The 124,271-nt window shown below is 41.7% G+C and overlaps 2 protein-coding genes across 2 annotated transcripts; one reads left to right on the top strand and one right to left on the bottom strand.

Moving 5' to 3' along the window:
* Nucleotides 1-14,284: 14,284 nt before the first annotated feature.
* On the top strand, nt 14,285-33,066 carry CEP83 (centrosomal protein 83). Its single transcript, XM_075720061.1, has 15 exons — nt 14,285-14,483; nt 14,839-14,989; nt 16,195-16,287; nt 16,577-16,708; nt 19,788-20,039; nt 21,353-21,488; nt 24,366-24,476; nt 25,968-26,112; nt 26,247-26,396; nt 27,063-27,138; nt 28,258-28,415; nt 30,537-30,666; nt 31,538-31,641; nt 32,386-32,566; nt 32,881-33,066. Exons 1-15 carry the CDS (start codon nt 14,335-14,337, stop codon nt 33,064-33,066), a joined length of 2,154 nt encoding a protein of 717 aa, XP_075576176.1. The 5' UTR covers nt 14,285-14,334.
* Nucleotides 33,067-37,951: 4,885 nt separating this feature from the next.
* On the bottom strand, nt 37,952-106,281 carry PLXNC1 (plexin C1). Its single transcript, XM_075708708.1, has 31 exons — nt 105,334-106,281; nt 94,301-94,423; nt 92,770-92,904; nt 90,640-90,740; nt 86,615-86,729; nt 85,463-85,607; nt 82,007-82,076; nt 80,557-80,632; nt 80,382-80,435; nt 75,264-75,403; nt 73,985-74,164; nt 72,585-72,672; nt 71,473-71,679; nt 71,169-71,360; nt 67,594-67,693; nt 66,459-66,560; nt 65,965-66,068; nt 62,021-62,062; nt 61,402-61,526; nt 60,619-60,817; nt 59,077-59,223; nt 51,411-51,588; nt 50,120-50,223; nt 45,883-45,937; nt 44,748-44,779; nt 44,552-44,659; nt 42,437-42,600; nt 41,845-41,992; nt 39,976-40,116; nt 39,817-39,891; nt 37,952-38,288 (listed from the first exon to the last, which is right to left on the bottom strand). Exons 1-31 carry the CDS (start codon nt 106,279-106,281, stop codon nt 38,187-38,189), a joined length of 4,500 nt encoding a protein of 1,499 aa, XP_075564823.1. The 3' UTR covers nt 37,952-38,186.
* Nucleotides 106,282-124,271: the final 17,990 nt, after the last annotated feature.

Raw genomic sequence — 124,271 nt, 5'->3', positions numbered from 1 at the left:
TCCCAGTTTTAGTGTATATAGTTAAAAATGTAATGTCAGGTGGTCTCAAGGTCAGGCAGGAAAAAGGTTAGTCATTTTTCTTATAACAAAGGAAGTTGGTATGGTACAACCTGGGGACGCAAAAGCTTCTGCTCCAAGGGCATCCTATTACAACCCTGGAAGATGACCTCCGTGCAAAATGAGGGTAGAACATAAAATCAATGGGCCTACGAAAGATTGCTCGCTGTCTTGATAAAATCTGACTGGGTCCAAATGGAAACAGAAGGGTCTCGCGTTTCCATATTGGCTTTATATCTGGCAGAAGACACAGAAAAAGCTGTGAAGGCTGCATAGTGTTACTTGTGCAAATTAAAACAACCCTAATTGGTAAATGGGCACAGCACTTCTCTAGGCTATTTTCCCTGCTGGGTTTAAATCACTGGAGAACGTGGCATGCATCAAGAAATTAAAAAAGGATGTAAAGGGCAAAAGCCTGCTTTTGGGTGAAACTGCTATAGTTTGGCACAGAGTAAGGCTGCAGTGCCGGGAGGTCTGCCAAGCGGAAGGCCACCCAAAGGGGAGACAGGTCTCCCCTCTCCCCTCCTGCCTTCACCCTCCCATTTCTTACCTCGTGCCGACACGGGTGTGTGTTGCAGTCTTCCATACGCCACGTTAGCTCACTGGGCTGGAAGAAAAACCTAGTGAAAGAGGTGGATGGTTCTCCACACCTAGAGACTTAAAGGGCTGATGGAAAGGTTTTGTCAGCACAAAGCGGGGCAAAAAAGGGAGATGAGCCTTTTTCTTTCTTGCCGCAGTGAATCATTAGCTGCCCCTAAAACTGCACTCTAGGCAGTCTCACCGCAGAACGATGGGGCAGCTTCAGCATAGAAAGGTTCTTCCTAGCTTTTGCCTACAGGGAACAGATACAAAGAGCACCAGGATGTGGTAGTATGGGCTGGCCAGCTGTGGCTGCACCCAGGATCAAGAGCAGGCTGGTGGCCGGGCTAGCCAGGGCTGATGCCTGCACCGCTAACTTCGGTATCGGCATCACCTCCACCCCTTCGGCTGGGATTATGTGAGCGTACGTATCTGGCCTGCAGTCAGAGCTCTGCTTGCTGCGAAAGTGTGCCTAGGCCAGCCCAAACAACTGCAAGACCTCTCTTAATAAGAACTTTGTTCAGCTTCTCAATCAATTAACCATGTTCTGTCAGGATACCGTTTGCTTTTATGTTCTCATACGACACATTAGACATTCTTGGTATACTCCTTACGCTTACTCATCGTGAGCCTCTAAAACACTCCCACTCAACAAGAAGTTGCCAGACAGTGTCTTTTCTGCTCGGTGCTGCCTGGCAGTCAATCCCTGCACTTCACTTTGACAGTAGTTCTCCAACTGAAAAGCCCTTCAGTTAGTTGTTAATACCCGTTCTATAGGCTCTTGGCAGCTTTTTTGCTCAGAGGTTTCTGGAGATTTCGTTTCTCGTGAAGGTTAGCACAGTTTTCCTGATCTCTCCCATTTCAGCATTCAGGTCTAAATTAGGTTTCCTCTCAAACTTGTATAATGGATCCCTCCACTAGCTTCAACTATAACTCTGTTACTGTCAAACATCCAATTATTCGTTGCCAGCACTGAATGAGACCCAGTTTAAATTCTTTCTCCTCTCTCCTTTACGTTATATGTGTACATGCAACTTCTCGTTTTACTGCACTCCTGTGATATCTGCTTGTTCTGAATTCTTAGAGAAGCACTATCACATCTGACTGCTTTTTAGTTTATTATCAAAATGCTTGTATTATGCAGTGCCTCTGCTGCAGGACCACCACATACAGATCTGATGTCTGCACTACATGAAGGATATTTAAAAGCCAATGGTTTTCTCTGACCAAATCATGACTGCTTATCTGGGGAATAGAAACTTGGTAGGTGAAGGCAATTTGCTGTAGGAAAGATAGATGACCCACTGACTAGAAGTTGAAGCTAGACAAATCCAGTGCAAGCTTCAGTTTTGTAATCATATGGGTTACAAGCTAATTATTAGCTACTGAATAACAAACAAGGACTCCAACATTTGAAGTTAAAGTTGAATGCGGCTGTTAAAAGAGGAAGCAGTTCAGAGTTATTTTCAATACAAAGTCAATTGTGTAATCACAAGTACTGCTTTCTGGAGTTAAAATCAATAAACAAGAAATTTGGAAAAAAACCCCAACCTACAGAAGCTCGTGGTTCATTTAGGTGGTATGGAAACCAATTTTGGAAACCAAGCCCCTTTCCACTGTGGTATAGACATTTTACTTCTGGATTCAATGGTACAACAGAAGGTAAACACAGATTAGTGTAATTAAACACTTTAATTTAGATAACAGAATTTAATCACTTCTGAACGTCCATCTAGGAATAGCAATCAGGCAAGTTTATTCTCTTTTTTTTAATCAAGCAAATATTTATTTGCTTTTTTCATTTACCATCATGCCAGAATGTGGCCTTTAATTAATTATATTGCTCCCCTTTAAACTGCAAGAGATTATAAAAAGCTTGTTTTCAGATAAAGCTGGAATGGTCTCTCTGATGCTGAGTAGAATCCAGCAGAAAGAATTGGACAATTTTACATTGCAGCAGTGAAAGGCTAAGAAAAGTTTAATTTTAGTTAATCGAATGGCTTATTTTCCCTGAAAAAGCAAACTGAGATGATGCTGTATATAAAGACTGCATGAGGACTAGTAAAACTAACTTGTACGGTTGATTTGCTGTATGTTTAGCGTATTAAGTTGTACTGTTGTTGGTAAGTTTTGCACAAAGCCACCTTTCCTTTTTACCCAGGGAACCTGGGTCTGGTAGTATCAAGGTGTACCAAAAACTGTCTGTTCTTATTGCCTAAGGTTAATTGTCTCAGTGTGTGATCTACAATGTTTCTCACGCCATTTTCATTTTGTGCAGCACTGTGGAAAGATGCAACTATGAAAATGTAATTTTTGTATATTTTGTTGTGTAGTCATGACTGCCTCTAAGGTGCCATTAACATTTTTTAAAATAAAAATATTTACATTTATTTGATGAACATTGTTTCCTAAACTTACTGTCTGATCACTCAAACCCCTATCAGTTTTTTCTTTGTCAGTAACAAAGTTATTCCCCAGCTTTCAAATACTGATGAAACTGAGCATTCTGCTCCGACCCAGTTTTGACCAAAACTAGTAATTTGAATTTTATTTACAGCTATGACATGGCAAAACTGCAAATATCAAATGAGGTATCATCATTGCTCTTCTCCAGAGCTTGTGTGAACATGCTATGAAAACGGGATGCTATTGTGCCAAGCAGTTGAACTTGCTTTGGATTTTTTTTGTTTGTTTGTTTGTTTGGAAAACTGAATTAGAAACCTAAGCTGAATTTTTACATTATTGTCAGAAATCTTGGTCACATGTGCCAAAAATGTAACAGTGATGTACCTGATCATTAACATAGCTGAAATAAAGCAAAACATTTGCATTTATGTTGTCAGCTGGCACCGGCAGCCATTGGCAATGATACTATTTTTATACCAAGAACAGAGTAGAAAGAGTGTGGTACCAGCGTGTTGCTTTGCGCTCATGCCATACTTCCTATTTCCTCCTATTCGATGAAATGGCATCCAGCGGCTCCTGCGTCACCTGCAGACTTTCCAAGGTCTTGTCATGCTGAGTTTCACATGGGTGCCTGGGACTCGGTCCATAAGGCTAACTCCATTCACAAACAGCAGGTTCCCCACAGCCGCTGATAACTTTTGCCCACTTCTGGCATGGACTGAACAACCCCTGCTAACGCACTGGCAAACCCGATGTAAAAAAAGGCATCTCACTCATCATCAGTTCTCTCAGTTGTTCCTAACTCTGGCTTTGAAGAGTGCATAACACACCCTGGTAACTGTTTTAGCACCCAAAAATAGAAAGGCAGAGACGAAAATACAACGGTGCTGTTTAACTTGGCACAGAAAGAGAAGTGTTGCTCGTAGCCAAGTAGTGGTCACTATACAGCGTTAGCAATCACTGGATGAGACAAAACCCTTACCAGGAGGGAATGCCAAAAACAGTCGTGTTGGTGCCCCCAATACGTCCGAGAACCAAAGTTGTACAAACATGCCAGAAACAATCTGAAGGCACCCAAGACTTCATCTGCTACTACACTGCAACTTGTTTTGCAACACCAAAATCTGCTTTGAACCAGCTAGTTCAGACACTGCTAGCAGTGCAGTTTAAACTTAGTGATAAATGCTTCCTGAATGCATGTGTGCCATTGCTCTGCTTGTGCCACTGTGGAAGAGTACAGCAATCAGCCGGCAGGTTCTGCTCCCAACGAGCACAGGGTTGATGTAATTGAAAGGAGACCTTTCCACGCTGTATGCCCCTCAATTCATGTTTGCGCAGCAGACTTGGGTGACAGCTCATTAGTTCTGTGAAGTTACCTAGCGGATCGATGCTGTGTTACCTCTTACACGCAGCCTACCGGATTCAGACAGAAGTAAGGCAGAGACTGAACTCCCCTGCCTTAGGACAAGCTTGAAGCCCACCAGTGCTAAGCTGCTGAAAGAAGCATCGACACACTTTTGACAGAAACTTTAGGAACTGAGCTTGCATTTGATGTAGTCATGCTCCCTTCAGTTGGTGAGTGTGTGGTTCTACCCATGCATGTGTGTAAACTTGGAAAAACTCATTTTAGTTAGTGTGGCTACAATGGAGTCAATCTAATGGAAATGAAAGCACAGTCTGGACTGAAGCCTGTAAGATACGAGAACAATATATATAAATATGAAATCCCCTTGTAGCCCAAAAAAATACAGAAAATCTCTCTATTTTTCTGTCGAATACCATTTTAGTAAGTTGGTACTGGTCTGGGAAACATCCTTTTTCCCCATAGCCAGAGACACATGGTTAAAGGGGAAGGACGCAGAAGGTCAGTGTTTATAAGCACAAGACGCTCGATGTACATGCTGAACAGAAAAGTAGCGAACGCAACACCCGTGTGATCAGCAGTCCCATACAACACATCTGCCTGAGCAATAGCTTCACAAACTACCTCATGCTTTATCTCTACCGATGTCCTATGTGCTAAAAATTACATTCCGGCCCCGCTGAGCTCAACAGCAAAACCCCTCTGAGTTTAACTGGGAAAGACTCTTATCAGAGCACTGTGGCATTTAAAAGCATCTTCTGATTTTGCAATGCCTAAAATATTATTTTTCTCAGCCAATCTACACGCAACGACGTACGGTTTGAACTCTCCACCACGAAGAGCACGCTACTTGGTCACAGCCGCCTCTGCTGCAACTGCATGAGATGATGATACTCTCTTGACGCTTTCAGGCTCTGCTGACTCAGGCTGAACAGAGCTCGTACTCCCAACACCGATTCCCCACTTGGCCTCTATCCCGCTAGGTTCGATTCAGGTCAAGGTGACATAAACTAAGCATGGATTAAACTACAGGTATGACCAGCAGCATGTGTGCATAACAGCAAAACCCTTCTCTAAAGACATGCCACTGGGCTACAGGAGCTTGAGGATTTATCTAATCCAGCAACTATTTTCAGCTTGCCTCAACTGAGGCAGCAAGGAAGTCTAAACGAGCTTTCAAACTCATCAAGACATTTTCTGACCATACTTACACAGTACCTTCCTCCAAAGAGCATAGCTACAAAACGCACTGAAATATTTTCCTGGACTTCTCTACATGTTTTACAGCTCTCTGTACGTTGCTTTCTGTGTGTGAGGATGAACCTTGCTGCTCTGTGAAATGCCGAGCTACCCAGAACTAAGATGACATTTAAGGAGACCTAAATAATCTCTAATACTGTCAGCCAAAAACCTTGAGGGCTCTAAATGAAATCTCTTTACTTTTGCTTGAGCCCCACAGTGAATTTAAATAGTGTACCTTAAAGAGACTTTACATTTTTGTAAAATAAACTACTGAGATCTGTAGCTACATAAATTTCTGTTTCTACAAAAAAACCCCGTGTTGTGGGAGATGTTTCAAAAAGGGGAATTTGCCACTGTTGGAATAATCCAACATATTCTAAAGGTATTATACCTGCTTCCTTTAGGTACTGACTTAATTAGAAGAGTAAGACTGACATAAACAAAGAGAAAACAAACAAACAAACAAACCCCAATACGTTTCCCCCCTCCATCCTCCCTCTTCAAAAGAAGGATGGCTTCTTTTCATATTTACTTCTCTCTCTTTTTTTTTTCTCTCCATTTGTCTTGTAGTATTTATGGCCTTCATTTTTGACCTGTTTCTCCCTCTTACTCTCTAGGCTCATCTCTTGATTGACCCTCTTTTCTCTCTGCTGTGTCCATAAGCCCCACGCACCTTTCTATTCCTCCTTCCTTCAGCCATCTCCTCCCTGTGCCCTTGAACTCCATCTTGCCTCTTGCTTTTTCTCTCTCTCTTTCCTTGTACTCCACAAGATTCCCAGGTCAAGCCCATCTGAATCACTACAGCGGCTCTATTTTTAAAGCAAGCAGAGGTAGGAGCAAGTTTCCAGCACTGCTTCTTGCATTGCTGTGAGACACGGAGAGAGACGGCGACTGTGACAAAGAGGAGCATCATTACCACCCATGCTTCAGAAATTCTAGCTGTCAGGTGATTAACTAGAATTACCTGACACAGTGGGCTTTGGAGGGAAACAAGTACCCTTTTTTGATCAATGTGAAAAACATGGAGGCCAAAATAAAGTAACACGATTTACACCATCTTGAGTCATCCTCTTAGAACAAGACTCCATGTTGGAAATGATTACACAAAAATTGCACCATTATTCAACGCATTAGCTGGCAAGAGACACCCAACCCTGTCTGTTGATTTTAGTTACCTAAATAATTTTAGATTTCGTAATTTTTTTTTTGCTATGTCGCCCACAGAGCTCACAGAGTGACCTAGATTCTTGACTTCATGTTTCTCATGTAAATGAATTGTTTTCCAGTAGGTTATAGCTGTGTAATCCTGATGTGAACAGACACTACAACCAAGAAAGAATCTGGGCCACACGACCATTCCTGTTAATGAAGCTGCACAAGGGAGGAAGACTTCTGTTTGACCTTAGTTAGCATTAATATTTGTACAGCTGATAGTGAAAAAAATAATTTAAAAATGAGCAAATTTGATACAGAAAACAAGAGAGTCAGGCATGCAACTTTGGAATACTTTTAAAAAAGATTTTTTGCATTGCAAAGCTGTGTAGAACTACGGCTTTTTTTCTTAATCAAAATCTGGTTTGCACCAAAATTAAATTTTAGTGCATTTTGGAAGGTGAACTTCTAAGTTGTTGTAATGTTACTTATTTCAGTATAGATATACATTGGTATAGATTGAATACTGTTGATATTTCACTTCTGATATTGCGAAGGTATTGACCACAAGCACAACATACACGTAAAACTGTACAGCAACATCAGTCTGCAGTCAGACTTCCAGTGCAGTACTAAACTCCTGTCATTGTAGCTGTGGAAGTGACTGTAATTGAGACACCTTCTTATTAACTAAGCTTACAACCACCTCTAGGGGAGCTAACTGTAATCTCCAGATCATAAAGCTACTGGCAAATTTAACATTCAGCTTTTTTTCTCTTTTTCTTTGGGGATGTGTATGTGTCATCAATAATACCCACCTTCTAAGATAGTAATTGAAGCCAATTTTAATCCTTATTAAAGGACTGTTAATCGCATTAGGGGAGTGTCAGTACGGCTCCGGATGATCAGTCTCCCGCTTTAGTCGAAGAGATTTTAGAGAGAAATGGAGGAAGTTTACTTGGAGATCATTTTTACAGTATTTCAACTGCTCTCACAAGCCGATTTCTGTCAGAAACCAGGGATCATTGCCAGGAACGCCTGGAATGTCTTTTTCTTTGTACGTGGCTACCCCTAAGCCCGAGTGTTGGGCCTGGTCTGAGCAACTGGACAATAGCTGCGTAGCAGCGCCCAATACAAAACGTGACGCACATTTCCCCCCCCCCCCCCCCCCCTCCGCTGGGAAGCGTTGGACCCGGATACCCATCACCAGAAACGGCGACTGCGAGCTGCACGACGGCGCTGCCAGGCCTCTTGTCCCGCCTCCCTCCTCCGCCAGAGAACCCGCAACGGCTGGCACACCCAGCGCCGCGAATTCGGTGCGGACGCTGCACGCCGCCACACAGCGACACGGAACGCGGCGTTTCCAGGGGTGTCATTTCGACGCCCCAGCCTCCAGAGATCCCCGCCATGCCCCCCGCCCTCACCGAAGCGCCGGACCCACCGTTGGCGCCCGGCACCGCCCCGCGCACGCGCGGGGGGGCGCGGGCGGGGCCAGCGGGGCCGGGGGCGGGGCCAAGCCGCCGAGGTCGCGCGAGCCCGTTTCCCCGGCAACGCTGCCCCGCCCGCCTCGGCCTCCCCCGGCGCGGCGCTCGTGCGCTCCCAGGATGCTCCGCGCCCCGCGGGACCCCGGCGGGCGGAGGCGTCGGCGGGAGGTGAGGCGCCATTTTTAAATTCCTCGAGCCGGTAGCGGCTGCCGCCGGCTGAGCGCGCCGGGGTGTTGAAGGGCAGGGCGCCGCTGAGGGGAAGCCGGCCGGGCGGACTGGGGCCTTCTCGCCTGGGGCTTCACCTCCGCGGCGTACCAGCTGGCAGGCTCTTCGGCCTTTCCTCCGGCTGCGCTCGCTCCTCCCCTGGGCCGTTAGTTACCGAGCAGAGAGCTGCAAAGCCGGGAAGAGAGGTCGGCGGCCCGGCCCAGAGTACGATCGTCTTTGTCTCGTGTCCCGTCTGGTGGGAACAGCCTGCTGCGGCCTCCGCTGGCTGGTCGTGGGCTGGTGGGTTTGGGAATCGCCCAGCACAAGCCCGGAGCGGCGAAGTTCTGGGGTAGGAAGAGCCCGCTCCCTGCCAGGCTTTCAAATGTTTACGTTTGCGTGCTTTCTTTTCCAGCAGTGAACTTCAGCCACGTGCGGTTTGAGGATAATGATTATTTTTCTGCACTTCTGGATGTGTGACACCCGTATTAGTGTTGTTCCTCTGACCAAGCTCCTACGTCCATAAGTCGTAGGAAAATTAACAGTGAAAATCGCTTTGCCTCTCATATGCTTTGTCCACAGTACTGTAAGGTGCATATGGTCGTATTTCTGCTTAGATGAGGTGTAGGATACATATGCTAACAGGACACCTATGCCCTGCTTGAACATCTCTATTTTTAAGTCAACATGAAACAGAAGTGATTTTTCAGAAGAGTTTTGGTTGCGGACTGTAGAACTATTTGTGACAAGCAGTCATCTGTGTGCCCGAGGAAAACTTTGAATGAGATTCTAATGAGCAAAAGTTTCTCATGTGTGTTTGAAGGTCTCTTGTAATGAAAAAACAGTGGAAAATATATGTGGCATATGTAGCCTAGCTGTTCTTGAGTACAGCTACATTTACCAATGGTAGCTCCCATACAAAACTTCAGTTTGATCAGTAATTGCTGTCAGTTTGACTTACTGGTGTATATGCCTAAAGCAGAAAATTTAATCCTGAGTTAAGATATAACCTTGTTTGTTGCTTTTCACCTAATAATTAACCGTATCTCTAGTCTAAGACAGAAATGGAAGGGGTGGAACTGTGTGCCATGTGTAGGGATGGACACTGAAATAATGCATGCTTAGTTGTTGTTGGAATTTGTACTTTGAATAGTGTTGTGGAGGAAGTGATAGTAGTTTGAATGAGGTTGATGTCTTCTGTAATGTAGAAGTCATACAGATGTTCTCCAAAACTTCTGCACTTAGGCGCATAAAGGTATTAAGTGTTTATTTTCATTGGATTCTCTACAGTGATATCTGAGCAGTATCCAGATCATGGAACTTCCTGTAATAAAGGTTTTCATGTTTTTCTTTAATATTCCCCCCCCCCTTTTTTTTTTTTTTAAGGTGATTACTTTGGCTGTTGCAAGTTGCTGATGGTGGATTAGTAGAATATGGACTGTTACAGTAATGAGAGGTATGCTATCATATTTCTCAAATTCTAAATAGTTTTGTTTTGGTTTTTATTCACTTGATGTTCATGGAAAGTCTGATCTCTCATGAGTGTGTTGCATAGTCATTTAAGGTAGGATTTGTTGCGCTTAACTGTGACTGTCTAAAAGCTAGGTATGTAGTCTAAGGCTGTGATTTTGTGAACATCTGAGCTTATGATGTGACAACCCTCTGCTCCCGAAAGGAAAAAGCCTTGCTCATCCTCCTGCCTATTTACTTGGCTCTTTGTTCCTTTATCTTAGCCAGTACCAGCTGCCTACTTTCACTGATGCTGTAGCTTGTTGGATTTTTCCATGAGCTAGCGTGACTCACTGACCTCACAGAAAAACTATTGAGTGTTTTCTGCTTGTTTAAGTGTGTTGGCTTCTTAGTTAAATCAGTTCATGGAAGGGTCTGATGAATGACAAATCTAGGAATGGGGATGAAGAAAGGAGGAGTGGAACCTTCTATTCCTTGAGACAGTGAGCTCTTATATTGGATTACACTTTTTCATTAGTTCATTATCTAGTCTTACTGTAGACTCTTAAGCAGGGATGAGAAGGGGTAGTGTTTGAAGAGTCACTTTCATGAGGCTGTTCTTCCTTTGAGTGTCTCACTCTTTCAGGCAAATAGTTTATTGTTTCACAAGACCTTGGCTGATTCAATTAGAAAAAAAGAAAAGATTAAACCATACACTGTGTGAAACAGATTTTACTGAGAATTTTACTCCTTGAACAAAACATGGCACAAGGCTAAATACTGTTAATTTTTTCATCAATAGTTGCAAAATTACATTCATTGTATCATCTAACTGTTTAAAACAGTGTTCAAATATGATATGTTTGTGTGTGGTATGGAAAGGAGAGCCATGAGTGAGTTATATATGTCACCCAGGTGAATTACCAATACATGCTGAAATCACGTAATTTGGTTATGCCAGGTAAGCTAGAAGGAAGCTTTATTGTTGTAAACAACATACAATAAAAATAAAAATTGTAGTATAAATAAATAAAATTATATTGATAACTTCATGTTTTTCTCTAAATGCAAGTGTTCTCACCATTTTAAGTGCTTGTAGCAAACAAAAAGTTAAAATAATACAGCTGAAAAATCTTGTAAAAGAAGAAAAGCCCTTTCATGGTGTGTGGGTATAAAGGAGAGATGTGAAGTAGGTCTTCAAGCAATGTTTCTCTCTGTATGAAAATAAACAATTGGAGAAGAAAGGCAAACCAAAGGTGATTCTTGGAAATGTAGTTGAGTTACTTCACTTAGCTAGATACTCTACAACAAATATTGCTATTTTAACTATGGAGTGTGCATTTCCTAGGTTTCAGGACTCTGTACCAATACCTTTCTATGTATAGCTGCACAAAGTGATGTTAAGAATTCATAGTATGAATTTGGGACAACTGATAGAAGTTTGCAGTTCTGTAACATGATAAAATTTGGCAAATATGTAGGTGGATGATTAATTTTAGATATGATGTGGTTTTAGTTTCTTTAAAGTATGTTTTATGGTTCTCTACTTCTTGAACAGATCTCCAAGAGAGGAAGAAATTTTAACTAGTGTTCCTTTAAAGTATTTCTCAAAAATTATGGGTGTAGTCTTGTGTAATTTTGAAGATTATTTAAGGTCTGCTCATGGACTATGAGCAAGCACTGTAAGCCATTAGCACAGAAGAAATTCTTGTTAATAATATACTTACAATATTTATAGCCCTAAACAATGTTGACTATTGACAATTCACTGCCAGGAATTATTTTATGATTGGGGGGGGGGGAAAGTTTTTTATTTGTAAGAATGTATGTAGGTAAATATTACAAGTTGCTATTAATGATTTCAAGGAAAGAGCTGTTGTGAAGTAATGAAATTTCTATGTTACTGTAGTTTGTTTCACAGTCGTCACCAGGAATGCAAGTCACAAAATATGCCACTAGATGTCCCTGCAAGCCAAAATAGTTTTGTTTCCTTAAATACATAGTGCTTAGGTTTCTGCAGTCTGAAACAATTGTTTCATAAGCTACAATTTTTTCCCTCTGTTCTTTCCTTTTTTCTTTTTCATGACATCTTCATGCAGATGAATACATGGCAAGGTGAGTGTCTTGCTTTATAATTTGTGCACTTTTTGATAGTAGCCAAAGCTGTGAAGAGAGGATATACTTCCCACCTGCAGCAGCTTGGAACTGAGAATACAAAACCTATTTCCATTTATCTTTTTTTTTTTTTTTTTTTTTTTTTTGGTTTATATGCTCTCAGAAAACACAGTGGTGTTTTGGTGTCTTTGACTTTATATCTGTTATACCACTTCAGAAATACTTCTTACTCAAGTAAGCTGCAGGATTCAGACCCGACTTTAAATCCTGTGTTCCTAATTCTGAGCTTTGGCTTACAGTTTGATAGTTACCTTTGGTATCTGTAGCTTATGAAAGCAAAGACCTGAGAGAAAAGTCCTATTGCCTGGTGGTTTGGGTTTTTTTGGTTGGTTGTTTTTGGTTTGTTGGGTTTTGGTTTTTTTTTTTTTCCTCCCCAGTGATCATGATAACTCTGTTGGTATACTTAGAAATTCTTAGGGATGTGCTGCCTTGGGTTTTCTCTGTGTACCAGAACTTTCTGTCCTCTCACATGATTTATTGTCCTTAGGATCACTGACCAGTTCTCCTCATACAGCTGTTGGTTTTAACAGCTGTCTTTATACTGAGTTTGGAAATCGTTGTTGTCCTTTGTTTCTCACAACCAACAAAATTCAGCAATGAAAAATAGATACTGTATTGATTAGAAGGTTCTTCAGAACTTCTGCTATTAATGTTTGAAATTAGTTGTGCATATAGGACAGTCACTGAGGAGAACGTTCTTTATTCTGATTTCTTCCCCTTTATTCTCTCAGCAAATTTGGGTAAAGCAGAATACAAAGTTGCTGTTGCCGCTTTGCTTATGCTAGTGCTGTAACTCTGGTAGATTCTCCTCTGACCTTTTCCCATCTTCGTGATGGAGGAAGGAAAAATGGGAAAGAAAACTTAAATGTAAGGCTTTCTTGACATTGTTATGTCTTTTAGTGGAATGGGCCCTGACATGCAATGTTTATTTTCCTATATGGAAGACAGATTTTCATCTTGCTTATAGTTCAGGAGCTTATAAAATCAAGTGGTAAGTGTTTAAGATAGATCCGTGAAAGATTTAAAGAGTGAAAAAGTAGAAAACATTATATATTCAACTGTATATGTAAAGAAGATGAGGTATTTGCAGTGATGGTGGAGATTTAACATTTTTCCTGTTTACATTTTACTTTGTACAAAGTTACACTTTGTAACTTTGAATTACACCTTGTACACTGCAACAGTGGAGCTTTTAGGCATCAGTCCAGTTATGCCAAAAGCTAAAATGGCAAAGTAGTTCGTTTCAAAGCTTTGTAACTTCCCTAAAATTCAGTTACAGTCCTCCCTCCCCCAGATACTTTAGAAGTGTCAGTAATGATCAGATTAATACACCTTGCTTCTAATATTGAAAAGAACTGATGAGGCATATTAGAATACTTCCCATTTCTCAGCGTCTGTCGATTTGCAGCTTTCTTGCACTGATCTGATATTGTCACATTTCGCAAAACTCTTTCTGGAAAGGTCACAAGAACCCACGTAATAAACTTTGAAAATGAGGAAGTGACATGCATCAATGATATATCTTAGGGCTGAACTTTGGGCGGGTATCTTCCAGACTGTCCATGAAACCTTAACTCTTCTCCAGAGCGGGCTTGATAGGAGTTCAACAGTGAGAATTATCTGCTCTTCTTACAGCTGAAATGATGGTGTATTCAATAGTACAACTTGTTAGGATGGTGTGACAGACTGTGACTGTGATAAGTAGTAGTTTACTACTGTAAACTGTATGTGTCTGATGTTTGTGGCCTCTGCTTGAACTCTGGTTAACAAGGCATAATTAGGGCATTACTAGCATCATAGTTTGATTCTCAGTGTACAGTATGAGTAAAAATAACATTTCATGTAATCCGTCAAATAGAAGTGCTTGTGCTTATTTTGTATTGACTCAAATAACTTCTGTGTTTAAGTTTACTCTTTGGCACTGGAAGGGCTATTACTTTTCAGGGCAGGCAGAATGAGCAGAGAAGAGTTGCCCTTTCAGTAGAGGTTTCTAACCTGAGTTACAGCAGAGCCAGGATTCTTCTATACTGCTGTACTGAAAGCAAAAGCAGCGTGTGAAATCTTTGAACTGTGAATTTACTTGATTGCTAATTACATGCCCTTGTATTTGTTCAGGTGACTTGATCTTCTGGGATGTCAGCAAAAAAAGTGGATGGCATTGTAGATTAGCTATAAGTTAATTTTTGGTTTGTCATCTTCATATTCATCGTGAATAATCATCACAAAATGGATGCTTTGGGCAGTCTCCTTCCTCCCGTGGCTGGAAATGGTGATACGGCTAATTCACAAGAATTACAAAAACTTCTGATTGATGAAAAAATGCGATGTGAACACCATAAAGCAAATTATCAAACTATAAAGGCAGAACATCTAAGGTACACTAATTTAAACAGGTTTCTTCATTTGAGCTGTTAAAAGGTGAAGCTAAATGTTGGGTGGAAGGGATTTGTGTGTGTGTTAGCTATTTCTGTATTTAAGGACAGATTTGAGCATTGTTCATATTAGAAAATAAACAGTTCAAAATACCTTAAGACATTGCAGATTATGTTTCTGCAATACTTTTTATGCTTGTAAACATGGGATAACTTTTCAGTATATTACAGGAAAAGGATATTAATAGCTTATTTCCTACTTGGTATTTGTATGTTTGCTGCTGCATGTCAGTTTTTTGAGCTTTAGGATCTAATTTTAGAGGGTAAATATAAAATAAATACGTATTTTGTCTTGCAGATTACAGGAGGAATACACAAAATCACAAGATGAACTGAAGCGTTTGTTAGTTGAAAAGCAGACTGTACATGAAAAATTTCAGTTTCTTCTTGCTGAATATCGAGAGGAGTTGCTGGGTAAAACACAAGAGCTGGAAAAACTGAAGATGCAGGTGAGATAGTTTACTGGCAGGACTCTGTGAATTTTAATCCTGTAATAGGGCCATGCATATATTTGTGTTTATGTAACTTCTATATACCTAGCTTGAATATATTTCAGATATCTTGAAATTCACCCAACCCAAGTAATGTTTCTTCTCTAGAGTGACTATGGGTTGAAATTACTGTTTTCTTGTTTAACTGAATTTTCCAAATCCTGTTGTTACGTGCTATGTCAATAGTAAGACCTTCACTCTCTGTCTGCGTGCTCTGGCGGATAACTTAGATGCCTAAACCTGTTAGGATAAGTGATTGGAAAAATAGATACTTGTTTTTCTTCATAATGACAGCTTTCTTCATTTAAAAAAAACCCAAACCACAAAAACAACACCCCCCCACCCTATCCCCTCCTTTAAGATAATTTGGATGACACTTTCTATAACTGCTTGTTTCCTTAAACTAATGCAGGATGAGTTCTTAGGAAACAAATATAGCATCTAACAAAGGATCCCAGACTCCGAATGGAGGAGATGTGCCTCGGTACCATAACTAGAATTAGTTTTCAGGGACTTCAGGGTACAGATAAGTGGAAGAAAAGTAGAATAAATTAGAATATGTCACAGGTTGTGGATGAATTTTTTTTTTAACATTTTTCTTGGTAGATAGTTTGCTGTATTAACCATACCCAAGAAAACTTCACAAAATACCATGCAGCATGGAGCTTAAGGCAGAGAATCTTTTCTGATCTTAGTTTCATTTCAAACCAGTACCCATGTATCTGTTGGAGAGCATGTACCTAATGTGTTTTACAAAGAATTGGTTTGGTATTGCTCATTTTGATTCTTTGGGGTTGGTTCACTTACTGTTTAAGTTTTTCCAAATGCTAATTCTTTATCTTTTATGTGAGACCACTTTTCCTTCCCCCACTCCCCCACAAAGGAGATAAATCTCTTGGCAATTCAGCTTGACATTTGTATTGCTTCTACCAGTAGATACTGGCATTTAAAATGCTTCTGTTACCTTCCTAGAATATTTTTAGTTCACTAATATCATGGGTTTTTGCTTCTGTAACTACTATTGAAAATTCTTTAGAAAAACATAGAAAATTAAGCAGGATTCCTAAAATCATGTTTTAAATACTTTATTCCTGGCTATTTGTCCTATCACAGTGTAAATAAATGAATATGACTAGTTATTTATGATACCTTTCTGTCTTAAGGTGCTGACTCCTCAAAAATTAGAACTATTAAAAGCACAAATACAGCAGGAATTGGAATCTCCTATGACAGAGCGTTATCGGAAGCTAGAAAATGTAAGTAGTAAGTATGCAAACTCTATTGCATTTAGAGTAGTGATCACCAGTTTGTAGTTGTTCCTAAAACCTTAGGAAATTAAAACTGAAAGGTGAGCAAAGTATGACATTCTTTGTCTGGTACTGTTGCCCCAGGCAGTGAAGGTTGAAACCCTAGAAGAGGGAGAAGGAGAGATTCAGTTTATCGGATGTAACTTGTGAAATGATAGGAACATTGCATGGACATTTGAAGGAAATAAATCTGAAAACTTCTCTGATTGATGTTTTTGGTTTTTTTTGTCTAACTTAGGAAGTGGAAAAATACAGAACAGAATATAACAAACTTCGTTATGAACATACTTTTCTGAAATCAGAATTTGAACATCAAAAGGAAGAACATGCACGTATTTTAGAAGAGAAGAAAATAAAATATGAGGCTGAGGTACATAGTGTTACAGTAGCTTAAAATGTATCTGATGACAAAGCTGCCTGAACATTGTGAAAATGTTGGTACTTGATGGGTTGTCAGTTTGACACCATTTCATAATGTAGTGTTTGTTTCCATTCTCTTAATTCTCAAAACACTTTTATGACTTAGCCTAAAGCTGTCTCTGTAGGTTTGTTCAGTGGTGTGTCGCAATATCATTTGTGTTATTATAAGTAAGAAAAGATTTGCCTTCTGATAAATGACAGCCAGAAGCTTTGCTTAATGCTTTTTTTAATCGCATTTGTGATGGAATTTGAGACATTATGCTAATCTGAAATTAGTAAGTTATCTGAGCAACAGATGTAAGTTTAGATTTTAAATTACTTATGTGGCAACTAATCCAAGAAGAAGGCAGCAGAAGATACCAGACAAGGGTACATTTTGCAAATTGGATCATGACAGTGGTAGTCAAAAGGATACCGAAAACTTTGGTAACTTTTTCAGTTGTATTAACTCTTGAATAAACCATTCATTAATTTTCTATTTCAGAACTGGACTTTCAAAAGTGTAGCTAAATAAATTGCCAGCTTATTTATGTTTTAAGTATATGCAGCAGTGTAAATGAGTGTTGCATGTGTCATTTGCATATTCATTTAGCTACTTGTCTGGGATCATGTATCCTAAGATGCCAGATTTGAACGTATTAGTCCAAACATGAGAGACAAATCAAGGCAATCCTCACTTTCGAAATAATCCAAATTTGGAAATGCAATGCATTTAAAAACAGAACAGTTGTCCTTCCTGGAGCTAAACCCACATGCTGCTTTACACCCTGCCTCTCTTGTGGGCTTGTTGAGTTTGTGCTAGTCCCACAGCTGATTAGCACGCTTACAGAGAATGAAACTACCTTGAGCCCAGGGTGCAATGTGATCTAGTTTCTCCCTCTTAGAGCCTTTTTAACTTCCCATGCTATTTAGCACAAGAAGGCTACAAAAACTTCCTAATTCTTAAATGATTGCATGGGCATGTCATGCAATAAGTGTTTGAATCTCCTCATAAAAGAGATTTGGAGGGCTTTTGATGCAGAAATTGGCTTTCCTCCATAGAGGAAGCACTGCTGCAGGTCAGAGTCGGGACTAGTGTTTAAATGTCAAGAGAACTCTTACCTACCTTACTTTCTCACCCTTTTGCCCCCAATATTACATTCAGTCCACATAACTAACTTTGAAACACTAGAAATCTATAGAATATGTTTACAATATATGTTTATTATAGAATCATAGAATCATAAAATCATAGAATGCTTTGGGTTGGAAGGGACCTTGAGAGATCATCGAGCCCAACCCCCCCCTGCAGTAAGCAGGGATTGAACCTGTGACCTTGGTGTTATTAGCACCACGCTCTAACCAACTGAGCTAACCCCGCTGGTCAACATATTATAATATGTTAATACATGTTAATGTTTGTTATAATATGTTAATGTAATATAATATGTTAGTGTAATGAGATCGGGTTGCTCAGGGCTATATCCAGTTGAGTCATGAACATCTGCGAGGATGGAGATTCCACAACCTTTCCAGGCAAAATATTCCAGTATTTAACCATCTTCATGGTAAACTTTTTTTCTTAATATCTAATTGGAATTTCACATGTTCCAACTTCTGTCCATTGCCTCTCTTCCCATAACTATGCATCTCCTTCTCTTCTTCAAGCTGCAGAGGCATAGTTCTCAGTCTGTCCTTATATGTCATGTTCCCCAACGCACTGACCATCTTGGTGGCTATCCACTGGACTTGCTGCAGTTTGTCATTATTCTTCATGTACTAGATACAAACTCCAGATGCAGTCTTACAAGTACTGGAAAGGGACAAAGGATCACTTCCCTGGATCTGCTAGCTATCCTTCTGCCAATCTGCCAGGATGCAGTTGGTCATCTCTGCTGCAAGGGCAGTCTGCTCACTAATGTTCAACTTGTTGTCCACTAGGACCCCCAGATCCTTTGCCATGGAGCTGCTTCCTGGACAGTTGCCCCCAGCCTGTACTGTTGCATTGGGTTACTCCATCCCAGATGCACGACTTGCTCTTATTGAAGAGGTTCCAGTCAGCCCATTCCTTCAGCATGTCCAGATCCCTCTGAATAGCAGTTCTGCTTTCCAGGACATTGACCATTTTCCCCCAATTTGGTGTCACCTGGAAGCTTGCTGAAAGTGTACTCCATCCCATCATCTAGGTCACTAATGAGGACATCAATCAGTATTGGACCCTGTACTGATCTCGGAAAGATGCCACTAGTTACAGGTGGTCAGCTGGGCTTTGCACCACTGATCATCACTCTTTGAGCCTAGCAGCCCAGCCAGTTTTCCATCTACTTTATCATCCACTTTTCCAGTCTGTATCTCACCAGTCTGGTGAGAGAGAAGATTATGGGAGACTGTATGAAAGGCCTTGTTAAAATCAAGGAGTACAAGATCCACTGCCCTCTCCTTGTCTGCAGTGCCAGTCACCTCTTTCTAGAAAGCAGAGAAGTAGGTCAGGCATGATTTGCCCTTGGTAAACTCTGCTTTCCATCACCTTGTCTTTCATGCGTTTAGAAATAGCTTTCAAGAGGTTTTGCTTCATAACCTTCACAGAGACTGATGTGAAGCTGACTGCCTCTTTCCAGTCATCAGGAGCCTTCTCTGATCACTGTGACTTTTCAAAGATGATAGAGAATAGCCTTACAATGATACCAGTGAGCTCCTTCAAAATGCTTGAATGCATTCCAAGGACTTGTGTGTGTCCAGTGGACTAAATGATCCCTAACATTTTCTTCCTCTGGGTACGGCTTTACTCCCACAGACTGCTAGGGGGCTCAGGGACATCTGAGGCCCAAGGACAAGCCTTATAAGTGAAAACTGAAACAAAAAAGGCCTTGAAGAATGGGTCTGTTGATTTTCCTACTCTAAGAAAGAAAATAAACGTGAATGTGATTTCTTAATATTTTAAATGCACACTGCTGCTCTTTTGTCAACTTGAATTGTCAACTGCTGTATTTGTTGCTGCCTGACACCTAACCAGTGTAAAAGCTTTTATTTTTCTGATTAACAACTATCAGATTGCAAGGCTGGATAAAGATAAAGAAGAACTCCGTAATCATCTGCTTAGTGTTGATCCCACGAGGGACAGTAAACGCGTGGAGGCACTCTCTCGAGAAAAGGCACAACTGTATCAGAAATTAAAAGGCTTAGAAGCAGAAGTAGCAGAACTAAGAGCAGAAAGAGACAATTGTGGTGTGCAGGCAGAAAATGTTCAAAGAGTACAAGTGCGACAGTTAGCTGAGATGCAGGCCACGGCAAGGTCTCTAGAGGTAAGACTTTTTTTTTTTTTTTTTTTTTTTTAGATTTTGCCTCCTTGTAGAGTGTAGTGAGAATAATGCCTGGCCTGATAGAACTGTCACTGAAGTCACTGATAATTTTGCCATTGACTCCACAATTTGAAATTGTACATTTCAGATTTAAAACCAAATTGTAGGTACACTGGGAGTCATGTACTGCCAATTCAACTTTGGAAAGGTGGACAGCTCAACTGAGAGATTCTGTTGAATGGTCTCCTTTCTAAACATGTGAGTGGTCTCTATGTTTGCAGTCAGATGCCATGTCAACACTTGTCACTTGGCTAGAGTTAGAAACTGATGACAGTATGTTAATAATCTGCTACAGTAAATTTTTTATTCTTTTAAAAAATGTCATATGATGCTCCCCTATTTCTTTAATCCTTTCCTCCTGTGTCGTCTTCTTTCTTGCCTACCTCTGTCTGTCCTCTCTCCAAGACATTACTGCAATTGTTTAGTTCTTGGCTGTTGCTCTCCCTTAAAGAACTGTTGGTATTTCTGGCCTGTTGTATGTTTCCCAGGGTTCCACTGTATTCCTCGTCTGTGGTCTTCGGTCCTCCTGTCAGTTCTTGCTATCTCTCTAGGTCGTGAGTCTTTCCATGTAGATTTCTTGCACAGTTGCAGCATACAGATAGGTGGTTCATTTTCCTTTTTACTGTTATCAGTGCTATATACCTTTGTTACAAAATGCTCTGATCACAACGTAAAAAAAAAAGTGCTGTAATATTCTTAATTTAGAAAACTTTAAAAAAAGTTCTACTGGAAATAGGTCATTTTGGAAAAAGGAAGGTGAAATCGTAGGTTAGATTATCTTTGATACTTAGTAAAGTTCAGAGTCTTGCATCTCTCATACTCACAGTAACTGCATTTTATTTCCTCTCCTTGATGTAAATTCCTCAGGTAGTATAACTGCGTAGGCCAACATATGACATCTTTTTGAGCACCACTTATAGTCATACTGGTGTTTACAGCCCAATAATTTACTGGTAGGAATACCTGCTGCCTCCTAACCAAGTCAGATTACCTCTGCCTCCTGTGAAGTAGGATTGAAAATGTGTGTGATTCTGTGCAGGCAGTGTTAGTAAAACCAATTGTGACTTTTGAGTAAAATTCAAGACCCTTCTTGTATTGGAACATATTGTTGAGCAAAGATAAATATTTACCTATTATATTATTATATAATATGAAGGGTCAGTAATATCTGAAAGCCCAGATCAGTTGAATCTTTCAAGTGAATAGCAAGAGACAGCCCTGCTCCAAAAATCTGACAAATACCTCCTTTATTCAAGGCAGAAAAGAAGTCTGCTGAACTACAGATTGATCGAATTGAGAAAGAACTGCGGATGAGTCATGAGCAAAACATTCTCTTAACTAGCAAACTTCACAAATCTGAACGAGAAGTCAATTCCTTAGCTGCTAAAGTAAGTGCTTTTATGGTATCCGAAGTACAGTTTTCGTATCCTGTTACGTTGAAGGTTTTCCATTTATATTTTACATTAAGAATAAAGTAACAATGTCTTTTGCTGTGACTTAAAATAGGTTTGGAATTTTTTTCCCAATTTCAGTTGGAAGATACCGAATACATGACTTTACAGGAAAAACATCATCCCTAAAAGTATCTCTAAAGATTGAGGTTATGCTCTTTTTATTTAATTTTCTAGACCTTTTTTCTAAACAGAACGTGGCTCGAAGAGGTGTCTTTATATTCATGTTTTTAGTACTCATGAAAATAGCCAGCCTTATTTCATGGAAACAAGCATTGCTTTTTCATAAAGTGTGTAAAGTGCAGTAGAGTTTTAAATTAACTTTTTTTTTTTAACATCGTAGAAATTTCTAGAAAAATATATTTTTTAAAAAAAAGATCAGAAGGCTTCAAGTTTAGGGAAAAATCTGAAAGTGCTTAAGAAACTTGACATCACTGTTTAGTATTTCAGCATAATTAGGTTAGTATGGATGCCAGATTCAGAGTTCTATTTGGTTGCAGTGACTCCTCAGCTACACAAAAAAGACAGATCCTTTATGCAATTTCATATGTGATTATGTGAATAAACAAGAAAAATCGAAACACTAGTAAACCATTTTACCTTCAAGTGTTGCAGAATACTTAACATTGCTTTATGTAAATTTGAGTCAGGATCTACTCCTAATGAAATAGTTATTTTGGTAAATACTACCTTTCTGCTGTCTCTTATTCCCTTCTTTCTGGAGAGAATACTGGTTAATAAATTTTTATCACATCTGTCAGTTCGTGGTAGCAAATTTAATCCCTTGTGTTTTCTTGCCTTTCTGGAGAGGCATTAGTTCTGAACCAACTGTAAAGCCAGTAACTTTGGTCTTGTATATCTAGCTGAATGCAGAATTATTTTAAGCTCTCTGTTGACTTAAAGCTATCCTGCATTTCTGAATATACTTTCCAAAATAACACTGATATGCGCTTTGTATGGGTACAGCAGTTAATATTGTCATAATATGCCTCAAGAAAGATTCAATACAGGAAGAAAACTTTAACTGTCTCAGATTTAATTCAAAACAGGCTTTACAGTGCACATTTATGAGTGTGAAGTATTTCATTTTGGTCTCAAATCCAAAAAAGTTCTAATTTACCATAAGAATAAGATATACCTATACCAGTATTTAAAGCCTCTTTATACAATGTGTCATATGTGTCTCATGAGTAATAGATAGGAGGGGAAAACTTCCGTTAAACATTTTTAATCAATTGTGTATCAGAATTTACAGAAGATTCTTACAAGTCTTTACTTTTTGTATCAACTGGTGTTCTCTGCTCATTTGCAGAAGTAGGAGGAAATTAAAATGTTCAGTGGTGTTCCTTGAAGGGAGGAAAGTAGAAACCGATTCCTATACTAACCACCCCTTCTGCACCTGCTCAAACTTGTTCCCGAGCACAGGTGCACGCATTTGTCTTCCGGATTTTGTGCCTTAAAAAAGCCACCTTAAATCTTTGCAAGTTGCCCTGAAATGTTCTCAACTTAGTATTTAAGCAACCAAATCCACCATGTAGTTACTTAATAAGCTACTGTGTCATTCTTAACCTTTTGCCACTTGTATATGCTAGCAGGTTGTAATTACATTTGTCATTGTGAATGGATTTTCATTATAAATGCTTTCCTCTAGATATTTAATTCTCATTGACCGTGTAATTACTGCATACAAATGCCTAAACTATAGAAAGTTTCCATGCAAGCAATAATTGTCTTTGATTTGATGTTCTTAAAGCCCCTGCTTTTATGAGGCCATTTGATGTGTGTGTCACAGTTGTAGAGAAGTATTTGACTTAAAATGCACTTTAAAACTATGAAGACCTGGATTTTGAGAAAGTAGTGTAGCACTCCTAGGAGGTCAGGGGGACTATAAGTAGTTATAACTATTTGAAATATAATCTGAGCCTCTCTGACTTAAAGTTATCCTGCATTTCTGAATATACTTTCCAAAATAACACTGACATGCACTTTCACAATATTTGAAATTACTTGGGGGAGCAATTGGTAATCTGTTTTTGCATATCACTGTTTGTTTTACTTAGGGAGATTAAAGTTAGCTTTATTTTAGCTTGACTCTGAGGGATCTTTAGTCGGAAGTGAAGTACGTGTAAACTGACATGCTAATGCTTGAGTTAGCAAGGCATCAGAGTCTTATGCAATTTGGATCAGTGTCATAGCAAGTTATTTCCAATGAGTAGTCTTTTCAGAAATACCCCAATATTCGGAGGCTAGCTTGTAGAATGCATAGAATTTGCTCAGAAACCAAGTTTTCACAGGCAATCCTGTGCATCCGTGCATGTATCACCAAGGCTTCTTAAAAGAGTAACTTTTCTACGCTGTAGCTTGTAATAACTGGCTGGTTAAAGATGAAATACATGTCACTAGTCAGACAGCCTGGTTCCTGGAATATATGTTGTGTTTGAGCACTTTAATTTTTTTAATCGGGGAATATATAAAACTTGCATTTCAAGATGACTGACAACTCATTCAGTAATCAAAAACCTGTAATAGCACTGATTGTGATTTGGGGAATCAGATCATGTTAATAGCTTTAGTGTTACAGTATCTATAGAATCACCATTAAAAATTATCTACAGGAGTGGATATTTTCGATTGGCTTCAGGAAAGCAGTGGATGAAAAAAATATTTAAGGTATGTTTAAAATAAGCATAGTCCATGACTATTTGACAGACTTTCTTGGTAGCAGAGTATCACATGAAAAACTTACAGTAAAGCTGCTAATATATATACATATATTTATTTTAGTTGATTTGGGTTTTTTTTCCTAATTCATAGGTAGAAGAACTTAAACACTCACATAAATTGGAAGTAACAAATGTCAAACTGGAGGCAGCAAGAACAAAGAGTGAGGCAGAAAGAGAGAGAAACAAGATTCAGAGTGAAATGGATGGTAAAATGTGTAATTAAATTCTAATGATTTCTTTTGTAATGTCTAGTTAGAATACTACAATTATTTTTCCTCCAAACATTCCCAGCAGCCTTCACCTTCTACTTCTGGTCTAGGTCATAGATCTGATAATTCATTTTGTATCTAAAATAACTGTGTTGTTTCACTTGGTCCTACTAGGTTAAGAAGAACAGTTACAGAACAATTTTGCATTTATGTAAATTAGTGAATTTGTGACACAATTTGAGCATAATCTGTTTCAAATCATGTACTTCATATGGTTATTTTTTCTATTATTACCAAATTCCAGAGTCTTTCACACTCTGTTTGAAACCTTAACATACTATAGGGCTTCAGTGGTTGCTTTGTTTTCTGATTTTGTGTCTGTGGAATTGATAACAATTGGTAAGGCTGCCATGTGGAACAAAATACAATTTCTAGCTTGTTCTTTGAAGAAAATAGGCAATGTTCTAAGCTACCTAATACAGCTGAGTACGTAGGCAACTTGAAATACCTTTCTAGAGTGAAAAGACCAAAGCTTTCTAATACTAGTTATGTACTGATGATTTAAATCACTACACAGCTTTTAAGTGGACTGTCCTCACCGGTTTGCTGTAACCCCAAAACAGTACCTTCATCTTTCTCGAATAGTTGTTTCTGTTCACTTGCTTTCATATTAAGTTCTCTAAGAGCAACTAAAAAGTGGTGTTTTCTGTATTGACAATGCATTTACAGTATATTGCGAACTAAAAATGTTGGACCCTATGAAATATGAAACTAAATACAGACAGGATTTAAGCTAACCAGAACTTGCTGTGGAATCCAGTTTGCATCACTCAATTAGCTAAATAACCAGGAGTCATTGTTACAGTATGTTGGCTTATTTGCCAGTGAACACAGGTGTCTTGGTCACAAGTTTCTAATTTGCATCTTTTGTCCCTGCCTATAGAGTCATAATTTTAGAATTTCCTCATTTGGTAATATGAGTGGATTAAAATGTGAGATTTGTTGTAGCCAGGTTACTACAGTTTCACTGGTAACCAGTTACTGTTTGGTACTGTATGGTAACCAGTACCATAAACTTTTCTGCAAAAAGAAAATAACAAATTTTCTTGCTTGACCTTTTTATAGCTATTGTGGAAAACTATTTTTTTTTTAATCCAGACATAACAGCTTAGCAGAAATTGCTTTAGAGTTCAAATCTCTAATAATATCAACTGTTTAATTGTTTTGGTATGTTAAAATAATAGACCCTCGTAGACATAGATTCCAGTGTAATGGTTACTCTTCAAAAGTTTTTGAAATGTTGCTGTTATACTAAGAAAGGCCATGTCTCTTCTGTTTTCCTTGGGGTTTTTTTCCCATTGATTCATTCTGTCATGTGAATTGTGATTTTTAGCTCCCTTTTATCCATTTATAAAGTTATGTTAATACTGGATTTCATCAGGTTCATAACAATAATGACATTTTAACTTTTTTTAATGTATAATGCAGGATTGCTGTCAGACAAGGAAATTCTTAAGGCAGCTGTGGAACGTCATAAGGTGCTTTTAGTAGAAAAGGATCGGGAGCTAATTCGTAAAGTGCAAGCTGCCAAAGAGGAGGTTTTTGAAAAAATTGCAGCCTTACAGGATGAAAAGTATGTTTGTTGATTTACTGTTCAACTTCTAAAAGAGCAGTGTTTTGAGTAACTTGAAAAAAAATTCATTCTTAGAACTAAACACTTCTGGCATTTTTTCATGATTCTTGTGTGCATGTTGAATATTGTCTCAGGTTAGAACTCGAGAACAGATTAGCTGATCTAGAGAAGATGAAACTGGAACAAGATACTTGGAGACAATCTGAAAAGGATCAGTATGAAGAGAAACTACGTGTTTTACAGATGGCAGAAGAATCTAGCAAAAAGGAACTTCAGCGTTTGCGGTAGTGTGGCTTTTCTAACCTTAACACAAATTTCTCATTTTTCCCCCCTAATTTCTTTACAGTAGTCAGTACAAATGTTCACTATTCATAGATACACAAATGTAATTATCTTTTGCATTGTGTAAAAAGAGGGCAGAATTAAAAATGTGCTGTTTAAAAGAAACCAAACCACCAAACATTTTTCATCCAAACCTTTAAAAATTATGAGATTTTAATGAACATTTTTTAAGACGTAATTTTGCAATACTCATGTTTGTTAAAATTGGGCCCTTGTTGGCTGCTGGCATAGCCCCAGCATTAGACTAAGCCGTTTCTCTTTCCACAATGGCACCGTATCAGCAACGGGCAAACTGGAACCCTAACACGGTATCTCTTTGTGTTGGTTATTATAGATCTTAGTGAAGATGTTTTACTATAGTATTTGTATAAAGGTCAGTATGATAAAATGAGCAAAAATCATACTCCAAAAGCAAAAAAATCAACATATTTCCTACTCCTGTATGCATTCTAATAATCAATAAAAATAGTTTTTTTAATCATTGTTTAGTTAAATACATATCAGCCTTTCAAATTATGCAATATATTCTATTGTCAGACTGATTTGTCCTGACTTCTAATATCTGGATTTTAATTAGATAAAAACAAGGATGTCTTATACAATTTTAGATTAAAAATTCAACAGCAAGCTATTCAGACAGAGGAGTTGGAAGAAAAGAAATGTGAAAGTGCTGATCTGAAACAGGTAAGGTTTTATTGCATTGTAATGTTTTATAGAGAAATACAATATTTCCTGCAGTTACCATGTCCAGTGTTTGGAGATTAGATTGAATTTTTAAGGCTTTTTTTTTTCCTGAGGGACAAAATGTATACAACAGATATTTAAAAGCAAGAAGTGTTCAGGAATCAGTCATGCTTTCCTGGACCTTTATAGATGGATTACAGCTTTTTGCTTCATGTGTATTCTGGGTACCAAGGATTTCAAAGCTGAATGTTTATAGACTGGTATATTGAATACGGTTCTGCACTATTTAACAGGAGATTCAGTTTCCATGGAGACTATAAATTGTTTCTAGGTAGTGCTTTGCATTTACACTGCATGTCTCATCTGACGTTCTTCAAGTGCTTAACAGATGTTTCATAAATGAATAAACTAGTGTAAAGAGGTATATTTTTATTGCAGAGTGAATTGATGGCAGTGTTGAAAATAAAACCTAATTCTTTTAACTCCTGCTGGCCCATGATGTAATATTTAGTAGGTAAGAACATAGCTGTGCATCGAAGTAGTCTGCAAGCTGTGTGCACTTGAAGTTCAAAGCAATATTTGTTTTTCCTCCAGAAATCAGAAACTGGGGTATCTGAGTGTGCATGTGGGGAGAGGAAAAGGAAAGGGAAATCATCCTTTCCATGTGATGCTGGCTGCAGAGGTTGGACTTTTCAGACTCAGTTGTTTTTGTGAACTGGTTGGTATAGCCAGTGCGGGCTGTAACGCGTTGCGCGGTATGAGAGGGGGGCGTCTAGGTAGCTCCACAGCTCAGCTCCTAAATGTTGTGTGGTGCTCTAGTTCTGTTCAACCTGGGGCTTAATGTCAGATTTCTTAAGTTCTGGGGGACACATCAATGACTGAAGACTCCTGCCTCCCTTTCTCTTTCTCATTTTAACTACAACAGAAAACCTTCCTTGCTAGTAGTGATTTACTATAAAGCCTCTGGAGAAGCTGTTGAGTAAGGAGAAAAAGAACAAATAAGAAAGGCTTATGAAAAGCTAATGCAGCCAGTTGGTGTCTGCATTTGCTCTATCTCAGTATCTCAAAATTAAGTTATTTGCATACCTTCTCAAATGGAAAAATTTCATTTCTTTGTAGCAAATGCACAACATGCAACTCCAACTTGCCTCACTTTCTCAGTCAGAAAATGATTTACTGGAATCTAATCAGAAGCTGAAGGAAATAATAGAAAGATTGAAACAAGAATGTCAACATGCAAGGACTCAGGCAGAAAAAGCTCAACTGGAAACAGAGAAGTAATTTTTTTTCTTTTTGGCTGTACTTTTCCTTTTCATACTGGTTGTACTCACTTCACATGAATTACTTACTGTGGATTGTAGATTCTGAATAAAGTCTGAAATTAAAAATGAACAGGAAATATTGGACGATTGTAAAAAAATGGCTATACCTTCTGTTATGCTTGTGGTAACCTCAAATATAGGAGTTGGCTTCCATTCATGTCTGTTACAATTCTTGACTAGTGAAATACACTATTTTTATAAAATGCAATCCTGTTTATATTGAAGTGGATCCAGAGTTTCACACACAGTTCTTTTAAGAGTGTTTAAGCTTTGATAAGGTTTCAGGGACCCAGTCTGTGTATGTGTGTATATACTTTTTTCCCCCCTCCAACTAGATCTTATATGAGGCATATAAAAGCTTATTGGGTATCTTCTAGTTGCTGTCATCAAAATGAAAAATAATCACTTTCTTTTTTCACACAAGCTTGACCACATACAATCAAAATATGCTAATAAATGCTGAAGGAAACTAAATCTTGCTGATACTGCAGAAATTAAGCAGCTTGGCAGCCTGTATTGCAAGTCCTCCGGGTCTGTATATATAGATGTGCTACTGTTACCCTGGGAGACTGGGGACGTTTCCATTCTTTTCCTGACTCTCTGGGTGATAGGACTTCCTTCCTCAGTTCAGTAATTCTTACAAGCTTGAACTCCAAGAGTTAAGTTGCACCAAAGCAACTTGGCTTAAAGAGGAAGTGAAATAAGAACCAAAAGGTAAGAAAGCCTAAGATAAAAAGTTTCAGATAAATAAAATAATGCCAGTTGAGCCATAAGTAGCCAAAGCAGCTGCCTGCCTGGCTGTGTCAATCTTAGGCATGGGACTGAAAATGTGAAATGGGAAAAAGGGCTGAGGGCAAACTGAGACTGATACAGATCAGAGAGGAGCTCAGACAGGCAATTGTTAAGCATTTCAGGAACAGTGTTAGTAGCATTTAAAAAAAAAAAAAAAAATCTCATGGCATTTTTAACCGCTGTCTCAATTGCAATTCTTCTACTGTTAAGCAGTGCTTTTTGAGAAAGCTCTTTGGTTCCTGGGTAGTAGTAGTTGTTTACAGTCAACAGCAAGGTACAAGCCACACTAGGTCTACTAAAAGAACTGTGACAGGTACCAAGTGGGCCAGGATCCTGGTTCTGCTATGAGAGTGGATGACTCCTCATAATTCTACTGTGGGGAAGGGAAAGGCTGGTGAGAAATTTATGGAGATCCATTTGCAGTCCCTGTAGGGAAACTGCATCAGCCCAGGACTGGAGTGGTATGGGTGCACTGATACCAGGCCCTGGACTGCATTTCTTAAAAAATGCTGCAAAGAATCTCACCATTGGTTTTTTTTATAGTAATGAAGTTAAATACGCAGTTTGTTCTCATCTACTTTGACCCACAATGCAGGTAGCCCAAACAAACAAGGCAGCAGAGAGAAACTGGCTCCTTTCCTATCCACTGCTAGAGAACACAGCCTAATTTTAGTATGTCTTAACCATACAAAGGCCTAAACAGATAACATATGTTGTTGGTGGTGTGCGTTCAGCTGGAATGTTGTCTAGGAACCGTATCAGTGGGAGCTTCCACTGTTGTGTTGGCGTTTGTTCTGGTTGGGAGCATGCACTAGTCAAGTCTGTACTTCTCTGTTACAAAGGCGTAGTAGACCACGCAGGGCAGCAACCTATTCTCTTACATCTTGCCTCCCAAACAGAGCAGGCAGTTGTCTGCTCTTCTGAAAACTGGTGTTTAGCATAGGTGTCTACTGTTGTGTTCCAATGTGATTATTTCATCCAAATTTAGAAATTTTACCATGGATGGTTTGCCAATGTGCCAACAACAAACAGCCTACAATTAACTAGCTTATTGGAATCAGTGTTCAAATCGTGCCTCATAGTTGAACAAAACCTGGGATGATGTTAATGTACAGGTTCAATTTTGGTCAACCTTGAGCACAATGAAATTTAAATCAGATCCTTTAAGTATATAAAGGTTGGAGTTATGGAAAGCTGCATCTATTTCAAGAGCCTTGAGGTGTTAATCGAATGCACTGCTTTTTCTATATAACCTCTTAATCTTTTTACCTGATTTTTTCAAAGGACTTTAGAATACAAACGTATAGAATGGCTGGAGGAGAAGCATGTGCTTACTCAGCGCATCACAGAGAAAGAAGAGAAATACAACCAAGTGAAGAACAAGTTGTGTCGAGCTGCTGTTGCTCAGAAAAAGGCACGGTGACTCTTCCTTTGTGAATGATCCAGCTTATGAAAAGTTCAGCTTTACTTTGGCCAGCTAGAACTGTTTTATTATTAAGAGTTTATTTGCAATCTACTGAATGTAGTAACGACATATATCGGTTCTTCAAGATTAGCGCAGAAATAGGTTGAAGTGATATGCAAAAGAATATTACAGCCAACAACTTTGTTATAATGCCATCAAAGATTTTGTGAGGCTTTGTGTGTGTGTGTGTATATGGTTATTTAAGAGGAGGACTCCTTGATTAGTAAGGATGATGTTTTGGACACCAGACAAATGATGTTCTGCTTTTCCTTGATAGAATATTAAAATTTTATATTTTCTCCTAAGCTTGCTTCTTATGAAATAACTTGAAAGGAAAAGCTGATTAATTGTTTATAAAAGCTCAAGATTAATTGGCAGTTTCATACATTAGGCATATACAGGTTATGAAACCTACCAGTAGCTTTTAAGGTTGTTAAAAGTTGAGGTCAACATGAGCAAAAAAGAAAACCAAAAGTGTACTTTTTTTGTTCATGTTTATACTTAGTTATACATGGTCATTTAAAGAATGAATTTTGTAATTCTTAAATACAGTTAAGTGTTTGTTAGTACAGTTAGTCACTGACCAACGAGTGACTGACAGCTGTGCATCTTTCAGTCACAGCTACAGATCATTTCCCATCTCTTCTGTTTCCCATCATGGGGATTCAGAACCTTCAGACGACACGGCACTTCTTCTTAAGGAAGGAAAATCCTAAAAACTGTCACAGCTTTGAAACCATATGCAATGTAGATTTAATTTTTACAGGATCTAATCTATTAAGGCATTCACTTAGCTCTGTTTGAAATGTCTGTTTGACAGAGAAAGACTCTCAATGATAATAAACAAAGGAGGATGCAAGAGAAACTAGAACTTTTGGAAGCCAAGATAGAAGAGCTAGAAAAAGAAAATCAGGTGCTAAATAGGTAATAAACTTTGCTTTTTCTTAGCTTGAAAAATGATATATGAAGTAATATTTGAAGTAGTGAATATGAAGTAATTTTTTCTCATGATACTTAGTTTAGTAACTGGAGTCCAATCTAATGGTGTTTTCAGCATTAGAAATCTTTGAATGGAGTCCCTTTAGCATGGACAGCTAAGAGTTCATGAGATACCTGTAGGGCTGTCTCTTCAGGAAGAAATGGAGGAAAAATATCTGATACACACTTGCAGGAATCCCTTCAAAAGAAGGGAGTATATAAAAAAAGGAGGTGTGGCAGTGAAACAGTATCAGAGCTGGAAGTACAGTATGTGAAAATAAATGGAAGGTGGGAAAGAAAAAGACTCCAGAATTGCAAGAGAAACAGACTTAGCATCCTCTTTGAAAGACAAACTCCTATTTTTTTTGTCTTCTTTGAGTACCTATGGAGGGCTTGATTGAAATAATTCATTTAATGTGGCTCCTGTGGCTCACTACTGTGAATGCTATTAAAAGCTTAATTTATTCCATGTAAATTCTTATCTGTAATAGAGCAGCTAGCTTAATGCATAGAGGGACTTTTAGATAGATGTTTAGGCACAAGACTATACACAGATCTTCCACCTTCCCATTTTTCCGGTATGTAGTTTTCCTTTGTAGGCATAATAAACCGCAGAGTGCTCGTGGAGAGGTATGCTTCTGTGTTGGGATAAAAAAGATTTTGAGCAATAAGAAATCTCTTATTTCCTAGACAGAATGTTTCCCATGAAGAATACGCACGCCTCCAGAAGAGACTAAAGGACTTGCAACGTAGGCACAATGAATTCCGGAGTTTAATTCTGAATCCTAACATACCGTCACTCAATCCAGTCAGTGTAATGTCATCATCTGCCTTGCCTCCTGGGCCTGAAGTGTCCTTCCCCCTTCTTCAGGTGGTGATGTATTACAAGTTGTGAAAATAATACAGCAAAAGAGGGTACTACAACAGTCCTTCATTACAGACCTTAGTCTTAAGGAAGGAGTATTCCATCTTTGACAGAGGAAGGAAACTTTGAGGAATGCTTCTAGTGATGTTGCCTTCCTCGCAATAGGAAGGAGTTCTTGAAAGACAAACGATACGTTTGTTACAGAACAAGTTTTTATTTTAAAATCATTAAGGAAAGTGAAATTATTGCTCATTTTGGTCCTTTGTAGGTGTGCAAAATGTAATAGAGCCACTTTTTTTTTGCTGTTTTTAAATTTCAAGGAGGAACAGCATCAGAGAGAGCTGTCCTTGCTTCGTAAGCGGTTGGAAGAACTGGAAACCACACAGCGAAAACAGCTGCAAGATCTTGGACCATCTAGAGAGCGAGTGACGGTGGGTGCATACGGGGACTTGGCTAGAAACAAGATGGCTGGAGAAGGCGATGCACAGAGTGAGGACTCCAAATAAAATCTGCGAACTCCACATGCTGTTAGTTTCTAGTAGCTTATCCTTTGGATGTGCTTCTACTATTTTGCCCAAAACATACTTGTATGTGCCTGGCTAGCATAAAATATATTCTGCGTAGTTTTGTATTTATTTTTGATAGACTGACATAAATCAAATATAATGGTTCAAAACAAAAGCACTGAAAGATTAACTACGTTTTGAAATGTTTTTATATAAAGGATGTAAAATTATTTGGAAGTCAAAACATGAAATCACATGAAACTTTAAAAAATATTTATCAAGGTTTGGGTTGTGCTGACATTTAAAATAAAAATTATTTTTTTTTTAATAAATCCATTAAAACTTATTTAATAATATCCTCTTGCTCCTTGAATGTAGAAGTTACTGTATCAGTGTGGAGTTTTGCTGGGTTGCTGTTTTGATTGTTAACAATGCTCTAAGCCACATTTGGATTGTTATTTTGAAGTTCCCATGCAGATAGAGAGGATGAAATGAAAACAAGTGTTGAAAACTTTTATTTGCTACCCTTGACAATGTGCCTCTTCTATTTTTATAATGGGAATAAGCAATAATCGTGTTTTTTAATATAACATAGTGGAGATTAAGTATAACAAATTGTAAATGTAAATTTGTATTTGTTGCTATGTTAATTTGTTTACTTAACTACAGTAAAATTATTTATTCAGGGTTGAGTGTGTTCATTTAAAATCTTTTTTTTTCCCCCCTTCATTATCAGTTTAGTAACAGAAACTTGTAAAGGATCAATTCATTTTTTTGACCTGATAGTGAAACTTTCTTAGAAGTGTAGGAATGATTTTATCTGGTTTTTGTTTGGGCTTTTTTTTTTCCCCCACAAAATACTGCAGTGAAAGTATGAGGCAGTGAGATATGCAGTGCGATTTCTTTTAATAGCTTATTCGGTATTGTTATTAGACTGTAGTAATAGACAACTGAGTAACTACCTTGCACATGGGGATGTTGTTACTGATTCAACTTTTCTCTCCAGAAGCTGCATTTTTTATTTTTCCGTACAGTACGTAAGTATAAGGATTGCACTGCACTTTCTTGGGGAATTTGGTGGACTTCTCTGAGGAAAACAGGGTAACTATTAGAAGTAACTGAAGCTATTTCTACCATCTCCTGCAGGGTTAATTTGGAAAAAGTCACTATCCGTGCCTGAGCCAGCTTTACCAAATGTAGCGTTGACCAAGGTTCTCCAGTAGAGAATGGCTGCAGGGAGCCAGCTCTCCCCAGCCTCGCGTTCCTGTTCTGCGGTCCGCAGCGAGGCGCGAGGCAGGGCGGGCGGCTTGTACAAACTAGGGCAGCCTTGGAGGGCGGAGAAAGGGTGACAGCAGGAGGAGGAATGCTGGACACCTACTGGGTTGTGGGCTCCCTTTCCCAGTCTGTCTCAGGCGTGAGAGTGAACTTCATGTCCCCGCAGCAACTTCTCCTGAAAGAACGGTTATCAGGTTACCCTTATTTTTAGCTTTTGAAAGGTATCATCAGCCTTGGAGCCTCAAAGCAATGAAGTTGTGTGAAGCAGCTCAGCAGCTGCTGGGTTTTGGGCCAGTACCTCTCCGCCCCCAGCACGCCTGATGCTGCATTGTACCTTCCCTTTTTTTGTACTTCCCAGCTTGAGAGGGAGGGAGGTGGTTTGTAACACCCCATATCTGCCCACCTGCCTCTGCCTGGGAGCCTCGTGGGGCTGGAGCTGCAGTAGCACTGCTCAACTGCCGCCAGCCAGCGCCTTGTGCCCTGTTCCTTGCATGACCTTGGCATTGCTACAAGCTGCGCTTGCTTTCTTTTCACCGGTTTAAAGTACACGAGTTAATCAAAATAACCTCCCAATGCATTTTATTCTAGATAAGCCCATACAAACACCAACACGTACTTGTCATTTGCACTTCTTTTTTTTTTCACCATTCATTTTAAACAACAGGTTAACTTCTGTACAACAGGAATTACACATTAGTAACATTTGACTTTTTAAACCAGATGACTGCAAAATAATGCTCTGTAAGCTAGTGTTAGAAAAAAAATGCTGTTTGCCGTAGCAGTTTGCCTGTAAACATGTGAAAATAAGTTAAAGAGAAGTTTGCTTGCATTTCAGAGAATGCTGTTAGAATTGTGGGGTTGCCATAATACAGCTTTATCCAGAGGTGGTTCTTTTTTTTGTCCGCGTAACAGTAACAGCGAATCGCAGATACGGAAGGTGTGCCAATGTTTTGTGTGCTGACCCAAACCTACCAAAAGAGCCACAATCACTTAATTATACTTCACATCACTTTGTGAGATCCACTTGATGGGTTACAAAGTCCCAGCATGACTTTAAATGATTTACTAACAGAGTGACACTGCTTAGGAAGCTTGAATAAAAGGCAATAATCTTATTCCAGGCTGTAGGCTAATGCTACAGGGCCTGCTGCAACACATACTTAATCTCTAGAACTCATTAAAGCTATTGTAGCAAACAAGCAGTAGTACAAATATGACCGATTTTCATTTCCTCATCATATAAACACATATAGTGAAGTTCACAGGATCAGACCCACGCAAACAGATTATATTTTACAGCTTTTCAAGCAGAAATGTTGGGTGGGTGTTTTGTTGGGTTGGTTTTTTGGTGGGGTTTTTTTTTTTTTTTCTGCCTGTACAGAAGGTTACTGTTGAACAAAACTATCACAGTTCATTCAACTGCACTGCCAGCAAACACCTGAAGTGGAATGGAACTGCCAAGATAGCTGTCTAACTGGAAAGAGTAACCTGCTCATGCCCCGCCTTTAATATTAATAACTGTGCTTTTTTTTCTTTTTTAATTTCTTTGATGCTGCTTCAAAAGGTTAGGTTAAGAATGATTAAAAAAATCAAGCCCTTAAGTACAGGTATTCTAAGCTTAAGTGCTACTCAAGCCACAGTCCACTCCTTTAGGACAGAGGGCAAGATGGGTTAGGGCTGGGTTTTTTTCCAATTAAAATTAAACTTACCACAATATATTGTGCCAGGCAGAGAAGAGAACTGCTGAAAGTACTGCAACATTGTAGTGCAGTTTCCTGAAGAAAGCCATACATTCCATCAAGTATAAAGTGTAAACTTAATAATAGCACGTGTAAGACACGAATTAAAACAAAACAAAAAAGCCATCACAGTATGGGTTGGTGGCTGCCCTCACTGATATGCAAGAGGTACAGTTTGTGCAGTCACAGGGTAGGGAGGGGGCAGACCAGTAGGTAACGCATTTTTGTGTTTGCTTTTTCCCCACGTTAACGGAAGGCCTTGCTTTGGGTAAAGCGCGGATAGCCTTCTCCGGCGCTGGCCGGCCACGTGCCGTGGGATTGTGCCTGGTACCAGCTTCTGGTGGCCGCTGCAGCCAAGCCGGCCAGCTTTAGTATCGCTGTAGCGCAGCCTCTGGGCTCCTCCAAAGCAGCGGTGCACGCTAATCGATGTTGTGAACACTCCGCTGCCTGGGAGCCGTGCATAGGCGCCTCTGGCTGGTCACAGCCCCAGCATAGGCTTTCTATACTAAACTTGGGTCACCTACGCCTTTCGCAGCACCCTTGCTGCTGCCGAGGCAAGGGACAGCTCTTCCCCCTCCGGTGGGCCACTGCGCTATGCCGCTCACCTCCGGCGGCGGGACCCTCCGGAAACGCGTGGAAATGTATCTCCGCCTCATCAACGCCTTACCTCACATCTAAGGGCAGGCTGCAGCCTAGGTGCCTCCACGTGCCTGATGCAGAGCCCGCGGCAACAAAAGATGTCAGCTCTGTAGTGGAAGGCAGGACTGTGCTGGTGTGGTAGCAGAGCCAGAGCCATGGCTGCTCCTCCGTGGCTTTGCATGGTAGCCACTGCACCAGCCTCATCTCAGCAGCACGGCCGCACACCCGCTTTCCAGCTGGGCTAGCTTTAGCCACCAATGCAAATGTAATGGACCCCCTCCTCTGAAAGCGGCCAAGCCTCAAAAAACACCCCAGCAGGACCAAGGCAGTTGCCTTCCCCCCACAACCCTAAAGATCATGTTTGTATCAAGCAGTTTCTCATACAGACTCAGAGATTACACCAGCCCTCCTGTCCTTACAAATTATTAAACTAACCCTCTCGACAAAGCCTTTGCGTGGCCAACCTGAAAAAAAAAAAAAAAAAAAAATCTGCTGGCTTTAGATTTGTGAGGCCCTCGTACACGGATGGCAAGACTGGCCTGGACTGTCAGCACTGATGCATGGGGCCGATCATGCACCTGAGTACAGGTTTGCGCACCAAAGCGCAGCCATCGTCAGCTGCTTCATCAGCTGACAGCGGCGTTCCGACGCGGTGCAGCTGCACGGAGGTTTCACGTGTGAGGCTGCTCACAAGCGTTTCACAGCTTACTTAAGGATGGAAAGGTAGAAATGTAAACACAGACTGATGCCGGCCTCCAAAGCCTCTCCGAAAGCCTCCCTGCCTGCCCAGTGGTTGGCCTCCCTTTGCACATGGAATTTCTAACCTGAGGAAGAGAAGTCCTGCCATGCGGCACTTGGACTTCAAACCTCAGACCCACCTTGTCTTGCTAAACACACTTGTCCTAAGTGTCACTTTGGTGCTTTTTTTTTTTTTTTTTCTTCCCCCACCCCCAAACAGGGACCAGTGTACATTTATCTGGAAGGAAGGAAACTGCAGCTGACCTCTAGTCCGGAGCCGGAGCTCATCCTCACAGTTTGCCAAGGCTGCTGAAAGGATGTGGCGAAACATCAGCTTTCTCTCTTAAAAAAAAGAGCTAAGCAACTTACAAGTTCACATGGGCAACTCTGAACTTGCAGTGTGTTTTGTGCACCTCCTGCAAGCTTGTTTTTAAATAAGCGGAAAGCTTACTTAAGCAGTATTTTTGAACCAAAAGGTACATGTGTTCAAGTACCTAAAAATGCTGGCCGTGCCAACGCTAGGCTCACTTTCGCTTTCACATGCCCACGTCTGAATATCTACCCCTGCAGATACCTCATTCCCAAACGTAGATATTACTTGGAATGGTCAGAGTGGAGAAGAGTGTCCAAATGTTTCAAACCCTGTACATATAGTCAGTCAAAACAGTTCTGGGAGCAGTAGCGCTTATTTAAAATCCCCCACAGTGACGCCGTGAGTCAGTGCTCTGCTCAAAGCCATTTGCATTTTTTCTTTTCATCGAATAAGGCTTTTACTTGCTGGAGTTTCTGGACTTCTTCAAACCCCCGTTCTCGCTCGAGTTTGCTGACAATCTGTTAACAATTAGCAAAAAAGAGAATCATTTTTTTAGCGCTTACTTTACTTGCTGTTTTTTAAAGCCTGCTTTTCTGCATTCCAACAACTACTGGCAGAAAATGCCTATATGTAAACATTCTTTCCTGACTTTAACACTTTATTTTCGTCGTTTTCCTCTCCAGTCATTACGATTACAGGATTTGCAACACTTCCACAAAAGAATGACAGAGCTAAGCAAAAAAACCCAAACAAATCCAACACATGTTCATCTCTTGAAGTGTGAGGCAAGGCCAGGGCTCCAGTTTTACCCTAGAGGAGATTTGCAAATGGTATTTTATTTCTCTTCCTCTGCCCTGTGAACTGAGGGCCACAAACTGCCTCTCTTCCTCTAACTGGCCCACTTGGCACCGGCCCAGGCGATAGGAAGGAGCACTACTGCTGTCTGAAAACTCTTTGCTGGCAACTCTACAAAGCAACTGAGGTCTCAGCAAACAATGAATGAGGTTTAGCTGCTCCCGGTCAAAAGCCAGAGGGGGAAGAGCAGAGGGAGGATTTCCTTCTAAGGAATGGGGTAAGCTGAGCCAGTACCAGCCTCAAAAAAGCAAAAATGGGCATTAAGATTAGAAACTATTCTGGCGTCTCTTGTGTCAGCAATTTTCGTGAGCTTAACAAAGTGTAGTGCCATTCTGAGTACCTTCCCAAGCTTCTTTTAAGAGGCGAAGATTTGATGCCGAACCCAGATAATTTGAGATGTTAGCGATCAGAAGTGGCAAGCTAGCTAACAGGTGACCAAGAGCTGGATGATTACAGCAAGTGCTGATGCTGTGCGCTGGGGATGAAAGAGGGAAAGGTCTGGTTGCTGGGAGACCCAGACAACCTGCTGGAAGTGGTAACGAGGCCTTCAGGCAACACACCCCAGCCAGCTCTCATCTGCCTCCCTGCGCACGCACACGCAGCCTCTGTTAAGGATGCCGAGCAAAATGGAGTGGAGAACCCGATCGTACGAAGCGGAGGGCAGGGATTTTTCTTTCAAGGCAGCTTAGAGGTAGCCTGCGACCAAGTGCTTTCAGCTGAGGAAAGATTTCTTTTGTTAGCAATAGCAGGGACTGGAAGCTATAGCTTCTTTAAGAGAAAGCCTATTAGAGCAGAGGGCTGCGATGAGAAAGGAGCAGACACCTCTTGCTGTAAGGCTGAGCGTGCTCCGCCAAAGTGTTTGTGCTGACGGCTAAATCGAGATCCCTGGTGCTACAGTCTAACCTGATTTCTGAATCTCCAGGGAAATGGAGCGCATGCACAGGAGTTGTGACGGGCATTAGCAAATACTCTGCCCGCACAGTAAAACGAGAAGTCTAAACTATATAGGAACTTTCTCAAAACTGCAGGGAGAAGCAGCCTCGGCTGCATCACTGCAGGGCTGTCTCTGGAGTGGCAGCCAGTAAGTCACACACCAGGCCAGCCCTTGGTTACTCTGTCAAGCCCAACTTTCAAAGCCTGAGGTAGCAAGTTAACATTAAGGGGTAAAGCAGAAATAGCAGACGTCCTTACCTCATCATAATATTTCACTATGTATCTGTAGATTTCAAACAAGGCCACTTTCTCATTAAATTCATTTTCATGTTTCTAAAACAGAAAACAGTTCTGGTCAGATAGTTCTCCTTTTTAAAAAACTTAGCATGAAAGGAAGTTGCCGCTCCTCAACCGTACCTTAGATTCCTGAGTTAGAAATTCTTCAACCTCTGAAGTGGTCAGTGGAGGCAGATCCCTGATGGCTTTATAGTACGCTTTCACCTCCTTCTTGTAGAGCGGAATGTCCTTAGCGTAGAGAAGTTTATTTGTTGGTGCTTCCTTAAAAGAAAATATTTGAAGTCTTGTCAATTTTCACAGCACAGATTTCCTAAGGTTCCACCTCCACACAGTTAATTGCATCTAATTGTGTCTGTTCTCTGCGTGACTCATTTCTCTTTGCGGTGGTTATATGCAAAGAATCAAGGTTATGAAATAAAGATGAAGAACAGACGCAGGACCTCAGTAGTAGTGCATTGTGTTGCATGACAGTTGCCGTATAATTATTTCTATTGGCATCAGGAGTGATGAACATTTGTCCCTTAGACATATTTTTCTTTCTTACTTCCTCACTGCTGAAAGATTGTGAAAGCCGAACCAAAGGGCTTGAGGCTGATACCCTATTTACATACAGGATACAGCAGTGCTGTGGAAAGTTCCCCTAGGGTAACATGCCAGAGGACCTTGCTAGATCCTGTCCTGGCAGAGGTTCCCCTAAAACTCTTTGGTCCCTACCACTCCTTTCGCTCAGGGGTTCGAGAGCATGGAGAGCTGACTGCCAGGCATGCACAGCCAAAGGGATTTTTTTTTTCTTTCCCCCAGGGCTTCAACAACCCAGGTCAGCACTGACCTACCAGGCAGCTTTAGGCTCATCCGAGGAAATAAATGCTGATGTTTGTGGTAGGAGCTGAAGCCCCACCTGGAAACCATGTTTTCAGAATGTAAAAGTGGGGGCTGGTAGTTTCCTGTCACTGCTCTAGTTTAAATTCTGGGGAATAAATGACACAACCACGTGACATCTTGTCACTACTGTTTCCACTGTGTGATGAAATGATTTAAATGTTTGTTTTCTAAGTGGCTAAAGAATGTTTTATGGTAAAAGGCTAAAAATCATGAAAGTAAATACATTTGAGTACTAAAAGGCCACAAGATGTTTACTGCATTGCAAACCTTTATCAGGTTTCAGCATCCCTTTTCAAATGGTTAGGAGCTGTTGTATCACCAGTACTTCACAACGGGTGTTAAGCACAGAAACCTAACAGACCGTGCTCATTTGCAGTTTTTCCATCAAGTAAGTGATGTGATTAGTTTCAATTCACAACACTTCACTCCTAAAATAAGATAAATAAGCACATTGTTTTTATTTACCTTTAACAGATGAACAGTTGCTGCAGATCACATAGGAAATTAGTCCATTATTACATAATTTTTTTTAGTCTAAAAAATCTCTAGCCTGTTTTTCTCGGTAGTATGAGCCTGAACAAATGCTTCCTGCTTTGGTCCAATGGAAAGGAAAATATCCTCAGGAAAAATGAAGTATTTCTGATTACCAGAGTTCTGGACATTGTACTAAAGAGCCTTTGAATGTAAGATTTCTGGACTTGTTACTCCAGCAAATAATTTTGCTTATAAAAAAGAAGCAGCTAATTCATGTGAAAGGAACCGTTTCAAACTTCAGAGCTCTTTCAAGTATTCTTACCGCTCCCAGTAGCTTACTACGTGTGTTTTCTGCACATTGGTGTGTGGCAGATAAAATCTGGACTACTTATCAAATAATGTTAATACTTTTAAGACATTTGTTTAAAAAGTCTTTAAAACATCATTAAAATCTGCAATTTCTACCCTCTTCCACATATTGTATAAACACACTGTGCAGAAACTAACTTAATTAGGCCACTGACAGTTTTGCCCCTGATGTCAGCAGATCCAGGACTTCATTCCCTAAATCCTTATATGGTTGAAAAAGACATTGTTTGAGAAGTTAGCAAAAGACTGGAAGTGCAGCATTACCTTCCCCAGTGTCTGTTCTGTTAGAGAAAAGGCATCCATGAAAGCTTGTGCGATTACAGACAAACAGCCATCTATATGTGAAGTCTTCTTAATATCAAAGACAAATTGGGGATTCTTCAGTATGTTCACCCAGAAGCGAAGAGGAAGACTAGACAGAGAAAGAACAAGCATCTTTAAAATTAACCACTCAGGTAGCACAACTGCTTTAAAACGGTAGCTTAATTGCACTGCATTCATGGAAAGAAGCACATTTCTGGGCTGCTTGGTCATGTTAAAAAAGGGATGAGGGAACAAAGGCTACGGAGCAAGCACATCAGTCAGTCACCCTTCCATCTGCAAATAATGCTCCCAACCTGCACATACGTCTTTCTGAGCGTGAAGTCAGTATGCAGACTTAGAAGTCCTGGAAGCTATGGTGGTTTGTATCAGTATCCAATCAATACACTAAAATTACTGGGATCCACAAAGCCAAACCACATCTTCACCCAGACATGCCAAAATCTTATTCTTCTGATCACAGGTGACCTGCTCCATCTTTGCAACTACATTTTCAGGGACTGCATGCACTCCTGCACATATCATACTGGCATACCTGTTGGTTTTCCATATATGGACCACATCAGGGTCAGTAATTTTTTTGCTCTCAGCCTGGGCATCCAGAAAGTCAAAAAAGTACTTGATGGCAACAGGTGCTTTATTGTTGGGTAAACTCCAAATGCTCCTGAAGAGCTTTTCAACAACTGAATGAATTGCAACCTGAAAAGTAAGAAAATGGGCTGTGCTATTATTACATAAGAAAAGACCAGGATTTCTTGTCTCAGAAAGCTGTGCTTGCCCCAAGGCAACCACACACAGAAACTATAATACACGTGTGGCAAACATCTAGGCCACAGGTTATTGGCAAACAAGACAGTCAATAACAAAAATGAAACTACAAATACACCATAATGAGCTGCTTTTGTATGTCACATGTGCTATCACTTTACCGACAGGAGAATTGAGGTGAACTTTGTGATAAATCGTAGGTGGAAGGAATCGCTCGTTCCAACAAAGACAACATCAACTCTTCAGATACTGTTGGCACTGTTGCTAAAGGCATTTAGACCTTGTGACTGGAAGTAAGAGGGAGGTGAGCAAAAAAGAGTTTAACCAGTTTTCTAGGGCACTGGTCTTCATCGGGCCATCTGCAACACATGTTGAACACGTGCTCATCACCACTTCACAGCCAAGTGACTGTGGTGCTTGATCTAGTTCTAGGATAACCACTTTGGGTGGCATATGAAGATGCTAATATTAGAGAGTAGAACTGAAACCTGGGTATTTCTGATCTGGAAGTGAAGCTATTTGGCTCACAAAAGCAAGGGCTTGGTTGCTGACAGACTCACTGACATCATCACAGAGTATTCATAAGTAGAGGCAAACAAAGCAAAACACTGTTTTGTGCTTTTTTTCTTCACATCTGTTCTGAAGCTCATTTCAGCCCAATCTTCTCTCAACAGGCAGGATTTAAGTGTATCCCAGGGCCTTGATGCGCTACTGGCCAGTTCACATAGCAAATTCTGCAGTTGTGTCTGTGTGTGTGTATGGGTGAGGGAGAGAGGAAGAGAGACATGGTTCAGTGAAATTTCCTTTAGTGCACGGTGTATCATGGGTGGAATTTCACAGTGAAGCATATCACAGCATTGTTGTTCAGAGCCCTATCCTACTTTGGAGAAAGAGATGATTAATTTAAAGCCCTTTAAAAGGACTGTTTCTTAAGAGGCCGATCTTTTCTTTCGTACTTCAGTCTTCCACCCTAAGATATTACTGGCTTACTCCAGCAGTTCCTAAGGGCTTATGTTAGTTTCCACAGCTAATGAGAAATGACCAGTCTTCACTCTCACTTTGGCTAGTAACCCAAATTACTTCAGATGCTATCAACAATCTAATTAAATAATGATTGATAGATTTTTAAATGCAAGAAGGCCATAATCATAATCCCTTCAGGCCTCTTGTATGGCACAGCTCTCAGTGTTGTGCACTGCTTAATAAATATGCTGTTGCAAAGAGTTTTATAACCCTTTTGAGTAAGTCAGAAACAAGATGACATTACTGGAGGGAGTGAGCAGAGCTTACTCCTACAGAATGAGCACTGTATAAATTAGGTAATCGTATTATAAATCCTAAGGACCTTGTTTTTAAAATTAATCTAGTTATTTTGGATGCTTAATTTGAGACCCTAAAAGATTATTTCATTTCATGGGCAGTATTTTGTGAAACTCAGGCCTTGGAAGTCGTCTCCAAGCTGGGCAAACTCTAGTAAAGCGTGAGGAGATTGTTGACTGAAAGCTGTCTCTCCAGAAGGAATTGTTCTCGCTCTATGGGACTCAGTGGCAAAACACACTTTCTATAAGCTCAATAACTACCTTTTTTCTTTAACCTGAGAAAAAAGGTTGTGCTTATTGGGGAGATAGGAGGTGTGAGTAATAGACAATTTTAGAACTCTAGCCTTAGAAAACCAGAAACATGTCCGTCCTTGCAAGTGGTCATAATCCACAGTTAGCATAGTGATTTTTATAGGCTACCTTTTTATTTAACGTTTGATATAAGCGCAGGAAGGCTGCGTAATTTCTGCTTTAATTTCTATTTCTGTTGTGCCAAACTAGCCGTGCCAAACTAGCCAAGCCTAACATCAGCCCTCCCCCAAATTAAGGCCTTTACAGTTTACCTTGGTTGACAGAAGCTTTGTCAGATACATTTCTTTCACTTTGAATTTTTGCTTTCCTTTGTGACCTGCTCCTTTCACATCTTTGTTTGCTTCAGAGTCTGGTAAAATCTGTCGTGAAAAGATTAGAGAGATTACACAGATACAAATACAGCTCAGTATTAAATCTACCTCTTAACAGTGTAATGACTGAACTCACCAAATGACAGTGTTCATCTGAGTAGTCCACATCTAAAAAACAGAAAGCAGAGAGCAAACGGGCATTAAATGAAACACACAGCTACAACCTTGTGAATTCTGCTGGGCTCTGGGCTGTGCAGCAGGCTGCATGCCAGGATGCTGAGGAAGCAGGCTGGGTGTCATGCTTTCCTGCCTGCAGTGTGGGGGAAGCCTCTGAGAAACGCACAGGTCCTGGCTCACCTCACCAGTGCCAACCTGTAGCTCGGACCACTAAGCTAGGGCATCATCACCTGCTGCTGGGGTAAGCTGGCAGCAAATCGCAGCTCCTCTGAAAGGAGGACAACAGACAGCAGATGAGATTATTGCACCGGTTTAGTCTCTAGGAGTGCTCAGTGCAGGTGGGCTGAGGTCAGGCTTAACAGCAATGGCTGAGAACAGACGACCCTGTTCTTGCTGAGGGAGAGAGCGATGCCATCCCAGTGACTTGCACCCCAGGGACGCATCTCTCCTAACTTTAGATGTCCACTTTGATGGTGAGGTGAATCACACGCTAGGAGTGGCTGTTTCTCTCCAGGGGCTACAGAAAATCCACCTCCCCCAGGACACCAGCTGGGCTGTAGCAACCTGCATCACAGGGGCAGGTGAGATGAACTGACCCCTTGTAAGCACCCTTCAACTCCTGACCTGCTGTTGAGACAGCTGAGCCAAAGCTTTCAGAAATGCAGTCAAGAGAATAAGGAAAACTCCAAAACTGAGTTTTTTTGTTATGCCTGTCTCTGGACAGTGCACCACTATGTCTGTGGTGCACCACGCCGGGCACTGGAGCAGGGCACGTTCCCTGTGTTAGTCTCACCAGTCAGCACTTTGTGTCACCTGGCCTTCCCTGCCCTGCTTTCCTGCCTGTGAGTCTGTATCTTTAAGCAGTCATTTGCCGAGGACTCTAAGTCCTTCTGTCCTTCCTTCCTTTGCCCACTTCCTAGGCCTGCCAGAGGCCCAGAGCCAGGGTAACACGGCTCTTCATTTGGCTCAGCTATATCAAAGTGCCAATTTTTCTGACCTCCTATTGACCAAGATACAACCTGTCATAGCTCAGGTCTCTGCATTCCCAGCCCATTTGCCACAAAAGATTAAATAGGTTGCAGTTCCTTCATTACCTGATCGGGTATTTGCCTTCTTTTTAAAGACTTTTATGGTTGCTCCATTTGAAATCTGAAAGCAAAACCAAACATATTATGCTGAAATAAAAGTGTCTGGAATTCACAAAACCCTCGCTTTCATTTCCTCTGTCCTGAAGTCCATGGCAGCGCAGGAGCGTGCCAGCCCGCTTGGTTCTCACCGCGCTGTGCCGGTGTGCACGGCTCTCAGCAGGCAGCCGGGGCTGGGCTTTCAGGCATGGGCAGCAGCTGCAGTTTGTTAGTCCTGCCTGGCAAGGTGGGAAGGCAGCTCTTCCGACAAACCAGCCTTTAAGACCCTTCCCTTTCTTTGATTCCTCTGGTTGCATCCCTATTGGGACATTCTCATTTTCAGGTACTGCTTTGTGCTGATTCTTGCACCCATCTTTCTACAGATTGCGCAGGTTGAATTCTCGGGCTCCAATGCAATAGGATCTTACGGGAAAGTGAGGCAGGGAGGGAAACACAAGGATGATTTATCTTCTGGCCCCCTTTCTTCCGGCTCAGTCCATTCCCACCATGCCCTACGGAGGGGCCATGTTGAGGGTCTGGCCTGGTGCTCCCAAGAACTATTTTCAAACTTAGCAAAATATTTACGCCCTGTGGACCATAAGGTTAAGATCCACATCTAGCTACCTTGGGATTTCTAGAAAAAATCTTCCCCCCTCATTCCCTGAATTTATAGTGCTGCTGGGATGGTAACTATTATCTTTAAAAGAAACTGGCAAGTCATGCTTTTATTGTCAAAGAGTAACTCAAAAACAGCTCCCACTGAGAACTACCCCCCTGCTCTGCAGTCAAATGTTGGGTCTTGCCAAGTGCTAGTGTACTTCCCTCTATAATTACAAAAACAACTGGCCAGTTCTAGGAAGGGATCTCTGCCAAAATAATTTAAGTGTTTTTTAAACCTTGGCAGCCAGCCTGGTGTGAGAAACCAGTTTAAACATTAAGATACTCTATCAAAAGCTCTGTCTCACGCCAAAGAAATCTGCACTTACACTTGCTCCTGGAAAGTAAATGCAATCTATTTTAGAAGTATGATTTTTTTGCAGGGTTTCCATTTATCATACAGTGTTTCAGAGCTCTTTCAGACACCACAGAGCACTTCAAAACCACACAACAAGTGGGAATATACTCTGAGGCTAGCTTGTGAGGTGACACAAACGCCCAGAGAGTCCTCCTACTTGGCCCTGAAGATAGGTAAACAGGAACAGGGCTACCCAGCAGCTTACCCCCACCCAGAGCAGCGTGGGCAATACGCTGCCTCCACTCCCTCTCCAAGAAGCAAGAGAGCAGCTCAATGCTGAAATGTGTTGGCTCTGGTCCTGAGGGAGACAGGCAGAGCTCGGAGGGAGAACTGTGCTTCCCTCCAGGAACCAGAGGCGTTGGTGCAGCGCAGCCATAATCCAAGCCCCCACTTCAGGTTTTATTTCTGGGACAAATGATGCTTTTAGCATTGAATGGAATATGCCTTCCCTTCTTTATCATTAGTGCACCAGCCATACTTGCTGTTTCTTTCAGAGTGATCCAATTAAAAAACAAACAAAAAAGCACCCTTCTTTGTGTGTCCTGCTGCCTAAATCACTTTGCATGGTGGGCTGCTCGCATGGGCACCTCAAAACACCTTTACTTTGTCAGTTACTGAGGGGAACAAACAGGGGAAGGGGAGAGCTGTTCGGATCCACACAACATAGACTACAGCTACTTTGCAACACAGAAGATGTAGTAGTGTGGCTCTACGCCTCTTCCTTGTTCTCCAGGCCTCCTGTCCTCCCTATAATCCATCTCTCGTCAGTCAGCTCCCAGGATCACACATTCAGATTTGTTCTCTGGAACTGTGCCTGCTCCTGGAATGTGCGATGCTGCTACAGGTTGAGAAATTGGAGATCGGTGACTGGACGGCAGATCTGAAAGCAGTTCTCTAGCTCTCTTCTTGCATGGGAAATAGGACATCATGATAATCAGCAACCTTCTTGTCAAGGCTTGTGGTTATTCTCATGCAAACAATAGCGCAGACCTCATAAATAAACACATCAATAACCCTACCAGGAGCAAAAAACTAGAGCAAAAGGAGCACACAAGTCAGAGACACATGGAAGTCTAATAAGAGTGCAGTGGATTTTTTTCCCCTTCAGAAACACTACACAAAAATGCAAACGTCCCCCACTTGCGCATTTGAAAAATCAGTGTAGAAACCAAGTCTGCTTTTTCAAGAGTGACTGGTGATTCTGGGACCTTTACAACACAACCCTCATGCTCCAGCATCTTAAAAAGATTTGACGCTACTTCCCAGTTTCAAAAATCTGGTTACTTTCTAGCATTTAAGGCTGGCAAACAAAAAAATTTCAGGCTTGCCACAAAACTGTGGGCACTGTTGAAATGTAAGTTGGAATTCCTCAGGCAATGTTATGACCCTCACATTGTGTATGCAGTGTTCCTTTTTCTTGCTAACTAGACACCTTTACATTCCTTTTTTGCATTAATATGCATACAAGAAAATAAACTAGATGTGCTTGCCATTAAGCCGCTGCCTAAAATGCCACTAAGCTTCTGCCTAAAGTGTACATTATTTTGTCAGTGTCAGAAAAAGTGAACTAAAATATCTAACAGAAATACCCAGCACAATTTCCATAAGGCAGCTGCTAAGCTATTAGTGTAGTTACAGCTTTGCAAAAACAACTGAATGTCCAACCTAACTTGCATTTGCCTGCAGAAACCTCAGACGAAAACAAGGGCTGGGACAAAGATACCCAGGGATGACAGTGACCAACTGGAGCAGACTCATTTGCCATGAGGTATAGCATGCCATGAGCTCAGGAAGTGAAAAAAGCTGCCAGGTAAAATCAGGAAGCACTTGCAATAGCTGCCTGTAGTAAAGAGAATGGGTACTATCATATTAGACAGAAGTTCGAATATCTAATCAGATTCAAATCTACGTTGACCTTTGCTGCATAGACTCTGACAGTAACACTACAATGTCCTAATTTGTACAAAATCTTTACAGGAGGAGTGGAGGAAGTCCCACCTATAGACAACATTCAAGAGAGGCACAGGAAAAGCTGTATTTAAGACACTGGATGGTGACTCAGGACATCTAGGTTCACTGCTGTCTGCCCAGGAGGTAAGGAGAGCAACAAACGCCTCCAGAAATACGTAAAGTGACTCCAAATGACCTTGCTGCAGCCTTGTGCTGTGCCCAAGCTACCAATAGTCCTGTTGGAGTCCTTGTTCCTCTCTGTGGATGGCACTGTATTTGCTCATGCAGACAGCAACGTGTTCAGGGCTGGCTCAGGTTTCTCAGCACCATTCTGCATTGCATGGCACAGACCTACATTCACAAGCAAAACTTCTAAATAAATAAAAATTCATTATCATGTTAAGAGCCAGACTTTCAGATTTAACAATGAGACATGAAGAAAGCTCTCTACAAGCACTCAGCATACTAACCTCATTTCCAAAATCAATCTGTAAGCATCAAAATGTGAGCTACTGTATCACCTGAGGTCAATCACCTGTTGCACATTTTACCCCAGCCTCTCACCCTCTATTTTGGCTAGGGTCAGTGGAAACTCCTTAGACAGGCAATACTGCTTGCTATGCTTTTCCTATGTGCTACACCCAGAAAGGGTCTGCCACCACTTGCAGCCTTGTGTGTTGTTGCAATGATGGACAGATTATTGCAGCATTGAAAACAACTGGTTTACAGGTGCAATTGGAAGTGGAGGGTAAAACTTATGGCACAAGTGGCGACAGTAGATGGAAGCAGAAACAGAGAGAAAAAGGGGAGGAGGTTGACACAGGAGGTCTCAAGAGAAGAGCGAGCAAACTCATCAGTCCTTTTTATTCTGACTCTCAACGAGCTTTCACGAGCATCACTACCGCCTGTTCAGATAATCAACATATGAGGTGGGAAGAGGTAAACAATTGCTCATGGTGCAACAAAAACTCAGCAGCAGAGACTAGAAAAGACTCAAGGCAATGTTCATAGCAACAGAAGCAGCAGTTTACCCGGTATGCTTAAACCAAGCAACCCTCTGAAAAGTAACAGAAAACATGACTCATTGGCAAGAAAGTTGTCTGTCACATTTCTTTCCTTCTGTTGACGATGCCCAGTTATCTCTTCAAGATTTTGATCAATCAAGGTAATTCTGGTGCAGGCAGCATTTGGGAGTTGGGGAGAAACTGCTTCTCCATTCATTGGTATGGCTTCCTTGCTTACCTCGTAATGACCGATGGTATTTAGCTTCCTTATCCCATCCTCCATCACCTCTGAGGAACCATCAATGTCTAACAACTCTCTTTGCTGCTCTTCAGACACAAGTTCTGCAGTACGATAGCAACAGAAAACAATTACATCCCAATGGCATTCTCACTGTACAGATGTTTGTAAAGAAAAAGAACACCTAATTATTTTTGGACCACTGGCTCCCAACTGAGCTGTTTCTCTCTGTCCTTGTGCTAGGTCACATGAGAGTGGTTTTGCACTCCCACACTACAGATTCCTTTTCTGGAGTGACAGCCTGGGTGGTTTCCATTACTGCAGGCTATTGGTGCTTCACTTTGTGTTGGTCAATGCAGAATTTTTGGAGGTGCTTTCACCTAATCTAGCTATTCTGTTGCACAAGCGTGCCCTGGTGTTATGGCCACATTGGGACTACAAGACTGGTTTCACAAGACACTTCTAAGAGACCACTAAAATGAGCTGTACAAGACTGACATAGTATTTGTGAAGGGTAGTCATGCACTGGTGGTGGATATAAACATCAGATATGAAAGTAAATTATCATCGCTTGCTGACATAGTGTCTGAGAAGGTGAGGAAATATCAACATCTTCGGGAGCAAGTCTGGGAGGTGACAAATGCCAACAACGCAGAGTTTGTTAGATTTCCTATTGGAAGTGGTATGGTGGCAACTACAGGTTTTTATGTGACCTTGAGCTCTTGAAAACCCGACAAGAAAAGATGGCTCGACTCATCTGCTGGAATGGCTTTATTTACATCTGTAGATACTGTATGTATCTTTGTGAGTCACATGCGAACTATTATATAAGCCTCATCTGTAAATAAACTGTATTTGTGGGATCAGGGAAAATGTAGGCGTGTTGGAAGGAAGGGTGGTAGGAGGGATAGTAGGTAGGGACTAAAGTACTTGGTAATCATGATATGTCATCTTACCCACTGACAAAACTTATCAACTAGCTGTACTTAGGTGGACGTGCCACCTTAGTTAACCCAGAAAAGGAACACATGAATTATGTGTGTTCAAAAAATAACGTGTTTGTTAACTGCATGCTGAAGTCCTTGCAGAAGCGAAGCAGATGTAGTTCCAATGTTCTAACTGGTAGCATAAATGATCTAGTATTTCCCCAGAAATTCCTTACAAAAGCTATGTTCTGCATAAACGCTACAAAAAAAAAAAATCAAAGCCAAAGGTAGGAATTCCTAAAAAGAAAACTCCACAGACAGACCAGCGAACTTCATGAAAATACAACACAGTGATACTCTCTTACCAAGACCAATTTCATCCAGCTGAAGACCATAGAGAAAGCCATTCTTATTAAGGAAAGCCTGAAGGCTCTTCTCCTTGGCTTGGCCTATGGTGTCGCAGTCCAGAACATTAACTTGGATAGTTTGACAGGCATCTTCACTCTCATTTTCTGGGATTTTTTCAAAGATAATGTTCACTGTCTGGGGAAAGAAACGCATGTTATTCTGACTTACAGGGAACACCTGGCATGGGAAACCTACAAACTCCTGACAGCAAACCTGAGAGATTTTCAGCATATTTATTATTAAGGCTATTTCGAATAAAGATTATTTGAAGGAATTACACAATGAAGCATTTAGAATTCCTCACGTCTGAAGAATCGAAGATATATTGCTATATATTTTGAAAACTGTATTTTGTATTCTGCTTTTGTGCAAATCTATTTCAGTGAATTACCAAAAAAAGACAAGAGACCAGGAAAAATTACAATACATGTTCTAAAAGCAGCAGCTCTTTTATTTAAAGTGAATGCCTTCAAAGCAAAACTGTAAGCTACTAGAGATCTGATAAGGTTGCTAAGTAAGTCGTCATGGTAAGCATGATTGATTTCGAGTGGAGAGGAAGCAGTGTTAAAATGCATACTTACACCAGCAGATCATGCTGAGTACCTTGTATCATACAAAAAAATACACCTCCCCTGGAGACGCCAAGGTCTATCTGCATACAGCCGTGTCTCTAGAGGCAGCAGAGACAGGGCTACTGCCAAAGCAGCGGGAAGGGAAAGCATGGTGCAGCAGACAGAACACAAAGCGGTCCAGATCTGCACAGAAAAGTGTGATGGATTCTGTTAGTTATCACTCCAGGCCAAACACCCACACAACCTGTCCAGTTATGACACCCCTGCCCTTTAGCTCGCAGCTACTCTTAGCTGGGACACAGCTCATCTGCTGGGCTGCACACAAGGTGAGTACGGGCCAGAGGGAGGTGCCAACGAGACTGGGTGACCATCTCCAGGGAGTGTTTCTAGTCAGGTTGTATTTCTGGTCAGGTCAGGCAGATCAACTGCGTCCAAAAGGCAGGGAAAAGGGATGAGCACAGGATTGCTAAAGCCCAGTGATGCTAGCACTCATTTCCAGTGCCGCAACCTGCTCCTTGCAGAGACATCACTGTTCAGCTACATGGATACAGACATTCTCCTGCAGGTGTCTCAGGACAGAATTAAAACAAGGTTTTTGGTGCCAGCACTGGACTGCAAGTGGCATAGGGAAATCTACGTACTCAAACCATTCTGGCTGTTGGACATTCTGGTATAATACATATCTTTTGACTGAAACGTGAGCACTGCAGGCGTGGCTCAGTAAAGGAGTGATCGTTAAAAGAGGAAGCAACTGCTGTCATGTGAAGGAAAGAACTCCTGGCCAGGTTGCTGCAGGGATAACTCTTCTCTCTTCTCAGAAAAATGGGTAGTTATTAATATTTGTAGAATGCTATTTTCTGCTTTATTACCTAGGAATAGTGGAAATTACGACACACTGGTGGTAAAAAAAAAGTAGTCCAATGAGACAGAAAGTAACTTTACTGTTTCTAGAGAAGCAAAAGGAATCTTAAAAACAGGGTCGCAAAACTATGAAGATCAGGATTTAACAAAGACTAGGATGTAACTGAAGTAACTGAGAATAGCTTAATAGGGACACCAAGATGTTTAATTGTGAGGAAAATGAGTCCATGGAGAGGGCAGACAGAACAGAAGAGAAGGAGACGCAGGAACAGTGCCTGCAGAAGGAGAAGCAGACTGGATGCCATGCCTCAGGTTGGGATTTCATGCAGAAAATTGGTAAAAAATATATTGGCACAGGAATGAAGGGGTCATGCTTGGTTATGCTCACGGACCAACTGAACAGACAGCAGTCCTGTCCTTGACTTTGACTGCCCTCAGGTCATGGTCTTGTAGGGTAAAAATGTGGCCAGGGACTAACTGTATTTTGTCTGTGAAAAACTAAGTTTAATCAAAGTTTAATCAAAGTCTTTGTCTCTTCTAGTCTCCAGCTGATCTTTCTGGAGTAACTACTCACACTTTAACTGATGTTGATTTGTCTTTACATCCTTGGAAGCATTCCTTCCTTTAGTTGATCCTTTCCTCCTAATGTTATTCCTATACTGCAATATTCATGTTCCTTCTCCTTCATTTCCTTTCCCTTTCAGACTGTCACTTTTTCTCTGCTGTATTTTCTTTTCAGCTCATGCTCTCACTCAAATTGCACAAAAATGTGCAGCATCTTCAGTTATTAGCATGCAAGAGTCCTGCTATCCCCGTTCAACTCATTGCAGGATGACAGGACTGTAAAAAGAGAGTAGTCGTCCTTTATGTAGGTGGAATACAAGCATTTACGGACTCTTTAATCACAAGTATCCACAATGCGAGGATAATAACAACACTTTATGACTCAAAGAAGTGGTCAGATGGGAAGAAATATTTAAACGCATGAAAATCTCTGAACCAAGAGAGCCAGACAGCTTTGCTGATATGATTTCCTTCAGAAGTTAATCTTAAGTGATGAAGCAATTGATGGGGAGCTAGGAAAGCCAACTATTATTAAGTCTTCCCTCTGTAGCTGAAGTTTTCATAAATCAGATTCAACCTGTCTGACAGCACAATCCCTGGCTTTAGAAACCATTAATCAGAAGCTGACAGTCACAATCACCGCATTTAGACACAAAGTGTAGAACTGGAAAAAGAATCAGAAGTGACTGTAAAATTATGAAAGCCTTTTTATGATCAGCTCTGAAGGTCAGAAAACATTTAAGAGAAATCACAGGAGGACACATGGTAGTCGCGAGGAAACATCATCAGGCCCTTTTCTAAGCCCTCTCACTTTGCAAAGGAAACAAAAATACAAGTTAACTTAGGAAAAGATTCAGGAGGAAATTACAGGACATGTGGTTCAACATAGTAATATCTAGAGTTGAGACTTCATGCACCAGAAATTAGTGATTAGCAACACAAAGCCACAGTGCTTTTCAGCAAAGGCTTAACACAGGTTGCAAGAATTGTTAAAGGCTACTTAAGGAGAACAAGGCAAGCATCTGCAACTACTTATATAGGAACTAGTTTGGAACCTAGCTAAAAGACAGGAACAAATTTTGAAAACTTCTTTTTTCACTCATGCAGTGAAAGAAATAATGACATTTGAAGACAATGTTTACAGATGGTTTTTCAGATCTGTAGTTTTCTTGAAAATTAATTTCACACAATGAATTATTTAGTAAAGCTATTAATAACTGTAGCAGATAATAAATGAGCTGTGGTTTAAAAAGAAATGTGATAATACCATATTTTCTTAGAAATAAAGAAAAATCATCTGGGATGTTCAAGGGCTCTTATTCATTACCCTGTTCTCTATTCAGCTATGCATCTCAACAAAGCACTTTTCCATTTATCAGACAGACTGAAAAAAACAAGAAAAACTTTTGACTGGTAGAAGTCAGAGAATTTATGTAAAGGACACAACACCATGACGTACAGCACAATCAAATTGCCTTAAACCTACTCCCCTGTTTCCCAGACTATGAAATACAATAAACAGGAAAAATCAGATTGATTGTATGATCCTTCTGTAGCAGCCAGAACAGTTACCCATGAAGAGGTTATAGAACAGCTAACAAATTAGCATAGAAAATGTTACAGGAGTTAAATTTAGGCTAGATGGGCACTATGCAAAGCAAGGACTGTACTCTCAATGCTACAGTACGGTACTCAATCTGTATCTAATTCAGAAGACTCTCCTGTAGCCAACATCTGCACTGCTCGCTTCCTAGCGAGGGCTGTTGTGTCCTTTTCTGCTGACAAAAATCCCCATATGTCACATGCTTTTAATAGCTTCCTTATGTCTCACAAAGTATGCCTAATAATACTACAAACATGGCGTCTTATTAGGAAACTGGGTTCCCTGTCTCTGCTTTACTCGCTTACAGCCCTCCCACTTCTTTTAACACCCTTCTTTTAACTCGTAAAGCCGTTGAACACTTTAAACAACCTTCCACCATGTGGCTTTGCTTCACTTTCAATGAAAGGCTGTTGGCTGAACAGGTGAATTAGATCATTTCTTCCCATCTGAAAATACAAACTCATTTCAGCAGAGAATTCAACAGCCCAAATCCCTCTTTTTAAAATAAGCAGCAACTATTCAAAAGAATGCCGGAGCACCAAGTCTACCACATGAAGAAGTCTCCCCTGGTTTTCCACAGGAGAGATTCCACTGAGAACTTCTCCCATGCCAGGCTGGCATTGTGTAGCTTTTCTATTTAAAACGAAACACTCCAGTGAAATGCTAACACTCAGCTGTGCAGCATGCTTCTTCATCAGTCATTGAGCAAATTATCCACCGAGGGGTGCAGCTGCTTGCCTGCCTGTGAGAAAGCAGGTTTGCTTCCTCAGCCTGCGAAAAGGCTCCATGACACATCCAAGTCTCTTTCAGGGCAGTTTTATTTCTCAGTACTCAAATATAAGCACAGTGTGAAACCACACAGATCCTCAGCTCATACTAGACCAGTGCTTTTAGAAGCATCTTTCTTTCAACTCTTCTGCTTGAGTATTTACTTCAGCAGCCCATCTCTGTTCAATATCTGACCCTTTCCAGCAGAGAGGGTTAACAGTAAGGGGTTGGCTGGTCCCAAGGTCCATGGCCTTTTAAAGGCATGGGGCCCAGCCAAGGGACAGCTCCTACACAATTCAAAACCAACATGTTTCTTAGTTCTCTTTTTTTCCTCTTACAAATGGCCTGAGTTTTAGAAAATCTCTCCCGTCCTTCCTTCTTTCTCTATGCCCAGCGCTTCTTCCTTCTTCTGCCCCAAGAGTTTATATGCATAGTGGTATTATGTTTAGGAGAAGACCTGTGGAGCTCCCCCTGATTTTTAGGAGCCTGTCTGCATCCTGCTTTTATTGGTTTGGAACTGAAGTCCCAATCCTGCAAGGAGAGATTTGCATGCCGAGTGCCTACACCCTTGTTTGTGCCCTGCCACTGATTTGAGAGTTGAACTCCCTACCAGATGCATCCCTGCATCTTCAAGTGCCTACATAGCTTAAAAATCTGGACACTGAGTGTCTGCAGATGTGCTTCAGGATCTTTCTATCACCCTCTTTTTGGCTGTGTTTTTATATGTTGCTCTGGACTGGTAGGTTTTAATGTACTGCTGTTGTGGGGCTGTGGAAAGGGGCAAAATAAAATACCAACAAAATACTGCAAGACTCAGAATGTAACTGCAGTGAGCAAATGTGCAAATGCATTTGAAAACTCAGCTCAGAATTTATTCCATTTAGAAAACAAAACCTGCAATCCTTTAGGCAGAAATTTTCTTCCAAAGAAAGGAGAAAATACTTGGTTCCCTGTTTGTACGCTCACAAGTCCTGCATGTCATTGCAGTGCACGTGAAGCAGTGTTAGTGGGAGAAGAAAAGCTGACTCCTTCCACTTTAGCATCTTGTTAAATTATATTCTTGAAGAGAAAACATGCACAGCTGGCCTGCTTCCCCAGCCCAGAAAGCCTCACTGTTCCACCTAAATCTCTTTCACAGCACAGTTTTAGTTTCCAGCATAAATCTTAGACAAAACAACAAACAAAACTCTTTCCCTGTCCAGCCAGAACTAGAGTCCTTGGGCTCCGTCTCTGCGGGAATTTTATTGCAGGAACCTCTCTCCTTTTCTGATGGTTTTAAAGGGAACATTCAGCCACTTCTCAACTAAGTCCAATAAACTGCTGGACCTTCGTGGGGAAAGCTGACTTAATTAACCCTACAACAGTATCATTAGCTCCTATTTAAAAGCAGGAATACAAAGGCAGCAAACAACATTTGAGAAAGGCTATTTGCTGTCTCACTTCCTCATCCATCTGCAGTCAGCCTTCCCCACTGATACCGAGTCCTTCAGACCACTTCCCCTCTTTCCTCTTCACTGCAGGCTGCCCACAAGACCCTATCAGCAACTGCATGCATAGAAGTAACACTAGGAAAATTATTTAAGGCAGTGTTCAGCAGTTTCGGAGTCAGCAATCTCCCCAAGGTGCTCTCAATTTGAATTTGTGCTATAAATAAGAAAAGTCAATCAATTCCACAGGACCAGATGTTCCTGCACAGTCTACTAGTAACAGGCGTATTAAGCTTGCTTGAAAATTGTTGCTCTGTGTAACTACTGGGTTTTGTATCCTATGGCTACATGTAGCAATATATTTAAACTTACACAACTTACCCTGGATCCCAAATGCATGCCAGAATGCAGCACACAAACAAAGAAACCAAAGATACAGTATTATGCGTTTAATTTTTAGTCACAAACTTCCTTTCTAAATGCACGCTGTGGTAACTTAGCTTGAAGTACCCTCAAATGAAGCTTCCAACAACAGCTTTGTAAATAGCTATAACAAGATTTGACGATAAATTTGTCAGTCCAAGAGCTTTCAGCAGAAAATGACAATTCAGAAATATTTTACGGAAAGGTTGTCATTTCAGTGAGCTTCCTACATGACCCAGTGAGCTAAGTCCAACCGATTGCTGACCAGCCAAAATTTCCAGGGTCATGTAGTCTACTCCAGTGTGTGGCATCTTAGGACCTCCAGGTTCTTCCTGCAAAAACAGAAGATGGGCAGACCTGGAAGCTCCAGCCCTACCTGAGGCTCAGGATATGGGCTCTGAAAAGGACTGAATTGTCCTCCAAAGCCACCAGCGCTTGCAGTGTCCCCGCCATGGCAGTTGCTGCCCTGGAAGTTTCTGCTCCCAAGCTCTGAAGGCACACTCCTCATACTCCTACGTATGTCTGGTAACTCCAACAGGAAGCCAGGAGTTAAGGAGCAAGGAAGCTACGGAAATGACTGGAAATGCAGGTTTTTAAATTCTCAGACACAAAATCACTTGGAAATTCTGGGGGAAAAAAGTGCTCTGGTTATTCTGAAAACCTTTTTCAGACCTCCTACTCAAAAAGTCACAATTTTTACATTCTCCAAAGTGCAATAATCCTTGATGTCCCTTCTCCCCTCAGTGTCAGAATGACAATCAGTAAGGGAATTCCAGCTTTCAAAGAATTCTGGGTGTAACTAAAATAGGAAGCACTTTGCAGTTGCTTTGAGAAAGGCAAGAAATCTATGGTAAAGTTCAGAAACTTAGCTAGGCTTCCCAGATACCTTGTTTTTAACCAAGCAACTCATTAAAATCCACCACACTGTAACCTTGCTAATTTGGAGCTAATTTGGAGCTAATAACATGGAAACCCACAGCAAATTATTGCTGCCTGAAGATTAGCCACAAGTAAACACAATAGAAAAATAAAACCTCTGCATTCCATTCTTCCATTCATTGAAAAAGTGTAATTTAGTTTAAATTCTAAGCATATGTTTATATTTTTGTAGTACACTTCAAAATAAGAAGGAGTTTTAATACCCTGAGACTTCGTTAAACCTAACCTTTGGCAATTAAGGCATGCTGTGAAGCGAGGAGTGAGTGCTATTTGTGAAATGTATATTGGTGAAACACCAGCTAGTTAAAATCTATTGCATTTTGAAACTTTGTCAGCAATAACAATTTTATTATCTGGGCACTTAACCATCACCTTAGTGTCTAAGAGCCGTAATTTAGCTTCCTAGAAAAAAGAGAAAACATTGTAGTTGTTGGTGCTTGGAGGAAACACAAATTGGCAAACGTACCACTGTTTTGAATTCAGACACTTGCCACAGCAGCCAGTCTTCGTTAAGTGTGTACAGGGCTTTGCACGTTATCGCGTCAACAGGTCCTTTGTTTATCCTCTGATTGAGAGTTGTCACTAGCAAATAGAAAGGTTCACCAATTGTCTCCTAGGACGTGAAGCAAACACAAGGAACGTGTTTATTTTTGTAATCATTAAATGGGCATGAATAACTAGGAAAAAAATCAAGTGTAACAAGTTACTTCCTTTTAACTAGCTTGTTATCTCGCAATTAGAAAAGAAAATCCCTCTCAGCGGATTTATCTAGTTATTTGTTTAACCTCCATCCTTTGCTTTTTGGTGTGAAAGTCGCATGCAAATAGCTAGGGACAGCTGGAGTGTGCGGCAAGATCGCTCACAGCCCCTTGCTGTGCACAAGCACACTGCAGACAAGCTGCTCCTACTCCACTTGGCAGATGCTTCCTAGTTCCACCGAAGAGTGGGTGGGGGGTGAGACGTGCATGTGTTCACATTCATACTTCAGCTATTTCTTTCTTTTTCAGTCTTGTGAGAAAACAAGCTAACAACTAGTTTCCTTTTGAATTGGCGTCTCCCCTTGTTGTCCCTAAGAAAAAAGCCTTGGGAGCAAGTTGGCGGGACATACACTGGTGTATCAGCGAAAGAGGGAATGAAACTGGGGCTTCCCTCTCTGCCTGAACCCCAGGCTTCAGGCAAGCACCTGAGAAAGGAAGGATGGATTTTTGTTTCCACTTGACACCATTCCTGCAGCCTGGCTAAGGCATCTCACTAGCACAGCTCTGTGAAGATGACTGGTGTATCGAGAACAGATCTCTGACAGTTCCTTGGCTCTCTCCTGGGGTTTCAGGAAACCGGTGTGAGCTGCTGAGCCTCAAACTCTGCTGCTGTATTAATGCAAGGACTGATATGGGTGATACCAACCGTGTGATACCATCACACTGGTAAGAGAAACAGGAAGCATAACCAAGCGCTGAAACCAAGAATGAAGTGCTACCAAATGGGCTAAAATAAACAAACAGTAAAATGAAAGAAAATGCTTATTTTGTTTCCACTTGAAGTCATTTAGTTCTTGAAATCTGCAGTGCTGTTTGGAGGTTAAAAAGTTTGGAAAGAAGTTTAGTTTTCCAAAAGACGGTATTCCTTAAATCTCCATTACGTGGCGGCTTTCCAACAACTTGCATAGAAAGGTACAGCTGCATTTTACCAAGTGTGTCAGTCTTTTAGTATGATCACAATACATCTCATGGAGACGAAACAATGTCTGACATGAGAAAAGGATATGCTAGAATTGCAAAATTACCCAAATCTCAGCCAAATAAATTCCATGATCATTGTTTACAGACACACTCTTTTCCTTCATCCCATTGATGGTAGCTAGTTAAGTCACCTAAACTAGAAGAACACACTTTAATAACGTTAAATGTTAGATTGAATGCTTTAAATTGATTCCTCTAACAATTCCTATGGAAGAAATCAGTTAAAAAATTCTTTGCCTATCTTACATAGTGAAAAGATGTACACATACCCGGAGAAATCCAGAAAGGCAGACAGACATCCAGTTTGTCAGCAATTTTTCTACCACAGATTCAGTTCGTCTGAGCAGGAGCTTAGGCTGTACATTGCTTGATTGCTCCATCAAGTCCTTTGTCAACACTTCCAAAATATGTGTTAGATAAACTAGCTTAGTCTGTAGTGCAATAGTCAAGAAGGATGCAAACAAGCACCTGTTAAAAAAAAAAAAAAAAGAAAAGAAAAAAGAAAAGAAAAGAAAAAAAAAGAATGCTATAATATTTCGAATTTCTCTTCCCAGTCATCTTTAATAAATGAAACACACCTCAGTGCAGTTCATATCCTAAGTTTTCCCTCCTCAGGCACAGAAACTGTCCACTGATCTCTACAAAAATATAAAAAATGCAAGTCCATCTGCTCTTGTGATTATGTTTTAAACACAGAATTTGTGTCTCTCAATTTAATTCTGCAGAACAACACCTGCTTCAGTGACAGAACATTTCTAAACTGTAGAACTGTTGATCTAACTGCAGGAAGTGTTTACAGTTTTTAAGTGAGTTTTCCTGCTCCTTTGCCTCTTTGTTTACACGTACAAACATTCTGATTTCTCTTTAATGGCTTGTTTTAATGGCAATGTTTTTTCTTCCTCAGTGTGTGCAGATGGAGAAGATGGAAAAATGCTCTGGAGTAATGCAAGCTTGTTTTGCAAGAAGTAGAAATTACATTTGTGTGCTACAATCCATGAGATTTTTCCTGCTAATTCTTTGTCTTGAAGATGATAAACATAATCATACTATACCTGTCTTTCACAGAGAAATTTTTCTGCTTTTCAAGGGTGTGAATGAGAGTAACAAGAAAGTTCTTGTTACAAATTAAAGCATGCAACATGTTGAAGCTTTCATCCTGGCTCGTTTGGTCTCTGCTCTGGAATAGTTAAACAAAAATAAGCAAACTGTAGTTTGGCTATGATGGATTCTTAATGCTCAGAAAAATGGTAAGCAACATATGGGATAAGATCCTGGCCTCATTCAAATCAGTGGAAATTTTGCATTTATTTCATGGGTCTCAGGATTTTACCAAAGATGCATTTATGTTTGTGTACAATACAGACTGCACACATGCAGAGCATACATTTTCTGTCATATACACAAAGTAATGCCAATAGTTAAGTTTGCCTGTCATTTCCCATGACTAGATTCTGTTTATTTTATTTAAATAGGTCAGAATATACATTAGGCAACAGCATCTTACATAGCAAATTCTTTTTATATATAAATCCATGTAATCCTCCACATGGGGGAAAGGGAACATATTGAAAATGCAATCTGATGTGTTCTAGGACAACACTGAGATAAGGGATACAATCACTCTTGAAAAAATACTTATTAATTAAGGCATATCACACTACATCAACTTACCTGCGGCATGTCTTCACTGAAGATGGATGCAAAGCCTCCTGACTAAAATATAAGACAGGTGATATTTATCATTCTTATGTATACCAAAAGTTTCTAACGTGTACGTTAAACACGCCAAGCATGTTCCTGATGGCATACAACTTCAAATAAAACAATGGAAATGCTGGCTTCTAATGAGGCTACAATATAAAAACGCTCCATGGTAACTTCTGCAAAGGTGCTGCCAAGGTTCACCGAAGAGTGAACTCTTAAAGATGACCTGGTATTGAGTTCAGCGTTACTGTGTGTGTTACTCAGTGCTACTCAGCCGCGCTAGCACAGCAGTCAACTACCACTCTGCAGGAAGGGCTGTTTATCACCCTCATCTGCAAATGTGCTGGTGTGCAAGGGGTGCTGCAAGCTGCATCCTTCTTGGACGGCAATGATAGCCTTTGGTACACGGGGTTTCTGTAAGAGTGACACTTGAGTTCATCTGCCTCCATTCATTTCAAGGCACTTCATGAATGTTCACTAATGAACTCTCCAGGAGGTCCATGCTGTCAGTCTCCAGAGAGGCACAGGTGCCACCACACATCCAGTCCTAGCAAAAGCTCTCACAACAAAGGGAAGTCCCCAGTTCTCAAATACCTTGTCAATGCCTCTCGTCTGACTCTTACAGCCTGTAAGGTCCCAACACAGCTGCTTGTTCCCAAAGCAGCGTCCTTGAGCAACAAATTCACACTAGTAACATTTACTGTCATCTGCTTTATCTATGATACTGGCAGCCCCTAGTTTCCTTAGACAATCATAGAATCACAGAATGGTTTGGATTGGAAGGGACCTTCAGAGATCATCTAGTGCAACCCCCTGCCATGGGCAGGGACATCTTCCCTCAAAGCCCTGTCCAGCCTGACCTTGAACACTTCCAGGGATGGGGCATCCACAACTTCTCTGGGCAACCTGTTCCAGTGGCTCACCACCCTCACCGTAAAGAATTTCTTCCTTATATCCAACCTAAATCTACCCTCTTGCAGTTTAAAGCCATTGCCCGTTGTACTGTCACTACAGCCCCTGGTAAAAAGTCTCCCTCCGTCTTTCTTATAAGCCTCTTTTATGTTGAAAGGCTGCAATAAGGCCTCTCCTGAGCCTTCACTTTTCCAGGCTGAACAACCCCAACTCGCTTAGGCTGTCTTCATAGGAGACGTGTCCCAGCTCTCTGCTCGTTTTTGTGGGCCTCCGCTGGACCCACTCTAACAGGTCCACGTCTTTCTTGTGCTGGGGACCCCAGAGCTGAAAGCAGAGCTCCAGGTGGGGTCTCATGAGAGCAGAGTAGAGGGGGAGAATCATCTCCCTCGACCTGCTGGCCAGACTTCTCTGTGTGCAGCCCAGGGTACAACCGGCTTTCTGGGCTGCAAGCACACATTGCCAGCTCACATCTAATTTTTCATTTACATATCTGATTTTTCATCCCTCCCTTTCCTCATGCCTCCTGTTCTCATCTCCCCTACCATACTCTTCTTCCTCTTCCTCCAGCGGCTATTCCCATTTTTGCAGAACTTCTTCAACACCCCTAACACCACCTACCAATAAAACACACACACACAGAGTGAAACAACCAGAACCATGTTAAAGGTTAAAAATGCTTGTGAACAGGAAACAAGTGTGGTAGCATTAAACTAAAAAATGTGGGAAATTGAGGGAAAACAGAAATAATAATCCAAATTTAACAAGTAGAGCAAAAATCAGGCTGAACATAAGGAATATTTTAAGAATAGATGTAATATCCATTTAACACCTACAAGCATTAAGCACAAAACAAAAGCTATCAAGCCAGATTAAATATAGAAAAATGAAGCAGCAAGAAGTGAGAAGCTCAAAATGAAGATGGGTCCATCACTCTTAATTTTAGGTATCTGACTCCCTCTTCAAGCAACTCATCCCATCCTGAGACAGATGTCTCGGGCAAGTGGGATGAATCACTTTCTTGAGCTGCCAGTCTCTGCACTGACTACAGAAGATGCTCAGTGAACAGCTTTGCTGTCCATGTTTAAACAGCTTAGACAGATGAGACAAAACCCATCAAACACACTGGAAGGCAGAAAGCGTACAATATGGACATCATTCAAACACATGATGTTAGTGAGGGAAGTGGTGGTTTGTCACTTTGACCCTTCTGTCAACCCTTCTGACACTCAGTTTCAACCTACCACAGCCTTTTCTGTTAATCTATAATATTTGTTTAGTAGAGCACTGCTCTCCTACCACATTCATACAGCACAAGGCATGTTTGGACACTCCTGCAATGTAAACCATAAGCACTTAGCAGGAAAACTTGGTACACAATACGTTAAATAACTTGCCTGACACTGCATGTCTGGAGAGAGCTAATAGTGGCAAGTTTACCTTTGTGGTATCAGTATTTCAAACTGAGACAAAATCTAATTGGAATCATTTCCAGGATGTGCAGTGGCATGAGACTCACTAAGGAAAAAGAGGAGCCCTTCCCTTTCTGACCTCACATAATGCAAAAGAGTGGCAGACTTCATGCCTTTTTTTCTTTCCATTTCATTTGCATAAAGCAAAGCATTTCCACCCAGATAGCTTCTACAGATTGTTACTGTTTTGACAGGGGACTATCACAAGGAAAAGATACACTCCTAAAAATAAAACCACTATTTTAATGCTAATATGCCTGGCAACAAAATAAACTGAAAGGAAAGAGATGCAGAAAGAAAGGTTTCCTTCATCCACTTTCTTCAAACCTCCTAGTGACCCCATACAAATTAGACTGGGGGCATCACAGCAGTACCAGAAGAGATATTCCCAGTTTCCTTTGGTGTGAGAACCGGACTCAAAGCGTACAAAGATTATGCATATGTAATTGTTAAATATTAGTCTGCCTTAGTATCTGGTATTTGGTGTTGTACACAAAAAGGCCCTGATTCTGCACTATCACATGTGTTTAACTTAATCACAATGAGCATTTAGTGGGATCGCATATGGCAATAAAGTGAAGCAGTGTGCAGATAAGACTGCAGGACTGGGCTGCACCAGTGATGAGTAACACATGAAGACTAGTAGGTCATTTGCATACATACCAGCTATACCTTACACCACCACAGCAATAACCTAAGATTTCTACTCATTGGTGTCAGTTACCACAGCAAAATATCACCAGCTGAGATCACAGCTTGAGATCACAGCTTCTGCCAATTAGTAAATGCCGGTAAGCACTAGTTAACATCATGCCATAATTTTGAAAGCTGTGGCAAATGCACTTATCAGCTTCGTAATGTGCCACATAGGCAAAAAAATAGCAAGAGAAGTAAAACATTCAAGAGAAAACCTCTTCGGTCCTCTGATGCAGTGGCACAAACTGCTCCAAAGAACAATGAAAATATCCACCTCCAAACTGGACAGCACTTAAGTACTTATGACATTTTTAAGCATTTGACCTGCACTCCTTTAAATCAAGGTCTTACCATTTCTGTCAGCAGCTTGGAGTAGAAAGTCAGCATGACCTTAGAGCCATTTCTTCATCCCACAAGTCTAATTAGGAAGTGTCATGTTGTTAGCTAGCATGTTAGCTAGCCTGACTGCTACTTTAATTAGCTATAGCATGGAAAGTGAAAGCATGAGAACAAACAAAGAAATGGATAAATTATAGCTTTGTTAGGATGGCCTGAAAGGCAAGCAGCTTAGTGAGGCTGGGCAAAAATAGAAATGGATGCACACACAACCCTTGAAAATTCAACAACGGTGCTTTATCTACAGCATTTAGGTGTGGTTAAATATAGAGATGTACAGCCTTAAGTGTTCTTTGGTAATTCTTGATTTAAGAAAAGTTTCTTGTGAAAACAATGCACAATTAGTGTGTAGTATTTACTTTAGCTATTTGATCCTAACCTTCCTAGCTTTTTCATTATTAGGCAGGGCTGACAACTGAAAGACTTGTAAATATTTACCTCTGGAAAGAAAGTTCTAAGAGCAAAGTGTTTGTAGTCAAGGAAGGGAACGGTTCCAAAACTATCCACCACGTCTAATTCATCCATCTGCAGTTCAGCAAATCCTGAAAAAGCACCCCCCCCCCCCACACCCAGAGAGTTAGTTTAGTTGACACAAAATCATTTTCACAATTGTAACTTTGCCCCAATAGGTGTTCCTTAAAAAACAGTTCTCAGTGAAGAGGGGTTGTTTTTCAAGCCAAAGCTCTTATGAGCGGGAAAGTACCAATCCATTTTTTTTCCCCACTTTTGTTAAAGGAAATACTACATGCAATCCTATTAGCTCAGTGCTATCTGCTACTGCAGTGCACGCCAACATTAAAGAGGAACTCTGATGCAACACAAAAATATTCTAACAGCTATAAAATTGAAATGTTTACATAACGTGAGCTTCTTGACAGTTTCAGTTCAGAAATTATGCTGTACTTAAGCTCTATAAAGCTCTTTAGACCTACCCTCACGTATTTCCTTCCGAATCTCATATTCCAGCAGTTCAAGTTGCTGACTCTGTTTACGAGTTAACTCTTTGGATTTGTATCTAGTAACTATGAATGCCACTAAAAAGGAAGAAAAAAAGATTCTGAGTACAGAAATTGCAGAACAGACAACCCCTACACAAGACATTTTAATATTATTTTAAGGAACAGAGGGATTAATATACACTTGCACTCTCCAGGAGGATTACTGTTTCTACTGTTGTCAGTGTGCTAGTACCATAAGCCCCAGTTATCTGGATCTAAACCCCAATGTTTAATAAAACCCGTTCCTTTTAACAAGGTCTTAGAACTGTTAATCCAACTGTATTTGAAAGTACAGCACACCCTGCTACGTGCAACCGGCACAGTGACACACAGAATCTAACAAGCACATCTACTAGTAGCCACCTACTTAAAGTAGCCCTGATTAAACAGGAAAAACAGTTGCTTTGAACAGCAAATCCACTTCCAAACTGTTAACTTCTCTAAAGCTTATTTTGAGAGAGTAAGGCACACAATATAGTTCCTGTAAAGGTAATGCACTTTTTAAAAAGAAACCCAACCAAACAAAAGAACAAACCCCTAAACTTATTACAATAAATGGACATTTATCAAATATATAACCAGGTCAAAACACTCAGAAAAAAGGAGTGACAAAAAGAGGAGGGGATAACTGTTTACCCCCCTCACTTCAGTAACGACCTATAAGTTCATGAATGATCCAAATGAGACTGGGCAGAAACGCCACAAACACTGCCTGAGGATAAGCAGTTTGTTAGGGAACGTCTGCCCCAGGGACGGGAGGGGAGCCCAGCTCTGGCAGCTGGAAAGGCCCAAGTTGTGACAGAAGGATGCCAGTCCTGTGGCTTGCCTCACTAAATAGTGGTGAGTAAACCCAGCAGAACAGCCACAACTACTGTCTTGTAACATGCCGTAGTCTGGCAAGATGGACTGCACCACCAGACCAGAGTTAACTTTGTCCACTCTTACTGGGAACAGGGGAAAACCACCAGACTGTTTGTGACGTTCCCAAACATGTATGCGTGTATGTGTTTATGCGTCATCATTATACCCTTCAGCAAAACAAAAACCGAAAACGCATTATTCTACTTACCTATAATGACGCCCACTACAATAGGTAGCAAAATAAGAACATATAAATATATGTGTGATGATGTTGGTTTGACTTCTTGCTCAAAATTTCCTAATTTGACCTGAAGAGAAATAATGGCTGCGTCAATAGAAGACAGGTATTACATCAGTACGTAAAATGACACTTAATGTATAAAAAAACCCAATATGTATTTGAGGCATATGAAGGACCCTGGTTCTGCAGATTACTGGGAAGACAGCAGCAATTCAGGAAAACATATGTGAACCAACACAAACTTAACTGTTGCTGTATTTGATGTTTAAGCAGGATAACAGAACAAGAGAAAAATTTGGAGGTACTCATGCAGCACCAAATTTTGCCATTGCTTTTGCTGCAAACTAGAGCCCTCAAATGAATGGCAAGATCTGGCCTCCAGCTGGCCAAGTGGCTCACGCACTTCAGAATCACTGCTAAACGTTCTGGCATTTTGAAGTGAGGAAGGCACGTGTTGACAGTTAAAAATATTCCTTTGCATTTACAGTATTACTCTGCTGAGCAGAAAAGATAAGACTCAGGCTAATAATGAGGGAAGTAAAATTTTTGATAGACGCCTGGCCCACAGCCGCCTTCCTATTTCTCTGCAGAAGTTTCAACCTCTTTATGTAGGATGTAGGGCGCTCCTGAAGGTCCACTTAAGAACAAATACAACATACGATACATGTACAACATTCCCCAACAGCTACTGGGCTTGTCAAAGGCAGGACAGGCATTAATTCTTAGGAATACATGGAGGTGCTGAGGTCTGCCAGATGCCAAACTGAGGCATTCACCACTGATAATTATGGGAGAAGAAATTTCACAAAGGAGGATCTCAAAGAGGACTGTGAAAGCACGTAAATAAAGGGTAGCTAAGACTATAAACAGACTAGAAGTAAAAATACACTTTGACACAGAAAAAGAATACCACCAACTGCCAGGGATAGAAATGAGCCTGAGATAATTGAAAAGGAGGGTTGGGTTGAAATTATTTTGGGTTACAGCAAGGAAGGCAGAGATCTGGTGATTTCAATCACTGGCTTGTCACAGGAGGGGAGCAGCCAGGGCAGCTGGACACTGCGAGCTGGGTAAGTCACATCGCAGCTACATGGGCATAAGCAAGCAAAGAAACCCCACAGGGCTAGAAGGACACAGCCTTCATATTTCTGGGGCTACAAAGAACAGCAGACAAAGCAGACCAATTTCCTCCATCACATATATTTTTTTCCCTCAGTTGTTCATGTGTTTTCACAGTTGCTATACAAAGTACTTTCAGTCTAAGCCTTCCTAGGATCCCATTTGCCTTTTCTAAGGCTGAAACGCATTGGTGGCTAAATACATTAATCATCCCGTGACTAATACACCTGACTTTCTCCACTTGTCATGTCCAACCAAAGCATTCCTAAAGCAGAAATTCCTGTTACTCATCCCTGCTTATTGAAAACTGAGGCAAAGCATTCGTTTAATTTTCCATTCATACTTAGATTATCTTTAATCTTCACCATAACCTTCCTACTCAGTGGCCCCATTTCTTTCCTTATCTTTTATTTATCTTGCTTATGAATCACGGACTGAATAAGGGACACCTGAATTCATTTGATTCCTATTCCTAAATTCATTTCATTCTTCCTACATGATATTATAAAGCCTCCTCTAGACTGGTAATGCCTATGAGCTTTATATCATCAGCAAATGTTATTAGTGCTTGCCTTATTTTTGTGCTCAAGTCACTAGTGATATTAAATAACATCTGTATAAAAATCAACATTGCCCGGAGTCAGCTCCCTGTACATAGCATCCAGTTTTTCTAATCCCTAGCGTCTTCATAATCACCATGTTGTTTACTGAATGACTTCCAGGTATATGTGATCTACTGCTTTTTTGCTGTTGAGGAAATCACTCATCTTACCAAATAAAGTTATCTAGCATAATCTGCTTTTATTAAAAAGAAGTTGACAATTATCCCATTTTCCATTTACCTCCAGGTCTTTCATGAGTCCCTCATTCAAAATACATTATAAAGCTTTACACAGAGCTAGGATTAAATCAGCAAGCCTCTATTTTACCTAGGGTTTTTTTTTTTTCCTTTTAAATAGTGGGTTTACATTTGCTCCTCTCCAGTCATACAGTACCTCTCCTGACTCTACAGTTTTATTTAAAATCTTTCCTACTCAGCCTACAATATCATGTGCCAGTTCTTAGTGCTGTGATGGGAATGATCCTGTTCAGCTGTCTTGAGCCCCTTGATTTATCTGAATCTTGCTTCTGTCACAAGAATGGCATTTTCTTCTTTGACATTTCCATTCAGACTGATCCTCCTGTCTTTGACCCCACACTTGATATCCTCTTTCCTCCTGAAAACTAAAGCAAGACATACGTTTATTCTCGGGCCATACCTATCTTTTATACCCAGCTTATCCTTTCTCCAGAGTGGCCCTACTTCTTCTATGATGACTTACTTATAAGATTGAAAAAACACGTGATGATTTCCTATTTTTTCATTTTTATTGATGTTGGAAAAAATAATTTTTAAGGTACCAGAAGTGAAATGTTACATTATAACTATTGCACTTGATTTGCCTTAGCGAAGTGGTGACCTTTCTATGACAGTCACTCCTCTGAAGCTTGCAGGATGAGCACATGATATTGCAAGGCAATGTTAATATTTAAATGCAACACCAATCTCAGAAAGGCTTTTCCATGCCATAACTGGCTCAGACGGCAGGATCCACAGATGGGGGATCGGTTAACAGTGATATGAAATTGAGAATAGCTTTCTTAATCTTTACTATGAGCCATATGCCTTGAAGTCAATAGAGTTATTTCAGTTTTATACCACCATACACTGCAATAGAGTCTGGCATCATTTTTCTCCCTCATAAATGGTGATGGTTGCTTTTTAAAAAATTCATACCTTCATCTTATTCATGGAGCAAATATCTTAAGCTGCCATTTAGCTTTGACATCCATGCTAATGCTCTTATATTTGGGGCTGGCTTTGTGCCATACGTTCATAGCATTTTGGCCTCCCCAGTGCACGCTGAATTTTACCCCCTTTTTCATCCGGAAATGCCTTCTCTTCTGTCTTAGTGGTGATTACTATGCACTGTTCAAGATCCTTATCTACTTTAGTGGGAAAAAGTGAATGGGAGGACACAATCCTTTTCCTCATGGCCACACTGCTTACAGATCTAAGATGAGGGGCTCTCCTGGAGCCAGTGATGCTTTATCGGTGATGTCCGTGCTGCAGCCCGAGGTCTGACAAACTACTGCTCTCCTGGAGCTCAGCAGCAGTGAGCTCATCTTGGACTGCAAAGCCTGCCTCTGACACTACAGCAGTAACCGGACAGTAAATGAACTCAGAACTGTTAGTGGTACCTAAGCTAGGCAGGCATGCTTAGATGTGAGGAAGATAACCAGACTACCAAGTACCAGGAGAACAAAACATGCATCCAGTTCCTCCCTCTATAAAAAGCATTCATGAACAGAGTATTAATGCTACATTTTACTACATTTGCATAAACATCCAAACATTGTTAAATTGCATCAAAACTACTTACAAAAACTTTCACTGTGGAAAAGTCAATCTTGTCTGTTCCTTCCCTTTTGAATTTGCACAGTATGGTGCTACGGTCTGGTTTTTTGGTAATATTTTGGACGCTGAACCATATCTTTTCCGTCTGTGAACCATTCATATATGACAGATAAACCTCTACCTCAGTTTTAGAAATATTCAACTTGTCATTTTCTTTCTAGAGGGAAAAAATTGAAGATCATAAACAGTCACTAAATACAGTAAGAAGTAAAATGATCCCCAAATACTATTTTAAATAAGGAATTAGAGTTTATTACTTTCAAACTTACATATATTTTTAATTCCAGATCAGGATCCAGCTCAGTGTGCAGCTGGTAGTTAATGAACACTGGGTCAGGGTGATAGTGTAATTTGACACATGGTATAAAGGTAGTTTCCACTTTTAATATCATATCAACAACTCTACCCTCTGTTGCATGGCTCAGGCTTGGCGTTAAGTAATGATATTCAGATTCATTTCCAGGACGCCTAGAGACCTAGAAATGCAATAGCAAAGCTATAACAGTCAGTCATTAAGCACTCAACAGTGGGTACAATTACAAACAGAAGCACTCAAAATCATTTTAATGTCTTCCTGACACACAGAGATATCTGCCAAACCTCGTCTCTGCGATCAGGGCTGCATGCAGAGCACCTGGGAAAGTTTTAGGTGTTGAGCTTGTGCCTACCTTTAAGCATATTTATCACACACTCTGCATGCTGCTTTAAGGCAGATTGCAGACTGCTAATGTAGCTATTTCCTGCAGTGAGACAGGAATAGTGACAGTGATTTCTCCTTCCTTCCTCTCAAAGCAGGTGACAAGAGAAGAACAGGACAAGCTCTCCAGCACCCCTGGGCATTGGCTCTCCCCAGCTTAGAGGGGAGTTGCTGCAGTCACCCATTGATTATGCCACGGGGTGCTGCTGCTGTTTTCTGGTTTCTGTGCTGCAAGCCCAGGAGGCAACAGGGTGCCCACCTACTCACAGCCTCGGGGGAAGGGTTTCGTCCCAAAATCAGCTCCAGTCTCCTGCCCCTTGCTGAGGCAGTGGCACCATGTGGGTTCTCAACACCAAGCCAGAGAGAAGTACACCACCCCCTCCTCCAACTGACCCATATATGGAGGCTGCGGAGGCTCAAAAAGGATGAATTTGGAGCAAGTCTCTAGACTATAGAAAAAAGGCTCACGGAATTATGCAGGAGAGTAGCTTATGTGTATCCATAATCCTGTACTGAGAATGTGTGCAACTGTAATCCTACAAGTGGTTGTATTTCTTTCAGTAGGGTGACTGATGTGTGCTTGCAAGTGTTTGAAAAATACTGAGATTCTCCTGAAACCTTAGGAATAAAACCTAATCCCTTAAGAGACCTCCATTTGATATTGTAAAGGAGATTAAGACTTACGGTGAAGTTTGATCTCTGGTCATCTGAAATAATCACACTGTCCACCACATTAAAATTTCTACCAATCGTAGTAATTCTGCGACCACCACTGTAAAAAAAAAAAAAGGGGTGGGGGGTGGGGGGTGGGGAGGGAGGTTAATATTACCTTTTTTCCCCCAGATAAGTCCTGCATTAAGGCTTCAGCCATGAACAAACTACTCGTGCATTTTGTTTTGGTAGCAGCCAATATAATAAAGTCAAACTGCAGGACAAGATAATTTGAGCTATGCAGTGTACTTCCATTCTTTCCTCATAATGCAATGGTAAATGCTTTTGCTACCGCAAAACCAAATGACTTGATAGCATACACATGCATACTCCTTTTCAGAGACTCTCCACCTTGTTTTCTATTCATGCAGCCAAAGAACTAGACCGCAATTTATTATTCTGTCTTGAAGACATGGTATTTCACTGCCCCAGAACAGCCCCACCTGTGCTTAATTCTTCCTTTCTTCAGGACAAACCGATGGTGCCAGGCACCTCACAGGAAACATTTTCAGCAGTGTTCAGACCATCTGTCTCAGCACACACAATGGTGCTTGTGTCTGAGGGCTCTGGCTCACAATCTCTGCTGAACACAGTTGGAATGGTTTAAGGTATTATTAATTTCCAGCTGCCTGAGCTGCCCCTCACCTTCGAGATGAGGGCATGTGTCCTAGTTGCTCAGCTGCTGCAGCTGCCAGCCCAACTTATTCCCTCAAATCCACGCTTGCCAGTGCTTGACGCCAAGATATCAGATTAAGAACATGAAAGTGGGTAAAAACTGCAGGCAGAGGGACAGGTGGAAAGCTGTGCCTGAGAATATCTTAAAACCACCCTGTAAGTCTTCCACCGGCGCTGTGAGTCTCGCACAGAACACAGCAGAGGCTTGAAAAGGACTCTTTTGGCTTTAGAGAAGCTGGTCCTAAAGCAAGTCTGTGCGTATCACTGCAGTGGTGATTATTTTCACTTAATTTCCAATTCACTGATACTTTATACTGTTTTGGAGGTGAAGGGTATATTAGTATCAAGAAATCAAAGTTCACTGGAGTTTGAATTTATGCGTGCTACCCATATTTTAGATTTAGCTTTAGTATGAAGAGATTATTTTTGACTTCTACAAAGGAGACCTGTGGTGGGCAGGAAGGAGTTGACAGAATCCTGCAAAACCCAGAATCCATCTTGCAGCTATCATGACTGTTAAATCTGTCTGTATGTTAAATGTTAAATCAGTTCACTGGCATAAATTCATCCTCCACAACAGGTTACAGCAGTCATCCAAGTTTACGTCAGCTGCAGTCTGGCCAAGGAAGGCGGCTCATATCGGCTCAGTGGGACTACATTTTAATAAATACATAAAAAGTATAGAAAGACTAATTTACCTGATCCAGGAGGTATTTGGTGTGATTCCAAAACATGATGGTGGTGAAACATAATGTAGGGTCATTGGTGGTGAACATTTTTTCCCATTAGCCTGTATACATATACTTTTGGCCTCTTTACGTGTTGGTGGGAGAGCAAATGTCATTTGTGTATCGTTTAGCACATTTCTAACTTTAATGCTGGAGGAGAAAGAAAACAGTCAGATGCTGAAACGTAGATGCCACTATGCCACTCAACTTGTGTTACTACACAAAGCCTACAACCTAAAGCAAAGAGAAGAACAATGAATCTCTCTTTGAGCTGCCAGATGGAAGCGGAAAAAGAGAGCAGGGAGTTGAAAAGCTGAAGTAGGGCATCTTTTGAATGAAGTTGCTATGTGTCACAATAATCACAGAAGACGGTACAGCTATTGGTCTTATGGCCTTGGGATAAGGCTACGTAATGCAATGTGTGATTTTGCTGTGTAAACTGTGTACTTTGCTGTTTACTTCTCTGTGCTACCAACACATTAGCTAGTCAACAAGACTCTTCAGTTTCCTTTTCTTTCCTTCCCTCTTTCCCCTCCTCGTTTCTCCCTTTCTTTCCTTCCTCCCTTTCTCTCCTTCCCCTTTGTATCTACTTCCTCTCTCTCCCTCCTTTCCCTCTCTCCATCCTTCTCCCTTTTTGTTTTCTGTGGTCCCCAAGAAATTCAGGGTTGAACTAAAAATTGAATGGTACCATATGCATACTTTTTGAAGTGCTAGCTATGTAAAATGGGCTTGGTAATCACAGGCAGCCATTGCAGCTGCACCTGAAAATGACTGATTCAGAATAAGATAGCCTAATTATCTAGGGGGTTAAACTGTGCAATCATCAACAGAGAAAGTACACGCTGTTGCATGAGAGATTCCCTTCCTGGCATGGTGTCTGTGCTTTCACAAGCAGAATCCTAGAACATATGGGGGCTATTTTGAAGGAGAGTCAAACAAAAGCTGAGGCTTTCCTGTGACCTGACTTCTTGTTGCCTGCTGCAAGGCACAGAGGGCCACAGGTACAGAAATGCTGTAGCTACTGCTGAGAGCTGCCCACCTACCCACCCATCCCTTGTGTTGTACCCAAACACCAAATTAATTTCCATTCTTTGGGAATTTAAAGTGGAAGTATAACTAAAGGAGTGCAGAGCATCTCCCCCTTTGCTGAGGAGAGGTCCATGACAACTGTTCAAACTGTATTGCTAGGGCAAAATGGGCATAATTTTCACCAAGCAAAGTAAATATTATTTTTCAGAGCTTAACTCACATGTCTGGTTTACAGCCAGTAATTCCAGTCAATATCAGTTTTATGCCTGATGCATGTGTAAAGTTTTCTCCTTTGACTGTTATTTCACTTTTGCCTAATGTAGAAATCCACAAAGGTTCAATGGAGTGAATGCTGATATGCTATTAGAAAACAAAGCAAAAGCAAAATCTGGTTATAAAAAGGCTAGGCAGTTAAACAACAGCTGCAAAAACAACCACTACACAGGAATGCCCGTTTTATGGCACTGGGATACATTTTTCTTATCATTTTCAAATCTTGTTAAGCTTAATCCCAGGAAGTACTGTCAATCACAACTTATTTACAAGCAAACTATTTTTACCTACATATTTTATGTTTCAAGTTATCTCATAACAAAGTTGCCCAAAGGAATCACAATCTGACACACTGGAAGGTAAGCACCATAAAAACCCAGCTTGAAATTATACACTTTGTGTGATCGTTGAAGAACTAAGAAACAACACAAGACAAAACCCATGGTGCTGTCACTATGAGAGATCAGAGAAACAAATGAAGGCATCTCTCAAGACCTGAAAAGGGGAAGCAGGGTCAAATCCTAGAATGAAAAGAAAAAGAGCCACAGAATTAGCTTTACTAGAAAGTTTTCTTAAAGTCATACATATAGCTAAAGGTACAACGCAACTGTGGGGACTTTTTGGTATCCCATTTTGATGCTAAGAAGTTTACAAACCTATTTTCCAGCGTTTAAGAATAATCCTAGTTTGCTCTGATGCTCTCACAGTCTTGCCAAAATGTGGCCAATTTTTAAACTGTGCTTTTCTTTGTGTATCTTTATATTTACTTATTCTAACTTACTAACACTACCGAGCAAGAAGAGAGATTTTTTTTTCCCCCTAGAGTATTTACTTGATACATTTGACAGCATCTCATGTTTAATCAGTTTTGCCGCTTCCCCAGTTTTATAATCACACAGACAGTTTCCTCTCTGTGTATCTTTCAGACAACAAACTGAAAACATTCAAAAAAACAGGAAAATACGCATGTGAAACCACAAACTGTTTGGGACCTTCTCAGGCAAATGATTTCCAGCATGCTTTTAGACTGCCTGTAATACTAGTTTAAAGTGAATTTTTAGAGTATTGTGATTATCCTGATTTCTGCTGTGCACCTGTGGACACATCCAGCAGGCAGTTCAGCCGTCCTGACCCTGAGAAAGGCGCTGGTGCAAAACCTCCAGGAAAGTCCTTGCCACAGGCTTTTTCTCCCTACTTTTCATGTACCCAGAGCCGCACCAAGCCTTCAGGCTGGCGGCCTGAGGGGACCACCGGGGTCACGTTGCCATCCACTGCAAACACAGCATTTGCCCATTTCAGAAAGGTCCCCGGCACATTGTCCCCACATGCTACCATGGCCCACCGAATGCCAGAGTGCTCCGGAGCAAATGTGAGAGCTGTCACAAGTGATGGAAAGCTGCAACTTGTGCTGTAGGAAAGGGCAAGAGAGTGCAAAGGCTGGGGCCAGGGGGCCTGCAAAAGGGCCTCCAAGATGAGCCCTGGTATGGATAATGGAGGAGGGCAAAGGAAACCCCAGACAAACAGCCTGAGGGGGAAAATTCACTCCCACCCTGACCTGGGGATCAGTTTAACCCTTAGTATGCAAGCAGAACAACTGAAGCAGAAATCTGAGATTAAAGCCAGCGAAGGACCAGCGCTTTTCTCCACCCCCCATTCCCATCCCTCTACTTGTGCCCAGTCTCCAGCGCACCAAGGACAGTCAATATCCTCACACAAATCCAGAAGCCAAATACTATGGAAAAGAGTAAAACACTGCTTCAGGGCTCTCACTGGTAACCAGCAGGGAGCCCTGAAGCACAGGAATAACACAGTATCAGGCAAACACACGGAGATCCCGCAGAGCTGCATCGGGGTGAGGGAAACGCCAGGCATCCCCTGCCCTGGGATACGGCAGGATGCTGCGGCACCCCAGGGCTCCCGCCGGTCTCTGCCAGGCACCGCACGCCACAGGGCACCTCAGCTTAGCTCGCCTTGTTTCTTTTTTCTTACACCAAGAAGAAATTGTGGGAAGAACGGTTCGCTCTGGAAGTTCCAGTCGCCCCTGAAATCACGCCTTCCCTGTGGCTACACGACACGTGCTCCCTCGCCGCGTCCTGGCTCGGGCTCACGGCATCAGCGCAGTCACCCGCGGCGCTGGGGCAAGCTGGCCTCAGCTACTCGAGAGCCCGCTTCCTGGCTTGGCTGCCACGGTCCGCGACACTTTCCTCAGCAGCAAAAGAAACCCTGAATTTCCTCACTGAATGCGGGAGGGACCAAGCGTCCTCGCTGGGGTCTGCGGTGATCGTTTCCCCAGCGCCAGAGAGCCACTGACCTTCCAGTTGCTGCGTGGCAGGGGGAAAGATGCCCGGTAGCAAGAGGGAAGGGACACAGCAGAGAGGCAGAAGGACATTTATAAAAACTACTAGTTGTGAGGCATGCGGTGAAAGCAGCGTAAACGCGCAGAAACACATACAGAAGGCGTGCGCCAGGTCCTCAGGTAATGTAAATCAGCGCAGCCCTGTCGACTTCAATAGAGCTCCACATTTCTGAGCTGCAGCCCCCGTCTCCCGGACGGCCTAACGCTTCCCTAGGGCTGCATAAACAGCGGCAGCCACATCCTCAGAGGTGTGGTTAGCATGGCTGCAGGTCACAGCCAGATATCTGGCAGCGGCCCAGGTTAAGCAGCCTCTGCCACCCTGGGGAGCTCGTCCCCGCTCTGGCACAGCCCCTCCTGCGGTGCTAGCATGGGGCCCTGAGGCCACACGAAGAACTTGATCGGGGAACTGGCCCAGATGAAAAATAACCTGCCGAAAGACAACAGTTATTTCCAGCCAAATCAGTTCCCCAGCCCAGCGTACTCGTGCAACCACTCCCACTGCTGCTCTGGCGCAGGGAGGGGGAAGGCGCACGCATGGAAACCAGCAGCTGGAGTCAGGAGGAGGGCTGGGGCTGCCACTGAAAAAAAAAGTATATTAATCTAAATGTTCGGCTGGGGTGGTGGGAAAACACAAATCCTCTTTCTCAGCTCTCCGGTATGTTCTCCTTAAAGCACCAGCAGTCAAAGGAGAGCAGGATTTCAAATGCAATTTCAAGCCCTCTGAATGGATCAATCACTTCTAAATAAACATCTGCCTTTGGACTGCCTCTAGTGCTTTCACTGCCTTGTCCATCACTGTCTTTCCAAGATAAGGCGTGTGGAAGAAAGCCATCTCACAGGCAATTCTAACTATTTACCAATGTCAAATTAATGCACTTGGAAGCCGAGCAAAGAAGAATTTCCTCTGTTCTTTCACCATTCATAATGCTTTATATGCAGACCAAATCCAGAATATTAATGCTCGGAAGCACAAGTATTACAATCTCACTCATCTCTGTGAAAACCAAAATGGATTTTGTGATTTTGTTTAAGAAACCTCAGCTGAACAGCTGAATTTAAGAGGTATTTCCTTGTCTTCACAGGTAAAAGTTTGGGTAGTTCTAATGAAACATTTAGAGATAAGATCACAGTTGCTATTTATACCAACTGTGCGATCACTCACAGAAAAGCAGAAACCAAAAAGTGTAGGCAGCAAATCCCTATATACTTACTCATCAGTCAAATTTCTCTTCACTAGTCATTCATTTCCTAACACCTGCATGTCACAAGCACCCACTGATGACAAGATTGCTCAGTTTTATGAGAAAATAAAACCATTTTGGCACCATAAAGAATGAAGGGATAACCTTGTGGTTAAAGGGCTGGCCTATGAAGCAAATCATATAGACTGTATGCTCACATACAGTTGGTACGATTTCAATAGAGAACTTAACAACCAGATTCAGAAGGCACTTTGGCATCAACAACACTCCTTCTTTTCCAGTGATCCAGTTTGAGCGGGATGGATGGAGGGTAGCTCCATCTCCAGTTTTGTCTACAGCCTGGAACCAAGGAAAATTTTTCTGGAAGTGTGAATCAGGGATGTACTAACACCCAGGGATTTCAGTTCCTGGATGGATCCTCTAGCCACTTGTCTGCTATGCAGAAACTGGGTGGCACATCCTCCCCTTCCTTCTGCTGCCCTGGCACCTATGTTTCAGGAGAAGCTGTGATCTGGCTGCATAAAACGAGAAAGAGTTTTGAGACTCTGAAATCTAGTTTCACAGAGTTGTCTGTGACAGCAGAACTCAAACATGCATTTAAGTGTAGGTAAGAGATTAAGCCCGAGATGTTCTCCTTTGTTTCTTTTTTCTGTTGTTCTTGGTCAGCTTACACATCCCAGCCCTCCACATGCTGGCTCCTGTGGAGTGCCTAAATAAAGCATACAGGGACTTTCCCTAAATAAAGCATACAGGGACTTCAGCATTTAAAGCAATATTGTAAATACTGCATCTAGAGGTAAGCACATAACTATTGCAGTGTTCTGCAATTGGTAATATTATATGCCCATGTCCCCCTTCCCCCAAATCCTGCTCCTTTTACTCCTGGCACTTGTCCCCAGTGCTGCTGCTACCACCGCTCCCCTCTTCTCCTCTGGTCACCCAACAAAGGATTCCCACCACATCCTTCTCTCCCTGCCTTTTGTCATTGCCTGTCAGAGGAGACCCAGGTGAGTGCTCTGTCAGTGATTTTCAGCTGGCATCTGCCCAGCTGTTGTTGGAGACATGACTCGACAGCATCACATTTTCTCCCTCTAACTGAAGATGCTGCAAAATGCTGATGGGCTTTTCTGTAAGTAGTTGCATATGTTGAGATGTATGCTTTTCCCATGTTAGAAAATATGCATTTTCCTAACCACTGAGGACTGCAAATAAATGTTCTCAGGTCTGAATGTATCATTAGACTACCGTGATGGTATTGCATTTACATCTGGCAGTTCCCAACAGAACAATGCCTGGATATGAAATGCAAATCTTCATTGGTACCTTTAAGCACCAACAAAGCACTAAGAAAAAATAGTATCAATCCAAGTTCTGCATTACCTTTCTATGTAACTGACTGCCTCATCATCCATATCTCTATTCTTCCTGCAAAGTCCTCTCATTTTAAATAAAATTCTCCCCCAACCCACAGAACCGTGATAATGCCAATCTTAAAATGCTAACTAACCTCTGTTTTCTGCGCAGTGGCGATCCCCTTGGAAGCAGGTGCATTACAACTATCCTGAAAAAAAAATCAGCATTTCTCCATGTCAGGACAAGGAAGAGACAGATTGCTGCTCAGATGTAAAAAATACAAGGAAAAAGCATCACAGGGGATTCCAGTCCTCCCCAACAAACTTCACCTGGCAGGTGGTGGCAGGAGAGACACGTGTCCATTTACAGCTGGTACACTCACCCTTGCGTATACATCGTGAGCAGCTGGTAACACAGAAAACAGAGCTTTTGTAAGACACAGGAACTCAATCTCAATTCAGCCATGAATGTGAAATTTCAAGTGACAGAAAAAAACACAAACCCAAGAGAACAACCTGGCAAGCATGTAATGAAATGCATACAACACATAACCTGTGCTTACCCTCCAAGCCTATTGTTCTGTTGTGCTTATTCTGAGGACAAATTTAGTATGAAATACAATCTGTGCTGAGATGCTGAGAGTCATAAATTTCCAAAAAGCGTGAAGCAGACGGACACTTTGGGTTTCATTTTGCTGTGATTTTCTCCAGTACATAAGTGGCCAGATAGTACTTTTCAAACAGAAAAGGGCAGAAAACCATCACTGATTCTTTCACAGCTTGCCTGAACTTCTGTTCTGTGTGTGTAGTGCTAGCAAGTATTGTTAGTTAGCTGTTGCCTTTCCCCTCCAAAAAACATGCCTGTTAGAGACTAGTTTGTCCCTATCTTGCTTTACAATGCATCTATCAACATGGAGGAGAGCCAAGAGCAGCACAGGCCCTCTCCACGCATGCTGAGAAATGCTCTGATTTAGAGAAAGACAGTTCCTTCCCTGTGTTGCTCCAGGGACAGGGAAATGATGTGCCACTTCCTAAAAAGCAGGAGTTCAGTTTTATCCCAGGTGCCTATGAATTCGCCTCTTTGTATAGGGGAGGAGCGTTCTGAACGGGAACACTGTAGTTACCTACAGGACACGTTAGCCAGATCTTTCGAAGTTTTAACAACCACATATCATAAAGGTTTAGGCCATGTACTGGGCACAAACACTTTCTACTGCGAGCTCTCAACAAAGAGCGTGGCTCTGAAAAATAATGTATACAGAACAATAGTTATTCATTATTCTTGTTAGCAGATTAGATGTTACTTTCCGGTTTAATTGCATTCATGTTACCCATGGACCATATTTAAATTGCATTTGTCTCTATTAAAAAACGTCTCCATAAAGTGACTTTTATAGAATCTCTTGACTCCTCTGATCTAGGTCTTATCCTGAGTAGCAGGGGCCCACCTTTTTCACAAGGACAAAAAAGACTTTAATGTCATTGTGCCATCCTTTATTATCTCTTCAGGCACTTGTCATAAATTCACTCATTGTAATGACTCTCCTACAGCTAGCTGCCAGGGTCCCATTAAATAAAAGAGTCATCAGCAGAAGTAGCTTTCTAAGGACAATAAAAAAGAGGAGAAGGAGGAAATGGGTCAAGAAAAGGGATTTGACTGTCTTTAGTGAAATGTATTTCCTTAATAAATAGCAAAAAAAAAGATAATATTTCAGCCCCCCCTCCCCACACGCACACACAAAAACCCCTCAATGAACTTCAGTAGGAACCAGGCTCTTACTTTTTCAACCAAAATGTTTGTGTGATATTCCAAGAGCTTGAGGACAGCGATGCTTCGAGAACTAGACAATCTGGAAAAATGTGACTGTTAGACATACGCTGGATATTACAAGAAATAACTGTAAAAAAATAATTGAGTTGAAAGCTCATGTGCCTTCAGCTGTTATCTACATGGTATGTACTTCCTCTCATACATTCACTCACACTTTTGACCTATAAAAATAACTAGATTTTGTCCTTCCATAGCATCCTTCAGCTGAGTTATTCCAAGACTTTATACACACTCATTAATTAAGCTTGATGCCACCACTGCATGACATACAAAAATAATGTTATTGTCAGGATACAGATAAGGAAATGCTACCATGGAGCAGGGATATAAAATCATCTCCTGAAGAGCACACAATGGTATACTGTGGCACAGCCAGACCCCGAATTCAAGCCTTCTAACACAACAGACTGTTCCAATGTGAGAGACCCCCAACATACCGTACTTGTGTCTCTTTCTGTCTCAGAGACTTGGTTTCAGAGTCTTCTTTTGTAATCTATGCAGTAGCAATTTTCATCCTATTTAAATCTTTTATGATTGCATGAGTCAATTTGCCATTATTTCAGCCAGCAATTACTATACCAACAATTCAGTGACAGCTGTGGAATGAAAGAGTATCTTCTCCCACAAGCAGAATACCACATCGAAAAGTAGAGTTAGATATATACCACTTAAGCCATGGTCCCTTTCATCTGTGTGCCTGCAGATGTGTATGTCTGTGAAATGAATGACTGTCTGAGATCAAATGAAACCCATGTGCGCAGACTTTTCTGGGTTCTCTATGCTAGGAAGTAGATAGCTTTTTAATCCAGGAAAGTTACACAGATTTAAAGTATACCTACCTTGCAAAGGTAGAGAAAGCTTTGTCTTTATCACAGGCTGGCTTGTTCAGATGAAAACCAGCTTTGGCTACATCTACATTGTTAAATCAGAAGTATCTCCTAGCTCTACACGTCAGCATGGCACTTGGGTACTCATTGCAAAGGTCACCTGCACTGCTTGTTAGAAACAGCCCTTGGGACTGTTCGTATGCCTAAATGCCTTACTAAACGGATAGCAAAGAGTCTGATTTTTAAAGGTGTTTTAATGCTTGAAGTTGTGGATGAGCACACATAGACATTCTGAAATCCTTCACCAAGCACCTATTTGCATCTCCAGAAATCTATGTACCTGCAGAAATCTGATATGCTGGGCACAAATCACTTGCCTAGGTCATTACATGAGAACGGTCTGAAGCCATGAGCTACTGAAAAATAGTATTTTACTAGGAGTCGTATGTAAAAGTAAGGAATTTATCTTTCTGGCGGAGCTTGTCTTCTCTTTTAAGTTTGTATAAATACTTTAAAAATGACACTGTCAGATATGGTTTCCTGATTTTGTCTGTGTTGAAATTAATGGAACCTATTATTTTCTGTATGGCCTGGGCTGACCTTTCAAAATGCACCAGACTGCACTGAGTAGCAGGTATTTTCAAAATGTTTTTTTTCCAGAAATGATACATGAAGGAGCTTTGCAAGTGGATCTTCTTGTGAGACTGAGGTCACTTTACACGAGGTACCATAAATAGTCAACATAACTTCCACACTTGCATTATCTACTAATACATGCTCCTACGAGCTGAGATATGAGTGGCAGTAATACTGGCAGGCGCAAGCTAAGCTCACAGCCTTCTGGTTAACACTGTCAAAGAGCTCATCTTTGGCACAAAGCGCAGGCAGGGCGAGCTGGCTTCCGTAACACTATACTCTGAAAACCTGCTAATGGAGTAAGAGAAAACCTTAGTCCAAGAAGACAGAGAACCAAAACAACGTACTCCATAATTACAAGAAAATATGGCTTTTGGGACTGGGTCAATAAAGGACATTTTTTCCTTCTCTAATGCATTTGTCCCTCTTCAAAATCCACTGATAGTGTTTACTAAAGACAGCTTAATAGACCAGAATACTCATGGATATCACCCTAGCTACCACCTGCTAGTGACAAAGTCTTTTCTTCTCGATCCCCAAATCAGTATTGGACAGGAACTTGACACAACACTTGTATGATACCAGAGGAGCTTTTCCCATACAAAGGCCATAGGATGAGCTCCTGAGATCCCAATATCCCAAGGAACCTCCTTCAGGGGCAAGGGTCCCCGAGAGAGCGAGCTCTTTGCAGCGCTGAGCTCTCCACAACAACAGGTCATTGTAAGTTCTGGTTAACATTTCATTCCTCTTTCTACACAAAGGCAAATGAGATTCATGCAGAGTGTTACATGTCTTTTGGGCTATATTGTCTAGGAAAAGATAAAGGCAGGCATTTATCTGAATTTTCTGTTTCCTCTTCAAGCCACTTAAGAGCACATGGTATCCTTGAGCTTTTTGTCCCTCCATTTAGATTAAAACTCTCTTTTGTATTCCAACATTAAAACTTTAAAAAGGTACAAGGTCGACCTGTATTAAAAAAGCTTTGTGCTTCTATACAGACCCTTGAAGCAATGCAAGGGGGACGTTTTCCTCCTATTAGTCAAGTAAGACTCTACTGTGAAGGATTATCATCTGATCTTTGAAGCCAAAGCCTAGAGAACAGCTCAAAAGTCTAGACATTCAGTAATTTACCACCTCATTCTAAAACTTGTAGTTCCCCATAAAATGCACAAAACATCACGTACATCATGTGTCCAAAACAAATGGCTCAGGTCTCTAATTCTGAGAACTACCAGTGAACAAAGTAGTATAAGAATTATTGCAAAATGATGCAACCAGTAATTCAGAAACATGAATGAAATCAAGTCAAAATGATGCACCAGCCAAATTGCCCCTGAACCATGTATTTTTCTGCTAATCCTCTACACGGGACAATCGCTTTCTCACAAGTGTCTAAGTTAGGTTGCAACAGTTAATTGAATGTTAAGATTATTTATTGTACAGACATCCATAGTCAGATTCTCCTCTTATTTATGCTACTACAGTTTCTTGCAAAAACAAATTCTGTTTGCAGATGAGAGAAGGGTTAAGATGGGTTAATCTGTCAAGGCAGAACACTGGACCAACACTGCTTCCAAAGCTCCAGCCAGTTGATTGCCATTGCAGCTATGCTAAATTTCCTTAGACAGTGATTAATAGCACCAATATGCTCCTAATGCTAGAACACTGCACTGCCATAGGCTGAACTGAAGAAGCTGCTTCTAGCCGTAGGTTAACATGTTTTATTACTTCTAGAAAGGATTCCATATTAACAAATCTGTAATGATCAAGAATAGTGTGTGTGTACTCAAATCACTTGAGAAAACATGGATTTTTTTTTCAATGACTTTTAATAAAAAGCATTACCTACTCTCACACTTATTAGGCCTGTATTTATGCTCAGTTCTCCTCAGTAATAAAGGACAGTGAATAAGCATTAAATACATGCAATAGTAAAACATACCATTATCAGTTATCACCGGAGCAGTTAGATTGCAGAAACAGGATGAGTTTTTCAGCACTACATTTTCATAAAATACTTCAACAGGTTTTACAATTTTTATCATACAGGAAGTAAGGATTTTGCTTATGCTTGCAGCCACAGCAACCTACAAAACAACAAAAACAAGAATACAACAGATTTCTTGCAATACTTGTTAAGCTGTCACCTTGTCTTTACAGAAAACTACAAACTATGAAATGTACAAAATGAAAAGTTTTGTGGCAGAAGCAGACAATTCACTAGGGAGTCTCTCAAAGGAGAGGGCCTCTTGCAACTGAAGAAGCAATACAGAAAGAGTCCTGAAAGGTACAGCATTGCTTACTTCCAGAAACTATATGGATCTGTAAAATATGTTAGGGGAGCAATCTGGAATAATTTTGGATTTTAAAACAAGAATTTTGCTCTAACAGTGTCATATGCTGTTATAGTCCCTTAAAAATATTCAAGCAATAATGTACAAATCCTCACAGAGAGACAACATTTGCATCCATAACCAAAGTGCACTTAATTATGAAACAGAGTTTGTCTTGTAATGAATTATCCTTTGTTTCTGGCTGAGAGCGCTTTACAAATATGATCACATTAGCGCATTCAATCAGGAAACCAGAAACAATAGCATGCAGATTAAGTGGCCAGTAACAATACTTGATAATCAAATACTCAAGGCTGTGTGTGCTGTGAACAGATACTGAATAAATACTAATATCAAACACTTAAAGATGCATTTGTGTTAGCATATGTGTCCCAGTGAATGATTTGTAACTTGTTACAAAGCTCAGAACTTACATAATGCGCTTGATATATACAGTCACTGGCAATATTAAAATAGCTGATAAAATGATATAACAGAAACATTGCCTTTGTCAGCATAGTGAATTTTTGACTCAACATCATGAAGTATAGCTTCAGGATACATTCTATAGGAGAGGAGGAGAACACCTATCTGATTAACACATTCAACTTACTGGGATTTCCAATACATTTGCCAATTGTTGAGGTAAGAGGGACTAATATATGGAATATGGTGACAAAAGAAGGGAAACTGCAATAAGCGACAAAATGACACGTTTTAAGTCACAATAAACAAACACACATAAAAATGGGTGTACATACCTGATTTTTGGCAGGGAATCTTAGCACGACTTTCAGATCTTTATCAGGTGCATGTGAAATGTTATACCAACCCTTTATGCTGTTTGAACTTGTACAATTTTCTTTTAATGTGCACCTAAAAGTATACATAAAATTATACTAGCCTCTTTGTCGTGGCTTTGACTTCAGACACTGTACTTCAACTTATTTGATGTTATTGATTTTTTACAGGAACACTATTGATTTTTTACAGGAATATGGTTATAACTGCAAAAAGCTTCAGGAAAACAATCAGTAAAATCTTCTGCTTATCAAAATAAATTGCAATGCATTGATATGTGCTCTAGGGTCTTGATTAAGTCAATAGGACTCAAGCAAATATTAGATGCTTGGCCAGCAACAGTGGACTTAGTAGCCTGGGATGGAATTCATCATGCCCAACTTGATTGCTCCATTGTACAGCTCTAGATCTGACCCCCCCAGTTCCCTCTACACTCAATGGGGAGAAATACACTCTTTCAGGGTGCAATTCACCTAGCTTACTTTAGACATTCATATAAAAATGAAATGAATCACACTATAGAAGCTGCTTGTTCTCTCCAGAGATCGTAAGAGGAGATGGGGGTGAAGCTCAGATGTAGAGCTACGCTACGAGTGTGTATAGTTGATGAGATGCATCCTCCTTCCTAATCTCCTCTGTCATCCACTGATGTGAATGGTAATCTTTCCCTTTTATGTCAGTGCACTTCATTAAAAACAACAGGTTTGGTAAGGTAGTTCGAAATAGATTTCTCTGCCTTCAAGAATAAAATCCATTTCAGAAGTAAGACAGCACAAAGTAAATACAAATGTTATAGATGCCAAATTGTAGGCAACAGAAACTACACAACAGAAAAGTAAGGAAGAATGAGGAAACACTGGATATACAAGTATTACAAAGATTACACGTTTTAAAAGCATGTGATAAGAAAAAGAGAACATAGGCATACAAATTTGATGGACAATCACTGAGTTTGAAAGGTGAATCCTTAAAATACTGTCTGCTGTTAACAGTTAATGAACAATCCCTAGATTAACTCCAAGTTATATCCTATAACCCCTAGACAATTGATATTGTCAATATCAGATATATCTGAATATAACAGATCAATATTATTTGTGAACCACAAAATTAACATACAGACTCAGACAACTACTAAGTCTGGCTTTCTTGGAAAGGTGGACTGGACCAGGCCCTATACAAGTATGAAGGTATAAGGCATGAAACCCTAGGATCAGATTTCAGACATGCACAGATATGTGTACAGAGAAAAGCAGAGTCGAGATTTTTTTTTTAATCTTTCACAGCAAGCTGGTTCTTTATACTGCTAAAGATTCCTCTTCACAATTGGAATTGAGTTCTTATTTCATTATGATAACACGATACCTCTGCATACTGGTTCATTCATATTTACTTAAGTCTCTGCTTCGCTAATCTTGTATTAACTACAGATCCTACTGAGTTTGCCTTCTCTGCCTCGCTAAAGCATACCGATTTCCTCATGACATGAGAACATGGTTTCAGAGAAAGTTTTGGCTTCCTTTCCCAAGCTACCAGCCCCTGAATGAAGTCCACAGTTGTCACACACACCGACCAAATTCAAAAGTAAGTCTGGTCATGTCGGATAACTAAGACATAGAGTGTTATTTCCATACGGAAAACACATGTAAAACACCAGTGCCTTGTATTGGAATAATTTCAGCATACTTCAGGTAAATCTGATTCATCTATAGAAAATCTGTAAACACTAAGAGAAATCACACAAGGCTATGACTAATTGTTTTGAATGATTGTGAATGAAAAGGAGAATTTATATATCTTCCCCTATGGAAGAAAGAGTAGAAATAGGAACAGTAGAAACATTTTGTTTCACTTTGTTTTCACTTGCAATAAGATGTGCAGGTTTTTTCATCAAAATACTGGATTTGAGTTCACCCTCTTTAAAATTAAGCACTGCTGGTAAGTTTTGTTTAAAAAATGAAGTGCAAATTTAATATAAAATTTATTTCCCAGTAAGAGTATAAAACATATCATCAATCTCAAAATTGCTATGGAATATATTGCTTTAGTGGACATGTATGGACTTTGATTAAAATACTGCCTAAAACTATATCTTCCTCTTTTTCTAAAGCTTCACTCAGAGCTCTCTTCACAAAACCAAATATTGAATGATGCTAAGTGCTTAACAGTGAAAAATTATGTGGGTGTTGAACGGGATTCACATTATAGTAATTCATTTTTTCTCCAAAAGAGTAAATTATTTCTGTTTCAACCAGATGGAAACTTTCGGTGATTCCCCTCATAAACAGGGGATTTACTGACTAACAACTGTTATTCGCAAACTCTTCATAAGGTAACTAAAAGCCTGAAAAGCTTAGCACTGTAACACATACAGTTTCTAACAAGGTAGCAAAAGAGTTTGAAGAAAACACATTACAGAATAAACACCTACTCTCTTCTAATAATTACCTTTGCAAACACAAAGTAGCAGGTCTTCAGCAAAATCACATTAACATTGAAACAAACAAAATGGATAGTATTAACCTTCTAAAAGAAGGCTACTAGTGGAATTCCTCAAAAATCAATCTTATAACCACTTTTGTTCAATGTTTTAATCACTGATGAACTGGCATAAAAGAAGGTTTACACTGTCAACATCCACTGATGATACAAAGTTGGGAACATTACCGTGCAGAGGAAGATGAGAATATCACACGGGAAAACTTGGATAACCTTGAAATGGGATGACATTTCAAAGCATAAAGTACAAGAACATGTACCTAGAGCAATAAAAATCTCACAACCCATACGTGTTATAGACTGGAAACTCATCAGTTGGAAAGAAAACAAAGGAAGGGAAGGACCTGGGGGCATTATTTGATCATGTATGATTGTGGCCCATCAATGTGATGCTGTCATGAAAAAGACGTTTGTGATCCCAGGACACACTAAGTAAGGTGCTTCCTGGACAGACTGATTAAACACCATTGAGCAGGTACAGCTGAAATCTCTGGAATACTGTGACAGTCCTGGCCATCCTTATTTTAACAGGATGCACAAACTTCACAGAAGGGCTACTGGAGCGGAGTTAAGAAAGGAGTATCTTATGTGAGAGGATCTTAGTGACGTTAGCTGTTTTAGCACACCAAAATGAAAGTGAAAAAAGAGACTGCTTTCACAAAAACATTGAGGAGATAAGTGTGAGGGAGGGGGAAAACCTATTTAAGCCAAGGCAACGTGAGCACCAGAACAAATGAGTATAACCTGTCCATGAACACTCATGTGATGAAAATGAGCAGACCAATTTTAACCTGCAGAAAAATGAGACTTTCTGATAGCCACACAATGAGGGCAGGGAGGACAAAAAACCTATCTAAATTTAGGATGATCCTTGATTAGTTTATGAGTAGGTTTACATGATGTGGTTGCTTGCAATTGCAAGACCAGGCTTGATGACCCAGGAATTTCTCCAGTCCAGGCCAAAGACATACAATAGCTTTCAAACCTGCTTCAGAGAAAGCAGCAGAACTAATGACGCAAGTGTGAGGGTGAAGTGTTTAGAAAGAAATTGTCCTCTGGCCTAAACTGAAGGCAGTGGTTCCAAAGCAAGGAAATATGAATACTGAAGGCAACTGAGCAGTCTTTCCTCGTTCTCACATGAAGATGCTCCCAGCTATTAAGATGCTTGAAGCACAAGTATATAATTTTCTCTCTCAATCAATCTGGAAAGCAAAAACATCTGTTCTAAAACCAAAATAGTTTCTCCGTCTTAGCCCAACATATGTTTTATGGGTAGATCTCAAAAAACTGAGGGTTAACATGGTCTTTAAAAGGCGCAGAGCTCCCTTTCACATGACAGTAAAGTGTCTCACATTTATGGCTATGACTGATTCCATAAAAATTCAGTAGATACAATCTTGATGCTGAATAGCTCCAAGCCAGTCAAAATGTACACTGACTAATAATGCATTGCGTTTATATGAAAGTCTAAAATACAAAAAAATACCTTTGATTCAAAGAACACCACCCACAGTAGGGATCCTTTGCAGATAAGCATTCTTGCTCAGAAACGTATCTACCACAGTTTGCAACTGGTATTCTTCTCACCTAAAACCAAAGAATGCAATAACACACCAAATTAAAATAGCCTCCATAAACAGGGAAATTGAGGGTGACCATTAAAAATCTGACAGCAACCAAGCACGATCCCTTCAGGAAAGTTTTCCTATGGACTCCCCTCTGCCAGAACACCTTTGGATAGAAATATGCAGCCTATTTCAGACACGCTGTATTTTGCCATCAGATAATGAAACGCCTCTGACAATGACAATTTGGTTTGACTACTCAAAGGCCAGCATGGGCAGATTAATGCAAGAAAGACTGATTAGCATAGTGAATTATAGATAACAATAGAAAGGAGGTATATTTTACAAATAATGCTCTGTTTAGCAGAACACCATTTTCCTCTCATCAGAACGGAGATTTTTAAATGATTGATGAAGGTACATCCAAAAATGCATGCGCAAAACAAAATGCATCTGTGTTTGCATCACCATGTCAGGTTACTGCATGTGCACACTAGAACAAACGCATGCAACTACTTAGCATGCATGAAGATGCCATTTCAATAAGTAAATGTAGATAATTGTGGCTATATTGTATGCAGCTATACTTGTACATTCAGCTTGAATATCCTAGCCGGCCATTTTCAGAAAAGGAAAGGAAAAAGAAAAAGAGAAAGCTGATTACAAATACTGAATACAAATACAAATAATGTTATCAATAACAATGTTAATTAATAATATCAGTAAGAAAAATATTCCTAATTCAAACCATTTTTTACAAATTTGCAAGAATTAAAAGTTCCTATTTTGTGAACAGAAACAAGGATACGCGGCTTCCTGCAGAACTGTATTTACTGTTTTTTCCAGCCATATCTTGCAAAATGCAATTTATTTGAAGGTGTGTGAGATAATCAGAAACCAGCCAACATCACAGACTACTAGCCAGTTAAGAAAGACAGTGCAGAAGCCTTATTTAAGCTCGAAGAGATGATCAGAGGCATTTATTCCTAAAAGCTGTTGTTCCTCTACAAAAAAAAAGCTTTAGCTTTTACCAAAGCTAAAGAAAATTCAAGTCTTTACTTTGAATATCTACATATACTTTTGACTTTAATTTTGATTCCTTCTGCATTTGTGATACATGGTTTATATCAGTCAGGAGTTCTACCACCTTCCACACTCTCCCAGACAGCAGGCTAAAATGCTATCTTTACTGCTGGAAAAGTGATTTTATTGTAAATGAAGGTAATCAAGTGCTGGGTGAAATCCTGTCCAGCTAAGATGGACAACCAGCCCTTATGTTTTCACTGCCATCTTCCCTACTGCTGGCGAGACAAAAAAATTTGCTGAGTTGATGCTCAGTAGCCCTGCTGCAGGATGTGCTGCAACAACTGCGCCGGCTCCTGGGAGCTGCTCTCTGCTTGGCATGCACCGCTGACGCATTCGTTCACATCCAGTAGCTCCCAGTGATTGCTGAACTCTTCGGCCTCACTATGCACACCCATTAATGACTTCTGATTGCGTTTTTGTTTTGTTGGAGTTTTTTTTAAAGTCTATGCCTAACTGAAGACAAAGAGAATTTTATCATTGATTTCAGCAGAACTAAGACTTCAAACCCATTTCTCCGGTTAAGAGATTTCTCCACATTAGAAACTCCATAACTGACTAGCAAACCCTGGCCTACCAATACCTGGATTGCTAATTCAGAGGAACTCCATCTCCAAAGAGTATACAAGTTTGCTAGCTCCAGGCTTGATTCTGCATGATGCCTCCAGGAAAAAAGAGAAACAAAGACCCTCTTGACAGAACGGCTTAAAATAAGTATGGGATTAAGGGTGTTGCTGGATCATAGCTACAGTGGGCAGCACCATGACAGTGGAAGCTCTTCTGAGCTCTGCAGAAGTGTAGTCCAAACTTAGACAACATAGCCAGATATTAGATGTAAAGTTGGTAACTGCAGTTTGGATATTTAAGGTCTAGCTCTTACCCAAACTGATGCTTCACTTATAAAGTGGCAGAAATCCTTAAAGCAGTAGTTTACTTGAATTTATTATTTTATTTAATATTGTGCTTACCTTATTGGCAGAGGACAGATAGATGTAGTTGTTATCTACTGGATCAAGTCGAAGTTTGGGGAAAATGGAGGTTTCTTCCTTAATTTCATATAAAACCTCTGGGCAATTAGATTCCATATCCTCATTAAGAATAGCCTAAAACACATGAAATTAAATTATTCACAAGTCCTTTCATTGATCAGTCAGCATTTTAAACAAAAGCCTAATTTCAGCTACATCAGAGCTTCTGAGATGATTTACTGTGCCCTGATTCAATTCACCTGCTGCACTAGCTCTCACACTGCAGAAAGATGGAGGAAAAGACCACCAGAACAGAATTTCAACAAAATCCATGCCAGACACATTCTGCACTGCATCTGGCACTGGTTTAATGTATGAAACTTCCCTCCCACCAACTATGTTCCTGACCGACAGAGAAACTGAATGTGGAAGAGACACCTATATCCCAAAGTCATAATGTGTTAAGTACTCCTATGAACGGAGAAGAAAGTATTAGCCTTCAGAAAACAAATTAACATCCAGACACCCATAATGTAAAAAGGAACCTATGCAAGTTACTGACAACTGTCTTCAGGACAGAAGTTTCTTTGTGGCTTCTGTGAGTATACGTCTGAGGTGGTATTTCTTTTTCTTACCTTGCCCAACTCTACAGTTTTCCACCACCCTTGGCACAGAACTCAAGAGAACCAGAGACCACAGCAACTTTATTTTGCAAGTTAATAAGCACACCAACAATGATATAAGGTTTTCCATAAACATGACTAAACAAGGGAGATATGTTCATGGTGTCTCCACTGTGCTAAGGAGACACGGAAGACTTCAACTTCTTTTTTCATTATCAAAAGCACAGTGAAACACAATGGGGAAAAGCTCTTCAAGCTCTCTACTATACTCCTCTCCAACTGCCTGCTCAATAAAAACAAAAAATGAGAGTCATCCTTTGCACTGTAGACAGGAAATGCGCATTCTTGCAAAACGCAGAAAAAAATGAAAGCATAAAAGACATTTGACTGGATGGTTGAAAAGTTTGATAATGAGATAAGATGAGTCTCACTTCCAGGTGACTGATTTAAGCTACCGTAAGTCAACTATTCAGAAGCTAAGGCAAAAATGAATCTTGACTTTTCTCTCTAATGGACAGCTATTCACATCACACAGATAGGCTAATAAACAAATAAATATGCTTCCAAAATCTAACAATATTTAATATTGCTACTGGAAAATCAAAGCAAGGAAGGAAACAAAAGACACCGTAACTGAGAACTCCACAGTCCATAAATTGATGCTGTGGGAATTAGCAGTTTAATGAAATGTTTCCATGAATTTTAAGCAGCGCACATAATTGCTTTTGAAAGTTATCTTGCTCTCCAAGTAGCAATACAGCAGTTACTTCACAAGCAAAACAAAAAAAGAAATAGATATTCAGGGGATTATATCTGTTTATAATACAGTGCCTAAACCAGGAAACAGTTACCCACTTGAACACAGCAGCAGTTGATGGAGAAGGGAAGAACTGTCATACTCAGCTTACCTTCAGTAACTGTCCATCATCTGTTCCCAAAAAGAGAACTATCTGATTCAAAACAACTGTGCCATAAACAGCCATTAATCCAGAGTGAATCAAGGTAGGTAATTTCTTGATGGATTTTGCCTCCTGAAAATCAGATGTAAGAGAAAGCTATTACAAAATCATTCACCTATATTGCAAAACGTTAAGAAAAAGAAAAAGAAGAATCCTTGGAAAGATTCTCAGAGAACTCAACTTCAGACAATACTTTAGGTAACATTTTAATTCTGACACAATTTCAGAGCAACATATCATTGGAAATGGCACATGAAACATGAAACTACTTCTTTTTTATACATGGCAACTGGTCATGTCTGTGATAGAGATTACATCACTGACCTCAGTGGGACACAGACTTGGCCAAACAGCAGCAAGTTGCTTTGCAAGAGAATTTCTCTTTTTTGGGACATAATGCCCTGGGCTTATTCTGAATTGTCAGTTCTTCTCAATGAAGCCATGCTTTGCCATCACCTGACTGCACCTACCATGAAGGCTACAGATACACTCAGCAACCACTTTTAAAGGCATGCAAATAGTCTGGAGAAAGGAGGCACTTCAAACACACAGCCTTTTTTTGTGTGTGTGTCAGAAAATGCAGAGCTTCATCCTCCCTTTCTGGTTTCCTGCTTTACACTAAAGGAAGTTGAGACTTGTGTATTACATGAATATAAAAATGAGGTAAAACAGCATAAAGTTCATGTCAGGGAGAACATAAATGTACCCGTGTGAACTTTAAAATCAACGTTACCTACAATTCTCTGCCCAAGCTGAAGAAAGTTAAGTGACAAACACGTGTAAGCAGCTCATGAAAGAAAACATCATGCAGGAAATCCCTGTATCTTGTGGAAGGAAAAACCAAACAAAGTAACCCCAACTATAGACGATCAAGTGCTGAAAGGAAGCGCTGATGTGTGAGAATGAGGTCATTCCCCAGGCGAGAGATGGTCTCTGCCCCGAACTCACAACAAGCCCAGATATCTCCCTAGCAAGCAGTACTTCAGTTTTGCAGTCCTGTAATTGCTTTAAGTCGATCTCCATGGCAGATGCTGCCAAAGGTGTGATCTCACCTGCTCTTCAAATGGATCCAACCCCAGCCAAGCTCCACCTCCCCTTCCCTTCTATTAGTACAATGCTTTCCAGTGAGCTTGGTTAAGGAAATGAGGCGCACCTAGAAAATGGTCTGTAAACCCATCTATCTACCTACCTACCTACCTAAATTTTCATTTCAGTCATTCTCCTCATCACATGAGCATGTGGCTGCACAGACACCAGTCCTGGCACAAAGGAGCAGCAGGCATGGAGAGGTGGGAGAAGAGCTCAGGTAGGACCAGGTCCTTCGGAACAAGCCCAGTAGGTCAGCTTACAAAGCCCAGAATCTCAGCCTCAAGGACGGATTCCTAAACCTACAGGAACCCTCTGAGTGCAGGAACTTATTTCACTTTAATGCACAAGACAAAGTGTGAGAATGGACCATTAAAAATGACATTTCGCAGAAAGGTGAAGGCATTTCTCAAAGTTACAAAGTGAATCCATAACACAGTAACAGCTGAATTCAACTCTCTTGCATGGTAGGATGCTGGCTTAACCCCAAAAAGTCTTTCCACATAGAAATGAATTTTTTCTAAACTGCAATCCTAAGTCAATTAAAATCTTTTTCAGTCATCTGAATTATTTTAATTAGCTTGCAAGAACAGCCGCTTCGAGTAAAAGAAGACTTGATTAACTTTCATATTTAAAGACTATTCTTGTTTCATGCAGCAGGGAGAAGACACAGGAACTGTCATGTACTGGCACAGAACTTCAGTAAAACCCACTTGGCATGAGACTCCACTACCATGGAGGTCTGTTTTAGATGGGGGGGGAGAAGTGATTGCAAGCATTTTAAGGTGGAAAAAGTTAACTCACTTTTCCATTAGCTGACAAGGGTGCATACAGTGAGCCTTCACTCAGCCTAAGGAGTGAGGAGGTGAAGCTTCCAGGCTTTCATTTCCACCAGAATTAGGATTTTTTTTTTCTGCACTGCACCGTATAGTAGTATAAGGAAAACAAACCACCCTAGGTTCCTCGCAGACTCTGTACAATAAGATCACAGAAGAGGGGAGGACTCACCCAGTCTCTGAAAAGCTTTGCTGCCAGATTTTATTTTGACCCACATACTAGTAAAATAACTAGTGTCATCTCAGTGCATCCTCCTCATCTGACTGAAGAACCAATACTGACAAGTGTGGAAGCCTCCTCCCCTCACTCTGATTGCTAGAGGGAGGGTCAATGCGACATTGAGCTTATAGAGATAAGAGAGGGAATTTAGATGGTGGGCAGTCACAACAAAAATTGCCTTCTCTCTTTTGCAACCTATTTCTCCAGCTTGCCTATTCCCTCCAGGGTGCAGCTGCTGCTTTCACCCTTCTGTCATCCCTTTTCCATGTGCATTTATTTTTTTTAACAATCTCTTTTACCTCTTCCACTGTGACTAATGGGGTTACAGCACTGTAGGGCCTTCCCAAGCTTTTCCTTTCACAGCTAAATCCATCCTTAAAATGCATTTACAGTCTAAACTTCCTTTGTACTTGAAGAGTCACTCATCTCCATAGTCATCTGTCTATCCTGTAACATTGTCAGGCTCATACAAAAACAAGAAAAGCAAAAGAAAAGACAATACTGCTCTAGAAGACCTTTCTTTCTTTAATTCTTCAGTTCTACCCTCTGTTCTATTCTATAGTCCCCCAAAATCTTCACATGTGCAGGTAAGCTCAGAGATCTCCTGAATTAACTTACACTTTGCTTTTAAGTTCACCCCCCCCATGCTGTTTTGTTATTGGCATGAAAGGTATTTATACTAATTTTCTATTTTGCATCTCATTTTCAGATTTATCTCCATATGATTCCAGCTGCAGCAACCATATTCACACTTCTACTTTCTGTCTTGATTTCCTCCTGATTATCATATATTGCGTGCCTCAGAGGGAAGGGCAGCATTTTTAGCTCGTGAAGCACTCAACATATTGCAGCTGGCCAAAAAGTAAAAATAAAGGGTTTGAGCATCAGACTGAATGAACAGATGCAGCTATACAAAAGGACAAAAGACTTGTGAGCAGCATATAGCAACAGTCAACACTGGAACAATACATAGATGTTTTTCCTAGAGGGAAAAAACTTCAGGAAGCTCATTCTTCTTTCTTAACTTCACCACCCTTCAACCTCCTCCACCAATTTTTATTATATCAGAGGGTAACAAACTTAAATATTGGTGCAGGCACTGAGCTAAGGAATGAGGAGATGAACTGTTCCAAAATTTTATTTCCATGAGGTTTTTTAATTTGTGCACTGCATAGCAATGCTAGGTGGATAAACCATCCCAGGCGAGCAGACCGCAAAAAATCAGGGAGGATGACCGGGAAATGAGAGTGCCTTCACAGAGACCTTGCAGAGGCAAGATCCTGAGCCCCATGATAGAAGGTAGGAGGGACAGTCAGAGGCTACGCTTGAGCAAGAGGTTGATGGAGACTCCTGAGATGGGGGAGGCTAGGAATTTGTGACTATTTGCAGCAGCAGAAACACTCCTTCCTTAGATTTGAGTTTACAGAATTGATAAAGTGTCCTAATAACCAATAAGGGAGAACAAGCTCTAAGGAAGGCTTTGAAACCAACTGAGCTTGAACAGAGCATTAGCAGATAGCAAGAGGAAGTGGCGGGTGACCGTGCTAGGAGCTTTTCTCCTGTCAAGGATGAAGGTGCACAACTGCTAAACCGTCATGCTGTTACAACAGGTCTCTTTTTTTCAGGGGCCCCGATCCATTACATTGCAGAGAGACCGCCAATGATTTTCCATTCCTTGGACCACTACCCATTGTTGCACATCCACGTGGACACCAAAGACATCGCCTAGTGCAGATCAGGACTACGGCGCTCTGGGGGCAAAGTGAAGGAGATGGGAATCCAGGCTTTGTTAACACTATGGGGTCAGTGAAGGGTGATGCTCTTCTGGATTTGCTACTCACAAACAAGCAACTGAAGATGTGATAATCAATGGCAGCCTTCACTGTAGTAACTATGAAATAACTGAGTTCAGGATCCTGAGGGCGGTGAGGAAAAAACAGCAGAGTACAGAGCCGGAGACCAGGCTTCAGCTTGCTCAGGGAACTGGTTAGTGGGATCCCCTGAGAGGCAGCTCTGAAGGGAAACGGAGCTCAGGACAGCTAGTAGGTCTTTCAGGACAACCTCCTCCAAGCACAAAACTCAGAAGAACAAGCAGACATATCAGGAGATGGCCGCGAGCTAAGCAGAGAAGTCATGATTGAATGTCAATGCAGAAAAACAGTATAGAGGAGGTGGAAGCAGGAAAAAGCAACTAAGGAGGAACTGCCTGGACATGTAGGGATGGTATTAGGAAAGCCCAAGCTCACCTGGTGTTGAAACTGGCAAGGGATGTTATGGGCAACAAGAAGAGCTTCTACCACCACATGAGCAATAAAAGAATAAACAATGAAAATGCGTGCCAGCTGCTGAATAGGTCAGGTGATTTACTGACAGTGGATGCAGATAAGGCTCTGACTTGACCGGCAAGGTCTTGTGGTTCTTTGTACCTACAGAGTTCAAGGAAGAGAGAAACTACCAGTATTGGAAGAGGATTAAGCCAGGGATCTCTTAAGAAAACTCAGCTTATAGAAGTCCCAGGGAAACCAGATGGGATCTGTAGGAAGATGCTGAGAGACTGTCTGATGACACTGTGAGGCCATTTTCTCAAATTTCAAAAGCTGCAGAGATCAGGGGAAGTCTGAAACAACTGAATAAAGGCAAATATTGCACCCATCTTCAAAAAAAGACAAGAAGGATGACCTGGGGAACCACACATTGGTCAGTCCCAATTTTTCCCGGGGAAAATCATGGAGCAAATCCTCTTGGAAGCCATTTCTAGGCACAAGAAGAAGAACAAAGTGACTGGGAAAAGCCAGCATGGATTCACCAAGGATAAATCGTGCCTGACCAACCTGATTGCCTTCTATGATGAAATGACTCAATTTGTGGAGGAGGGGAGAACAGCGGATGTCATTGACTTTAGCAAGGCTCTTGACACCATTTCCCGCAGCATCTTTGTATCCAAGTTGAGATGTTACAATTTAGACAGGAGGACTACTGGATAGGTGGAATAACTGGATGGATCATCAGGCTCAAAGGGTATTGGTTAATGGTTTTTACTCTACCTAGACACTGGTGACAGGTGGAGTTTCTCAGGGAACCTATCCTGGGACATGTCCTGCTCAATATCTTTATCAATGACCTGGAGGAAGACACTGAAAGCTTCTGAGTTAAGCTTGCGGATGACATCAAAATACATTTTCATGCCAGGCTGCAGGGCTGCCATTCAGAGGGACCTAGATAGGCTGCAGGAATAGGCCAACAGGAACCCCAGAAAATTCAGCAAGGACAAATGCAAAGTCCTGCACCTGGGACGGACTAACTCCCTGTGACAGTACAGACTGGAAAGCAGCTCTGCTGAAAACAACACAAGGGTCCTGGAGGACAGTAGGCTAAATGGTGTCTCCAGGCAGCAGTGAAGGTTAACAGCATCCTGGGCTGTTATCGACAGCAGCATAGCCAGATCGAGTGAGGAAAGTGATTATTCTCATTTACATAGCACATGTTCAATTGTGTCTAGGATACTGTGCTCAGTTCTGGGACCCTCAGTACAGCACTGATCTTGATAAATCAGAGCGGCCACAGCGATGGTCAGAGACTGCAGCACCTGCCCTCTGAGGAAAGGCTGAGGGAACTGGGCTCGTTCCCTACAGAAGAGGCAATTTCAGAGGGACCAGAGAAACAGAGCCAGGCTCTTGACTGAGGTGTACGCAGGACAACAAGAGATAATGGCACAAACTGAAACAGAGGAGGTTGCTGGTGGACAAGAGATTAAAAAATATCACTATAAGGACAATTAAGCAGAACAGGTTGTCCAGAAAGGTTGTGCAGTCTCCATCCCTGGAGGTTTCAAGATCTGACAGGACAAAGCCCAGAGCAACCTTGTCTGATCTGACAGCTGACCCTGCTGTGAGCAGGGATCTGGACTGAAGGCCTCCTTTGAGGTTCCTTCCAACCTGAATGACTCTGTGATCCCAAGGAAGTGAATCCTCTGTTCCAGAGCCCCCGGGCTCTCAAAAGTTTCCCCTAAGAACACCTGGTGAAGCCAGATGACTAACACCAACTCTTCTTCTTACTGACAGTGTGAGAGCTTACAAGTCTCCTACGGCACACTTCCCACACCAAACAGGGATGAACTGAAAATTAATTGTAACCGGACAGAAATATTCACTCTAGAAATGTTAACTCTAGAAATCTGTCAAACATCAGATGAAATACTAGCAGTCTGGTAACACACAGATGACTTTACTACTAGAAAATTATTACAGGATCAATTTTGATACCAAATGATATTTAGAAGTCTGTATTTCTTTCCTTAAATAAAATACTATGAATCATTTTGGAATGAGTTACCACACACATTCAAATGTCATTCCTGCAAATTAATGGCCATGATTAAACTGATGTGACTCTGTTGACTTCAAAATCTCATTTCAGTAGAGCTTATATCAGCTAAGATTTGTCCTAGGATTCCAAATTATGCTCAATAAATTAAGGGGCATATACCAACCCACATATTTATCACCCACTGAAAAATTCAAAGAACAGACTGTTATACATCTTTACTTGCATTAAATAGCAGATGAAAATCCAAGCAAGATAGCTTAGCATTCAGTAGCTATCGCAGCTACTTAGCCTTTGCACATCATAAAATAAACACCTTAATATAAACTACAGCAACTTCTCTCTGTCTTACACATATATGCCGAACACTTTTTTGGATTTTCTCCCTGAAAAATTGTAGAATCCTTTTCTTCCCATGCAACTTTTTTTAATGGCAAAACTAATTTCCAGATTTGTCATTGAGGTTAGGCAACATCCTACAACTCTCTCCTGTTGACGTTCTCTAATATGAGCACTTTTCCTACTCATCTGCTTGGCTGTGATCCACAAGATCCTGGGATCTCTGGGAGAGATCTGAGTTTCTAGAAGCTCCTGTTCAGCCATGGAACAACAGAAGGGAAGGTCTTCTTAAAGCTCACTAGCTACTGGAGCAAGTTTGTGACAAATTCCAGCATTTGTCCTATGTATTGGCTAAGGAACTTCTATTTCATAACTGTGATCCACCAGAAATATTTGTTAGTGCTCAGTCAGGTTTCTGAAAAGAAACGGAGAATGAGATTGGGCAAATTCGTATTTATTAACTAAGGAAATCGTGAAGAAGATGCGCTTATGTACATGCAGATTATGCTAGTGAGTCCATTAACACATACACCTCAACACTGCATATAAGTAGATATAATCAAAACTAAGAGACATGTCGATCAGAGGAAAACAAGCTGAATATAAAAGACACCACTTGCCTCTTGCTAGTTATGGATCACGTCTCTGGGAATCCAGTATTATATATGTCCAGAATAAACACATCCAACTAGGACAAAATGCTTTGTGCATACTACTGCACAAAACGAAAACAGAATTAGCTGGGTCTCATAAGCAGCAATTCCACAGAATTTGTAGCAGTCACCTACTTTTTGATGAAGTTGGTAAGTAAGGATCTTAAAAACTACTAATCTTCAATGGCAGACTCAAATGCAGCATTAAAACTTAATGCAAATGTCAACTTTGGCCTAAGTAGCAATGTGAGGCTAAAGAGGTAACACACCTACAACGAGTTCCTACAGGATGTGGAGCAATTTGGTTCCAATCCATTGAAGTACTCGCATTCATGCTTAACTTGAAATACATGGGCAGATCCCCTGAAGATGATGGAACTACTTATATGCCTAATATTAAATACGCCCTTAAGTGCTTTACTGGGTTAGGGCCAGAAAGCTCAGTACCTTACAGGAATGAGTTCAGAGTAGAATACACAGCAGTAGCATAGCAGGGAATTCAGGACCGCAAATACCTCGGGCTAAGTCCCTCTTGCAGTGTACTATTGAGAAGCACAGTGCAAATATAAGCAGCTGTGCAAGTGCAGACAGGTAAGAGGATGTCTTGCCTAAAGGTAATCAGAATAATTACAGAAATCTGAAGAATGACAAGATCAGAAGGAAAACAAACTGCCACTACTCCCTAACATATACTCTAACTATAAATTGTATTCCCACAGCAAAAAAAATTGTGTTTTCAATTCCTACATAAACTGACAGTCCATGTCTGTGATCATGATCAGTGTCCCTCACATCATGCCTGAGCTCCAGAATTCAAGTGTACCAAGCAAAGAAGACTAAGACCCACAGCACTCTACAACACATGGCATCTGCAATGCAAAAGTCAGGCTGACATTCAGCATGGTCCACCCGCCACAAACACCGTACAGGTCTTGTACTCCAGGCAATCATAATGCTGCAACACACTCATTTGCTCAGGACCAACACTGTCTTTAAAAGACTGGACTTTAAAGCACATGTTAAGTGCTGTCACCGCCTTTCCTACACGTTGTACTACAACGTACTCATGACGACTCTGTGCTACGCCGCGCTCCTTTCTGGCCAGAGCCACTGCTAGCTATTGCACACACTTCTCCTACAAGCTGTGCACTGATGGACGCGCTCTGCACCATCTTCCTGCCAGTTCTGAAGCCCGCGCGCTTCTGAGTCCAAGAAGAGCGTGTTCCATGTTTGCAGAGACTCCCATGATTTGGTGAGAGACAGTAGAAGGATCTGGGCTAAAACAACCCAGAAGCAGCAGCATATGGGCCTGTCATCTCCAAACTTACTCTGCAATAGCCTAGCCTAACCTTCTGTAGCATAAAAAAACATATTAAAGCTGAACTACATGCATTTATTTCTATGTTTATACACCACAAGCACATATAATTAGCTTAAAAAGGGAGCATAATTAGCTATGTAATGTTACAGGTCACATTACTACGCAACACCCAGATGTCCTGCTATCTCACAAAATATTAAAATACCACTTTCCTGTCAGTGGTAAACTGTATTTACTGTTGTGCCAAAATATCACGATTAATAACATCACCATAGTTAGGGACATGATGTTAAGTAAACAATCTTTTTAATAATTTTTAAAGTTGGGATTCTTCCGCATTGCAGCCAAATATAATCTACGTTTCCAGGAGGGACGAGCCTTTTGGGACATGAAAGTAACCCTGGCATCACAGGAGTCTGATCTGAATCAGATCAATCCTTAAACAAGCGGATCATTGATTTTTCATATTCAGGCACTGGGAGGCAATGGGCATGGGGGACTGAGAGGAACACCAGTGAGACAGAAATACCCGCCGCACCTTACATGCATTATCTTACTCTACGAAATCCATGAGACTCTTCTGGAATTTCTTGTGTGAGGCTTTGGAAAGTGTTTATAACGGATCTGCCGCCCGGGGAGGTTTCTTCTTTTTTGCTTTGCAGGCTCAGAAAGCACCTCACGAAGAAACCCCATGAGTAATAAGGAACAAGGAATACAAATTAAAAATCCAACTAGCAAACAGGTATTTTGGAATGAGGATGACACGCCAAATTAATTCAGGAAGTTTATCTTGTGAGAGCACAGAAATCATGCAGTGAGCTATAAAATGACATTGGAAATCAAAGGATTGGCTCCAGCTCTGTTGCGAGAGTTTCACTATTTACTTCAACACCATTGTTTCACCCACTTGTGGGGTTCTCATTCATAACTACATCCTCGAACACTGACAACAGTCTTGCAACTCTGTAGGGAGATAAGCAGACTGAATCACACGTGCCCTGCAGTAGTTTGTATTTGGAAGAATCTCGGCACTGCGCTGTGCTATGGGCTAGATTTGAGAAGCCAAGGAGCGACAGTAAATCCAATGCACTTCTTTCAAGGAGTTTCCAACACACTCCCACCGTAACACAGCAAGGATGCAGGGGTTGAGCTGCAAAGTCCCTGGATGGTGGGGGAGCTGCAAAAGGCCAGGGCTTGCTTTATGATGGCTTGCTTGATCCCCTGCGGTTGTCCCTGATACTTTTCAGTCTTGTTCCTTTTGCCACAGCCCTGAAAAGACTTCTGAGTGTGACTTAAAAGCAAGGATGGGCCTTGCAAAATCTGCTTCTTCTACTGAATTACATTTTTAGCTTCCTGAATTTCATTTTTAGTTCATTTCTTTACCAGCTACCGAGGCCACAGCAAAGCCGCTAGCCTAGCCCACCCTGCCCTCCATGTGCACAGCTCACCCTCAAAAGGAGGAAGGAGTGAAGAGAGAGTGTTAGAGAAGTAGGTGATGAGGGGATCTCCATGAGATACTACCGCCTGTGAAAATATAACCACTGCAACAACAAAGACATATCACCTATTGCTGTCTGCTGCGCATAGGGGTTTGGGGGGGGTGCCTGTGAGCCCTCTCAAGCAAGGCCAATCCTGGGAGGTTTGGGAAACACCTACCGCCGAACAAGCAACCATAAATAAGTAGTGAGCAATGTGGATAACAATGCACACGCAGGCAGCCCAGTGCACAGGAGTCAATTTGATGGGCTTTTTTTCATTTCTGATGTAGCTGCAATGACATGAGATGTGAATGCGCAGAATAAGGTAGGAGATGCTTTATCTGGGCTGTACAGAAAATACAATGAAGTATGACTAATCCTTGACAGAAAAGGGCGCATTGAGTGAGGAGCCTGAGACTCAGGCCTGACCCAGGATGCCCTCAGGTGTCCCCTCAGATATGTCTTTCCCAAGATGGGGGAAGGAGGCTCCAGGATCTGGCAAGGGATCAGCTTTTTAGAAACAGAAGGTGCTGGAGAAATCATTAGGGCTGATGGACAGACAGGGCTGATGGGCAAAGCCTGGCACAGCTTTGAAGTTCCCTGCGAACTTCATGTGCCTTCAGGTCAGGGACAGCCCATGAGTCATGCACAGCAACACCAGCCACAACAACAGCGACAAGAACGGCGTGCAGGAGGAAAGCTTAGCAAAACGATGCCCAGACTTACAGAGCTCTCCCCGTTCCTGACGAAGTGCGTGGCCCCACAGGCTTCCTTCTTCACCTCCTCCATCCCAAAGATGCAGACGGCGGTGGCGTTCCAGGCCTTGGCGCCGTGGCTCTGGTGGAAAACACCCACCCACCAGCCCTGCTCACCCTGGCGGACAAGGCTGGAGGAAACGATGAGGCTCCTGCACCCGCAGTCCAAATACACGTGCCCTTGCAAAGTAAGGCCACCCTGTGAGGGGGACTGCTGGCGCAGGACTGCCATGCTCGGTGGCTCCGTGTAGTTTTTCCACCTGGCCTTCAACCTGTAGTAGGGAAAGAAGAGGTGATCCCTCCACTGGAGCGCGTCGACGAAGTGCAAAGGCTCGTCCTGGCGCTTGATGATGCCCAGGTCCTCCTGGGACTGCAGGTTGTGAATGCCGCGCACCGTGATGACCGTCGTCTCGTCCGACTGGGAGGGCTCGCAGCCCAGCCGATCCCTGTAGGTGCCGGCCGAGTAGGTGGCCGCCACGGCCAGGTACCAGGCGTCGGCCAGCTGGAAGACGACGCCGGCGGTGGAGCCGTCGGGCAGGCAGCTGACCACCTCGCTGCGGTTCAAGCGCTGCCGGTAGGCCGGCTGCTCCCACACCTCGCAGGTGCCGTCCTTCTGGGTCCAGCCGGCCAGCAGCACGCCCACGCCGCGGGCCTCCTCGTAGGGCAGCAGCAGGTTGCTGCGCATGCCGGGGGGCTCCCCGCAGCCCTGCTCCCCCGCCGGCACCACACGCCGGCGGGGCCGCAGCTCGGGCTGCAGCTCGTAGAGGCAGCTGCCGCCCGCCACCAGCACGCCGCCGCCGCTCACCTCGATGTTGTCGATGCGGGCCCCCGGCAGCTCGAAGCTCTGGGGGCCGCCGGCGCCCGCCAGCGCCGCCAGCAGGGGCAGCGCCCAGCTGAGGGCGGGCGGCGGCGCCGCCATGGGCGCGGGCTCGGCTCGGCGCCGCGGGGCGCCTCAGGCGGCGGCGGGCGGCGGGGGCTGCCGCGCCATGCTGCGCCGAGGGGCCGGGCGCGCTGCCGCCGCCGCCGCCGCTGCTGCCGCTGCCGCCGCCGCTTCTCCCTCCGCCGCGGCCGGGCTGCGTGCGGGCGGGGAGTTCCTCTTTCGGGGCGGGGAGGAGGGGGTGCCTGTACGGGAGAGGTGGGCCGGGCTCCTCCGGGAGGGCTGCCGAGCCACCTCGCCGCCGTGCGCCGCCGCTTCCCCCCACGCCCCCCCGGCCCCGCCGGCCCGCCTCGCCGCGGGCGGGGGGCGGCGGTGGCGGCGCCCACCCCGGCCGCCGGGCTGCGGGGGGCCGTGGGCGGCCCCTTGGCCGCGGCGGGACGCGGAGCGGGGCGAGACCCGCCGCGCCTGGCCGCCAGCCGGGGCAGCGGCCCCCTCCGCGCCTGCCACGGCGGCGCCCGGTCACTCGTGGGGAGCCGGCCGGGGCAGGGCGGCCCCCGCGCCGCCCGCTTTGCTTCGCTCCCCGCCCGGCTGCAGCCTCCCCGCGGGCAGCGGGCGGAGGAGGGCGGCAGCGCGGCCGGGGGTGAAGGTGCTAAGCGGGGGCAGGCCCGTGGGCCGGCCCGCGGGTGGGTGCAGGGTGCGGGCGCAGGCTCAGGCTCCGCTGGGCACCGGCAGCGCCCGTGGCTGCAGGCTGCGAGCTCGGAAGCCCGGCTTAATGCCCGCCCGGGTACCCGGCTTAATGCCCGCCCGGGTACCCGGCTTAATGCCCGCCCGGGTGCTCGGAAGCCCGGCTTAATGCCCGCCCGGGTGCTCCGAAACCCGGCTTAATGCCCGCCCGGGTACCCGGCTTAATGCCCGCCCGGGTGCTCGGAAGCCCGGCTTAATGCCCGCCCGGGTACCCGGCTTAATGCCCGCCCGGGTGCTCGGAAGCCCGGCTTAATGCCCGCCCGGGTGCTCGGAAGCCCGGCTTAATGCCCGCCCGGGTGCTCCGAAACCCGGCTTAATGCCCGCCCGGGTACCCGGCTTAATGCCCGCCCGGGTGCTCGGAAGCCCGGCTTAATGCCCGCCCGGGTGCTCCGAAACCCGGCTTAATGCCCGCCCGGGTACCCGGCTTAATGCTCGCCCGGGTGCTCGGAAGCCCGGCTTAATGCCCGCCCGGGTACCCGGCTTAATGCCCGCCCAGGTGCTCGGAAGGCCGGCTTAATGCCCGCCCGGGTGCTCCGAAACCCGGCTTAATGCCCGCCCGGGTACCCGGCTTAATGCTCGCCCGGGTGCTCCGAAACCCGGCTTAATGCTCGCCCGGATGCTCCGAAACCTGGCTTAATGCCCGCCCGGGTACCCGGCTTAATGCCCACCCGGGTGCTCCGAAACCCGGCTTAATGCCCGCCCGGGTGCTCTGCGTAGCCGGCCTGCAGAACGGCAGCCCCGCCGGTCGCTGCCACCGTGAGCGGGAAGATTGGGAAGCGGGAAGATTGGGAAGATGTCTCTAGCTGGAAAGCTCGTGGTCTTGCCTGAGGTAGAACAAAGGCTCTGGGCTTTCTCCTGAGTTCAGCAGGGCAGACAAAAAGCCCTGCCTTTTCCAGCTGTGCTGCTGCTGCTGCTGCAAGAGATGGACGCCCTTCCGAGGCGCGCTGGGGGCCGGAGGGGCCGCGAGGAATGGCACAACAAATTCGCTTTATTTCCCGCTGGGTTGTGGCTGGTACAGGCTCAACAAAATGAGGAGGAGAGGCTGCATGCTGAGCTAACGGTAAACGGTCATTCTGCTGAATTTTAAATGAAAACCGGGCTTAGGAAAGGTAGCAAAGATGCTTTTTAGTGTTCTCTCGTGGGTGTCTCTGGAAACTGGGTGAGGATGGGCATAGGGCCCATTGCCACTGTTACTGAGAAGAGGACATAATGTTCGGAACCAAGAGGCCAGTTGACCCTCCATTTACACTGCTTTTATCTTAAAGTAGCTTTACAGCGGGAATAAGTGGAATTATAAAAACTAGAACACCAGTAACCTCTGTATAAATGAGTCAAGCACAACATTTTCAAGTAGGAAGTGCAAAGTAGATAGCTAATTTTAATTATCTTTCTCCATTACTGTACCCGGCAGCAGTTATTGCGCAAAAATTGATGTTGCTCCATTCAGCAAAAGTATTTGACCATCTTGCAGCAGTCAGCATCTAGGACAAATATTACTGTGAAATTTGGAGCCCTCCACAACTCATCTACTTATCTCTTGTCTAGTGACTCCAAAACGTGTCCAAAATCTGCAAAATGTAGCAGAGGATGTGGAACAGAATCATTGCACAATTTTTCTTCTCGCCGGATGCAAAGAGATGCTGTGCCTATTAACAAACACTGCCTGCAGCTTCCCATGCAGGGCTGAGCTTCTAGTCAACACATAAGCAAAGTTAATCCTCGTGCCAATATCACCAAAATAGGTTGTGTACAGAAATGCAATTTATACAGCTTTGCAAAGGAGGCTGGACACGTCACGCTCGAGTGCATTATACACTACCTTGCCTTCTAGTTGCTTTTCAGTGCAAATATAAAGCTCTCAGTGAGCTGTGTCTTGCTCACAACCTGTGAGGCTCACCAGGAAAGCACACCAACTTGCTATCTGCAAGACATCTTTGGTGCTGGCCACAGAGCACGTCCAGCAATAGGTCTCCTTCTGCGGACATCCCTCCCTTTGCAAAATCACCGAGCTTTGCATCTGTTGGCTTTCAGGAGTCACCGAATGGCCTGTTTCTCAGGCTTTATCTTTAAAGTAAGTCACATGTAGTTCACCGAATGACTGATTTGGTTAAATGGGTGTGGCCAGGCTTATTCTAGTCTTAGAGAACAGTGATGGCTCCTAAGGCTGCAGACTTCTCTGACTGCCAAAACAGCAGTGTTCTGCTTCAAATTTTGCTTATTTTAGGACCTGGGAAGGCTGGACTACGTATGGCTGTTGTCACAAGAAAACAGTCTACAGTCTAGTTGTGTGGGGTAGCAGGTACTACCACAATGGGATGGGATGGGATGGGATGGGATGGGATGGGATAGGATAGGATAGGATAGGATAGGATAGGATAGGATAGGATAGGATAGGATAGGATAGGAGGCTGCACCCCACTTGTTGCAGGGACAGCTATTGGAGCCCAGTTCTGCAGACTTTTCCCTGCCGGTATTACTTCTCTGTTCCTGTTCTTTCCTCCCTCTTCCCAGGGAAGCAGTAGCTTGGACCAGAACCTCATCTTGAAACATTTAATTTTGCACACGCCTCCAAGAGCCACTGAAGCAGCTTTGCACTGAGAATTAGCACATCAGGTTTTGCTCATAAATAGCCCAGTTCTCGAAGCAGCAAAGTATTCCCAATTCCTTTCAAAGCTCCTGAAGTAAATAGGAGATCCTATCTTCAACCCATACTTCCAGAGATACCCATCAGGATACCGGAAGAGTTGAGCTTCTACTGATGTTATGGAAATAGAAAGGGAGCCTACAGGTTTATTTTGTAATGCTGCAGATTATAATATTTGTTATTAATACAGCAGACCAGAAAACAGTGCAATCAGTTCATGATTGAACTGATTCCAGCACGAACTAGATGTTGGAACTAGATGATCTTCAAAGGTCCCTTCCAACCCAAACCATTCTATGATACTTTTATAAAAACTAAGCAGACAATGGCAAACCGTCTTGCTGTATTTTGTTGTCTGTCAGTTCCATAATTGGTGTTTTTATCCTATTGTTGCACTGTGTTTTATTTTTCAGGCACTGAAGGAAGGACAAACAAGGGAGTCTGCCTGTTAACGTTAGACTTCACAATGCGTTGCTTCCTAACTCTGGCACTCTGACCAAAATTTCTACAAAAGCCAGGGAACCAAATTGAGCTTCCTTCGCCGTCCTAAGCAAGCTTTATATATTTCAGCAGGGCGTATGAGATCTGAAGTTAGAATGTGAATCACACCAAGACTTGGTTCTACGCGTACAATTTAAAGAGCTCTCATTTAGATCTTCATCAGTGTTAGGCAGAACACATCCTGAATTAACTTACGATTGCTTTCTCACTACAGTTTATCCACCTGCTTCCCTCCTCCTTATTTCTCATCCACATGCTAAATTTCTCTGAATTTATGACTCCACAGAGAATCTGACAAAATATTACTCAGTAAATGAGATTTATTTTTTATGTTTAATTTATTTAGCTTAACTTTGATATTTTCCCTGTTTTGAAGCTCCAAGCCCAATTAAGGTTTGATTTGATTTGTTTGTTTAATGCATGTGGTTACCTTAGCTTGGTTCTGAAATGTTTTTTCTTAAAGGGTAAATAACGTTCTGTTTACGAAGTAATAATAGGTAGCATTAATGTTAACGTGCATTTTATCCTCAGTATAATACTTGAAATAACTGCTTTTCTCATTATATAGTTAAGTCAATTTTGTCCTGTAACTAAATGTTGACAAAATAAAGAGGAAATGCTGGGCAGGTTTTCAAAAGGCTTTGCTGAGAAGGATTCCCTTCCTGGCAGAGTAAGTTCATTTGAGTACTAAAACTGAGTTTGCAGATTTGGATTTTAATTCTGCTTTTCAGTTTAGTTTCTATGCATCATTTAATCTAAAAGTTACTGACCCTTCTGCATTTTTTTTTTGGTGGTCTTCACAGCGAGGAAATGGCAGATTCAAGAACAGGCGCCTTTGTGACCCTTGAGAGGAAATTCCAGTCGCTATTGCGAAAAATGAGCAATTAACTGTGAAAGTCTGCAAATAATGCGATTGAAGGTAGAGAACATTGACCTGAATTCATAAATGTACTAGTCACATATTTGCCTGTATTAAAATATTCACAGGTACTAATACTTTCGGTATGGTGGGAGGGAGAGGGAAACAAGAAAAGAAGGGAAGGAGGGAGGAAGAAATAAAAGGAAGAAGGTTTTAATCCTATCTCCATTATAAATGCGATAAAATTTTTTATAAGAAATCAGGAGACCATGATTACATATCTAAACCACATTTTTTTCAATCACATTATGTTTCCTTTCTCTTCAAATGTGATATTTTTGAGATACAGTAGTGATGTTACAGAAAAGGAACTGAGGAATATACACAAAGGAAAAATATAGTTTGCTCTTCTCTACACTGAAAAATGTTCATTCTCTAAATTACAGCTACACTGAGAAGGTTGATTTTGTATCAGAAACACAAGCAGGAAACCTGGGCTTTAGGTGATCTGTGCCACAACCTTCCTATATAATGCTGGACAAGATAAATCCCTCTCTGAACCCCATGTTTGTCTCCTCAGTTTATGAAAGAAGTAAAATTACTTACCTTTCAAGGAAGCTCTGGGAATCCACACCAGTAAAGGCATTATATGCATGGGAAATAAAATTACAGTATTACAGGAAGGCACACATGCCGTACAGGTAGCATCATTACTGAAAATAATGGGGTTTTATCCTCAGCTTAGCTTAACTTCCAGAGCTGATATATATCAACAGCTGTATTTTACCTAGGATGTATTTTCTTTTTATTTTATTTATTATAAAAGTTTGTACTGTGGCATCTGGCAAAATAATGTCTCCATGATTTAACTAAGAGGAATGAGAGTTGAACAATACCAATCTCTTTTTTTTTTTTTCACTTCAGAACTGGCAGGGTTCATGGGCAGTGCTGTCTGCTGAAGCAGAACAAGGTGATGGGATGGTACCGGCCAAAGCGTGGTAGTATACCTGAAACTGGTATTTGCTGGTGTTTTTGCGTCTGCCATCCGGATGCACACAAAGAGTACCTGGCACAGAAGGACTTCTGGACAGAGAGCTTTGCCTGTAGTCACTTGGAGATGGCTTTAGTGTATCAAAGTATCTTGCCAACATCCAAGGCAATGCAGAATAAGGAATGCACAAAGGTGTCTCAAAACCATGGCAGGTCCCTCCATCCTCTGTAGGTATGCACACTGTTTAATTTTTCTAGCGCTGCCTGTCTGTGAAGGCAAAAAACCCCAGCTGGAATAAAAGGTGCCAGGGCTTGAGCAAAAGAAAAGCTTTGTGGGTGGAAGTGATTCAAAAGTTGCCTAAAAGTGACCCAAGCTCTTGACCTGGCTGTGTCTTCAGTCAGTGATAATAATCACACAGAGGAGGGACCTCAGATCTAGAGCGAGGTGTTAAGCAAGATCAAATGAGAAAAGGGCAAACGCTGTATGATGTGGCCCTTCCTGTGTGTGCCAAAATGCAAACCAGAAACTTCCATATCAAGTCTGTTCCTGAGTATTAGACAAAAATGCCTTGAATGAAACAAGGACAAATTTAATCTGCCGCATCTAGCTGTGCCAGTAGAAAAGAAAAATTATTAAGAACCTGTCCTAAACTCCTCCTCATTTTTTCCCTTTGCACCTTTACACCTGCAGAGGAGATACTCATCCAAGGGCTTACTAAACCATTTCAAACAAGATCTGTTGGGTCAGCATGTTTGCTATCTAAGCTGTCTGAACCAGCCCATCCGATTCAAATGAGACAGCTGTAGGAAAGCTTGTGCAGGGTTTTCTGTTGGCAGATCTGAAGGGATGATAAATGCAAGCGGAAGGTTGTGGTGGTAAACAGCTGGGTATGGGCCAAGGAGTGGTAAAGAAAACGGTGGCTGACCACCTGCCCGCCCGCCAAGAGTCTGGGTATGTCTCTATTAGTGTCCTGTTGATGTGAACTGAGGCTGAGTGAGATGCATACATCCCTTTCACAGATGCCTTGAGTGTTTCTTAATTTACCTTTTTATTAAAGACTCATCAGCTGTCATTAAGAGCGTCTCAGCACAAAAACACCATAGTACTGTCTTCTATCAACACAGCCATTTGCAGAGTGACCGTCTGCCTAAATTCTTAATATTTTCTCATCTCTGGCACTCTTCCCTTATTCAACTTTTTTCCTCACCCTATTTGCTTCTAACAAACATAACAAATTTAATGGATTCGCAAACAATCTTTAATAGGTAAGTTTAGCAAGAGCTTTTTTAAAATTGAGCTCTTTGCACCTGGATTCAAGAAATTTTCACTTAGTAGAATTTGAAAAGCCTGTGTCACTCCATTAATAGCCTTCAAGTCACAGAAAAGTCTTAAAATGCATGCTAAAATTCATTCATCGACTTTAATTTAAAATAAACTTGGAATACTCACACAGAATTGAAAAAAACCTAAGTGCTCAAAATCAGGGAATAAGGTGCTGTAATCTTCTTCAGGGACAAGCAAAATGAATGACTGCTTTAAAGAACAGTTATCTCAACTTTAATTACAGACCTGGTGCAAGAGCTGTCGTAGTGTTCTCACATATTGATATGCTCTGGGATTAGGATAGGTTCTGATGGATCAGGTACTACTTATTTCCACCATTCTTTTCTCTGATTTCCCAAAATGCTACTGATTTTGTGCAATCCCACTGCAGATGTGTGTAAACACACTCATTTTTATTTATAACTCTGGCTTTTGGTTGTGGTTGTTAATCTGGTCACAGCCAGAGTTTCGTAATCTGACACAAAAATATCATGTGAGAATTGAGTCAGATTTTGGATATATGTTGCTGCAGCAGATAGATACGAATCTTTGTTAACTTTAAGAGAAAGATACTAAAGGCTATTACATGCAAAGGAACAAGCCTTAATTATATATAGTTTCCAAAGTATTCAAATACCCTTCCACTAGTCCTGACATTGACTTACAATATGAAGTGTTACTTTTGCTTGCCTCTAGACCCGCTTACATCACTATGATCTAAACTCAGATAATAGTCCAAGTCCACCCTTCAGCACTGTAACACTGACATTGCATCCTTTACTTTCCAGTGTGTGGACTAAAAGATGACAGTATACCAAACCTGCTTCACCAGGGCAGTTTGGGAAAAGGATCCTCCACAATCTCTCACGTGCCAAAAGTTCCAGTTGCCTCTAAGCACCTCTCCTCCTTCAGTCTTGGAGTCCTACCATCCTGCAGTCCTACCATCCTCCAACCCAGACACTAACTGTGGGAGAGATCCCGCCTGAAACACTGACCGCAGCATCCAGTCATTACCAACAGGCCTCCACATACCCAGTCCAACAAATTAAAATATTTACCTAGGTTAGAGGAAGGTCCAACATATCTGCAGAAAAGCGTCTTGGATTTTTCTTTTGTAATTAAAGATGTAAACAACACGCTGGTGCTAGATAGGTTGATACAGAGAGATGCATGGAATTAAAGTTTATTTTGGAATAGAAAACAAAATGTTTTTCCAAATGTGTGTTCATTTAAGGGACTGTGTAACTAAGCACCTATTTATGTATGTATCAATTTCTCCTTGCATACTGACCTTCATCTTTTGAAATACTGTTGGTGAGAGAAAGAAAAATAACTGTACTGTTTCCCAAAGATAAAGATCTATGCAATTATGCTGTGAAATTAGTGGCTTATCAGGAAAAAAAAACCTTTGCAATTAGCTGTGCGTATGAAGGCAATGAAAGATGTTAACTCCACTGAGGGGGTGGGGGAGGGACCTGAAAACCAGTCTTGATCTCTCACTGCTGGTGCTTGACCTTTCCTCCCTGATTCCATGGCTGGTTTCCACGGACAAGCCTTCAAGGAAAGGTAGAAGCTGACCCAAGCTTAACTCCTTATTCATCATTCTGGCCATTGTTTTTTGAGTATCTCAGTCTCACTTCCCCCTTTCTGTTTATGCTGAAGAGACTTTTGCATGGAAACAGGATGTTAGAGGCAGACAAGCTAGCCCAATGCTGCAGGGTATTCAGTGCCTGAAGCCTGCGATCTGCAAGCTGATACTTTTTTTCTTCTACAGTCATCTAAGAGGAATCAAAAAGACGTCAGGGTGAAAGACAAGCTTGGCACATTAAAAAACCCCTATTTCTACAGAGAATATTTTTCAAAGTTGTCTGGGTATCAACAATCTTTTAATGAACATTTTTTTTTAAGACCATTATCAACATGACAGCAGTACTCAGTGTGGTTTTTTTCATTGGTTTTAATGAAAGTCTGATTAATTAAGTTAGCCAAATTAATTAAGCTAATGAAATTAACCAAGAGAACTTTCAGTTTTGTGTCCAGAGGCTACAAAGATAGTTTTTGCCAAATTATCTCCTCAGTGTTCCCACTCAGAGCTAATAGAAAGATCCACAATATACACTACCTTTGCCACCAGAGAACAGTGAAATTAAGTATTTTAATTACAATAATTGTTTTTGATTAGTGCCATGCACTAAATGCAAGAGCTTGCCTTTCCTTGAATGCTGTTGAACAGTGGTGCCTCTGAAGGAAACAGGGACAAACCCCTTAATTTGATATGAATTTGCTTGAAATGGTTTCTTTTTTTCCCCTAATATTTCCTTTTGCTCTTGTTCATTCTGAGAAGGATCTGACTGAATTGTCATTGTCTCTGATGATTCACCAACAAATTTACCCAAAAGAGCTTGTTAGTTAATGGCTGTATCACCAGTACATCAATCAGGGATACCATTTGGAAAGCTGGTCTCCAGCCTTTTCATTGTTGCCACTTTTGCAATGTAGAGTCTAACAGAGAGATTGTTCTGCCTATTTTCCCTTCCTCCTTTCTGTATTTTTCTTCCTTCCCTCCTTCCCTCCTTCCCTCCTTCCCTCCTTCCCTCCTTCCTTCCTTCCTTCCTTCCTTCCTTCCTTCCTTCCTTCCTTCCTTCCTTCCTTCCTTCCTTCCTTCCTTCCTTCCTTCCTTCCCTCCTTTCTTCTCTTTCCTTTCTTTCTTTCTTCTCTTTCCTTTCTTTCTTTCTTCTCTTTCTTTCTTTATTCTCTTTCCTTTCTTTCTTTCTTTCTTCTCTTTCCTTTCTTTCTTTCCCTCCCACTCTCCTGCTTGCTCTTTCTCTATTTCTCTTCTTCTTATTATTTTTCCCTTCCTAATCACCCCATATTTCAGGCATGTTTGTCTTCATGCTTCTAAAAATGCTGCCTGCTCCTTGCAAATTCCCCCTCATGGGAGTTTTTTACACCCTGGTGTATGACCGTGTGCTCACAGATTTCCCCCTCTGTTCCTCTCCTTTCAGTCTGGGATGTTGTTCAGTGCCAGATCTGGGCAACAAACCTGTGCTGCGTTCCCTATTTGCCCTCTTGCTCAAATAAAATCCACACGGTGAATGTGAAGCCAGGGGATTCTGGATTGCCAGAGGAAAACAGGGGTGGTGGATTCTATATCTGAATGAAGGTCAGTGGAAGTAAGAAAACTTGGTCTATATGAGATTGGTCAGCTTCACCATTACAAATGCCATTGAGCCTATTTATTATCTGCAGAAATATCTTGCTTCTTTTTTGTCTTGTTACAAATGCCTGTGGCTTTTCTCATTGTCCATAAATGCATTCAGGATTCCTTATGTTCCCCATACCCTCTAACTTCAGTAATTCACTGCTAGAGGATCTGCTATCCGAATAACCCTCTAGGTATTATAATGACACCAGTTATATGAAATGAAATGTTTACTGTACAGTCTGAAACTGAAATAGAGCTTAAATTACTGAAGCATACTATGCTTTAAAACCTTCCATGACTTAACCTACATTAAAGGATACCAGATACGCTTGTGTTTCTGGGGTTTTTTTTGTGAACAGTATATTGCTTTTAATATTCTTGTTGAAGTATAACAGAGGCAGGTCCTCAGCTGGCATAAAATGTCACAAGTCTGTTGTGGTCAATGAAGCAATAGCAGTTTATCCCAAAGGAGGATCTGCAACAGAGGAGAATATTTAGTCTGAACTAAAAGAAAAAAAAGCCATCATTTGTTTGTCTGCAAAATCAATGCCTGAAAGGTAATAGTGTTCTCTATATCTCTATATTCTCTATATACTTATCATTTTATCTCATAATCTCTATATTCATTAATTCACCAAATAATCTATTGTGAGACCTCCCATCCAAATCATCCTCCAGATAACATGGCACTAAGCCAAAAACACACATTGAAAAAAACGCTACTTTGTAATAGTATAAAGTATGCAATAATGACCCAGAAGCTAAGAGCTCATCCTGATCCAAAATTTACCCTAGCGAGAACTGTTTTTGTGCATGAGCACTTCTGTTAAATATTTCTGTGAACATTCAACATGTACAAAAAGCCTTTGAATCATTGTCTTAAAAAAAAAAGAATGAATAGACGTATATGCAGTCAGGCCTGGATTCAAAAAGACAGTTCAAGAATTAGATCTGTTACAGAAGTATGTGGAGGCCAGACAGTGGCTCAATGAGCAAAACAAGAAGCTTGCTTTTTACACAGGGAAGAGCTGCAAGAAATACAATCTTTGCAGGACTGCTCTGGATTAACAGAGTTTGCCAGTCCAGATGTCTCTTCCTTTAGAAGAGTAGCAGTAAATAAAGCCTCTCCCTTTTCAAGATACTTAGAGTGTCTTAATCCAGACTAAGGAAAATACTTTCCAAAACTGACCCATAGCTGATGCAGCTCAGCAAAAAGTCAACGTTTAACAGCTGTGTTCAAAAGTCTCCTGGGGACATTGTTTGCAATGAGTGTTGGCAGCCACCAGGCTGGGAGGGGCTTCAAACATTTTGGAGGACAGGATTATAATTCAAAATGATCTTTACAAATTGGAGAAGTTGCCTGGGGGAAAAATAGAGTGAAATTCAATAAAGGAAAAGAAAAACCCACATAATTTGTCTGGCTGTAAAACCCATGGCTAGAAAGATGATGTAAGTTCCTTGAAAGTAGAAGGTTCCACATGTAACTGAAACAACCAGTGTCACAGGCACAAGATTAGGAGAAACCAGGTAACCCACAGTTTTACAGAAAAGGATCCATGGGGTATCTTGTCACAAGCTGGAATATGAGTCAACAGCATCACGCTTTTGTGCAAAATCACTTGCAGATGAAACTTCTGTATAAGCAGAAATATTGTCTGTAAGAGGATGAAGCAATCCTCCTGCTCTGCTCAGCAGACGCGTGGCCTCTGTTTTTGGGCATTGCCCTTCAAGGAGGAGGAGAACTAGTGGAAAGCAACAAAAACCAGAATGGGCTTTTGAAGACAAGACTGGATAAATTAAAATTGGTTTGAATTTGGTTTTCTCCAGAGGAAAAGAGAAAAGGGTAAACTGAGAAGGGTTGTGATGATCTTCAACTATGCAACAGGAAAGGAAACCGTTTGTTCCCCTTATCTGCAGTTGATTGCATGACAGGAAAACTACAGTGAGTAAGGTTCAGATTTGACATTAGGAAATGTTAGGAAAGCAAAGTCTCAAAGGGTCAATTGCTGGGCAGTATTTAAGAACATAAGCCTTGGTCAGGAATGACAGGCACAGTTGGTCTTGCTTCGGTGGTTCCACAGCGTCCCACCAAACTTGCAATTGATGTTCTGACTCTGTCTTGCTGAAAGTAACTGGGCCTGAGCAGACATGAATAATGAATAACTGGAAGAGGGAGATGCGTGTGTGTATAGGGGTGACACCATTTATTGGGGAAGATGTGTTACGCATTCATGGTTTGCATCTTCATCCTACACTCAGGCCAGTAACATTCTGTATGATGTTAGGATGGCATTTGCTTCTATCTCTCATTCTCTATGTTGTCCCATGTTTATCATTCCTTCTCCCCTTCAAACTGTTTTTTGGTTGGGGGAGGAGTGGGGAAAGGGGTTCTCACTCTCTCATCCTATTGGAACATCCTGTATTTTACAGGGATTAGGAAAAAGCTCTTGCAAGTCCACCCGGGGACACTGACCTCTCTATTACCACTGTGAGAAAAGGGAAGGTCCCTTGTAGTGCGGTGGCTACACAGGCCACTAAGCTTGAGCAAGGCAAAATAAGGTCAACATTTCGCAGGCAGAGCGTTTTCGAAGTATTGCCTGGGAAAACTGATGAGAAAATATCTCACTAATAAATATTTATTAAAGGTAAAAGAATTATCTTCAGATATGAAAGACAGCAATTACTGAAGCATGAAAAAGGGATGTTGATCTTTTAAGTACAAGTTTAAATGCAACACAAACTTTGTCAGTATTAATCAGTGTCAGTATTAATAATTTTTTTAATTGGCCACAACTAATCAGCATGTATTTTTGTGCTCTTAATGAGCTTAAGATAAAATAAGACTTTACATTTGCTACAAAGAAGTATCACTGTTCTTGGTTTACTGGAGTTTTTTGTTCTTTCTTTTTTTGTGGTGGTGTTAGGCATTGTAATCAATGTAGAAAGTCCCTTCACGTCAGTCAGATATCTCTAGAGACTGAAGTCTCTAGTCACAACTAGAAATCATAGAAAATAAGGCTGAACAGTACCTTAAGAGGTCCTCTAGTCCATCCTCTTTCTCATAATGGAGAAACAGCTACAAGTAAATCATTCTCAAGAGGTTTTCGTCTCTCCTATATGTAAGAGTCATCAGTGGTGGAGAGTCCTTTACCTCCCAAGATGAGCTATTCCTGTGCTTCATTAACCATAGAGGCAGAGCCTGAATGGATAAGCTGAACCAGGTCTTCTCTGGCTATTTGGGAAACTATCACTAAAGGTTTCCTATCCCATCCTGCTGTCTGAGGTGTCTGCCCAGCAGCTGGGGAGTGAAAATGGAGAAAGCCCCAGTGCACCGAGCTCACGGTCCAGCCTGTGAAAGTACTCATGAAGGTGGGTGGCTGAGACAAATTTGCTTCTTGTGTGGGTAGAGGAAACTCTGGAAAAGAGGTGGGGATTAGAGATGAGGGTATCTCCAGCTGTTTGCTTCTTCCTAACTCCAGCACCTTCCACTTAGAAGTGAGCATTCATATGGCAGGATATTCTCTCGACCAGTGGTTCCCAAAGGAGGAACAGCTCACCAAAGTGAGGATCACATCTGTAACTAGTTGAGCCTTAGGTTTGTTTCTCTCTGGTGCTTCACGTCTGGCATGGTAGGAGGGAAACTTACAACTAGGAGGAAAAACTAGAACAGAAACTAGTTTGGAAACCGTCCCGCCAGGCCTTTTATCTTGGTGCACAAGGGATGAAACAACGTGGCACCTGCTGGTGCATGTTTTTGAAGTTCTTTGCGGTGAATGTGCTTGGCAGCTTCCCCTTAGGCTTCACAGAGGGCTTTGCGAGGGCAGCGGTGATCTGTAGTTATGCTCACCAGCCGGCAGGCGAGGTCTGAGCTGTGGTGAGCCCTCAGCGAGTGCTCACTTTCACTGCCTCTCTGCATCAGCCAGCTTTTCCCTTGGTTTTTTTGCTCCTTCCCAGCTTTGCACACATCAGGTTATCTGAACTACCATGGGTGGCCACATATTTGCAACCGCCTGCACCTCACACCAGCTGTGTTCGTTACTATACGGAGGGTGGCTCTCATACTAGTAGTGATCTTACATTGCCTTGAAAATGTTATTTTACTTTTATGTGCTGCACTAAGAGCTTTGGCTGGGTATTTAGAAATACATTTATTATTATAGCAAGATGTTTCTGGCTGCTACTGTCAGAGCAGGTGCCCCTCTATGGACAAGCACCCTGGGGTCCACCCCAGGGGTCAGCTCTGAGCGTTCTGAAAGGGTCCTGGGGATCAGTCTGAAGGCCCAAGGCCATGCAGTGAGAAACCCATGTCTCAGGGAAGTCCGTGAGAGTTTTGCCAGCAGCAGGGAAGATATGGTAGCAGAAACCTTCCTACACATGCATAAGGAATACTTAGTTAACATAGGTCACAGCTCTGCTGCCCCTGTTACCTGGACCAGGGAGATGAAGCCTGCAAGGAGCATGAGCACCAGCTGCCCTTGTGCCTACGTGGGTGTCCTGGTTTTGGCTGGGATAGAGTTAATTTTCTTCCTAGTAGCAGGCACAGTGCTGTGTTTTGGATTTAGTAGGAGAAGAATGTTGATAACACACTGATGTTTTAGTTGTTGCTGAGTACTGCTTATGCTAGTCAAGGACTTTTCAGCTTCCCATGCTCTGCCAGGTGCACAAGAAACTGGGAGGGGGCACAGCCAGAATAGTTGATCCAAACTGACCAAAGGGCTATTCCATACCATATGACGTCATGCTCAGTATAGAAACAGGGTGGGGGGTTGACCGGGGAGCAGCGATCGCTGCTCGGGAACTGTCTGGGTATCGGTCGGGGGGTGGTGAGCAACTGCATTGTGCATCACTTGCTTTGTATATTATTATTACTATTATTATTATATTGTTATTATTATTATTTTACTTTATTTTATTTCAATTATTAAACTGTTCTTATCTCAGCCCAGGAGTGTTTCGCACTCTTCCTCCTCCGATTCTCTCCCCCATCCCATCGGGGCAGGGGGAGTGAGCGAGCAGCTGCGTGGTGCTTAGTTGCTGGCTGGGGCTAACCCATGACAGTGGGGCAGATGTGTTCAGGGGGCCAGGATTTCAGCCCCGGTGTTTCTTCTACAAAAACTGATTTATGAAGTGTTAATACTGCACAACCTCATGTCAGCTTTTAAATAGTGAATGACATGGACCAGCAGATAGTGGACTCTTGGCATTGATATTCTGAGTCCGCCTATTTGTCTTCCTACAAAACGCTCTGTGTGCATGTGTGCAAACACACACACATATATAATTATATATAGCATGTATGTACATATATAAATAGATATAACGTCAAAGGCAGGGAATATTATAGTGTGTTATAGCATAGACTATGTATAGCCAGGAGCTCACTGCAGATATTTTGCTTCCTATTTGCAATTACGTGGATCACATCCCTTCCCGCAGATTGTTATATAACTCTCCCATGGCAACTGCAGCATTTGCACAGGAAAATAACGTTAGGGAAATATGTATATTTAGCTGTTCCAGTGAAAAAGGGCGTATTCCAAGGGTAATCAGATGCCTAGATGCCTAACTCTTTTAGTACTCATGAGAGAGGCTGGAAACAGTTTCCCCTTGCTAGGATCTCCCTGGGCTTAGCTGGAAGCTTTTTACCTGGTGGACACGAGTACATTGGAGTTGGGAAATCTTTGGGCAGCCTAGTGTAAAGAAAAATCTGCAGTCTATATTTTAGCCACTGGGTGCCGCTACAAATTCAGCTGACAAAACCAGCTTCTCCGCAAATACGAGATTGCAATTTCACCAGCATGAGTTCTTAGAACACAGCCTGTGACACTAGGTTTTGTGTGGCTGCCTGTTGTCCAAAGGTTTATACAATAACCTCCTTCTTGCAGTAGCCCACGGGCTTCAGTTCAGCTGCAGTCAAGACGTTTCTTCACAAAAGAATGGCTTTTTATTAAAGTGCACAAGTGAAAGGTGAGCAGAATTAATAATCATAGAATCATAGAACGCTTTGGGTTGGAAGGGACCTTGAGAGATCATCGAGCCCACCCCCTCCTGCAGTGAGCAGGGATTGAACCTGTGAACTTGGCGTTATTAGCACCATGTTCTAATAATAAAAGGATCTAAAAGAGAACTTTAAGAGGTATTTCATAAACGTCATATGGTTAATAGAGGGTTAAAAAACCTGATTCTTGCGATATGATTTGAGATGAAGCTGCTGAAAATAGGCTATGTATCTCCACTGTTACACAAACTCATAAAAAGTATTAGTGAAGCAAGATGATCAATTAATCCTATTCCAAACTTCAAACACCTCCTCCATCATCATTAGAAGAGTCTGTTTCAAATATTTTTTTAGTCAAATGCAGATTTTTTTCAAACTCCTTCCTCACATTATCCTCACTATTTTAGCAGTCTTTGTTCTGTTGGGAACTGCCAGATGTAAATGCAATACCATCACGGTAGTCTAATGATACATTCAGACCTGAGAACATTTATTTGCAGTCCTCAGTGGTTAGGAAAATGCATATTTTCTAACATGGGAAAAGCATACATCTCAACATATGCAACTACTTACAGAAAAGCCCATCAGCATTTTGCAGCATCTTCAGTTAGAGGGAGAAAATGTGATGCTGTCGAGTCATGTCTCCAACAACAGCTGGGCAGATGCCAGCTGAAAATCACTGACAGAGCACTCACCTGGGTCTCCTCTGACAGGCAATGACAAAAGGCAGGGAGAGAAGGATGTGGTGGGAATCCTTTGTTGGGTGACCAGAGGAGAAGAGGGGAGCGGTGGTAGCAGCAGCACTGGGGACAAGTGCCAGGAGTAAAAGGAGCAGGATTTGGGGGAAGGGGGACATGGGCATATAATATTACCAATTTTCTCTAGTGAGCCTTTCTTACAAAACAACTGTGAGCCACTGACGTACCATTCATGGTTTTGCAGGTGATAGAGACCATGTTGTTATCCTGGAAATCATAATTTTTTCCTGGAAATCATAACTTCTTGAATGCTGCTGGCATCTGGCCAAGTCAGATATGATTTCACTGATCCCCTGCCTGAAATCAATTCGTAATAGTGCAGCATAGTGAGAGCCTGACAAACAACCTCACAGAGCTGTTCTTGATTGCGGAGGGGATTTCATATTTTAAACAGAAATTTGCCTCTATTCATAGCCAGTTGCTTTCACTTGCCTGATATTAGCTCATGCAACAGTGAGTTTCAGGCATGCATTTCAATGTCAAGCCTTTGAAAAGAATTTCGTATTTTTCTGTTAGTTATATATCACCTTGCTTCACTTCCCTGTATTCTGCAAGATCCTGGATTTAAAAAAGTAAATAAAAGAAATTAAGGGCGACTTCATGCCATTTCCGTGCAAGGTACGGGACTGATGTTCCCACAGGAAAACAGTCTGCTCAATTCCCTAAATGTGAGCTCAATAAAAATCCCCAGATTCTCATTAAATGGCTGGAATGTGTCAGACTCTAGAAATCAAAACACTCTGCTGAAATCGTTCAGAGAAAGCTCTGGCAGTCTCCTGCCTGATGTGCGCGTGAATGCACGTACGTATGTAGGCATATACGTACTCCTGCCCTCCTCCGTGGCAGCTCGGCTGCTGAATGGCCTTTGGTATTGGACCCAAGCGGTCCGTGACTGTTACCTCCTTTTGGAGAACATGAAGCAGTTTGGTATCTGCTCTTCACCAGGAGGAAAACACCTTCCAAAACACCCAAATCCTCTTCTAAACAAATTCACGTTGCTCTGGCAAGT

The sequence above is a fragment of the Pelecanus crispus genome, chromosome 1 (assembly GCF_030463565.1).
Source record: "Pelecanus crispus isolate bPelCri1 chromosome 1, bPelCri1.pri, whole genome shotgun sequence".
NCBI lineage: Eukaryota > Metazoa > Chordata > Aves > Pelecaniformes > Pelecanidae > Pelecanus > Pelecanus crispus.
Note: the sequence above shows the minus strand (reverse complement) of the source record. Positions and strands in the feature narration are given on the sequence as shown.

Coding starts and splice junctions, on each gene's coding strand:
- CEP83 (XM_075720061.1), top strand. CDS start 14,335: ATGGATGCTTTGGGCAGTCTCCTTCCTCCCGTGGCTGGAAATGGTGAT. Junction 16,288..16,576: donor GTTATCGGAAGCTAGAAAAT/GTAAGTAGTAAG, acceptor TGTCTAACTTAG/GAAGTGGAAAAATACAGAAC. Junction 20,040..21,352: donor CCACGGCAAGGTCTCTAGAG/GTAAGACTTTTT, acceptor CCTTTATTCAAG/GCAGAAAAGAAGTCTGCTGA.
- PLXNC1 (XM_075708708.1), bottom strand. CDS start 106,281: ATGGCGGCGCCGCCGCCCGCCCTCAGCTGGGCGCTGCCCCTGCTGGCG. Junction 44,660..44,747: donor CAGATGAACACTGTCATTTG/GTGAGTTCAGTC, acceptor TTTTCACGACAG/ATTTTACCAGACTCTGAAGC. Junction 39,892..39,975: donor TTCTAACTCAGGAATCTAAG/GTACGGTTGAGG, acceptor TTTCTGTTTTAG/AAACATGAAAATGAATTTAA.